The sequence below is a fragment of the Mixophyes fleayi genome, chromosome 12, assembly GCF_038048845.1.
Source record: "Mixophyes fleayi isolate aMixFle1 chromosome 12, aMixFle1.hap1, whole genome shotgun sequence".
Taxonomy (NCBI): Eukaryota; Metazoa; Chordata; class Amphibia; order Anura; family Limnodynastidae; genus Mixophyes; species Mixophyes fleayi.
In genome coordinates, this window is record NC_134413.1 from 51,908,196 (window position 1) to 52,052,374 (window position 144,179).

Below are 144,179 nucleotides of genomic sequence, written 5' to 3' on the forward strand. Positions count from 1 at the left end.
TAATGAAACAGCAGCAAAGTGGAAGGTTTAAACAATACATATACACGTCTATTTAGACATCCATGCTTACATTAGTTCTGCAAGCAACATTGTCCTTTGTTAATAAAACTGTTGTCTTTATACCATTAAAAAAAAAATCCTCCACCATTCTTTGGATGTTGATCAGGTGGCGTTATGGCAGAGGTGCCACGATTTTTGGCCAATTCTTTTAGAGCAGACCAGATGTCAAAATGTTCTGTTAAATCATCTGCGTCACCCCTGGGTCCCTTGGTAAATTTTTGTTTTTTCATAGCAGCAGTAGCCTCAGAAACTGTAGGAGAGGACACCGTAGTGTCATGTACCACTTCAGCTGTCACCTTGCTGACCAGGAGCTCATTGCATCTCTTGTGATCTGGGACAGTTGGAAATAAAGAGAAGACAGAGTGGTGGCATAGTGGTTAGCACTTCTGCCTTACAGCACTGGGGTCATGAGTTCAATTCCTGACCATGGCCTTATCTGTGTGGAGTTTGTATGTTCTCCCCGTGTTTGCGTGGTTTTCCTCCGGGTGCTCCGGTTTCCTCCCACACTCCCAAAAAAAAAAACATACTGGAAGGTTAATTGGTTGCAAACAAATTGATCCTAGTCTGTGTCTGTCTGTGTTGTGTGTTAGGGAATTTAGACTGTAAGCCCCAATGGATCAGGGACTGATGTGAGTGAGTTCTCTGTACAGCGCTGCGGAATTAGTGGCGCTATATAAATAAATGGTGATGATGATAATGACATAGCACTTAATCCTAAGATCAAGCATAGTCGCCAAAATGTAGTGATCCGATTTCAAAATGTTCAGCACCTTGCACAACACGGATAGTATTCTCCACTGCTCTTGACTAAACTACATTCTCCCTCCTTTCCCAATGCCATGGCTTGCGGAGTAGGCATAGATGGCTTTTCGCTGTTTTTCCGTCCTCTCAAGCATATAAAGTGTGGAATTCCACCTTGTTACCACCTTGTTACCACCTCTTGCTTCAGTTGGTGGCAGGGCAAAATAAATTGTTCTTGCAGCATCTCCTGCACGTCCCTGTCATTTTTCAAAAAGTTATAATTCAATTTTACCAAACCTTCTGGTAAAGGTGAAGAATTGCTTTTCTAGTAAAATGGTGTTGTGATGAAATTTGGTAACGGGGACATAGGACCTCAATTAACTATCTAAAACCAGCTGCGATAATTGTGAATATTGGACGCAGTTCAAATACTAGCATAGACGCCATGGTGTCTGTGATCCACTTTGCAACTGGGTGACAGTTGTCATACATGCTTTCTCTTGCACAGGATTGTTTAACAGTCAATTGTTGTAAACTCCTAGTAGTCTTCTTCTTGGTCTATATTGATGAGGAAGGCGTTGTCGGTGTGGCTTTACAAACGCTACAAATGACTAGACAACTGTTATCAGGATTGGGTAAAAATGATTCCAAACATAAGAGGTAGATTTTTCGGTCTTATGCCAGGCATGACAATGGTAATCTTCTTATCACTGGTATGAACTGTTTCCACTGATGCAGGACTTACACAAACAACATCATCCTCAACAACATCCTCATTAACATTGTTGTCAGCTACACAAATATCCCCCTCATCCTGTTGCAAATACATTTGTGTATCACCAGCTACACTAAGAGGCATACCGCTGACAACCTGTTTGAAAAGCTAAGGGAAGTCATTGCAACATGGCTTATTAAAAAATGACAGTGAGATGCAGGAGATGCTGTCTGTGTCCCAAAATAATTTGTGTCATTTTCGGCATTCTGCAACAGCATGTAGGAGATTGCAGCAGCTACAAGAAGAATAGAATTTAAGGTGGAATGTACTTTAGTCCAGTGTAGAATACTTTCTGTGTTGTGCAAGGTGCTGAAACCACTCTAAGTAGTCACCTGTGAAGTGAGTTCAGACACTGTAAGCTTGAGTCAAGTGATTCCCCTAATTAGACTTAAGAACACTGCCAGCCCTATTATTTTTGTTTCAGTACTGACAATGAGCAATGACACATAGACTGTAGACTGGCAAGAACACCGCCACCTCTCCTGTTTCTGTGCGAGCAGTGGCACAGTACAATGTCACTGGAGACTTTTAAGAACACTGCCTCCCCTATTATTTCTGTTTCAGCACTGAACACTGCAATCTCTCCTTTTTCTGTGTGAGCTCTGCCACAGTACAATGTCACTGGAGACTTTTAAGAACACTGCCAGCCCTATTATTTTTGTTTCAACACTGAACACTGCCACCTTTCCTGTTTCTGTGTGAGCTATGGTACAGTACAATGTCACTGGAGACTTTTAAGAATACTGCCAGCACTCCTCTTTCTATTTCATTAATGACGCTGCCCAACTGCACTGGAGACTGCCAAGAACACCGCTACCCCTTCTGTGTGTCTCTTTGAAATGGTGGTAGATCTGACGGATCTGGAGGGCAGTACTTATAGAATCCAAAACTTGCGAGATTCAATGATGCAACAATGACATTTTGCCTCATTTTCAGTTCCGAGGGCACGCAAAAGTATCGGTACTCGGATCTGCAATGTTCAGGTGGACACTGTTTCGGAAAACCGAGCCCGAACATCTCTAATTGTAATACAATAAGGAAAAGCCTAAATCATTATGATGTTCAAAATCATCTGAAAGTTGTATGAATAATTGTTACTTTAGAATTACAGCCTGATTAAACGGCCTCTCTTCTATTATGTACAAATTAATATTACCCTGAAATGCATCTTAAATATGTTAAGTACCCAATCCTCACCTATATAGATAAAAGGTAATGAGAGTCTTGAGACTTCATTCTTTAACATAGTTGGACAAATAAATCATGCTTGTGTTGTCCTGTGCTGATCCTTCACTTAATAGTGATGATCGTGTATCTGAAAAAGTCCATGGGCTGATGCATCATACAGAGTAAAATGTATAGTTAGTGTAAGTATTAATTTTGTTTAGAGATGAGCGCACTCGGATTTCTGAAATCCGAGCCCATCCGAACGTTGCCGATCCGAGCCGGATCCGAGACAGATCCGGGTATTCCCGCCAATTGCAAAACTGAAACCGAGTCTCTGAGTCATAATCCCGCTGTTGGATCTCGCGATACTCGGATCCTATAAATTCCCCGCTAGTCGCCGCCATCTTCACTCGGGCATTGATCAGGGAAGAGGGAGGGTGTGTTAGGTGGTCCTCTGTCCTGCTATATCTCGTGCTGTTCAGTTCTGTGCTGTGCTGTGCTGTGCTCTGTGTTCTGCTCAGTCCAGTGGTGCTGTGTCCTGTGCTCTGTCCTTCTGAGTTCAGTGGTGCTGCTGGGTCCTGTTCAGTCCAGTGGTGCTGTGTCCTGTGCTCTGTCCTTCTGAGTTCAGTGGTGCTGCTGGGTCCTGTGCTGTGTACTGTTCAGTCCAGTGGTGCTGTGTCCTGTGCTCTGTCCTTCTAAGGGCATTGTTATTTCCCCATTATTCCCAAATTCTAAAAAATTTCAAAAAAGTTATAAAAAAAATTACAAAAAAAGTAATTATAAAAAAAAATAAAAATGAAAAAAATATCCCAAAACAATCCTGCAGTATAAGTCCATTGGTACTGCTATATTACAAAGTTCACTGATTCAGCAGTATAAGTCTAGTGGTACTGCTATATTACAAAGTTCACTGATTTTGCAGTATAAGTCCATTGATACTGCTATATTACAAAGTTCACTCATTCTGCAGTATAAGTCCATTGGTACTGCAATATTACAAAGTTCACTCATTCTGCAGTATAAGTCCATTGGTACTGCAATATTACAAAGTTCACAGATACTTTTTTGGTGGAATTCAGACCAGTTGAGGTTTTTTTTTATTATATTATGGGGACCACTCCACTATGCAGTCCAGAAAGCTACCTCGGTGAAACGTTTTGGACTAAAAACAATATTGTGAGGTGTGAGGGTGTTCAGAATAGACTGGAAATTAGTGGAAATGATTGTTATTGAATGTTATTGAGGTTAATAATAGCGTAGGAGTGAAAATAAGCCCAAAAACTTGATTTTGGAACTTTTTATGCTTTTTTCAAAATAAATCCGAATCCAAAACCTTAAATCCGAACCAAAACCTTTTGACAGGTGTTTTGCGAAACAAATCCGAACCCAAAACATCAAGCAAATCCGAATCCAAAACACAAAACACGAGACACCAAAAGTGGCCGGTGCACATCCCTAATTTTGTTATACCAAAGCAGTTGAACAAATAAACATTTTGGTTACAGCTTGTTCATTGGGTGTTTGTTCTATATTGCTTATTTTGTTATTCTACTCTAGTCTGTTTCAGATACATGTTATATACTGAAAACCTAAAGGATCTGTGCCAGGTAAAAAGTAATTTTCTCAGACATTAGATTACATTGTTTGTTTCCAACCATTCACCCAGTCCTCATAAACATTTGTAGGGATCGATATATGTGCTTGTGAATTGCATTGTTCCACTTTAAACCAGTGAGTTGTATTGAGTAACCCATTAAGAAGTCAATTCTATTACTTTTACTATTGCTTGCTCAGAGTGCATACAGGGATTTCATTGTCGCCTCCATATACCTGCACTGGAGCATGCACTAGCCCAGTCAACTAGACAAGTTTATCAGGCGGCATGGCAACAGTGGTCTCAATTCCTAAGCTCCAGGTAGTCGTCGGATGCAGATCAGAGCGATTTAATCATTGCCTTCATGCAGGAGAGATAAGAAGGGGGGGGGTTTCCAGGATGCCTATAGTGTCTACACTGTCAGGCATATTCTTTATGGTCTTAACAGCGCCGTGGACTTGACCAAGAGTTTTGTAACATCAAAGGTCCTAAAAGTTTGGGCAAAAGATAGACCCATACCGGAAAACACTAGGACAGGTACAAACTTCTGTTATTCCGCACTGCCTTCTTTGGCACATTTAGGATTTCAGAACTGGTAGCTCTGTCTAAACTAAATAATGTTTCATGTTTACTAGCAAAACACATAATCATTCTGGATAACCAACTGTCATGCAAAATTAATAAATCTAAAATGGACCAGGCCTGTAAAGGTAGCTGGATCCAGATTTTACCACACCTCAATAAGGATATCTGCCCCCTGACATTAACCACACAGTTCAACATGGCAAGGCCTCCCAATAGTCCTCTGTTCCTAGTTCACCTAGACAGTTTATCTCTAACAAGGTTTCAGCTTTATGCCCTGTTCAAAAAAACCTTGAAAGTTAGGGGTATAAACCCTTCCCATTACGGCACCCACTCCTTCAGGTTTGGGGCAGCCTTGTCGGGCTCATCAGTGGCTGAAATTAAGACACTAGGGAGAGTGAAATCGGTAGCGTACAAAAAAATACATTAGGCCTAATGTTTGAGTGCATTGCTGTTGTCTCTCTCTGGTTGTCCCATCTTTCTCTTTCTACCTTCTCTTACTTACTTTACACCTTTCCCTCTACACTCTTCCCTTCCCTTTCCCTTATCCCGGTCACCCAGGGCTCTGCTGCTTGTTGCTTTTACGTGAGGAGATGAAGGGATTTTTCCCATTTTTTCACTGGATCAAGGCCTGATTAGTGGTGAGCCGGCGATACGCCATGTTCACCACACGCAATAGCATTCGTTGCTAATATGCTGACATGGAATAATTTTTTGGCCACAGGTTCCGCCAAGCAAACAAAGTGCCTCTGGATTATTGGTCACTCTTATGTGTTCCGGGCGGCCAGACACAGGAGGGCGCAATCACATTCCTCTTTCTCGACACCTGTTGAGATTCACTGGCTGGGTAAAAGGGAAAGTCCATTATGGAAGATTTACAGTACATCAAAACCAAATGGCAACCATGGCATTAGGCTGGTTCGCCTTAATCCCCTAACTCGCATGGAGATCAGAAAAAAACGTATTCTTAAATTGGTGAACAAGCTGAACTGGGTAGTATTGAAAGTCATTAGGTCCAGCAGAGATTTTTCTATTGATCACCCATTACTATCAATGGATAAAACCAATTTATATAGGAAAGTTGGAGTTCCCCTTACGACTTACGGTCTTGATATTTTCATAGGTCAGATTTATAAGAAACAGTTTTTTCTCTCAACTCAGATGGTGAAGGGCTGTCGGTCCCCTAAGGCTGCCAGCGTGGTACAAAGGCACTGATACATAAAGCGCTATAACTTATTGGATGCAGGTTATTGCCCCCTTCAAGGTAACAGCAACTCTTGGTGCTTTAGTGAGGAGGATCCCTTGACCAGCTTAGTAAGGGCACGGCATTGTGAGATTAGAGGGGGCGCAGTCATTCTGATGCCAGATTTAGCACTGGCCGAGCTGTCAGTGCTTAGTTTCCTGTGATAAGTGGATTCACGGCGGTCTTGCCACCCACGCCTGGTTGGGTAATCAGTCTGTGCAGCTTTCCTGCAGTTCTCTTTCTTCACTACAAAGTTATTTAAGAAACTGTGACCTATTTAGCCACATTACAATGTCTTTGAGACTTTATTTTTAGATAGTTTAGGGTAATGAAGGTATTTGGGGAAGAATGGCATCCAAGGTATGCAGTTTAATAAAAAAAATAACCTCTTTACATTCTCTTGAAATCTACTTACTGATGTTGGATTGTTAGGGGTAGCATCCACTCTGTTTCACCCTATGGTAGCAACAAATCTGAATTTAAAAAGCTTAGGGAAAAATAATTAATGATGTATTCATTTAGATCTTAGACATTTTAAGAACTGTCTGGATTTTCTGGCCTTTTGCCCAATAATAATCCTATTGATATCAATAAGTTCAGTCTGTTTGTAAATATGATCTGAAGGTGACTGCTTTTATCCTGTGTGCTGTCAAATTCTGACCACTCGAATAGGCTCCAGTGACAACGCAAATAATGTAAATGTATTTCACCCAGTTTTTCCGCCTATATGCAGGGCCGGATTAACCATAGGGCTAATTGGGCTACAGCCCAGGGGCCTATGGCATCCAGGGGGCCCTTGAAAGTGCTCAGCAGCAGTATTGATCGGTCGGGGGCGGGGGCGCCCCCAGCCCGATCAGTGCTGCTGAGCACTTTCCCTGCGGTACTTCCCCGGCGAGCTGTAGTCTCCTTACTGAGGAGATCTTGTGAGTCTCACTCTCACGAGATCTCCTCAGTAAAGAGCGTACAGCGCGCCGGAGAAGGAGGTAAGTGCCAGGGGGGACGGGCATCTCAGATCACGGGGGGGGGCCCTCACGGGGGAATGGAGGCCCCTTAGCCCAGGGGCCTCCATTCCCTTAATCCAGCACTGCCTATATGTATGGTCAAATTTGGTTACTGATCCTGTTGCTGGGGCCAAGCGCCAGGATAAGGCCTTGTATGGCTGCCTTAATAACTAGAAATCCAAGGATATACCCCCCCACAATAAAATTACAGAAACATATTGGATTTTTTAAAACCTCACCTTCTCTGTGAATTGTCTTGGGACACACAGGGGAGTGTTTAGTTCATATTTAAAGATAAAGTAGAAAGTGTTTATTAAACCACTATATTTACCATTGGATCAGCAATAAAATGCATTGGTTTGCTTTAAGCTAGAATTATGACAAATACAACCTGTATGTAGTGAGCTGCTAGAGTTAGGACGAGTTTGCTAAATACAGAATAAAAATATGTCCCATGCTAGTTGAAATTAGAGATGCTCACTGACCCCCTTGTTTTGGTTTTGGATCTGGATTACCTTTGGGTTTTGGTTTTGGTTTTGCCAAAACCGCCCTTGGTTATGGTTAGCTATTTTTTCCAAAATTAATTTTGTTTGGGCTAAAGTCACATAATTTAGGTATTATTTTGTACCTACATTATTATTAACCTCACTAACACCAAATTCCAGGGATTTCCATTCAATTTTTACCATCTCACAGGTCACAATATGCTTTTCATACACTTTCAGCCAAATACTGCAGCGAGCTGGCTGGATGTTAAGCGACAGAGCAACGAAACAAACCCACTGCAGTTTATTTCACATCTAGAAAACATTGCCACAGACCAGTGTCACAAACTCACAATAGAAACGTAATACAAGATGGAATTGTCCTTGGGCCCTCCCACCCACCCATATGTTGGATCTTACAAAGGACATGCACACTTTAACAAACCAAGCACTTCAGCGACAAGGGCTGCCACTTTTGTGGCTGAAGTGCTTGGTTTGTTTGGGCCCCCACTAAACCAGCTATCAATGCCCTAAAGGCAGGTTAGACCAACAGTGCTGTCAAATGAATTCTACACTGTCAAGATGTTGTCATCATCATCTTCAGCATCATCCTCACCCTCATCAGTGTGTACATCATCACCACAGACTATTAATTCATCTCCGCTGGAATCTGCCATTAGAGAAGTGTCAGTACTTGGATGTATTTGCCGGTAAAGGCCTTCCTTGTTGAAGATGTAGTTCATTTTGATGAACATCATCTTTTCCACATTTTTAGGAAGTAACCTCCTACGTCGATCACTGACAAGGTTCCCGGCTGTGCTGAAACCTCTTCATGAGTACACACTGGAGGGTGGGCAGCTTAGGTATTGCAAAGCAAATTTGTATATGGGTTTCCAAATTGATTGTTTTTCCTCCCAGTATGGAAAGGGACTGTCTGACATTTCGATTTCAATGAACTCTTGAAAATAATCCTCCACCATCCTTTGCATGTTAATAGTAGGATCGGATGGAGTTATGGGCGAGGTCACACTTTTTTGCTAAATTCTTTCAAACCAGATCAGGGGGTAAATGTATCAAGGTCCGATTTTGCAAATCCAGCGATTTCATCGTGAGAGTTGAAACTCGCAGATGTATGAAGCTGAGATTTCATGCAAAATCGCCAGAGTTGTGCTTCTGTCAAAATCGCTATTTGCGAAATCACCAGAGATCAAACTCCTGACTGTTTGCCACTGCAGCTATACAAGTCTCCAATGTATGAAGCTGCGAGTAAGCAAACTCAGGAGAGTTTGCTTGAAAACACAGCAGATACAACACGCTGCTTGCGTGCGTGGAAACACATCACTGTACTGGCAGTGTTAAAACTGTAAAGAATAGAAGAAAGTAAAAAAAAAAAAAAAGCGTGGGGTCCCCCCTCTATTCCAGCTTAACCCTAGTGCTGCCTGACTACTGCTGGTTCCGTGAAAATCGGGGAAAAAATTGCGTGGGTTCCCCCCTATTTTCACTTAACTAGCACTAGGCAAACCAGCCGGGGTTGGCGGCACTATAGCAGTGGGACACGCAGCAGGGGTCCCCCTGCCATAATGACTAACCAACCCCAGGATGTTCAGCGCTGGGCTGGATTCCCTAGGGAGCTACTTGCGTAAGCTCTATTTACAGTATTAGGTGATTTCCCCAATAGCGTGGGAAAATCAACTAATACAGTACATAGACCTTGCGCAATGAACGTACGTTCATTGTGTAACGGACCTCCTATTAGATAGGAGGTGTTTGCGGCGGCTCCAGCTTTTTTTGTTTTTCTTCAAGGAAGCACACAGAGTCGGGATGTACAAATATGGGGCCCTCCTGGCCGAAGCAAAGAAGACTACTATCAACAAGGGGCCCCTCGTGGGCGAAGGCAAGAAGAGATTTTTCAAGCCAGGACTTTTGGATGGTATAAATACTGTGGGACTAGGGCAAGCACATTTGGATCTACAATTTATTTTTGGACATTTACAAGCCTGGACATTTGGATAAGTATAAATACTTTGGGACTGGGGCAAGCCGGACATTTGGAATTACAAATTGTTTTTGGACTTTGGTGAAAGAAAGAAGACTTCATTGGTAAGTATTAGGGGTTATATTATTTTTAATAAATATATATGGTGTAAATGAGGTTGGTTACTGTGTTTATTGTGGGTTTTGCATTTTTATTAAATGTTAGTGGTTTGTACGAGGGTGTGGCGGTTTTTTAAACATTTTTTTTTGTGGAACTGCAGGTCCCAGCCAGCCAGGGATGTCAGGGCATGTTGACACTTGTGGTTCTCCAAGTGCCAACATCCCTGGCTGCTGTGGGTATGCTGGTGCTTGTAGTTATACAAGCAGCAGCATGGCCACACTATTTTGGCAACCTGGCTGGCTGGGACTTGTAGTTCCACAAAACAAAATGGCGGCTGTTTGTTTTTTTCAATCTTTATCGCTGGTGTTACCCTACACCCACTGCCCAGGGGTGTAGGAAGAGCCATAGTGCTATCAGCACTGGGCTGGGTGTCTCTAGGGCGGGGGCTTGCTTGTTTTTTTCGGTGGACCCCACTCCCTAGGGAATCCAGTCCAGCGCTGAACAGCCTGGGGTTGGTTAGTCATTATGGCAGAGGGACCCCTGCTGCATGTCCCACTGCTATAGTGCCGCCAATCCCAGCTGGTTTGCCTAGTGCTGGTTAAGTGAAAACCGGGGGGACCCCACACATTTTTTCCCCCCGATTTTCACGGAACCAGCAGTAATCAGGCAGCACTAGGGTTAAGCAGTAATAGAGGGGGGACCCCCCTTTTTTTTTAAAAACTTTCATCTATTCTTTACAGGTTTTACAGCTGCCGGAGCTCCGTATGACAGGCAGTGTAACAGTGATGTGTTTGACAACTCTCTGCTACAACACAGGAGAGTTAGCTAAACACGGGAGTGTTTACATCGCAGCAAATCGACCATCGATTTTGAAGATCAGGGTCAAAATCGCAGCTTGATACTTTTCTGTTTTTTTTCACTAACCCGCGACTTGCCGCGATTTTAACACGCTGTCAAAATCGGACCTTGATACATTTACCCCCATATGTCAAACTGTTGTGATCTGCCACCTGCGTCATCCCTGCTTCTCTATGGAAAGTGCAATTTCTTACCAGCAGCAGCTGCTCGTCTTTGGAAGCAAAGAATCTACATAGGTCTTGAACCTAGGATCAAGCACAGTCGCCAAAACATAGTGATCCGACTTCAAGATTTTAATAACTCTTGGATCATTGCGAAGCGAATTAAGTACTTGATCTACAAGGCCAACATACTTTGCAGAATTGCTTTCTTTCATCTTCTTCTTCAATTTGTCAGGCTGCTTTTCCAAAAGTCGAAATAAGGGAATGACTTGGCTCAAGTTAGCTGAGTCTGAACTCACTTCACATGTCACAACTTCAAAAGGTTTCAGCACCTTGCCGAGCACAGAAAGGATTCTCCACTGTGCAAGACTGAAATACATTCCCCCTCCTTTCCCAATGTCATGGCTTGTGCAATACGCTTGTATGGCTTTGCGCTGTTCCTCCATCCTCTGAAGCATGTACAGGGTGGAATTCCATCTTGTTAACACCTCTTGCTTAAGTTGGTGGCAGGGCAAATGAAATTGTTCTTGGAGCTGCTGCAATCTCCTACATGCTGTGGCAGAATGACGGAAATGTCCCGAAATTTTACGGGCCACCGAATGCATCTCCTGCACCTCACCGTTATTTTTCAAGAAGCGCTGCACCACCAAGTTGATGGTGTGAGCAAAACAGGGAATGTGATGGAAATCACCCAGCTGTAATACTCGCACAATATTGTTGGCGTTATCAGAAATGACATATCCTGGGGAGAGTCCAAGTGGCATAAGCCATGTATCAATGACATCCCTTATTTTTCGCAAAAAATTATCAGCTGTATGCCTGTTAGTGAAGCCGGTGAAGCAAAGAGTAGCCTGCCTGTGACAAATGTTACGTAGTGGGGTACATGCTGCTGCTGTTCCTGCTTGTGAAGGCGAATGACTAACCCAGTGGGCTGTCACAGTCATATAATCTTTTGTTTGCCCACTTCCACTTGTCCACATATCTGTGGTTAAGTGTACAGTGGTTAGAATGGCATTTTTGAGCCCAATTATTACATTTTTAAGAACGTTCTGATACAGTTGAGAAATAGCTTTTCTCAAAAAATAGTGTCGTGAATGAATTTGGTAACGGGGACACAAAACCTCAATTAATTGTGAAAAACCAGCTGCATTTATAGTAGATATTGGACGCAGATTTAAAACTAGCATAGTCGCCATGGAGTCTGTGATCTGCTTTGCAACTGGGTGACTGCTGTCATACTTGCTTCCTCTAGCAAAAGATTGTTTCACATTTAATTGTTGTAAAGTACTAGTGGACTTCTTCTTGGGCTGCTTATGGGAGGAAGATTCACCCCCAGCAGCAGCAACAGCAGCAGCAGCAGAGAACTAACGCTCAAGAATTCTTCTGAGGAATCAAGGATAGTGCAGTAGTCATCTAGCCTTACCAACTTGGATGCAGGATTAACTCTGATCGCTACTGAGGATATTGATGAGGACGGAGTTGTGGGTGTAGATTGCAGGCATCGGAATGTAGGTGAGAGGAGGGTCTTAGCTGATGATGGACTGCTTGTTGTTATTTTTTTACCATAACTTTCAGATTTTCCCAACACCTTGCCATGAACTCGCGTCAAATGGCGTAACATGGATGAGGTTACTAGATGGTTAAGGTTCCTCTCTTGACTGACTGTGGCTTTACATACACTACAAATGGCTAGACAACTGTTGGCAGGATTTGGATAGAAATAATTCCACACATAAGAAGTGGCTTTTTTGGTCTTATATCCAGGTATGACAATGGCCTTCTTCTTATCACATGCCAGAACTGCTTCCACTGGTGCAGGACTTACACAAACAACATCATCCTCATCAACATCCTCATTGGCTACATAAATATCCTCCACTTTCAAAGTGGCACCCTCAATTGGTGTATCATCAGCTACACTTGGGCTGTTCAAGCACACATCAGCAGAAATGCTGAAAGGGGCTTTCTTTATGGGTACACTATCACAATAGTCATGATTACACATACAGCTCGTGGATGGACTCTCCTCAGGGACTGGTCATTTCTGAATCTGAGCATACATTTTACTCTAATGCCTTACTGTTTTCTTCCAGCTCGGCTTTTATACGTAACAGTATTTGTGCACCACAAGAAGAAGCCTCAATAACAATTTTAGATCTCGCACTCATAGAGAAAGGCAAAGGCCTCATTCTTTCTTTGCCACTGCGTGTGTAGAATGGCATGTTGGCAATTTTATTTTTTATCGGCAGTTAACTTTTCCTGGATTACAGCTCTTTTCTTCTTCAACACGGTAAAAGGTGTTTTTTTTCCCCCTGACTTCAAAAGACTATGTACTTTTACATAGGCTTTACCAGATGACGTACAGGGATAACTATCATCAGGACTGCTGGCAGCAGCTGTGTCACGGCTCTGAATAATTTTAGTGGACCCCTTGCCTCTACTATAGATAGTATTAGTAGAGGATGGTGGAGATAGAACTCGATGATATGCAGAGTGATGGTATACACAGGTTTAAAAGTTCATGGCTCATAAGCATCACTGAGAATAATAACACAGGAGATAATAGTAGTGCTGTAAAGTAGTATATTGACTGATGGTACAACAGGAAAAAATAAATGTATATATCGGCAGAGCTGAACACACGGCAGTTGGTCAGATTGCAGAAACAAATCACATATGCTACTTCATAGTTGGAAACCCTTGGCAACAGCATGAGATGAGCAATACAACAGTTCAACGCAGAGGTGATGAATAAGAACACTTGAATCCAACAGGTAAACACACAGCAGATGAACGTGATTCACTGGTACAGCTAAAGTCCAAACAGAGTAATATATAGACTTGGCTGATCCGAGAATAGAGATGAGTCAACTAGCAGGTGGTTACTGGTATCACGGTGATTCTTATCTAGCAGAGTGGTAAGCGTTAAACAACATCCAAGGACTTGGATGTACACAGACACATGCAGCAAGATGTTGCCTAGAAGTAGCAGCGAGGTGAGGAGTATCTGAACCGTGTGTGGAACTACAGGTAACAGGTGTTCCAGTCTCAGGTGCAAGGTGAGTTCACTGCTGTATGAGGCAGCTGAACAGAAGCACATAACTTGAGCTGAAGAAATAGCCACTGACACAATAAGCAGTTCACAATAACAGTCCAGCAAACAGGTAAACAGCAGAGTGATGATAAGCCGTGCCAGACATGGAACTACAGGTGACAGGTAACTTGATAGTAGCAAACAACTCACGAAGTAGTCAACGTGCAGATGAATGGCAGAGAGGGCTTTCAGCTTGCAGATGAACAGCAGAGATGAACTTCAGCTTGCAGATGAACAGCAGAGAGGAATTTCAGCTTGCAGCTGAACAGCAGAGAGAAGATTGCAGCTTGCAGGTGAACAGCAGTGAGGAGTTCAATCCAGCGAGCAGGTAACGGACACACGGAAGGAGAGGTATACAGCCATATCCAAATGCAACCAGAGTAACACGAAGAACAGGCAATGAGTCCATAATCATGGGAGGTTAAAATAGTACTCTAGAACCAATAAGATTCAGGAGGAGGTCCAAATCAAGGTAGCAGGAAACACCTGTATGAAAGTAATGTCTATGAAGCAGAAGCAAGCACAATCATGATTCTTAAAGGGAAAGTCACAGTGCCTGCACATTGCTATGGGAGCGGCGTGTGACAAGCTGCTTGTTGCTCCTGCTCTTCTGTGTACTGTTGGGAATCCATTTTGAAAATACCGTACACTTTTTGGTGCAAATTCAGAAAAAAAGCCTTCAAGGACTTGTAAATTAAGAAAAATGACCAAAGCAGCTCTTCTCTTTGGGTGTATATTTGATCGCACACTTATTAGTGCAAATTCAGAAAAAAAGCCTGCAAGGACTTGTAGATTAGTATGTCAGCAATGACCAAATTACCAAGGCAGCTCTTCTATTTAGATCTATATTAGACCCTATACTTAGTAGTGCAAATTTAGAAAAAAAAGCCAGCAAGGACTTTTAGATTAGTATTTCAGCAATGACCGAATTACCAAGGCAGATCTTCTATTGGAGTATATAGTAGATCCTACACTTAGTAGAGCAAATTCAGAAAAAAAGCCTGCAAGAACTTGTAGATTAGTATTCCAGCAATGCCAAAATTAGCAACGCAGCTCTTCTCTTTGGGTGTATATAACACCCTACACTTATTAGTGCAAATTAAGAAAAAAAGACTGCAAGGACTTGTAGATTAGTATTTCAGCAATGACCAAATTACCAGCTCAGCTCTTCTATTTGGGTGTTAAACTGTATATTAGACCGTACACTTAGGAGTGCAAATTCAGAAAAAAAGCCTGCAAGTAGTTGTAGATTAGTATTTCAGCAATGACCAAATTAGTAAGGCAGCTCTTCTATTTGGGTGTATATTAGACCCTACACTTATTAGTGCAAATTAAGAAAAAAAGGCTGCAAGGACTTTTAGATTAGCATTTCAGCAATGACCGAATTACCAAGGCAGATCTTCTATTGGGGTGTATATTAGACCCTACACTTAGTAGTGCAAATTCAGAAAAAAAGCCTACAAGGACTTGAAGATTAGTATTCCAGCAATGACAAAATTAGCAGTCCAGCTCCTCTCTTTGGGTGTATATAACACCCTACACTTATTAGTGCAAATTAAGAAAAAAAGACTGCAAGGACTTGTAGGTTAGTATTTCAACAATGACCAAATTACCAGCTCAGCTCTTCTATTTGGGTGTATATTAGACCCTACACTTATTAGTGCAAATTAAAAAAAAAAAAGCCTGCAAGGACTTGTAGGTTAGTATTTCAGCAATGACCAAATTACCAGCTCAGCTCTTCTATTTGGGTGTTAAACTGTATATTAGACCCTACACTTAGGAGTGCAAATTCAGAAAAAAAGCCTGCAAGGAGTTGTAGATTAGTATTTCAGCAATGACCAAATTAGTAAGGCAGCTCTTCTATTTGGGTGTTTATTAGACCCTACACTTAGGAGTGCAAATTAAGAAAAAAAGCCTGCAAGGACTTGTAGATTAATTTTTCAGCAATGACCGAAATACCAAGTCAGCTCTTCTATTTGGGTATATTTTAGACCCTACACTTAGTGCAAATTCAGAAAAATAACCTGCAAGGACTTTTAGATTAGTATTTCAGCAATGACCAAATTACCAAGGCAGATCTTCTATTGGGGTGTATATTAGACCTTACACTTAGTAGTGCAAATTCAGAAAAAAAGCCTGCAAGGACTTGCAGATTAGTATTCCAGCAATGACAAAATTAGCAATGCAGCTCTTCTCTTTGGGTGTATATAACACCCTACATTTATTAGTGCAAATTGAGAAAAAAAGACTGCAAAGACTTGTAGATTAGTATTTCAACAATGACCGAATTACCAAGGCAGATCTTCTATTGGAGTCTATATTAGATCATACACTTATTAATGCAAATTCAGAAAAAAAGCCTGCAAGAACTTGTAGATTAGTATTCTAGCAATGACAAAATTAGCAACGCAGCCCTTCTCTTTGGGTGTATATAACACCCTACACTTATTAGTGCAAATTGAGAAAAAAAGACTGCAAGGACTTGTAAATAAGTATTTCAGCAATGACCAAATTACCAGCTCAGCTCTTCTATTTGGGTGCATAACTGCATATTAGACCCTACACTTAGGAGTGCAAATTCAGAAAAAAAGCCTGCAAGGACTTGTAGATTAATTTTACAGCAATGACCGAAATACCAAGTCAGCTCTTCTATTGGGGTGTATATTAGACCCTACACTTAGTAGTGCAAATTCAGAAAAAAAGCCTGCAAGGACTTGTAGATTAGTATTCCAGCAATGACAAAATTAGCAATGCAGCTCTTCTCTTTGGGTGTATATAACACCCTATACTTTATTAGTGCAAATTAAGAAAAAAAGCCTGCAAGGACTTTTAGATTAGTATTTTAGCAATGACCGAATTACCAAGGCAGATCTTCTATTGGGGTGTATATTAGACCCTACACTTAGTAGTGAAAATTCAGAAAAAAAGCCTGCAAGAACTTGTAGATTAGTATTCCAGCAATGACAAAATTAGCAACGCAGTTCTTCTCTTTGGGTGTATATAACACCCTACACTTATTAGTGCAAATTAAGAAAAAAAGCCTGCAAGGACTTTTAGATTAGTATTTTAGCAATGACCGAATTACCAAGGCAGATCTTCTATTGGGGTGTATATTAGACCCTACACTTAGTAGTGAAAATTCAGAAAAAAAGCCTGCAAGAACTTGTAGATTAGTATTCCAGCAATGACAAAATTAGCAACGCAGTTCTTCTCTTTGGGTGTATATAACACCCTACACTTATTAGTGCAAATTAAGAAAAAAAGCCTGCAAGGACTTTTAGATTAGTATTTTAGCAATGACCGAATTACCAAGGCAGATCTTCTATTGGGGTGTATATTAGACCCTACACTTAGTAGTGCAAATTCAGAAAAAAAGACTGCAAGGACTTGTAGATTAGTAATTCAACAATGACCAAATTACCAGCTCAGCTCTTCTATTTGGGTGTTAAACTGTATATTAGACCCTACACTTATTAGTGCAAATAAAGAAAAAAAGACTGCAAGGACTTATAGATTACTATTTCAACAATGACCGAATTACCAAGGCAGATCTTCTATTGGAGTGTATATTAGACCCGACACTTAGTAGTGCAAATTCAGAAAAAAAGACTGCAAGGAGTTGTAGATTAGTATTTCAGCAATGACCAAATTACCAAGGCAACTCTTCTATTTCGGTGTATATTAGACCCTACACTTATTAGTGCAAATTAAAAAAAAAAAAGCCTGCAAGGACTTGTAGGTAAGTATTTCAGCAATGACCAAATTACCAGCTCAGCTCTTCTATTTGGGTGTTAAACTGTATATTAGACCCTACACTTCTTAGTGCAAATTAAGAAAAAAAGCCTGCAAGGACTTGTAGATTAATTTTTCAGCAATGACCGAAATACCAAGTCAGCTCTTCTATTTGGGTGTATTTTAGACCCTCCACTTATTATTGCAAATTCAGAAAAAAAGTCTGCAAGGACTTTTAGATTAGTATTTCAGCAATGACCGAATTACCAAGGCAGATCTTCTATTGGGGTGTATATTAGACCCTACACTTAGTAGTGCAAATTCAGAAAAAAAGGCTGCAAGGACTTGTAGATTAGTACTTCAGCAATGACCAAATTACCAAGGCAGATCTTCTATTGGGGTGTATATTAGACCCTACACTTATTAGTGCAAATTAAAAAAAAAAGACTGCAAGGACTTGTACATTAGTAATTCAACAATGACCAAATTACCAGCTCAGCTCTTCTATTTGGGTGTTAAACTGTATATTAGACCCTACACTTAGGAGTAAAAATTCAGATAAAAAGCCTGCAAGGAGTTGTAGATTAGAATGTCAGCAATGACCTAATTAGTAAGGCAGCTCTTCTATTTGGGTGTATATTAGACCCTACACTTATTAGTGCAAATAAAGAAAAAAAGACTGCAAGGACTTATAGATTACTATTTCAACAATGACCGAATTACCAAGGCAGATCTTCTATTGGAGTGTATATTAGACCCTACACTTAGTAGTGCAAATTCAGAAAAAAAGACTGCAAGGAGTTGTAGATTAGTATTTCAGCAATGACCAAATTACCAAGGCAGCTCTTCTATTTCGGTGTATATTAGACCCTACACTTATTAGTGCAAATTAAAAAAAAAAAACGCCTGCAAGGACTTGTAGGTTAATATTTCAGCAATGACCAAATTACCAGCTCAGCTCTTCTATTTGGGTGTTAAACTGTATATTAGACCCTACACTTCTTAGTGCAAATAAAGAAAAAAAGCCTGCAAGGACTTGTAGATTAATTTTTCAGCAATGACCGAAATACCAAGTCAGCTCTTCTATTTGGGTGTATTTTAGACCCTCCACTTATTAGTGCAAATTCAGAAAAAAAGTCTGCAAGGACTTTTAGATTAGTATTTCAGCAATGACCGAATTACCAAGGCAGATCTTCTATTGGGTGTATATTAGACTCTACACTTAGTAGTGCAAATTCAGAAAAAAAGGCTGCAAGGACTTGTAGATTAGTACTTCAGCAATGACCAAATTACCAAGGCAACTCTTCTATTTGGGTGTATATTAGACCCTACACTTATTAGTGCAAATTAAAAAAAAAAGACTGCAAGGACTTGTACATTAGTATTTCAACAATGACCAAATAACCAGCTCAGCTCTTCTATTTGGGTGTATATTAGACCCTACACTTAGTAGTGCAAATTCAGAAAAAAAGCCTGCATGGACTTATAGATTAGTATTCCAGCAATGAGAAAATTAGCAATGCAGCTCTTCTCTTTGGGTGTATATAACACCCTATACTTATTAGTGCAAATTAAGAAAAAAAGCCTGCAAGGACTTTTAGATTAGTATTTTAGCAATGACCAAATTACCAAGGCAGATCTTCTATTGGGGTGTATATTAGACCCTACACTTAGTAGTGAAAATTCAGAAAAAAAGCCTGCAAGAACTTGTAGATTAGTATTCCAGCAATGACAAAATTAGCAACGCAGTTCTTCTCTTTGGGTGTATATAACACCCTACACTTATTAGTACAAATTAAGAAAAAAAGCCTGCAAGGACTTTTAGATTAGTATTTTAGCATTGACCGAATTACCAAGGCAGATCTTCTATTGGGGTGTATATTAGACCCTACACTTATTACTCCAAATTAAGAAAAAAAAACTGCAAGGACTTGTAGATTAGTATTTCAACAATGACCGAATTACCAAGGCAGATCTTCTATTGGAGTCTATATTAGATCATACACTTATTAGTGAAAATTCAGAAAAAAAGCCTGCAAGAAGTTGAAGATTAGTATTTCAGCAATGACCGAATTACCAAGGCATATCTTCTATTGGAGTGTATATTAGATCCTACACTTAGTAGTGCAAATTCAGAAAAAAAGCCTGCAAGAACTTGTAGATTAGTATTCCAGCAATGACAAAATTAGCAACGCAGCCCTTCTCTTTGGGTGTATATAACACCCTACACTTATTAGTGCAAATTGAGAAAAAAAGACTGCAAGGACTTGTAAATAAGTATTTCAGCAATGACCAAATTACCAGCTCAGCTCTTCTATTTGGGTGCATAAGTGCATATTAGACCCTACACTTAGGAGTGCAAATTCAGAAAAAAAGCCTGCAAGGAGTTGTGTATTAGTATTTCAGCAATGACAAAATTAGCAATGCAGCTCTTCTCTTTGGGTGTATATAACACCCTACACTTATTAGTGCAAATTAAGAAAAAAAGCCTGCAAGGACTTTTAGATTAGTATTTTAGCAAAGACCGAATTACCAAGGCAGATCTTCTATTGGGGTGTATATTAGACCCTACACTTAGTAGTGAAAATTCAGAAAAAAAGCCTGCAAGAACTTGTAGATTAGTATTCCAGCAATGACAAAATTAGCAACGCAGTTCTTCTCTTTGGGTGTATATAACACCCTACACTTATTAGTGCAAATTAAGAAAAAAAGCCTGCAAGGACTTTTAGATTAGTATTTTAGCAATGACCGAATTACCAAGGCAGATCTTCTATTGGGGTGTATATTAGACCCTACACTTAGTAGTGCAAATTCAGAAAAAAATACTGCAAGGACTTGTAGATTAGTAATTCAACAATGACCAAATTACCAGCTCAGCTCTTCTATTTGTTTGTTAAACTGTATATTAGACCCTACACTTAGGAGTAAAAATTCAGATAAAAAGCCTGCAAGGAGTTGTAAATTAGAATTTCAGCAATGACCTAATTAGTAAGGCAGCTCTTCTATTTGGGTGTATATTAGACCCTACACTTATTAGTGCAAATAAAGAAAAAAAGACTGCAAGGACTTGTAGATTACTATTTCAACAATGACCGAATTACCAAGGCAGATCTTCTATTTGGGTGTATATTAGATCCTACACTTAGTAGTGCAAATTCAGAAAAAAAGACTGCAAGGACTTGTAGATTAGTATTTCAACAATGACCAAATTACAAGCTCAGCTCTTCTATTTGGTTATATAACTGTATATTAGACCCTACACTTAGGAGTGCAAATTCAGAAAAAAAGCCTGCAAGAACTTGTAGATTAGTATTCCAGCAATGACAAAATTAGCAATGCAGCTCTTCTCTTTGGGTGTACATAACACCCTATACTTATTAGTGCAAATTAAGAAAAAAAGACTGCAAGGACTTGTAGATTAGTATTTCAGCAATGACTAAATTACCAGCTCAGCTCTTCTATTTGGGTGTTAAACTGTATATTAGACCCTACACTTTGGAGTGCAAATTCAGAAAAAAAGCCTGCATGGAGTTGTAGATTAGTATTTCAGCAATGACCAAATTCGTAAGGCAGCTTTTCTATTTGGGTGTTTATTAGACCCTACACTTATTAGTGCAAATTAAGAAAAAAAGAATGCAAGGACTTGTAGATTAGTATTTCAGCAATAACCAAATTACCAGCTCAGCTCTTCTATTTGGGTGTTAAACTGTATATTAGACCCTACACTTTGGAGTGCAAATTCAGAAAAAAAGTCTGCATGGAGTTGTAGATTAGTATTTCAGCAATGACCAAATTAGTAAGGCAGCTTTTCTATTTGGGTGTTTATTAGACCCTACACTTATTAGTGCAAATTAAGAAAAAAAGAATGCAAGGACTTGTAGATTAGTATTTCAGCAATAACCAAATTACCAGCTCAACTCTTCTATTTGGGTGTTAAACTGTATATTAGACCCTACACTTTGGAGTGCAAATTCAGAAAAAAAGTCTGCATGGAGTTGTAGATTAGTATTTCAGCAATGACCAAATTAGTAAGGCAGCTTTTCTATTTGGGTGTTTATTAGACCCTACACTTATTAGTGCAAATTAAGAATAAAAAGGCTGCAAGGACTTTTAGATTAGTATTTTAGCAATGACCGAATTACCAAGGCAGATCTTCTATTGGGGTGTATATTAGACCCTACACTTAGTAGTGTAAATTCAGAAAAAAAGCCTACAAGGACTTTTAGATTAGTATTTCAGCAATGACCAAATTAGTAAGGCAGCTTTTTCTATTTGGGTGTATATAATACCCTACACTTATTAGTGCAAATTAAGAAAAAAAGAATGCAAGGACTTGTAGATTAGTATTTCAGCAATAACCAAATTACCAGCTCAGCTCTTCTATTTGGGTGTTAAACTGTATATTAGACCCTACACTTTGGAGTGCAAATTCAGAAAAAAAGTCTGCATGGAGTTGTAGATTAGTATTTCAGCAATGACCAAATTAGTAAGGCAGCTTTTCTATTTGGGTGTTTATTAGACCCTACACTTATTAGTGCAAATTAAGAATAAAAAGGCTGCAAGGACTTTTAGATTAGTATTTTAGCAATGACCGAATTACCAAGGCAGATCTTCTATTGGGGTGTATATTAGACCCTACACTTAGTAGTGTAAATTCAGAAAAAAAGCCTACAAGGACTTTTAGATTAATATTTCAGCAATGACCAAATTAGTAAGGCAGCTTTTTCTATTTGGGTGTATATAATACCCTACACTTATTAGTGCAAATTAAGAAAAAAAGAATGCAAGGACTTGTAGATTAGTATTTCAGCAATAACCAAATTACCAGCTCAGCTCTTCTATTTGGGTGTTAAACTGTATATTAGACCCTACACTTTGGAGTGCAAATTCAGAAAAAAAGTCTGCATGGAGTTGTAGATTAGTATTTCAGCAATGACCAAATTAGTAAGGCAGCTTTTCTATTTGGGTGTTTATTAGACCCTACACTTATTAGTGCAAATTCAGAAAAAAAGCCTACAAGGACTTTTAGATTAATATTTCAGCAATGACCAAATTAGTAAGGCAGCTTTTTCTATTTGGGTGTATATAATACCCTACACTTATTAGTGCAAATTAAGAAAAAAAGAATGTAAGGACTTGTAGATTAGTATTTCAACAATGACCAAATTACCAGCTCAGCTCTTCTATTTGGGTGTATAACTGTATATTAGACCCTACACTTAGGAGTGCAAATTCAGAAAAAAATCCTGCAAGGATTTGTAGATTAGTATTTCAGCAATGACCAAATTACCAAGGCAGCTCTTCTATTTGGGTGTATATTAGACCCTACACTTATTAGTGCAAATTAAAAAAAAAAAAAGCCTGCAAGGACTTGTAGGTTAGTATTTCAGCAATGACCAAATTACCAGCTCAGCTCTTCTATTTGGGTGTTAAACTGTATATTAGACCCTACACTTATTAGTGCAAATTAAGAAAAAAAGCCTGCAAGGACTTGAAGATTAGTATTCCAGCAATGACAAAATTAGCAACGCAGTTCTTCTCTTTGGGTGTATATAACACCCTACACTTATTAGTGCAAATTAAGAAAAAAAGCCTGCAAGGACTTTTAGATTAGTATTTTAGCAATGACCGAATTACCAAGGCAGATCTTCTATTGGGGTGTATATTAGACTCTACACTTAGTAGTGCAAATTCAGAAAAAAAGACTGCAAGGACTTGTAGATTAGTAATTCAACAATGACCAAATTACCAGCTCAGCTCTTCTATTTGGGTGTATAACTGTATATTAGACCCTACACTTAGGAGTAAAAATTCAGATAAAAAGCCTGCAAGGAGTTGTAGATTAGAATTTCAGCAATGACCTAATTAGTAAGGCAGCTCTTCTATTTGGGTGTATATTAGACCCTACACTTATTAGTGCAAATAAAGAAAAAAAGACTGCAAGGACTTATAGATTACTATTTCAACAATGACCGAATTACCAAGGCAGATCTTCTATTGGAGTGTATATTAGACCCTACACTTAGTAGTGCAAATTCAGAAAAAAAGACTGCAAGGACTTGTAGATTAGTATTTCAACATTGACCAAATTACCAGCTCAGCTCTTCTATTTGGGTGTTAAACTGTATATTAGACCCTACACTTAGGAGTGCAAATTCAGAAAAAAATCCTGCAAGGACTTGTAGATTACTATTTCAACAATGACCAAATTACCAAGGCAGCTCTTCTATTTGGGTGTATATTAGACCCTACACTTATTAGCGTAAATTAATAAAAAAAAAGCCTGCAAGGACTTGTAGGTTAGTATTTCAGCAATGACCAAATTACCAGCTCAGCTCTTCTATTTGGGTGTTACACTGTATATTAGACCCTACACTTATTAGTGCAAATTAAGAAAAAAAGCCTGCAAGGACTTGTAGATTAATTTTTCAGCAATGACCGAAATACCAAGTCAGCTCTTCTATTTGGGTGTATTTTAGACCCTCCACTTATTAGTGCAAATTCAGAAAAAAAGTCTGCAAGGACTTTTAGATTAGTATTTCAGCAATGACCGAATTACCAAGGCAGATCTTCTATTGGGGTGTATATTAGACCCTACACTTAGTAGTGCAAATTCAGAAAAAAAGGCTGCAAGTACTTGTAGATTAGTACTTCAGCAATGACCAAATTACTAAGGCAACTCTTCTATTTGGGTCTATATTAGACCCTACACTTATTAGTGCAAATTAAAAAAAAAAGACTGCAAGGACTTGTACATTAGTATTTCAACAATGGCCAAATTACCAGCTCAGCTCTTCTATTTGGGTATATAACTGTATATTAGACCCTACACTTAGGAGTGCAAATTCAGAAAAAAAGCCTGCAAGAACTTGTAGATTAGTATTCCAGCAATGACAAAATTAGCAATGCAGCTCTTCTCTTTGGGTGTACATAACACCCTAAACTTATTAGTGCAAATTTAGAAAAAAAGACTGCAAGGACTTGTAGATTAGTATTTCAGCAATGACCAAATTACCAGCTCAGCTCTTCTATTTGGGTGTTAAACTGTATATTAGACCCTACACTTTGGAGTGCAAATTCAGAAAAAAAGCCTGCATGGAGTTGTAGATTAGTATTTCAGCAATGACCAAATTAGTAAGGCAGCTTTTCTATTTGGGTGTTTATTAGACCCTACACTTATTAGTGCAAATTAAGAAAAAAAAGCCTGCAAGGACTTTTAGATTAGTATTTTAGCAATGACCGAATTACCAAGGCAGATCTTCTATTGCGGTGTATATTAGACCCTACACTTAGTAGTGTAAATTCAGAAAAAAAGCCTACAAGGACTTTTAGATTAGTATTTCAGCAATGACCAAATTAGTAAGGCAGCTTTTTCTATTTGGGTGTATATAATACCCTACACTTATTAGTGCAAATTAAGAAAAAAAGAATGCAAGGACTTGTAGATTAGTATTTCAGCAATGACCAAATTACCAGATCAGCTCTTCTATTTGGGTGTTAAACTGTATATTAGACCCTACACTTTGGAGTGCAAATTCAGAAAAAATGCCTGCATGGAGTTGTAGATTAGTATTTCAGCAATGACCAAATTAGTAAGGCAGCTTTTCTATTTGGGTGTTTATTAGACCCTACACTTATTAGTGCAAATTAAGAAAAAAAAGCCTGCAAGGACTTTTAGATTAGTATTTTAGCAATGACCGAATTACCAAGGCAGATCTTCTATTGGGGTGTATATTAGACCCTACACTTAGTAGTGTAAATTCAGAAAAAAAGCCTACAAGGACTTTTAGATTAGTATTTCAGCAATGACCAAATTAGTAAGGCAGCTTTTTCTATTTGGGTGTATATAATACCCTACACTTATTAGTGCAAATTAAGAAAAAAAGAATGCAAGGACTTGTAGATTAGTATTTCAACAATGACCAAATTACCAGCTCAGCTCTTCTATTTGGGTGTATAACTGTATATTAGACCCTACACTTAGGAGTGCAAATTCAGAAAAAAATCCTGCAAGGAGTTGTAGATTAGTATTTCAGCAATGACCAAATTACCAAGGCAGCTCTTCTATTTGGGTGTATATTAGACCCTACACTTATTAGTGCAAATTAAAAAAAAAAAAGCCTGCAAGGACTTGTAGGTTAGTATTTCAGCAATGACCAAATTAGCAGCTCAGCTCTTCTATTTGGGTGTTAAACTGTATATTAGACCATACACTTATTAGTGCAAATTAGGAAAAAAAGCCTGCAAGGACTTGTAGATTAATTTTTCAGCAATGACCGAAATACCAAGCCAGCTCTTCTATTTGGGTGTATTTTAGTCCCTCCACTTATTAGTGCAAATTCAGAAAAAAAGTCTACAAGGACTTTTAGATTAGTATTTCAGCAATGACCGAATTACCAAGGCAGATCTTCTATTGGGGTGTATATTAGACCCTACACTTAGTAGTGCAAATTCAGAAAAAAAGGCTGCAAGGACTTGTAGATTAGTACTTCAGCAATGACCAAATTACCAAGGCAACTCTTCTATTTAGGTGTAAATTAGACCCTACACCTATTAGTGCAAATTAAAAAAAAAGACTGCAAGGACTTGTACATTAGTATTTCAACAATGACCAAATTACCAGCTCAGCTCTTCTATTTCGGTATATAACTGTATATTAGACCCTACACTTAGGAGAGCAAATTCAGAAAAAAAGCCTGCAAGAACTTGTAGATTAGTATTCCAGCAATGACAAAATTAGCAATGCAGCTCTTCTCTTTGGGTGTACATAACACCCTACACTTATTAGTGCAAATTAAGAAAAAAAGACTGCAAGGACTTGTAGATTAGTATTTCAACAATGACCAAATTACCAGCTCAGCTCTTCTATTTGGGTATATAACTGTATATTAGACCCTACACTTAGGAGTGCAAATTCAGAAAAAAAGCCTGCAAGAACTTGTAGATTAGTATTCCAGCAATGACAAAATTAGCAATGCAGATCTTCTCTTTGAGTGTACATAACACCCTACACTTATTAGTGCAAATTAAGAAAAAAAGACTGCAAGGACTTGTAGATTAGTATTTCAGCAATGACCAAATTACCAGCTCAGCTCTTCTATTTGGGTGTTAAACTGTATATTAGACCCTACACTTTGGAGTGCAAATTCAGAAAAAAAGCCTGCATGGAGTTGTAGATTAGTATTTCAGCAATGACCAAATTAGTAAGGCAGCTTTTCTATTTGGGTGTTTATTAGACCCTACACTTATTAGTGCAAATTAAGAAAAAAAGCCTGCAAGGACTTTTAGATTAGTATTTTAGCAATGACCGAATTACCAAGGCAGATCTTCTATTGGGGTGTATATTAGAACCTACACTTAGTAGTGTAAATTCAGAAAAAAAGCCTGCAAGGACTTTTAGATTAGTATTTCAGCAATGACCAAATTAGTAAGGCAGCTTTTTCTATTTGGGTGTATATAACACCCTACACTTATTAGTGCAAATTAAGAAAAAAAGAATGCAAGGACTTGTAGATTAGTATTTCAACAATGACCAAATTACCAGCTCAGCTCTTCTATTTGGGTGTATAACTGTATATTAGACACTACACTTAGGAGTGCAAATTCAGAAAAAAATCCTGCAAGGAGTTGTAGATTAGTATTTCAGCAATGACCAAATTACCAAGGCAGCTCTTCTATTTGGGTGTATATTAGACCCTACACTTATTAGTGCAAATTAAAAAAAAAAAGCCTGCAAGGACTTGTAGGTTAGTATTTCAGCAATGACCAAATTACCAGCTCAGCTCTTCTAATTGGGTGTTAAACTGTATATTAGACCCTACACTTTGGAGTGTAAATTCAGAAAAAAAGCCTGCATGGAGTTGTAGATTAGTATTCCAGCAATGACAAAATTAGCAATGCAGCTCTTCTCTTTGGGTGTACATAACACCCTACACTTATTAGTGCAAATTAAGAAAAAAAGACTGCAAGGACTTGTAGATTAGTATTTCAACAATGACCAAATTACCAGCTCAGCTCTTCTATTTGGGTATATAACTGTATATTAGACCCTACACTTAGGAGTGCAAATTCAGAAAAAAAGCCTGCAAGAACTTGTAGATTAGTATTCCAGCAATGACAAAATTAGCAATGCAGATCTTCTCTTTGAGTGTACATAACACCCTACACTTATTAGTGCAAATTAAGAAAAAAAGACTGCAAGGACTTGTAGATTAGTATTTCAGCAATGACCAAATTACCAGCTCAGCTCTTCTATTTGGGTGTTAAACTGTATATTAGACCCTACACTTTGGAGTGCAAATTCAGAAAAAAAGCCTGCATGGAGTTGTAGATTAGTATTTCAGCAATGACCAAATTAGTAAGGCAGCTTTTCTATTTGGGTGTTTATTAGACCCTACACTTATTAGTGCAAATTAAGAAAAAAAGCCTGCAAGGACTTTTAGATTAGTATTTTAGCAATGACCGAATTACCAAGGCAGATCTTCTATTGGGGTGTATATTAGACCCTACACTTAGTAGTGTAAATTCAGAAAAAAAGCCTGCAAGGACTTTTAGATTAGTATTTCAGCAATGACCAAATTAGTAAGGCAGCTTTTTCTATTTGGGTGTATAAAACACCCTACACTTATTAGTGCAAATTAAGAAAAAAAGCCTGCAAGGACTTTTAGATTAGTATTTTAGCAATGACCGAATTACCAAGGCAGATCTTCTATTGGGCTGTATATTAGACCCTACACTTAGTAGTGCAAATTCAGAAACAAAGCCTGCAAGGACTTGTAGATTAGTATTTCAGCAATCACCAAATTACCAAGGCAACTCTTCTATTTGGGTGTATATTAGACCCTACACTTATTAGGGCAAATTAAAAAAAAAAGACTGCAAGGACTTGTACATTAGTATTTCAACAATGACCAAATTACCAGCTCAGCTCTTCTATTTGGGTGTTAAACTGTATATTAGACCCTACACTTAGGAGTAAAAATTCAGATAAAAAGCCTGCAAGGAGTTGTAGATTAGTATTTCAGCAATGACCAAATTAGTAAGGCAGCTCTTCTATTTGGGTGTATATTAGACCCTACACTTATTAGTGCAAATTAAGAAAAAAAGACTGCAAGGACTTATAGATTACTAATTCAACAATGACCGAATTACCAAGCCAGATCTTCTATTTGGGCATATAACTGTATATTAGACCCTACACTTAGGAGTGCAAATTCAGAAAAAAAGCCTCCAAGGAGTTGTAGATTAGTATTTCAGCAATGACCAAATTACCAAGGCAGCTCTTCTATTTGGGTGTATATTAGACCCTACACTTATTAGTGCAAATTTAAAAAAAAAAAGCCTGCAAGGACTTGTAGATTAATTTTTCAGCAATGACCGAAATACCAAGTCAGCTCTTCTATTTGGGTGTATTTTAGACCCTCCACTTATTAGTGCAAATTCAGAAAAAAAGTCTGCAAGGACTTTTAGATTAGTATTCCAGCAATGACAAAATTAGCAACGCAGTTCTTCTCTTTGGGTGTATATAACACCGTACACTTATTAGTGCAAATTAAGAAAAAAAGCCTGCAAGGACTTTTAGATTAGTATCTTAGCAATGACCGAATTACCAAGGCAGATCTTCTATTGGGGTGTATATTAGACCCTACACTTAGTAGTGCAAATTCAAAAAAAAAGCCTGTAAGGAGTTGTAGATTAGTATTTCAGCAATGACCAAATTAGTAACGCAGATCTTCTATTGGAGTGTATAGTAAATCCTACACTTAGTAGTGTAAATTCAGAAAAAAAGCCTACAAGGACTTTTAGATTAGTATTTCAGCAATGACCAAATTAGTAAGGCAGCTTTTTCTATTTGGTGTATATAACACCCTACACTTGTTAGTGCAAATTAAGAAAAAAAGACTGCAAGGACTTGTAGATTAGTATTTCAGCAATGACCAAATTACCAGCTCAGCTCTTCTATTTGGGTGTATAACTGTATATTAGACCCTACACTTAGGAGTGCAAATTCAGAAAAAAATCCTGCAAGGAGTTGTAAATTAGTATTTCAGCAATGACCAAATTACCAAGGCAGCTCTTCTATTTGGGTGTATATTAGACCCTACACTTATTAGTGCAAATTAAAAAAAAAAAAGCCTACAAGGACTTGTAGGTTAGTATTTCAGCAATGACCAAATTACCAGCTCAGCTCTTCTATTTGGGTGTTAAACTGTATATTAGACCATACACTTATTAGTGCAAATTAAGAAAAAAAGCCTGCAAGGACTTGTAGATTAATTTTTCAGCAATGACCGAAATACCAAGTCAGCTCTTCTATTTGGGTGTATTTTAGACCCTCCACTTATTAGTGCAAATTCAGAAAAAAAGTCTGCAAGGACTTTTAGATTAGTATTTCAGCAATGACCGAATTACCAAGGCAGATCTTCTATTGGGGTGTATATTAGACCCTACACTTAGTAGTGCAAATTCAGAAAAAAAGATTGCAAGGACTTGTAGATTAGTATTTCAACAATGACCAAATTACCAGCTCAGCTCTTCTATTTGGGTATATAACTGTATATTAGACCCTACACTTAGGAGTGCAAATTCAGAAAAAAAGCCTGCAAGAACTTGTAGATTAATATTCCAGCAATGACAAAATTAGCAATGCAGATCTTCTCTTTGAGTGTACATAACACCCTACACTTATTAGTGCAAATTAAGAAAAAAAGACTGCAAGGACTTGTAGATTAGTATTTCAGCAATGACCAAATTACCAGCTCAGCTCTTCTATTTGGGTGTTAACCTGTATATTAGATCCTACACTTTGGAGTGCAAATTCAGAAAAAAAGCCTGCATGGAGTTGTAGATTAGTATTTCAGCAATGACCAAATTAGTAAGGCAGCTTTTCTATTTGGGTGTTTATTAGACCCTACACTTATTAGTGCAAATTAAGAAAAAAAGCCTGCAAGGACTTTTAGATTAGTATTTTAGCAATGACCGAATTACCAAGGCAGATCTTCTATTGGGGTGTATATTAGACCCTACACTTAGTAGTGTAAATTCAGAAAAAAAGCCTGCAAGGACTTTTAGATTAGTATTTCAGCAATGACCAAATTAGTAAGGCAGCTTTTTCTATTTGGGTGTATATAACACCCTACACTTATTAGTGCAAATTAAGAAAAAAAGACTGCAAGGACTTGTAGATTAGTATTTCAACAATGACCAAATTACCAGCTCAGCTCTTCTATTTGGGTGTATAACTGTATATTAGACACTACACTTAGGAGTGCAAATTCAGAAAAAAATCCTGCAAGGAGTTGTAGATTAGTATTTCAGCAATGACCAAATTACCAAGGCAGCTCTTCTATTTGGGTGTATATTAGACCCTACACTTATTAGTGCAAATTAAAAAAAAAAAAGCCTGCAAGGACTTGTAGGTTAGTATTTCAGCAATGACCAAATTACCAGCTCAGCTCTTCTATTTGGGTGTTAAACTGTATATTAGACCCTACACTTTGGAGTGTAAATTCAGAAAAAAAGCCTGCATGGAGTTGTAGATTAGTATTTCAGCAATGACCAAATTAGTAAGGCAGCTTTTCTATTTGGGTGTTTATTAGACCCTACACTTATTAGTGCAAATTAAGAAAAAAAGCCTGCAAGGACTTTTAGATTAGTATTTTAGCAATGACCGAATTACCAAGGCAGATCTTCTATTGGGGTGTATATTAGACCCTACACTTAGTAGTGCAAATTCAGAAAAAAAGCCTGCAAGGACTTGTAGATTAGTATTTCAGCAATCACCAAATTACCAAGGCAACTCTTCTATTTGGGTGTATATTAGACCCTACACTTATTAGGGCAAATTAAAAAAAAAAGACTGCAAGGACTTGTACATTAGTATTTCAACAATGACCAAATTACCAGCTCAGCTCTTCTATTTGGGTGTTAAACTGTATATTAGACCCTACACTTAGGAGTAAAAATTCAGATAAAAAGCCTGCAAGGAGTTGTAGATTAGTATTTCAGCAATGACCAAATTAGTAAGGCAGCTCTTCTATTTGGGTGTATATTAGACCCTACACTTATTAGTGCAAATTTTAAAAAAAAAAGCCTGCAAGGACTTGTAGGTTAGTATTTCAGCAATGACCAAATTACCAGCTCAGCTCTTCTATTTAGGTGTTAAACTGTATATTAGACCCTACACTTATTAGTGCAAATTAAGAAAAAAAGCCTGCAAGGACTTGTAGATTAATTTTTCAGCAATGACCGAAATACCAAGTCAGCTCTTCTATTTGGGTGTATTTTAGACCCTCCACTTATTAGTGCAAATTCAGAAAAAAAGTCTGCAAGGACTTTTAGATTAGTATTTCAGCAATGACCGAATTACCAAGGCAGATCTTCTATTGGGGTGTATTTTAGACCCTACACTTAGAGCAAATTCAGAAAAATAGCTTGCAAGGACTTTTAGATTAGTATTTCAGCAATGACCAAATTACGAGCTCAGCTCTTCTATTTCGGTGTATATTAGACCCTACACTTAGGAGTGCAAAATCAGAAAAAAAGCCTGCAAGGAGTTGTAGATTAGTATTTCAGCAATGACCAAATTAGTAAGGCAGCTCTTCTATTTGGGTGTTTATTAGACCCTACACTTATTAGTGCAAATTAAGAAAAAAATCCTGCAAGGACTTGTAGGTTAATTTTTCAGCAATAACCGAAATACCAAGTCAGCTCTTCTATTTGGGTGTATTTTAGACCCTACACTTAGAGAAAATTCAGAAAAATAGCTTGCAAGGACTTTTAGATTAGTATTTCAGCAATAACCAAATTAGTAAGGCAGCTTTTCTATTTGGGTGTTTATTAGACCCTACACTTATTAGTGCAAATTAAGAAAAAAAGCCTGCAAAGACTTTTAGATTAGTATCTTAGCAATGACCGAATTACCAAGGCAGATCTTCTATTGGGGTGTATATTAGACCCTACACTTAGTAGTGCAAATTCAAAAAAAAAGCCTGTAAGGAGTTGTAGATTAGTATTTCAGCAATGACCAAATTAGTAAGGCAGATCTTCTATTGGAGTGTATAGTAAATCCTACACTTAGTAGTGCAAATTCAGAAAAAAAGACTGCAAGGACTTGTGGATTAGTATTTCAACAATGACCAAATTACCAGCTCAGCTCTCCTATTTGGGTATATAACTGTATATTAGACCCTACACTTAGGAGTGCAAATTCAGAAAAAAAGCCTGCAAGAACTTGTAGATTAGTATTCCAGCAATGACAAAACTAGCAATGCAGCTCTTCTCTTTGGGTGTACATAACACCCTACATTTATTAGTGCAAATTAAGGTAAATTAAGAAAAAAAGACTGCAAGGACTTGTAGATTAGTATTTCAGCAATGACCAAATTACCAGCTCAGCTCTTCTATTTGGGTCTTAAACTGTATATTAGACCCTACACTTTGGAGTGCAAATTCAGAAAAAAAGCCTGCATGGAGTTGTAGATTAGTATTTCAGCAATGACCAAATTAGTAAGGCAGCTTTTCTATTTGGGTGTTTAGTAGACCCTACACTTATTAGTGCAAATTAAGAAAAAAAGCCTGCAAGAACTTTTAGATTAGTATCTTAGCAATGACCGAATTACCAAGGCAGATCTTCTATTGGGGTGCTTATTAGACCCTACACTTAGTAGTGTAAATTCAGAAAAAAAGCCTACAAGGACTTTTAGATTAGTATTTCAGCAATGACCAAATTAGTAAGGCAGCTTTTTCTATTTGGGTGTATATAACACCCTACACTTATTAGTGCAAATTAAGAAAAAAAGACTGCAAGGACTTGTAGATCAGTATTTCAACAATGACCAAATTACCAGCTCAGCTCTTCTATTTGGTTGTATAACTGTATATTAGACCCTACACTTAGGTGTGCAAATTAAAAAAAAAAAAGCCTGCAAGGACTTGTAGGTTAGTATTTCAGCAATGACCAAATTACCAGCTCAGCTCTTCTATTTGGGTGTTAAACTGTATATTAGACCCTACACTTTGGAGTGTAAATTCAGAAAAAAAGCCTGCATGGAGTTGTAGATTAGTATTTCAGCAATGACCAAATTAGTAAGGCAGCTTTTCTATTTGGGTGTTTATTAGACCCTACACTTATTAGTGCAAATTAAGAAAAAAAGCCTGCAAGGACTTTTAGATTAGTATTTTAGCAATGACCGAATTACCAAGGCAGATCTTCTATTGGGGTGTATATTAGACCCTACACTTAGTAGTGCAAATTCAGAAAAAAAGCCTGCAAGGACTTGTAGATTAGTATTTCAGCAATCACCAAATTACCAAGGCAACTCTTCTATTTGGGTGTATATTAGACCCTACACTTATTAGGGCAAATTAAAAAAAAAAGACTGCAAGGACTTGTACATTAGTATTTCAACAATGACCAAATTACCAGCTCAGCTCTTCTATTTGGGTGTTAAACTGTATATTAGACCCTACACTTAGGAGTAAAAATTCAGATAAAAAGCCTGCAAGGAGTTGTAGATTAGTATTTCAGCAATGACCAAATTAGTAAGGCAGCTCTTCTATTTGGGTGTATATTAGACCCTACACTTATTAGTGCAAATTTTAAAAAAAAAAGCCTGCAAGGACTTGTAGGTTAGTATTTCAGCAATGACCAAATTACCAGCTCAGCTCTTCTATTTAGGTGTTAAACTGTATATTAGACCCTACACTTATTAGTGCAAATTAAGAAAAAAAGCCTGCAAGGACTTGTAGATTAATTTTTCAGCAATGACCGAAATACCAAGTCAGCTCTTCTATTTGGGTGTATTTTAGACCCTGCACTTATTAGTGCAAATTCAGAAAAAAAGTCTGCAAGGACTTTTAGATTAGTATTTCAGCAATGACCGAATTACCAAGGCAGATCTTCTATTGGGGTGTATTTTAGACCCTACACTTAGAGCAAATTCAGAAAAATAGCTTGCAAGGACTTTTAGATTAGTATTTCAGCAATGACCAAATTACGAGCTCAGCTCTTCTATTTCGGTGTATATTAGACCCTACACTTAGGAGTGCAAAATCAGAAAAAAAGCCTGCAAGGAGTTGTAGATTAGTATTTCAGCAATGACCAAATTAGTAAGGCAGCTCTTCTATTTGGGTGTTTATTAGACCCTACACTTATTAGTGCAAATTAAGAAAAAAATCCTGCAAGGACTTGTAGGTTAATTTTTCAGCAATAACCGAAATACCAAGTCAGCTCTTCTATTTGGGTGTATTTTAGACCCTACACTTAGAGCAAATTCAGAAAAATAGCTTGCAAGGACTTTTAGATTAGTATTTCAGCAATAACCAAATTAGTAAGGCAGCTTTTCTATTTGGGTGTTTATTAGACCCTACACTTATTAGTGCAAATTAAGAAAAAAAGCCTGCAAAGACTTTTAGATTAGTATCTTAGCAATGACCGAATTACCAAGGCAGATCTTCTATTGGGGTGTATATTAGACCCTACACTTAGTAGTGCAAATTCAAAAAAAAAGCCTGTAAGGAGTTGTAGATTAGTATTTCAGCAATGACCAAATTAGTAAGGCAGATCTTCTATTGGAGTGTATAGTAAATCCTACACTTAGTAGTGCAAATTCAGAAAAAAAGACTGCAAGGACTTGTGGATTAGTATTTCAACAATGACCAAATTACCAGCTCAGCTCTTCTATTTGGGTATATAACTGTATATTAGACCCTACACTTAGGAGTGCAAATTCAGAAAAAAAGCCTGCAAGAACTTGTAGATTAGTATTCCAGCAATGACAAAACTAGCAATGCAGCTCTTCTCTTTGGGTGTACATAACACCCTACATTTATTAGTGCAAATTAAGGTAAATTAAGAAAAAAAGACTGCAAGGACTTGTAGATTAGTATTTCAGCAATGACCAAATTACCAGCTCAGCTCTTCTATTTGGGTCTTAAACTGTATATTAGACCCTACACTTTGGAGTGCAAATTCAGAAAAAAAGCCTGCATGGAGTTGTAGATTAGTATTTCAGCAATGACCAAATTAGTAAGGCAGCTTTTCTATTTGGGTGTTTAGTAGACCCTACACTTATTAGTGCAAATTAAGAAAAAAAGCCTGCAAGAACTTTTAGATTAGTATCTTAGCAATGACCGAATTACCAAGGCAGATCTTCTATTGGGGTGCTTATTAGACCCTACACTTAGTAGTGTAAATTCAGAAAAAAAGCCTACAAGGACTTTTAGATTAGTATTTCAGCAATGACCAAATTAGTAAGGCAGCTTTTTCTATTTGGGTGTATATAACACCCTACACTTATTAGTGCAAATTAAGAAAAAAAGGCTGCAAGGACTTGTAGATTTATATTTCAGCAATGACCAAATTACCAAGGCAACTCTTCTATTTGGGTGTATGTTAGACCCTACACTTATTAGGGCAAATTAAAAAAAAAAGACTGCAAAGACTTGTACATTAGTATTTCAACAATGATCAAATTACCAGCTCAGCTCTTCTATTTGGGTGTTAAACTGTATATTAGACCCTACACTTAGGAGTAAAAATTCAGATAAAAAGCCTGCAAGGAGTTGTAGATTAGTATTTCAGCAATGACCAAATTAGTAAGGCAGCTCTTCTATTTGGGTGTATATTAGACCCTACACTTATTAGTGCAAATTAAGAAAAAAAGACTGCAAGGACTTATAGATTACTATTTCAACAATGACCGAATTACCAAGCCAGATCTTCTATTTGGGTATATAACTGTATATTAGACCCTACACTTAGGAGTGCAAATTCAGAAAAAAAGCCTCCAAGGAGTTGTAGATTAGTATTTCAGCAATGACCAAATTACCAAGGCAGCTCTTCTATTTGGGTGTATATTAGACCCTACACTTATTAGTGCAAATTAAAAAAAAAAAAGCCTGCAAGGACTTGTAGGTTAGTATTTCAGCAATGACCAAATTACCAGCTCAGCTCTTCTATTTGGGTGTTAAACTGTATATTAGACCCTACACTTATTAGTGCAAATTAAGAAAAAAAGCCTGCAAGGACTTGTAGATTAATTTTTCAGCAATGACCGAAATACCAAGTCAGCTCTTCTATTTGGGTGTATTTTAGACCCTCCACTTATTAGTGCAAATTCAGAAAAAAAGTCTGCAAGGACTTTTAGATTAGTATTTCAGCAATGACCGAATTACCGAGGCAGATCTTCTATTGGGGTGTTTATTAGACCCTACACTTAGTAGTGCAAATTCATAAAAAAAGGCTGCAAGAACTTGTAGATTAGTATTTCAGCAATGACCAAATTACCAAGGTAACTCTTCTATTTGGGTGTATTTTAGACCCTCCACTTTTTAGTGCAAATTACGAAAAAAAAGTCTGCAAGGACTTTTAGATTAGTATTTCAGCAATGACCGAATTACCAAGGCAGATCTTCTATTGGGGTGTATATTAGACCCTACACTTAGTAGTGCAAATTCAGAAAAAAAGGCTGCAAGGACTTGTAGATTAGTATTTCAGCAATGACCAAATTACCAAGTCAACTCTTCTATTTGGGTGTATATTAGACCCTACACTTATTAGTGCAAATTAAAAAAAAAAGACTGCAAGGACTTGTACATTAGTATTTCAGCAATGACCAAATTAGTAAGGCAGCTCTTCTATTTGGGTGTATTTTAGACCCTACACTTAGAGCAAATTCAGAAAAATAGCTTGCAAGGACTTTTAGATTAGTATTCCAGCAATGACAAAATTAGCAATGCAGCTGTTCTCTTTCTGTGTATATAACACCCTACACTTATTACTCCAAATTAAGAAAAAAAGACTGCAAGGACTTGTAGATTAGTATTTCAACAATGACCGAATTACCAAGGGAGATCTTCTATTGGAGTGTATATTAGATCCTACACTTAGTAGTGCAAAATCAGAACAAAAGCCTGCAAGAACTTGTAAATTAGTATTCCAGCAATGACAAAATTAGCAATGCAGTTCTTCTCTTTGGGTGTATATAACACCTTACACTTATTAGTGCAAATTAAGAAAAAAAGTTTGCAAGGATTTATAGATTAGTATTCCAGCAATGACCAAATTAGCAATCCAGCTCCTCTCTTTGGGTGTATATAACACCCTACACTTATTAGTGCAAATTCAGAAAAAAAGCCTGCAAGGACTTGTAGATTAGTATTTCAACAATGACCAAATTACCAGCTCAGCTCTTCTATTTGGGTGTTAAACTGTATATTAGACCCTACACTTAGGAGTAAAAATTCAGATAAAAAGCCTGCAAGGAGTTGTAGATTAGTATTTCAGCAATGACCAAATTAGTAAAGCAGCTCTTCTATTTGGGTGTATATTAGACCCTACACTTATTAGTGCAAATTAAGAAAAAAAGACTGCAAAGACTTATAGATTACTATTTCAACAATAACCGAATTACCAAGGCAGATCTTCTATTGGAGTGTGTATTAGATCCTACACTTAGTAGTGCAAATTCAGAAAAAAAGACTGCAAGGACTTGTAGATTAGCATTTCAACAATGACCAAATTACCAGCTCAGCTTTTCTATTTGGGTATATAACTGTATATTAGACCCTACACTTAGGAGTGCAAATTCAGAAAAAAAGCCTCCAAGGAGTTGTAGATTAGTATTTCAGCAATGACTAAGTTACCAAGGCAGCTCTTCTATTTGGGTGTATATTAGACCCTACACTTATTAGTGCAAATTAAAAAAAAAAGGTTGCAAGGACTTGTAGATTAGTATTTCAGCAATGACCAAATTACCAGCTCAGCTCTTCTATTTGGGTGTATATTAGACCCTACACTTAGGAGTGCAAAATCAGAAAAAAAGTCTGTAAGGAGTTGTAGATTAGTATTTCTGCAATGACCAAATTAGTAAGGCAGATCTTCTATTGGAGTGTATATTAGACCCTACACTTATTAGTGCAAATTAAAAAAAAAAAAGCCTGCAAGGACTTGTAGGTTAGTATTTCAGCAATGACCAAATTACCAGCTCAGCTCTTCTATTTGGGTGTTAAACTGTATATTAGATCCTACACTTATTAGTGCAAATTAAGAAAAAAAGCCTGCAAGGACTTGTAGATTAATTTTTCAGCAATGACCGAAATACCAAGTCAGCTCTTCTATTTGGGTGTATTTTAGACCCTCCACTTATTAGTGCAAATTCAGAAAAAAAGTCTGCAAGGACTTTTAGATTAGTATTTCAGCAATGACCGAATTACCAAGGCAGATCTTCTACTGGGGTGTATATTAGACCCTACACTTAGTAGTGCAAATTCAGAAAAAAAGGCTGCAAGGACTTGTAGATTAGTATTTCAGCAATGACCAAATTAGTAAGGCAGCTCTTCTATTTGGGTGTATATTAGACACTACACTTATTAGTGCAAATTAAGAAAAAAAGACTGCAAGGACTTATAGATTACTATTTCAACAATGACCGAATTACCAAGGCAGATCTTCTATTTGGGTATATAACTGTATATTAGACCCTACACTTAGGAGTGCAAAATCAGAAAAAAAGCATGCAAGGACTTTTAGATTAGTATTTCAGCAATGACCAAATTACGAGCTTAGCTCTTCTATTTGGGTGTATATTAGACCGTACACTTAGGAGTGCAAAATCAGAAAAAAAGCCTGCAAGGACTTGTAGATTAGTATTCCAGCAATGACAAAATTAGCAACGCAGTTCTTCTCTTTGGCTGTATATAACACCCTACACTTATTAGTGCAAATTAAGAAAAAAAGCCTGCAAGGACTTGTAGATTAGTATTTCAACAATGACCAAATTACCAGCTCAGCTCTTCTATTTGGGTGTTAAACTGTATATTAGACCCTACACTTAGGAGTGCAAAATCAGAAAAAAAGCCTGCAAGGACTTTTAGATTAGTATTTCAGCAATGACCAAATTACCAAGGCAGCTCTTCTCTTTGGGTGTATATAACACCCTACACTTATTACTCCAAATTAAGAAAAAAAGACTTCAAGGACTTGTAGATTAGTATTTCAACAATGACCGATTTACCAAGGCAGATCTTCTATTGGAGTGTATATTAGATCCTGCACTTAGTAGTGAAAATTCAGAAAAAAAGCCTGCAAGAAGTTGAAGATTAGTATTTCAGCAATTACCGAATTACCAAGGCAGATCTTCTATTTGGGTGTATATTAGACCCTACACTTAGGAGTGCAAATTCAGAAAAAAAGCCTCCAAGGAGTTGTAGATTAGTATTTCAGCAATGACCAAATTACCAAGGCAGCTCTTCTATTTGGGTGTATATTAGACCCTACACTTATTAGTGCAAATTAAAAAAAAAAAAGCCTGCAAGGACTTGTAGTTTAGTATTTCAGCAATGACCAAATTACCAGCTCAGCTCTTCTATTTGGGTGTTAAACTGTATATTAGACCCTACACTTATTAGTGCAAATTAAGAAAAAAAGCCTGCAAGGACTTGTAGATTAATTTTTCAGCAATGACCGAAATACCAAGTCAGCTCTTCTATTTGGGTGTATTTTAGACCCTCCACTTATTAGTGCAAATTCAGAAAAAAAGTCTGCAAGGACTTTTAGATTAGTATTTCAGCAATGACCGAATTACCGAGGCAGATCTTCTATTGGGGTGTATATTAGACCCTACACTTAGTAGTGCAAATTCATAAAAAAAGGCTGCAAGAACTTGTAGATTAGTATTTCAGCAATGACCAAATTACCAAGGTAACTCTTCTATTTGGGTGTATTTTAGACCCTCCACTTTTTAGTGCAAATTACGAAAAAAAAGTCTGCAAGGACTTTTAGATTAGTATTTCAGCAATGACCGAATTACCAAGGCAGATCTTCTATTGGGGTGTATATTAGACCCTACACTTAGTAGTGCAAATTCAGAAAAAAAGGCTGCAAGGACTTGTAGATTAGTATTTCAGCAATGACCAAATTACCAAGTCAACTCTTCTATTTGGGTGTATATTAGACCCTACACTTATTAGTGCAAATTAAAAAAAAAAGACTGCAAGGACTTGTACATTAGTATTTCAGCAATGACCAAATTAGTAAGGCAGCTCTTCTATTTGGGTGTATTTTAGACCCTACACTTAGAGCAAATTCAGAAAAATAGCTTGCAAGGACTTTTAGATTAGTATTCCAGCAATGACAAAATTAGCAATGCAGCTGTTCTCTTTCTGTGTATATAACACCCTACACTTATTACTCCAAATTAAGAAAAAAAGACTGCAAGGACTTGTAGATTAGTATTTCAACAATGACCGAATTACCAAGGGAGATCTTCTATTGGAGTGTATATTAGATCCTACACTTAGTAGTGCAAAATCAGAACAAAAGCCTGCAAGAACTTGTAAATTAGTATTCCAGCAATGACAAAATTAGCAATGCAGTTCTTCTCTTTGGGTGTATATAACACCCTACACTTATTAGTGCAAATTAAGAAAAAAAGTTTGCAAGGATTTATAGATTAGTATTCCAGCAATGACCAAATTAGCAATCCAGCTCCTCTCTTTGGGTGTATATAACACCCTACACTTATTAGTGCAAATTCAGAAAAAAAGCCTGCAAGGACTTGTAGATTAGTATTTCAACAATGACCAAATTACCAGCTCAGCTCTTCTATTTGGGTGTTAAACTGTATATTAGACCCTACACTTAGGAGTAAAAATTCAGATAAAAAGCCTGCAAGGAGTTGTAGATTAGTATTTCAGCAATGACCAAATTAGTAAAGCAGCTCTTCTATTTGGGTGTATATTAGACCCTACACTTATTAGTGCAAATTAAGAAAAAAAGACTGCAAAGACTTATAGATTACTATTTCAACAATGACCGAATTACCAAGGCAGATCTTCTATTGGAGTGTGTATTAGATCCTACACTTAGTAGTGCAAATTCAGAAAAAAAGACTGCAAGGACTTGTAGATTAGCATTTCAACAATGACCAAATTACCAGCTCAGCTTTTCTATTTGGGTATATAACTGTATATTAGACCCTACACTTAGGAGTGCAAATTCAGAAAAAAAGCCTCCAAGGAGTTGTAGATTAGTATTTCAGCAATGACTAAGTTACCAAGGCAGCTCTTCTATTTGGGTGTATATTAGACCCTACACTTATTAGTGCAAATTAAAAAAAAAAGGTTGCAAGGACTTGTAGATTAGTATTTCAGCAATGACCAAATTACCAGCTCAGCTCTTCTATTTGGGTGTATATTAGACCCTACACTTAGGAGTGCAAAATCAGAAAAAAAGTCTGTAAGGAGTTGTAGATTAGTATTTCTGCAATGACCAAATTAGTAAGGCAGATCTTCTATTGGAGTGTATATTAGACCCTACACTTATTAGTGCAAATTAAAAAAAAAAAAGCCTGCAAGGACTTGTAGGTTAGTATTTCAGCAATGACCAAATTACCAGCTCAGCTCTTCTATTTGGGTGTTAAACTGTATATTAGATCCTACACTTATTAGTGCAAATTAAGAAAAAAAGCCTGCAAGGACTTGTAGATTAATTTTTCAGCAATGACCGAAATACCAAGTCAGCTCTTCTATTTGGGTGTATTTTAGACCCTCCACTTATTAGTGCAAATTCAGAAAAAAAGTCTGCAAGGACTTTTAGATTAGTATTTCAGCAATGACCGAATTACCAAGGCAGATCTTCTACTGGGGTGTATATTAGACCCTACACTTAGTAGTGCAAATTCAGAAAAAAAGGCTGCAAGGACTTGTAGATTAGTATTTCAGCAATGACCAAATTAGTAAGGCAGCTCTTCTATTTGGGTGTATATTAGACACTACACTTATTAGTGCAAATTAAGAAAAAAAGACTGCAAGGACTTATAGATTACTATTTCAACAATGACCGAATTACCAAGGCAGATCTTCTATTTGGGTATATAACTGTATATTAGACCCTACACTTAGGAGTGCAAAATCAGAAAAAAAGCCTGCAAGGACTTTTAGATTAGTATTTCAGCAATGACCAAATTACGAGCTTAGCTCTTCTATTTGGGTGTATATTAGACCCTACACTTAGGAGTGCAAAATCAGAAAAAAAGCCTGCAAGGACTTGTAGATTAGTATTCCAGCAATGACAAAATTAGCAACGCAGTTCTTCTCTTTGGCTGTATATAACACCCTACACTTATTAGTGCAAATTAAGAAAAAAAGCCTGCAAGGACTTGTAGATTAGTATTTCAACAATGACCAAATTACCAGCTCAGCTCTTCTATTTGGGTGTTAAACTGTATATTAGACCCTACACTTAGGAGTGCAAAATCAGAAAAAAAGCCTGCAAGGACTTTTAGATTAGTATTTCAGCAATGACCAAATTACCAAGGCAGCTCTTCTCTTTGGGTGTATATAACACCCTACACTTATTACTCCAAATTAAGAAAAAAAGACTTCAAGGACTTGTAGATTAGTATTTCAACAATGACCGATTTACCAAGGCAGATCTTCTATTGGAGTGTATATTAGATCCTGCACTTAGTAGTGAAAATTCAGAAAAAAAGCCTGCAAGAAGTTGAAGATTAGTATTTCAGCAATTACCGAATTACCAAGGCAGATCTTCTATTTGGGTGTATATTAGACCCTACACTTATTAGTGCAAATTAAGAAAAAAAGCCTGCAAGGACTTGTAGATTAATTTTTCAGCAATGACCGAAATACCAAGTCAGCTCTTCTATTTGGTGTTAAACTGTATATTAGACCCTACACTTATTAGTGCAAATTAAGAAAAAAAGCCTGCAAGGACTTGTAGATTAATTTTTCAGCAATGACCGAAATACCAAGTCAGCTCTTCTATTTGGGTGTATTTTAGACCCTCCACTTATTAGTGCAAATTCAGAAAAAAAGTCTGCAAGGACTTTTAGATTAGTATTTCAGCAATGACCGAATTACCAAGGCAGATCTTTTATTGGGGTGTATATTAGACCCTACACTTAGTAGTGCAAATTCAGAAAAAAAGGCTGCAAGGACTTGTAGATTAGTATTTCAGCAATGGCCAAATTACCAAGGCAACTCTTCTATTTGGGTGTATATTAGACCCTACACTTATTAGTGCAAATTAAAAAAAAAGGCTGCAAGGACTTGTACATTAGTTTTTCAGCAATGACCAAATTAGTAAGGCAGCTCTTCTATTTGGGTGTTTATTAGACCCTACACTTATTAGTGCAAATTAAGAAAAAAAGCCTGCAAGGACTTGTAGATTAATTTTTCAGCAATGACCGAAATACCAAGTCAGCTCTTCTATTTGGGTGTATCTTAGACCCTACACTTAGAGCAAATTCAGAAAATTAGCTTGCAAGGACTTTTAGATTAGTATTTCAGCAATGACCGAATTACCAAGGCTGATCTTCTATTGGGGTGTATATTAGACCCTACACTTAGTAGTGCAAATTCAAAAAAAATGCCTGCAAGGACTTGCAGATTAGTATTCCAGTAATGACAAAATTAGCAATGCAGCTCTTCTCTTTGGGTGTATATAACACCCTACACTTATTTCTCCAAATTAAGAAAAAAAGCCTGCAAGAACTTGAAGATTAGTATTTCAGCAATTACCGAATTACCAAGGCAGATCTTCTATTGCGGTGTATATTAGACCCTACACTTATTAGTGCAAATTAAGAAAAAAAGCCTGCAAGGACTTGTAGATTAATTTTTCAGCAATGACCGAAATACCAAGTCAGCTCTTCTATTTGGGTGTATTTTAGACCCTCCACTTATTAGTGCAAATTCAGAAAAAAAGTCTGCAAGGACTTTTAGATTAGTATTTCAGCAATGACCGAATTACCAAGGCAGATCTTCTATTGGGGTGTATATTAGACCATACACTTAGTAGTGCAAATTCAGAAAAAAAGACTGCAAGGACTTGTACATTAGTATTTCAGCAATGACCAAATTAGTAAGGCAGCTCTTCTATTTGGGTGTATTTTAGACCCTACACTTAGAGCAAATTCAGAAAAATAGCTTGCAAGGACTTTTAGATTAGTATTCCAGCAATGACAAAATTAGCATAGCAGCTCTTCTCTTTGGGTGTATATAACACCCTACACTTATTACTCCAAATTAAGAAAAAAAGACTGCAAGGACTTGTAGATTAGTATTTCAACAATGACCGAAATACCAAGGCAGATCTTCTATTGGAGTGTATATTAGATCCTACACTTAGTAGTGAAAATTCGGAAAAAAAGCCTGCAAGAAGTTGAAGATTAGTATTTCAGCAATGACCGAATTACCAAGGCAGATCTTCTATTGGAGTGTATATTAGATCCTACACTTAGTAGTGCAAATTCAGAACAAAAGCCTGCAAGAACTTGTAGATTAGTATTCCAGCAATGACAAAATTAGCAATGCAGTTCTTCTCTTTGGGTGTATATAACACCCTACACTTATTAGTGCAAATTAAGAAAAAAAGTTTGCAAGGACTTGTAGATTAGTATTCCAGCAATGAACAAATTAGCAATCCAGCTCCTCTCTTTGGGTGTATATAAAACCCTACACTTATTAGTGCAAATTCAGAAAAAAAGCCTGCAAGGACTTGTAGATTAGTATTTCAACAATGACCAAATTACCAGCTCAGCTCTTCTATTTGGGTGTTAAACTGTATATTAGACCCTACACTTAGGAGTAAAAATTCAGATAAAAAGCCTGCAAGGAGTTGTAGATTAGTATTTCAGCAATGACCAAATTAGTAAGGCAGCTCTTCTATTTGGGTGTATATTAGACCCTACACTTATTAGTGTAAATTAAGAAAAAAAGACTGCAAGGACTTATAGATTACTATTTCAACAATGACCGAATTACCAAGGCTGATCTTCTATTGGAGTGTGTATTAGATCCTACACTTAGTAGTGCAAATTCAGAAAAAAAGCCTCCAAGGAGTTGTAGATTAGTATTTCAGCAATGACCAAGTTACCAAGGCAGCTCTTCTATTTGGGTGTATATTATACCCTACACTTATTAGTGCAAATTAAAAAAAAAAGCCTGCAAGGACTTGTAGATTAGTATTTCAGCAATGACCAAATTACCAGCTCAGCTCTTCTATTTGGGTGTATATTAGACCCTACACTTAGGAGTGCAAAATCAGAAAAAAGTCTGTAAGGAGTTGTAGATTAGTATTTCAGCAATGACCAAATTAGTAAGGCAGATCTTCTATTGGAGTGTATAGTAGATCCTACACTTAGTAGTGCAAATTCAGAAAAAAAGCCTGCAAGGACTTGTAGGTTAGTATTTCAGCAATGACCAAATTACCAGCTCAGCTCTTCTATTTGGGTGTTAAACTGTATATTAGACCCTACACTTATTAGTGCAAATTAAGAAAAAAAGCCTGCAAGGACTTGTAGATTAATTTTTCAGCAATGACCGAAATACCAAGTCAGCTCTTCTATTTGGGTGTATTTTAGACCCTCCACTTATTAGTGCAAATTAAGAAAAAATTTTTGCAAGGACTTGTAGATTAGTATTCCAGCAATGACCAAATTAGCAATCCAGCTCCTCTCTTTGGGTGTATATAACACCCTACACTTATTAGTGCAAATTCAGAAAAAAAGCCTGCAAGGACTTGTAGATTAGTATTTCAACAATGACCAAATTACCAGCTCAGCTCTTCTATTTGGGTGTTAAACTGTATATTAGACCCTACACTTAGGAGTAAAAATTCAGATAAAAAGCCTGCAAGGAGTTGTAGATTAGTATTTCAGCAATGACCAAATTAGTAAGGCAGCTCTTCTATTTGGGTGTATATTAGACCCTACACTTATTAGTGTAAATTAAGAAAAAAAGACTGCAAGGACTTATAGATTACTATTTCAACAATGACCGAATTACCAAGGCAGATCTTCTATTGGAGTGTGTATTAGATCCTACACTTAGTAGTGCAAATTCAGAAAAAAAGACTGCAAGGACTTGTAGATTAGTATTTCAACAATGACTAAATTACCAGCTCAGCTCTTCTATTTGGGTATATAACTGTATATTAGACCCTACACTTAGGAGTGCAAATTCAGAAAAAAAGCCTCTAAGGAGTTGTAGATTAGTATTTCAGCAATGACCAAGTTACCAAGGCAGCTCTTCTATTTGGGTGTATATTAGACCCTACACTTATTAGTGCAAATTAAAAAAAAAAGCCTGCAAGGACTTGTAGATTAGTATTTCAGCAATGACCAAATTACCAGCTCAGCTCTTCTATTTGGGTGTATATTAGACCCTACACTTAGGAGTGCAAAATCAGAAAAAAGTCTGTAAGGAGTTGTAGATTAGTATTTCAGCAATGACCAAATTAGTAAGGCAGATCTTCTATTGGAGTGTATAGTAGATCCTACACTTAGTAGTGCAAATTCAGAAAAAAAGCCTGCAAGGACTTGTAGATTAGTATTTCAGCAATGACGAAATTACCAAGGCAGCTCTTCTATTTGGGTGTATATTAGACCCTACACTTATTAGTGCAAATTAAAAAAAAAAGCCTGCAAGGACTTGTAGGTTAGTATTTCAGCAATGACCAAATTACCAGCTCAGCTCTTCTATTTGGGTGTTAAACTGTATATTAGACCCTACACTTATTAGTGCAAATTAAGAAAAAAAGCCTGCAAGGACTTGTAGATTAATTTTTCAGCAATGACCGAAATACCAAGTCAGCTCTTCTATTTGGGTGTATTTTAGACCCTCCACTTATTAGTGCAAATTAAGAAAAAATTTTTGCAAGGACTTGTAGATTAGTATTCCAGCAATGACCAAATTAGCAATCCAGCTCCTCTCTTTGGTGTATATAACACCCTACACTTATTAGTGCAAATTCAGAAAAAAAGCCTGCAAGGACTTGTAGATTAGTATTTCAACAATGACCAAATTACCAGCTCAGCTCTTCTATTTGGGTGTTAAACTGTATATTAGACCCTACACTTAGGAGTAAAAATTCAGATAAAAAGCCTGCAAGGAGTTGTAGATTAGTATTTCAGCAATGACCAAATTAGTAAGGCAGCTCTTCTATTTGGGTGTATATTAGACCCTACACTTATTAGTGTAAATTAAGAAAAAAAGACTGCAAGGACTTATAGATTACTATTTCAACAATGACCGAATTACCAAGGCAGATCTTCTATTGGAGTGTGTATTAGATCCTACACTTAGTAGTGCAAATTCAGAAAAAAAGACTGCAAGGACTTGTAGATTAGTATTTCAACAATGACTAAATTACCAGCTCAGCTCTTCTATTTGGGTATATAACTGTATATTAGACCTTACACTTAGGAGTGCAAATTCAGAAAAAAAGCCTCTAAGGAGTTGTAGATTAGTATTTCAGCAATGACCAAGTTACCAAGGCAGCTCTTCTATTTGGGTGTATATTAGACCCTACACTTATTAGTGCAAATTAAAAAAAAAAGCCTGCAAGGACTTGTAGATTAGTATTTCAGCAATGACCAAATTACCAGCTCAGCTCTTCTATTTGGGTGTATATTAGACCCTACACTTAGGAGTGCAAAATCAGAAAAAAGTCTGTAAGGAGTTGTAGATTAGTATTTCAGCAATGACCAAATTAGTAAGGCAGATCTTCTATTGGAGTGTATAGTAGATCCTACACTTAGTAGTGCAAATTCAGAAAAAAAGCCTGCAAGGACTTGTAGATTAGTATTTCAGCAATGACGAAATAACCAAGGCAGCTCTTCTATTTGGGTGTATATTAGACCCTACACTTATTAGTGCAAATTAAAAAAAAAAGCCTGCAAGGACTTGTAGGTTAGTATTTCAGCAATGACCAAATTACCAGCTCAGCTCTTCTATTTGGGTGTTAAACTGTATATTAGACCCTACACTTATTAGTGCAAATTAAGAAAAAAAGCCTGCAAGGACTTGTGATTAATTTTTCAGCAATGACCGAAATACCAAGTCAGCTCTTCTATTTGGGTGTATTTTAGACCCTCCACTTATTAGTGCAAATTCAGAAAAAAAGTCTGCAAGGACTTTCAGATTAGTATTTCAGCAATGACCGAATTACCAAGGCAGATTTTCTATTGGGGTGTATATTAGACCCTACACTTAGTAGTGCAAATTCAGAAAAAAAGGCTGCAAGGACTTGTAGATTAGTATTTCAGCAATGGCCAAATTACCAAGGCAACTCTTCTATTTGGGTGTATATTAGACCCTACACTTATTAGTGAAAATTAAAAAAAAAAGACTGCAAGGACTTGTACATTAGTTTTTCAGCAATGACCAAATTAGTAAGGCAGCTCTTCTATTTGGGTGTTTATTAGACCCTACACTTATTAGTGCAAATTAAGAAAAAAATCCTGCAAGGACTTGTAGATTAATTTTTCAGCAATGACCGAAATACCAAGTCAGCTCTTCTATTTGGGTGTATCTTAGACCCTACACTTAGAGCAAATTCAGAAAATTAGCTTGCAAGGACTTTTAGATTAGTATTTCAGCAATGACCGAATTACCAAGGCTGATCTTCTATTGGGGTGTATATTAGACCCTACACTTAGTAGTGCAAATTCAAAAAAAAAGCCTGCAAGGACTTGCAAATTAGTATTCCAGTAATGACAAAATTAGCAATGCAGCTCTTCTCTTTGGGTGTATATAACACCCTACACTTATTACTCCAAATTAAGAAAAAAAGACTGCAAGGGCTTGTAGATTAGTATTTCAACAATGACCGATTTACCAAGGCAGATCTTCTATTGGAGTGTATATTAGATCCTACACTTAGTAGTGAAAATTCAGAAAAAAAGCCTGCAAGAAGTTGAAGATTAGTATTTCAGCAATGACCGAATTACCAAGGCAGATCTTCTATTGGGGTGTATATTAGACCCTACACTTAGTAGTGGAAATTAAAAAAAAAACACTGCCAGGACTTGTACATTAGTTTTTCAGCAATGACCAAATTAGTAAGGCAGCTCTTCTATTTAGGTGTATATTAGACCCTACACTTATTAGTGCAAATTAAGAAAAAAAGTCTGCAAGGACTTGTAGATTAATTTTTCAGCAATGACCGAAATACCAAGTCAGCTCTTCTATTTGGGTGTATTTTAGATCCTCCACTTATTAGTGCAAATTCAGAAAAAAAGTCTGCAAGGACTTTTAGATTAGTATTTCAGCAATGACCGAATTACCAAGGCAGATCTTCTATTGGGGTGTATATTAGACCATACACTTAGTAGTGCAAATTCAGAAAAAAAGGCTGCAAGGACTTGTAGATTAGTATTTCAGCAATGACTAAATTAGTAAGGCAGCTCTTCTATTTGGGTGTAAATAAGACCCTACACTTATTAGTGCAAATTAAGAAAAAAAGACTGCAAGGACTTATAGATTACTATTTCAACAATGACCGAATTACCGAGGCAGATCTTCTATTTGGGTATATAACTGTATATTAGACCCTACACTTAGGAGTGCAAATTCAGAAAAAAAGCCTCCAAGGAGTTGTAGATTAGTATTTCAGCAATGACCAAATTACGAGCTTAGCTCTTCTATTTCGGTGTATATTAGACCCTACACTTAGTAGTGCAAATTCAGAAAAAAAGGCTGCAAGGACTTGTAGATTAGTATTTCAGCAATGACCAAATTAGTAAGGCAGCTTTTCTATTTGGGTGTAAATAAGACCCTACACTTATTAGTGCAAATTAAGAAAAAAAGACTGCAAGGACTTATAGATTACTATTTCAACAATGACCGAATTACCAAGGCAGATCTTCTATTGGGGTGTATATTAGAGCCTACACTTAGTAGTGCAAATTCAGAAAAAAAGGCTGCAAGGACTTGTAGATTAGTATTTCAGCAATGACCAAATTACCAAGGCAACTCTTCTATTTGGGTGTATATTAGACCCTACACTTATTAGTGCAAATTAAAAAAAAAAGACTACAAGGACTTGTACATTAGTTTTTCAGCAATGACCAAATTAGTAAGGCAGCTCTTCTATTTGGGTGTTTATTAGACCCTACACTTATTAGTGCAAATTAAGAAAAAAATCCTGCAAGGACTTGTAGATTAATTTTTCAGCAATGACCGAAATACCAAGTCAGCTCTTCTATTTGGGTGTATCTTAGACCCTACACTTAGAGCAAATTCAGAAAATTAGCTTGCAAGGACTTTTAGATTAGTATTTCAGCAATGACCGAATTACCAAGGCTGATCTTCTATTGGGGTGTATATTAGACCCTACACTTAGTAGTGCAAATTCAAAAAAAAAGCCTGCAAGGACTTGCAGATTAGTATTCCAGTAATGACAAAATTAGCAATGCAGCTCTTCTCTTTGGGTGTATATAACACCCTACACTTATTACTCCAAATTAAGAAAAAAAGACTGCAAGGACTTGTAGATTAGTATTTCAACAATGACCGATTTACCAAGGCAGATCTTCTATTGGAGTGTATATTAGATCCTACACTTAGTAGTGAAAATTCAGAAAAAAAGCCTGTAAGAAGTTGAAGATTAGTATTTCAGCAATTACAGAATTACCAAGGCAGATCCTCTATTGGGGTGTATATTAGACCCTACACTTAGTAGTGCAAATTAAAAAAAAAACACTGCCAGGACTTGTACATTAGTTTTTCAGCAATGACCAAATTAGTAAGGCAGCTCTTCTATTTAGGTGTATATTAGACCCTACACTTATTAGTGCAAATTAAGAAAAAAAGCCTACAAGGACTTGTAGATTAATTTTTCAGCAATGACCGAAATACCAAGTCAGCTCTTCTATTTGGGTGTATTTTAGACCCTCCACTTATTAGTGCAAATTCAGAAAAAAAGTCTGCAAGGACTTTTAGATTAGTATTTCAGCAATGACCGAATTACAAAGGCAGATCTTCTATTGGGGTGTATATTAGACCATACACTTAGTAGTGCAAATTCAGAAAAAAAGGCTGCAAGGACTTGTAGATTAGTATTTCAGCAATGACCAAATTAGTAAGGCAGCTCTTCTATTTGGGTGTAAATAAGACCCTACACTTATTAGTGCAAATTAAGAAATAAAGACTGCAAGGACTTATAGATTACTATTTTAACAATGACCGAATTACCGAGGCAGATCTTCTATTTGGGTATATAACTGTATATTAGACCCTACACTTAGGAGTGCAAATTCAGAAAAAAACGCCTCCAAGGAGTTGTAGATTAGTATTTCAGCAATGACCAAATTACGAGCTTAGCTCTTCTATTTCGGTGTATATTAGACCCTACACTTAGGAGTGCAAAATCAGAAAAAAAGCCTGCAAGGAGTTGTAGATTAGTATTTCAGCAATGACCAAATTAGTAAGGCAGATCTTCTATTTGGGTGTATAGTAGATCCTACACTTATTAGTGCAAATTCAGAAAAAAAGCCTGCAAGGACTTGTAGATTAGTATTCCAACAATGACAAAATTAGCAACGCAGTTCTTCTCTTTGGGTGTATATAACACCCTACACTTCTTAGTGCAAATTAAGAAAAAAAGCCTGCAAGGACTTGTAGATTAGTATTCCAGCAATGACAAAATTAGCAACGCAGTTCTTCTCTTTGGGTGTATATAACACCGTACACTTATTAGTGCAAATTAAGAAAAAAAGCCTGCAAGGACTTGTAGATTAGTATTTTAGCAATGACCGAATTACCAAGGCAGCTCTTCTATTTGGGTGTATTTTAGACCCTACACTTAGAGCAAATTCAGAAAAATAGCTTGCAAGGACTTTTAGATTAGTATTCCAGCAATGACAAAATTAGCAATGCAGCTCTTCTCTTTGGGTGTATATAACACCCTGCACTTATTACTCCAAATTAAGAAAAAAAGACTGCAAGGACTTGTAGATTAGTATTTCAACAATGACCGAATTACCAAGGCAGATCTTCTATTGGAGTGTATAGTAGATCCTACACTTATTAGTGCAAATTCAGAAAAAAAGCCTGCAAGGACTTGTAGATTAGTATTCCAACAATGACAAAATTAGCAACGCAGTTCTTCTCTTTGGGTGTATATAACACCCTACACTTCTTAGTGCAAATTAAGAAAAAAAGCCTGCAAGGACTTGTAGATTAGTATTCCAGCAATGACAAAATTAGCAACGCAGTTCTTCTCTTTGGGTGTATATAACACCGTACACTTATTAGTGCAAATTAAGAAAAAAAGCCTGCAAGGACTTGTAGATTAGTATTTTAGCAATGACCGAATTACCAAGGCAGCTCTTCTATTTGGGTGTATTTTAGACCCTACACTTAGAGCAAATTCAGAAAAATAGCTTGCAAGGACTTTTAGATTAGTATTCCAGCAATGACAAAATTAGCATTGCAGCTCTTCTCTTTGGGTGTATATAACACCCTGCACTTATTACTCCAAATTAAGAAAAAAAGACTGCAAGGACTTGTAGATTAGTATTTCAACAATGACCGAATTACCAAGGCAGATCTTCTATTGGAGTGTATATTAGATCCTACACTTAGTAGTGAAAATTCAGAAAAAAAGCCTGCAAGAAGTTGAAGATTAGTATTTCAGCAATGACCGAATTACCAAGGCAGATCTTCTATTGGAGTGTATATTAGATCCTAGACTTAGTAGTGCAAATTCAGAACAAAAGCCTGCAAGAACTTGTAGATTAGTATTCCAGCAATGACAAAATTAGCAATGCAGTTCTTCTCTTTGGGTGTATATAAAACCCTACACTTATTAGTGCAAATTAAGAAAAAAGTTTGCAAGGACTTGTAGATTAGTATTCCAGCAATGACCAAATTAGCAATCCAGCTCCTCTCTTTGGGTGTATATAACACCCTACACTTATTAGTGCAAATTCAGAAAAAAAGCCTACAAGGACTTGTAGATTAGTATTTCAACAATGACCAAATTACCAGCTCAGCTCTTCTATTTGGGTGTTAAACTGTATATTAGACCCTACACTTAGGAGTAAAAATTCAGATAAAAAGCCTGCAAGGAGTTGTAGATTAGAATTTCAGCAATGACCTAATTAGTAAGGCAGCTCTTCTATTTGGGTGTATATTAGACCCTACACTTATTAGTGCAAATAAAGAAAAAAAGACTGCAAGGACTTATAGATTAGTAATTCAGCAATGACCAAATTAGTAAGGCAGCTCTTCTATTTGGGTGTATAACTGTATATTAGACCCTACACTTAGGAGTGCAAATTCAGAAAAAAAGTCTGCAAGGAGTTGTAGATTAGTATTTCAGCAATGACCAAATTAGTAAGGCAGCTCTTCTATTTGGGTGTATATTAGACCCTACACTTATTAGTGCAAATTAAGAAAAAAAGACTGCAAGGACTTATAGATTACTATTTCAACAATGACCGAATTACCAAGGCAGATCTTCTATTGGAGTGTGTATTAGATCCTACACTTAGTAGTAGAAATTCAGAAAAGAAGACTGCAAGGACTTGTAGATTAGTATTTCAACAATGACCAAATTACCAGCTCAGCTCTTCTATTTGGGTTTATAACTGTATATTAGACCCTACACTTAGGAGTGCAAATTCAGAAAAAAAGCCTCCAAGGAGTTGTAGATTAGTATTTCAGCAATGACCAAGTTACCAAGGCAGCTCTTCTATTTGGGTGTATATTAGACCCTACACTTATTAGTGCAAATTAAAAAAAAAAGCCTGCAAGGACTTGTAGATTAGTAATTCAGCAATGACCAAATTAGTAAGGCAGCTCTTCTATTTGGGTGTATTTTAGACCCTACACTTAGAGCAAATTCAGAAAAATAGCTTGCAAGGACTTGTAGATTAGTATTTCAGCAATGGCCAAATTACCAAGGCAACTCTTCTATTTGGGTGTAAATAAGACCCTACACTTATTAGTGCAAATTAAGAAAAAAAGACTGCAAGGACTTATAGATTACTATTTCAACAATGACCGAATTACCAAGGCAGATCTTCTATTGGGGTGTATATTAGAGCCTACACTTAGTAGTGCAAATTCAGAAAAAAAGGCTGCAAGGACTTGTAGATTAGTATTTCAGCAATGACCAAATTACCAAGGCAACTCTTCTATTTGGGTGTATATTAGACCCTACACTTATTAGTGCAAATTAAAAAAAAAAGACTACAAGGACTTGTACATTAGTTTTGCAGCAATGACCAAATTAGTAAGGCAGCTCTTCTATTTGGGTGTTTATTAGACCCTACACTTATTAGTGCAAATTAAGAAAAAAATCCTGCAAGGACTTGTAGATTAATTTTTCAGCAATGACCGAAATACCAAGTCAGCTCTTCTATTTGGGTGTATCTTAGACCCTACACTTAGAGCAAATTCAGAAAATTAGCTTGCAAGGACTTTTAGATTAGTATTTCAGCAATGACCGAATTACCAAGGCTGATCTTCTATTGGGGTGTATATTAGACCCTACACTTAGTAGTGCAAATTCAAAAAAAAAGCCTGCAAGGACTTGCAGATTAGTATTCCAGTAATGACAAAATTAGCAATGCAGCTCTTCTCTTTGGGTGTATATAACACCCTACACTTATTACTCCAAATTAAGAAAAAAAGACTGCAAGGACTTGTAGATTAGTATTTCAACAATGACCGATTTACCAAGGCAGATCTTCTATTGGAGTGTATATTAGATCCTACACTTAGTAGTGAAAATTCAGAAAAAAAGCCTGTAAGAAGTTGAAGATTAGTATTTCAGCAATTACAGAATTACCAAGGCAGATCCTCTATTGGGGTGTATATTAGACCCTACACTTAGTAGTGCAAATTAAAAAAAAAACACTGCCGGGACTTGTACATTAGTTTTTCAGCAATGACCAAATTAGTAAGGCAGCTCTTCTATTTAGGTGTATATTAGACCCTACACTTATTAGTGCAAATTAAGAAAAAAAGCCTACAAGGACTTGTAGATTAATTTTTCAGCAATGACCGAAATACCAAGTCAGCTCTTCTATTTGGGTGTATTTTAGACCCTCCACTTATTAGTGCAAATTCAGAAAAAAAGTCTGCAAGGACTTTTAGATTAGTATTTCAGCAATGACCGAATTACAAAGGCAGATCTTCTATTGGGGTGTATATTAGACCATACACTTAGTAGTGCAAATTCAGAAAAAAAGGCTGCAAGGACTTGTAGATTAGTATTTCAGCAATGACCAAATTAGTAAGGCAGCTCTTCTATTTGGGTGTAAATAAGACCCTACACTTATTAGTGCAAATTAAGAAATAAAGACTGCAAGGACTTATAGATTACTATTTTAACAATGACCGAATTACCGAGGCAGATCTTCTATTTGGGTATATAACTGTATATTAGACCCTACACCTAGGAGTGCAAATTCAGAAAAAAACGCCTCCAAGGAGTTGTAGATTAGTATTTCAGCAATGACCAAATTACGAGCTTAGCTCTTCTATTTCGGTGTATATTAGACCCTACACTTAGGAGTGCAAAATCAGAAAAAAAGCCTGCAAGGAGTTGTAGATTAGTATTTCAGCAATGACCAAATTAGTAAGGCAGATCTTCTATTGGAGTGTATAGTAGATCCTACACTTATTAGTGCAAATTCAGAAAAAAAGCCTGCAAGGACTTGTAGATTAGTATTCCAACAATGACAAAATTAGCAACGCAGTTCTTCTCTTTGGGTGTATATAACACCCTACACTTCTTAGTGCAAATTAAGAAAAAAAGCCTGCAAGGACTTGTAGATTAGTATTCCAGCAATGACAAAATTAGCAACGCAGTTCTTCTCTTTGGGTGTATATAACACCGTACACTTATTAGTGCAAATTAAGAAAAAAAGCCTGCAAGGACTTGTAGATTAGTATTTTAGCAATGACCGAATTACCAAGGCAGCTCTTCTATTTGGGTGTATTTTAGACCCTACACTTAGAGCAAATTCAGAAAAATAGCTTGCAAGGACTTTTAGATTAGTATTCCAGCAATGACAAAATTAGCAATGCAGCTCTTCTCTTTGGGTGTATATAACACCCTGCACTTATTACTCCAAATTAAGAAAAAAAGACTGCAAGGACTTGTAGATTAGTATTTCAACAATGACCGAATTACCAAGGCAGATCTTCTATTGGAGTGTATAGTAGATCCTACACTTATTAGTGCAAATTCAGAAAAAAAGCCTGCAAGGACTTGTAGATTAGTATTCCAACAATGACAAAATTAGCAACGCAGTTCTTCTCTTTGGGTGTATATAACACCCTACACTTCTTAGTGCAAATTAAGAAAAAAAGCCTGCAAGGACTTGTAGATTAGTATTTCAGCAATGACAAAATTAGCAACGCAGTTCTTCTCTTTGGGTGTATATAACACCGTACACTTATTAGTGCAAATTAAGAAAAAAAGCCTGCAAGGACTTGTAGATTAGTATTTTAGCAATGACCGAATTACCAAGGCAGCTCTTCTATTTGGGTGTATTTTAGACCCTACACTTAGAGCAAATTCAGAAAAATAGCTTGCAAGGACTTTTAGATTAGTATTCCAGCAATGACAAAATTAGCATTGCAGCTCTTCTCTTTGGGTGTATATAACACCCTGCACTTATTACTCCAAATTAAGAAAAAAAGACTGCAAGGACTTGTAGATTAGTATTTCAACAATGACCGAATTACCAAGGCAGATCTTCTATTGGAGTGTATATTAGATCCTACACTTAGTAGTGAAAATTCAGAAAAAAAGCCTGCAAGAAGTTGAAGATTAGTATTTCAGCAATGACCGAATTACCAAGGCAGATCTTCTATTGGAGTGTATATTAGATCCTAGACTTAGTAGTGCAAATTCAGAACAAAAGCCTGCAAGAACTTGTAGATTAGTATTCCAGCAATGACAAAATTAGCAATGCAGTTCTTCTCTTTGGGTGTATATAAAACCCTACACTTATTAGTGCAAATTAAGAAAAAAGTTTGCAAGGACTTGTAGATTAGTATTCCAGCAATGACCAAATTAGCAATCCAGCTCCTCTCTTTGGGTGTATATAACACCCTACACTTATTAGTGCAAATTCAGAAAAAAAGCCTACAAGGACTTGTAGATTAGTATTTCAACAATGACCAAATTACCAGCTCAGCTCTTCTATTTGGGTGTTAAACTGTATATTAGACCCTACACTTAGGAGTAAAAATTCAGATAAAAAGCCTGCAAGGAGTTGTAGATTAGAATTTCAGCAATGACCTAATTAGTAAGGCAGCTCTTCTATTTGGGTGTATATTAGACCCTACACTTATTAGTGCAAATAAAGAAAAAAAGACTGCAAGGACTTATAGATTAGTAATTCAGCAATGACCAAATTAGTAAGGCAGCTCTTCTATTTGGGTGTATAACTGTATATTAGACCCTACACTTAGGAGTGCAAATTCAGAAAAAAAGTCTGCAAGGAGTTGTAGATTAGTATTTCAGCAATGACCAAATTAGTAAGGCAGCTCTTCTATTTGGGTGTATATTAGACCCTACACTTATTAGTGCAAATTAAGAAAAAAAGACTGCAAGGACTTATAGATTACTATTTCAACAATGACCGAATTACCAAGGCAGATCTTCTATTGGAGTGTGTATTAGATCCTACACTTAGTAGTAGAAATTCAGAAAAAAAGACTGCAAGGACTTGTAGATTAGTATTTCAACAATGACCAAATTACCAGCTCAGCTCTTCTATTTGGGTATATAACTGTATATTAGACCCTACACTTAGGAGTGCAAATTCAGAAAAAAAGCCTCCAAGGAGTTGTAGATTAGTATTTCAGCAATGACCAAGTTACCAAGGCAGCTCTTCTATTTGGGTGTATATTAGACCCTACACTTATTAGTGCAAATTAAAAAAAAAAGCCTGCAAGGACTTGTAGATTAGTAATTCAGCAATGACCAAATTAGTAAGGCAGCTCTTCTATTTGGGTGTATTTTAGACCCTACACTTAGAGCAAATTCAGAAAAATAGCTTGCAAGGACTTGTAGATTAGTATTTCAGCAATGGCCAAATTACCAAGGCAACTCTTCTATTTGGGTGTATATTAGACCCTACACTTATTAGTGCAAATTAAAAAAAAAAGACTGCAAGGACTTGTACATTAGTTTTTCAGCAATGACCAAATTAGTAAGGCAGCTCTTCTATTTGGGTGTTTATTAGACCCTACACTTATTAGTGCAAATTAAGAAAAAAATCCTGCAAGGACTTGTAGATTAATTTTTCAGCAATGACCGAAATACCAAGTCAGCTCTTCTATTTGGGTGTATCTTAGACCCTACACTTGGAGCAAATTCAGAAAAAAAGTCTGCAAGGACTTTTAGATTAGTATTTCAGCAATGACCGAATTACCAAGGCTGATCTTCTATTGGGGTGTATATTAGACCCTACACTTAGTAGTGCAAATTCAAAAAAAAAGCCTGCAAGGACTTGCAGATTAGTATTCCAGCAATGACAAAATTAGCAATGCAGCTCTTCTCTTTGGGTGTATATAACACCCTACACTTATTACTCCAAATTAAGAAAAAAAGACTGCAAGGACTTGTAGATTAGTATTTCAACAATGACCGATTTACCAAGGCAGATCTTCTATTGGAGTGTATATTAGATCCTACACTTAGTAGTGAAAATTCAGAAAAAAAGCCTGCAAGAAGTTGAAGATTAGTATTTCAGCAATTACAGAATTACCAAGGCAGATCTTCTATTGGGGTGTATATTAGACCCTACACTTAGTAGTGCAAATTAAAAAAAAAACACTGCCAGGACTTGTACATTAGTTTTTCAGCAATGACCAAATTAGTAAGGCAGCTCTTCTATTTAGGTGTATATTAGACCCTACACTTATTAGTGCAAATTAAGAAAAAAAGCCTGCAAGGACTTGTAGATTAATTTTTCAGCAATGACCGAAATACCAAGTCAGCTCTTCTATTTGGGTGTATTTTAGACCCTCCACTTATTAGTGCAAATTCAGAAAAAAAGTCTGCAAGGACTTTTAGATTAGTATTTCAGCAATGACCGAATTACCAAGGCAGATCTTCTATTGGGGTGTATATTAGACCATACACTTAGTAGTGCAAATTCAGAAAAAAAGGCTGCAAGGACTTGTAGATTAGTATTTCAGCAATGACCAAATTAGTAAGGCAGCTCTTCTATTTGGGTGTAAATAAGACCCTACACTTATTAGTGCAAATTAAGAAAAAAAGACTGCAAGGACTTATAGATTACTATTTCAACAATGACCGAATTACCGAGGCAGATCTTCTATTTGGGTATATAACTGTATATTAGACCCTACACTTAGGAGTGCAAATTCAGAAAAAAACGCCTCCAAAGAGTTGTAGATTAGTATTTCAGCAATGACCAAATTACGAGCTTAGCTCTTCTATTTCGGTGTATATTAGACCCTACACTTAGGAGTGCAAAATCAGAAAAAAAGCCTGCAAGGAGTTGTAGATTAGTATTTTAGCAATGACCAAATTAGTAAGGAAGATCTTCTATTGGAGTGTATAGTAGATCCTACACTTATTAGTGCAAATTCAGAAAAAAAGCCTGCAAGGACTTGTAGATTAGTATTCCAGCAATGACAAAATTAGCAACGCAGTTCTTCTCTTTGGGTGTATATAACACCCTACACTTCTTAGTGCAAATTAAGAAAAAAAGCCTGCAAGGACTTGTAGATTAGTATTCCAGCAATGACAAAATTAGCAACGCAGTTCTTCTCTTTGGGTGTATATAACACCCTACACTTATTAGTGGAAATTAAGAAAAAAAGCCTGCAAGGACTTGTAGATTAGTATTTCAACAATGACCAAATTACCAGCTCAGCTCTTCTATTTGGGTGTTAAACTGTATATTAGACCCTACACTTAGGAGTGCAAATTCAGAAAAAAAGTCTGCAAGGACTTTTAGATTAGTATTTCAGCAATGACCGAATTACCAAGGCAGATCTTCTATTGGGGTGTATATTAGACCCTACACTTAGTAGTGCAAATTCAGAAAAAAAGATTGCAAGGACTTGTAGATTAGTATTTCAACAATGACCAAATTACCAGCTCAGCTCTTCTATTTGGGTATATAACTGTATATTAGACCCTACACTTAGGAGTGCAAATTCAGAAAAAAAGCCTGCAAGAACTTGTAGATTAATATTCCAGCAATGACAAAATTAGCAATGCAGATCTTCTCTTTGAGTGTACATAACACCCTACACTTATTAGTGCAAATTAAGAAAAAAAGACTGCAAGGACTTGTAGATTAGTATTTCAGCAATGACCAAATTACCAGCTCAGCTCTTCTATTTGGGTGTTAAACTGTATATTAGATCCTACACTTTGGAGTGCAAATTCAGAAAAAAAGCCTGCATGGAGTTGTAGATTAGTATTTCAGCAATGACCAAATTAGTAAGGCAGCTTTTCTATTTGGGTGTTTTTTAGACCCTACACTTATTAGTGGAAATTAAGAAAAAAAGCCTGCAAGGACTTTTAGATTAGTATTTTAGCAATGACCGAATTACCAAGGCAGATCTTCTATTGGGGTGTATATTAGACCCTACACTTAGTAGTGCAAATTCAGAAAAAAAGGCTGCAAGGACTTGTAGATTAGTATTTCAGCAATGACCAAATTACCAAGGCAACTCTTCTATTTGGGTGTATATTAGACCCTACACTTATTAGTGCAAATTAAAAAAAAAAGACTGCAAGGACTTGTACATTAGTATTTCAGCAATGACCAAATTAGTAAGGCAGCTCTTCTATTTGGGTGTATTTCAGACCCTACACTTAGAGCAAATTCAGAAAAATAGCTTGCAAGGACTTTTAGATTAGTATTTCAGCAATGACCAAATTAGTGTGGCAGCTTTTCTATTTGGGTGTTTATTAGACCCTACACTTATTAGTGCAAATTAAGAAAAAAAGCCTGCAAGGACTTTTAGATTAGTATTTTAGCAATGACCGAATTACCAAGGCAGCTCTTCTATTTGGGTGTATTTTAGACCCTACACTTAGAGCAAATTCAGAAAAATAGCTTGCAAGGACTTTTAGATTAGTATTCCAGCAATGACAAAATTAGCAATGCAGCTCTTCTCTTTGGGTGTATATAACACCCTACACTTATTACTCCAAATTAAGAAAAAAAGACTGCAAGGACTTGTAGAATAGTATTTCAACAATGACCGAATTACCAAGGCAGATTTTCTATTGGAGTGTATATTAGATCCTACACTTAGTAGTGAAAATTCAGAAAAAAAGCCTGCAAGAAGTTGAAGATTAGTATTTCAGCAATGACCGAATTACCAAGGCAGATCTTCTATTGGGGTGTATATTAGACCCTACACTTAGTAGTGCAAATTAAAAAAAAAAGACTGCAAGGACTTGTACATTAGTTTTTCAGCAATGACCAAATTAGTAAGGCAGCTCTTCTATTTGGGTGTATATTAGACCCTACACTTATTAGTGCAAATTCAGAAAAAAAGTCTGCAAGGACTTGTAGATTAATTTTTCAGCAATGACCGAAATACCAAGTCAGCTCTTCTATTTGGGTGTATTTTAGACCCTCCACTTATTAGTGCAAATTCAGAAAAAAAGTCTGCAAGGACTTTTTGATTAGTATTTCAGCAATGACCGAATTACCAAGGCAGATCTTCTATTGGGGTGTATATTAGACCCTACACTTAGTAGTGTAAATTCAGAAAAAAAGGCTGCAAGGACTTGCAGATTAGTATTTCAACAATGACCAAATTAGTAAGGCAGCTCTTCTATTTAAGTGTATATTAGACACTACACTTATTAGTGCAAATTAAGAAAAAAAGACTGCAAGGACTTATAGATTACTATTTCAACAATGACCGAATTACCAAGGCAGATCTTCTATTTGGGTATATAACTGTATATTAGACCCTACACTTAGGAGTGCAAATTCAGAAAAAAAGCCTCCAAGGAGTTGTAGATTAGTATTTCAGCAATGACCAAATTACGAGCTTAGCTCTTCTATTTGGGTGTATATTAGACCCTACACTTAGGAGTGCAAAATCAGAAAAAAAGCCTGCAAGGACTTGTAGATTAGTATTCCAGCAATGACAAAATTAGCAACGCAGTTCTTCTTTTTGGGTGTATATAACACCCTACACTTATTAGTGCAAATTAAGAAAAAAAGCCTGCAAGGACTTGTAGATTAGTATTTCAACAATGACCAAATTACCAGCTCAGCTCTTCTATTTGGGTGTTAAACTGTATACTAGACCCTACACTTAGGAGTGCAAATTCAGAAAAAAAGACTGCAAGGACTTGTAGATTACTATTTTAACAATGACCGAATTACCAGCTCAGCTCTTATATTTGGGTATATAACTGTATATTAGACCCTACACTTAGGAGTGCAAATTCAGAAAAAAAGCCTTCAAGAATTTATAGATTAGTATTCCAGCAATGACAAAATTAGCAATGCAGCTCTTCTCTTTGGGTGTACATAACACCCTACACTTATTAGTGCAAATTCAGAAAAAAAGCCTGCATAGAGTTGTAGATTAGTATTTCAGCAATGACCAAATTAGTAAGGCAACTTTTCTATTTGGGTGTTTTTTAGACCCTACACTTAGTAGTGCAAATTCAGAAAAAAAGGCTGCAAGGACTTGTAGATTAGTATTTCAGCAATGGCCAAATTACCAAGGCAACTCTTCTATTTGGGTGTATATTAGACCCTACACTTATTAGTGCAAATTAAAAAAAAAAGACTGCAAGGTCTTGTACATTAGTTTTTCAGCAATGACCAAATTAGTAAGGCAACTCTTCTATTTGGGTGTATCTTAGACCCTACACTTAGAGCAAATTCAGAAAATTAGCTTGCAAGGACTTTTAGATTACTATTTCAACAATGACCGAATTACCAAGGCAGATCTTCTATTGGAGTGTATATTAGATCCTACACTTAGTAGTGCAAATTCAGAAAAAAAGACTGCAAGGACTTGTAGATTAGAATTTCAACAATGACCAAATTACCAGCTCAGCTCTTCTATTTGGGTATATAACTGTATATTAGACCCTACACTTAGGAGTGCAAATTCAGAAAAAAGGCCTCCAAGGAGTTGTAGATTAGTATTTCAGCAATGATCAAGTTACCAAGGCAGCTCTTCTATTTGGGTGTATATTAGACCCTACACTTATTAGTGCAAATTAAAAAAAAGAGCCTGCAAGGACTTGTAGATTAGTATTTCAGCAATGACCAAATTACTAGCTCAGCTCTTCTATTTGGGTGTATATTAGACCCTACACTTAGGAGTGCAAAATCAGAAAAAAAGTCTGTAAGGAGTTGTAGATTAGTATTTCAGCAATGACCAAATTAGTAAGGCAGATCTTCTATTGGAGTGTATAGTAGATCCTACACTTAGTAGTGCAAATTCAGAAAAAAAGCCTGCAAGGACTTGTAGATTAGTATTTCAGCAATGACCAAATTACCAAGGCAGCTCTTCTATTTGGGTGTATATTAGACCCTACACTTATTAGTGCAAATTAAAAAAAAAAAAGCCTGCAAGGACTTTTAGGTTAGTATTTCAGCAATGACCAAATTACCAGCTCAGCTCTTCTATTTGGGTGTTAAACTTTATATTAGACCGTACACTTAGGAGTGCAAATTCAGAAAAAAAGCTTGCAAGGACTTGTAGATTAGTATTACAGCAATCACAAAATTAGCAACGCAGATCTTCTCTTTGGGTGTATATAACACCCTACAATTATTAGTGCAAATTAAAAAAAAATGCCTGCAAGGACTTGTAGATTAGTAATTCAGCAATGACCAAATTACCAGCTCAGCTCTTCTATTTGGGTGTATAACTGTATATTAGACCCTACACTTAGGAAAGTAAATTCAGAAAAAAAGACTGCAAGGAGTTGTAGATTAGTATTTCAGCAATGACCAAATTAGTAACGCAGCTCTTCTTTTTGGGTGTATATTAGACCCTATACTTAGTGGTGCAAATTCAGAAAAAAACCCTGCACGGACTTGTAGATTAGTATTTCAGCAATGACCAAATTACCAGCTCAGCTCGTCTATTTCGGTGTTAAACTGTATATTAGACCCGACACTTAGGAGTGCAAATTCAGAAAAAATGCCTGCAAGTACTTGTAGATTAGTATTTCAGCAATGACCAAATTAGTAAGGCAGCTCTTCTATTGGGGTGTATATTAGACCCTACACTTATTAGTGCAAATTAAGAAAAAAAAGCCTGCAACGACTTGTAGATTAATTTTTCAGCAATGACCGAAATACCAAGTCAGCTCTTCTATTGGGGTGTATTTTAGACCCTACACTTATTAGTGCAAATTCAGAAAAAAAAGCCTGCAAGGACTTTTAGATTAGTATTTCAGCAATGACCGAAATACCAAGGCAGATCTTCTATTGGAGTGTATATTAGATCCTACACTTAGTAGTGCAAATTCAGAAAAAAAGCCTGCAAGAACTTGTAGATTAGTATTCCAGCAATGACAAAATTAGCAACGCAGCTCTTCTCTTTGGGTGTATATAACACCCTACACTTATAAGTGCAAATAAGAAAAAAAGACTGCAAGGACTTGTAGATTAGTATTTCAGCAATGACCAAATTACCAGCTCAGCTCTTCTATTTGGGTGTATATTAGACCCTACACTTATTAGTGCAAATTCAGAAAAAAAGCCTGCAAGGAGTTGTAGATTAGTATTTCAGCAATGACCAAATTACCAAGGCAGCTCTTCTATTTGGGTGTATATTAGACCCTACACTTATTAGTGCAAATTAAGAAAAAAAGCCTGCAAGTACTTGTAGATTAATTTTTCAGCAATGATCAAAATACCAAGTCAGCTCGTATATTTGGGTGTATTTTAGAGTATACACTTATTAGTGCAAATTCAGAAAAAAAGCCTGCAAGGACTTTTAGATTAGTATTTCAGCAATGACCAAATTAAGAAGGAAGATCTTCTATTGCGGTGTATATTAGACCCTATACTTAGTAGTGCAAATTCAGAAAAAAAGCGTGCAAGGAGTTGTAGATTAATATTTCAGCAATGACCAAATTAGTAATGCAGCTCTTCTCTTTGGGTGTATATTAGACCCTACACTTATTAGTGCAAATTAAGAAAAAAAGCCTGCAAGTACTTGTAGATTAATTTTTCAGCAATGATCGAAATACCAAGTCAGCTCTTCTATTTGGGTGTATATTAGACCCTATACTTAGTGGTGCAAATTCAGAAAAAAAACCTGCACGGACTTGTAGATTAGTATTTCAGCAATGACCAAATTACCAGCTCAGCTCGTCTATTTCGGTGTTAAACTGTATATTAGACCCGACACTTAGGAGTGCAAATTCAGAAAAAATGCCTGCAAGGAGTTGTAGATTAGTATTTCAGCAATGACCAAATTAGAAGGCAGCTCTTCTATTGGGGTGTATATTAGACCCTACACTTATTAGTGTAAATTAAGAAAAAAAAGCCAGCAAGGACTTGTAGATTAATTTTTTTTTAGCAATGACCGAAATACCAAGTCAGCTCTTCTATTTGGGTGTATTTTAGACCCTACACTTATTAGTGCAAATTCAGAAAAAAAGCCTGCAAGGACTTTTAGATTAGTATTTCAGCAATGACCGAATTACCAAGGCAGATCTTCTATTGGGGTGTATATTACACCCTACACTTAGTAGTGCAAATTCAGAAAAAAAGCCTGCAAGGACTCGTAGATAAGTATTCCAGCAATGACAAAATTAGCAATCCAGCTCCTCTCTTTGGGTGTATTTAACACCCTACACTTATTAGTGCAAATTAAGAAAAAAAGACTGCAGGGACTTGTAGATTAGTATTTCAACAATGACCAAATTACCAGCTCAGCTTTTCTATTTCGGTGTATAACTGTATGTTAGACCCTACACTTAGGAGTGCAAATTCAGAAAAAAAGCATGCAAGGAGTTGTAGATTAGTATTTCAGCAATGACCAAATAAGTAAGGCAGCTCTTCTATTTCGGTGTATATTAGATCCTACACTTATTAGTGCATATTAAGAAAAAAAGCCTGCAAGAACTTGTAGATTAGTATTCCAGCAATGACCAAATTGCCAGCTCAGCTCTTCTATTTGGGTGTATAACTGTATATTAGACCCTACACTTAGGAGTGCAAATTCAGAAAAAAAGCCTGCAAGGACTTTTAGATTAGTATTTTAGCAATGACAAAATTAGCAATGCAGCTCTTCTCTTTGGGTGTATATAACACCCTACACTTATTAGTGCAAATTGAGAAAAAAAGACTGCAAGGACTTGTAGATTAGTATTTCAACAATGACCGAATTACCAAGGCAGATCTTCTATAGGAGTGTATATTAGATCCTACACTTAGTAGTGCAAATTCAGAAAAAAAGCCTGCAAGAACTTGTAGATTAGTATTCCAGCAATGACAAAATTAGCAGCGCAGCTCTTCTCTTTGGGTGTATATAACACCCTACACTTATTAATGCAAATTAGAAAAAAAGCCTGCAAGGACTTGTAGATTAGTATTTCAGCAATGAACAAATTACCAGCTCAACTCTTCTATTTGGGTGTATAACTGTATATTAGACCCTACACTTAGGAGTGCAAATACAGAAAAAAAGCCTGCAAGGACTTTTAGATTAGTATTTTAGCAATGACAAAATTAGCAATGCAGCTCTTCTCTTTGGGTGTATATAACACCCTACACTTATTAGTGCAAATTGAGAAAAAAAGACTGCAAGGACTTGTAGATTAGTATTTCAACAATGACCGAATTACCAAGGCAGATCTTCTATTGGAGTGTATATTAGATCCTACACTTAGTAGTGCAAATTCAGAAAAAAAGCCTGCAAGAACTTGTAGATTAGTATTCCAGCAATGACAAAATTAGCAGCGCAGCTCTTCTCTTTGGGTGTATATAACACCCTACACTTATTAATGCAAATTAGAAAAAAAGCCTGCAAGGACTTGTAGATTAGTATTTCAGCAATGACCAAATTACCAGCTCAACTCTTCTATTTGGGTGTATATTAGACCCTATACCTAGTAGTGCAAATTCAGAAAAAAAAGCCTGCAAGGAGTTGTAGATTAGTATTTCAGCAATGACCAAATTAGTAACGCAGCTCTTCTTTTTGGGTGTATATTAGACCCTACACTTATTAGTGCAAATTCAGAAAAAAAACCTGCAAGGAGTTATAGATTAGTATTTCAGCAATGACCAAATTACCAGCTCAGCTCTTCTATTTGGGTGTTAAACTGTATATTAGACCCGACACTTAGGAGTGCAAATTCAGAAAAAAAGCCTGCAAGTACTTGTAGATTAGTATTTCAGCAATGACCAAATTAGTAAGGCAGCTCTTCTATTGGGGTGTATATTAGACCCTATACTTATTAGTGCAAATTAAGAAAAAAAAGCCTGCAAGGACTTGTAGATTAATTTTTCAGCAATGACCGAAATACCAAGTCAGCTCTTCTATTGGGGTGTATTTTAGACCCTACACTTATTAGTGCAAATTCAGAAAAAAAAGCCTGCAAGGACTTTTAGATTAGTATTTCAGCAATGACCGAAATACCAAAGCAGATCTTCTATTGGGGTGTATATTAGACTCTACACTTCGGAGTGCAAATTCAGAAAAAAAGCCTGCAAGGACTTTTTGATTAGTATTTTAGCAATGACAAAATTAGCAATGCAGCTCTTCTCTTTGGGTGTATATAACACCCTACACTTATTAGTGCAAATAAGAAAAAATGACTGCAAGGACTTGTAGATTAGTATTTCAACAATGACCGAATTACCAAGGCAGATCTTCTATTGGAGTGTATATTAGATCCTACACTTAGTAGTGCAAATTCAGAACAAAAGCCTGCAAGAACTTGTAGATTAGTATTCCAGCAATGACAAAATTAGCAACGCAGCTCTTCTCTTTGGGTGTATATAACACCCTACACTTATAAGTGCAAATAAGAAAAAAAGACTGCAAGGACTTGTAGATTAGTATTTCAACAATGACCAAATTACCAGCTCAGCTTTTCTATTTCGGTGTATAACTGTATGTTAGACCCTACACTTAGGAGTGCAAATTCAGAAAAAAAGCATGCAAGGAGTTGTAGATTAGTATTTCAGCAATGACCAAATAAGTAAGGCAGCTCTTCTATTTCGGTGTATATTAGATCCTACACTTATTAGTGCATATTAAGAAAAAAAGCCTGCAAGAACTTGTAGATTAGTATTCCAGCAATGACCAAATTGCCAGCTCAGCTCTTCTATTTGGGTGTATAACTGTATATTAGACCCTACACTTAGGAGTGCAAATTCAGAAAAAAAGCCTGCAAGGACTTTTAGATTAGTATTTTAGCAATGACAAAATTAGCAATGCAGCTCTTCTCTTTGGGTGTATATAACACCCTACACTTATTAGTGCAAATTGAGAAAAAAAGACTGCAAGGACTTGTAGATTAGTATTTCAACAATGACCGAATTACCAAGGCAGATCTTCTATAGGAGTGTATATTAGATCCTACACTTAGTAGTGCAAATTCAGAAAAAAAGCCTGCAAGAACTTGTAGATTAGTATTCCAGCAATGACAAAATTAGCAGCGCAGCTCTTCTCTTTGGGTGTATATAACACCCTACACTTATTAATGCAAATTAGAAAAAAAGCCTGCAAGGACTTGTAGATTAGTATTTCAGCAATGAACAAATTACCAGCTCAACTCTTCTATTTGGGTGTATAACTGTATATTAGACCCTACACTTAGGAGTGCAAATACAGAAAAAAAGCCTGCAAGGACTTTTAGATTAGTATTTTAGCAATGACAAAATTAGCAATGCAGCTCTTCTCTTTGGGTGTATATAACACCCTACACTTATTAGTGCAAATTGAGAAAAAAAGACTGCAAGGACTTGTAGATTAGTATTTCAACAATGACCGAATTACCAAGGCAGATCTTCTATTGGAGTGTATATTAGATCCTACACTTAGTAGTGCAAATTCAGAAAAAAAGCCTGCAAGAACTTGTAGATTAGTATTCCAGCAATGACAAAATTAGCAGCGCAGCTCTTCTCTTTGGGTGTATATAACACCCTACACTTATTAATGCAAATTAGAAAAAAAGCCTGCAAGGACTTGTAGATTAGTATTTCAGCAATGACCAAATTACCAGCTCATCTCTTCTATTTGGGTGTATATTAGACCCTATACCTAGTAGTGCAAATTCAGAAAAAAAGCCTGCAAGGAGTTGTAGATTAGTATTTCAGCAATGACCAAATTAGTAACGCAGCTCTTCTTTTTGGGTGTATATTAGACCCTACACTTATTAGTGCAAATTCAGAAAAACAACCTGCAAGGAGTTATAGATTAGTATTTCAGCAATGACCAAATTACCAGCTCAGCTCTTCTATTTGGGTGTTAAACTGTATATTAGACCCGATACTTAGGAGTGCAAATTCAGAAAAAAAGCCTGCAAGTACTTGTAGATTAGTATTTCAGCAATGACCAAATTAGTAAGGCAGCTCTTCTATTGGGGTGTATATTAGACCCTATACTTATTAGTGCAAATTAAGAAAAAAAAAGCCTGCAAGGACTTGTAGATTAATTTTTCAGCAATGACCGAAATACCAAGTCAGCTCTTCTATTGGGGTGTATTTTAGACCCTACACTTATTAGTGCAAATTCAGAAAAAAAAGCCTGCAAGGACTTTTAGATTAGTATTTCAGCAATGACCGAAATACCAAGGCAGATCTTCTATTGGGGTGTATATTAGACTCTACACTTCGGAGTGCAAATTCAGAAAAAAAGCCTGCAAGGACTTTTTGATTAGTATTTTAGCAATGACAAAATTAGCAATGCAGCTCTTCTCTTTGGGTGTATATAACACCCTACACTTATTAGTGCAAATAAGAAAAAATGACTGCAAGGACTTGTAGATTAGTATTTCAACAATGACCGAATTACCAAGGCAGATCTTCTATAGGAGTGTATATTAGATCCTACACTTAGTAGTGCAAATTCAGAAAAAAAGCCTGCAAGAACTTGTAGATTAGTATTCCAGCAATGACAAAATTAGCAGCGCAGCTCTTCTCTTTGGGTGTATATAACACCCTACACTTATTAATGCAAATTAGAAAAAAAGCCTGCAAGGACTTGTAGATTAGTATTTCAGCAATGAACAAATTACCAGCTCAACTCTTCTATTTGGGTGTATAACTGTATATTAGACCCTACACTTAGGAGTGCAAATACAGAAAAAAAGCCTGCAAGGACTTTTAGATTAGTATTTTAGCAATGACAAAATTAGCAATGCAGCTCTTCTCTTTGGGTGTATATAACACCCTACACTTATTAGTGCAAATTGAGAAAAAAAGACTGCAAGGACTTGTAGATTAGTATTTCAACAATGACCGAATTACCAAGGCAGATCTTCTATTGGAGTGTATATTAGATCCTACACTTAGTAGTGCAAATTCAGAAAAAAAGCCTGCAAGAACTTGTAGATTAGTATTCCAGCAATGACAAAATTAGCAGCGCAGCTCTTCTCTTTGGGTGTATATAACACCCTACACTTATTAATGCAAATTAGAAAAAAAGCCTGCAAGGACTTGTAGATTAGTATTTCAGCAATGACCAAATTACCAGCTCAACTCTTCTATTTGGGTGTATATTAGACCCTATACCTAGTAGTGCAAATTCAAAAAAAAAGCCTGCAAGGAGTTGTAGATTAGTATTTCAGCAATGACCAAATTAGTAACGCAGCTCTTCTTTTTGGGTGTATATTAGACCCTACACTTATTAGTGCAAATTCAGAAAAAAAACCTGCAAGGAGTTATAGATTAGTATTTCAGCAATGACCAAATTACCAGCTCAGCTCTTCTATTTGGGTGTTAAACTGTATATTAGACCCGATACTTAGGAGTGCAAATTCAGAAAAAAAGCCTGCAAGTACTTGTAGATTAGTATTTCAGCAATGACCAAATTAGTAAGGCAGCTCTTCTATTGGGGTGTATATTAGACCCTATACTTATTAGTGCAAATTAAGAAAAAAAAGCCTGCAAGGACTTGTAGATTAATTTTTCAGCAATGACCGAAATACCAAGTCAGCTCTTCTATTGGGGTGTATTTTAGACCCTACACTTATTAGTGCAAATTCAGAAAAAAAAGCCTGCAAGGACTTTTAGATTAGTATTTCAGCAATGACCGAAATACCAAGGCAGATCTTCTATTGGGGTGTATATTAGACTCTACACTTCGGAGTGCAAATTCAGAAAAAAAGCCTGCAAGGACTTTTTGATTAGTATTTTAGCAATGACAAAATTAGCAATGCAGCTCTTCTCTTTGGGTGTATATAACACCCTACACTTATTAGTGCAAATAAGGAAAAATGACTGCAAGGACTTGTAGATTAGTATTTCAACAATGACCGAATTACCAAGGCAGATCTTCTATTGGAGTGTATATTAGATCCTACACTTAGTAGTGCAAATTCAGAAAAAAAGCCTGCAAGAACTTGTAGATTAGTATTCCAGCAATGACAAAATTAGCAACGCAGCTCTTCTCTTTGGGTGTATATAACACCCTACACTTATAAGTGCAAATAAGAAAAAAAGACTGCAAGGAGTTGTAGATTAGTATTTCAGCAATGACCAAATTACCAAGGCAGCTCTTCTATTTGGGTGTATATTAGACCCTACACTTATTAGTGCAAATTAAGAAAAAAAGCCTGCAAGTACTTGTAGATTAATTTTTCAGCAATGATCAAAATACCAAGTCAGCTCGTATATTTGGGTGTATTTTAGAGTATACACTTATTAGTGCAAATTCAGAAAAAAAGCCTGCAAGGACTTTTAGATTAGTATTTCAGCAATGACCAAATTAAGAAGGAAGATCTTCTATTGCGGTGTATATTAGACCCTATACTTAGTAGTGCAAATTCAGAAAAAAAGTGTGCAAGGAGTTGTAGATTAGTATTTCAGCAATGACCAAATTAGTAATGCAGCTCTTCTCTTTGGGTGTATATTAGACCCTACACTTATAAGTGCAAATTAAGAAAAAAAGCCTGCAAGTACTTGTAGATTAATTTTTCAGCAATGATCGAAATACCAAGTCAGCTCTTCTATTTGGGTGTATATTAGACCCTATACTTAGTGGTGCAAATTCAGAAAAAAAACCTGCACGGACTTGTAGATTAGTATTTCAGCAATGACCAAATTACCAGCTCAGCTCGTCTAATTCGGTGTTAAACTGTATATTAGACCCGACACTTAGGAGTGCAAATTCAGAAAAAATGCCTGCAAGGAGTTGTAGATTAGTATTTCAGCAATGACCAAATTAGTAAGGCAGCTCTTCTATTGGGGTGTATATTAGACCCTACACTTATTAGTGTAAATTAAGAAAAAAAAGCCAGCAAGGACTTGTAGATTAATTTTTTTTTAGCAATGACCGAAATACCAAGTCAGCTCTTCTATTTGGGTGTATTTTAGACCCTACACTTATTAGTGCAAATTCAGAAAAAAAGCCTGCAAGGACTTTTAGATTAGTATTTCAGCAATGACCGAATTACCAAGGCAGATCTTCTATTTGGGTGTATATTAGACCCTACACTTATTAGTGCAAATTCAGAAAAAAAGCCTGCAAGGAGTTGTAGATTAGTATTTCAGCAATGACCAAATAAGTAAGGCAGCTCTTCTATTTCGGTGTATATTAGATCCTACACTTATTAGTGCATATTAAGAAAAAAAGCCTGCAAGAACTTGTAGATTAGTATTCCAGCAATGACCAAATTGCCAGCTCAGCTCTTCTATTTGGGTGTATATTAGACCCTACACTTAGGAGTGCAAATTCAGAAAAAAAGCCTGCAAGGACTTTTAGATTAGTATTTTAGCAATGACAAAATTAGCAATGCAGCTCTTCTCTTTGGGTGTATATAACACCCTACACTTATTAGTGCAAATTAAGAAAAAAAGACTGCAAGGACTTGTAGATTAGTATTTCAACAATGACCGAATTACCAAAGCAGATCTTCTATAGGAGTGTATATTAGATCCTACACTTAGTAGTGCAAATTCAGAAAAAAAGCCTGCAAGAACTTGTAGATTAGTATTCCAGCAATGACAAAATTAGCAGCGCAGCTCTTCTCTTTGGGTGTATATAACACCCTACACTTATTAATGCAAATTAGAAAAAAAGCCTGCAAGGACTTGTAGATTAGTATTTCAGCAATGACCAAATTACCAGCTCAACTCTTCTATTTGGGTGTATATTAGACCCTATACCTAGTAGTGCAAATTCAGAAAAAAAGCCTGCAAGGAGTTGTAGATTAGTATTTCAGCAATGACCAAATTAGTAACGCAGCTCTTCTTTTTGGGTGTATATTAGACCCTACACTTATTAGTGCAAATTCAGAAAAAAAACCTGCAAGGAGTTATAGATTAGTATTTCAGCAATGACCAAATTACCAGCTCAGCTCTTCCATTTGGGTGTTAAACTGTATATTAGACCCGACACTTAGGAGTGCAAATTCAGAAAAAAAGCCTGCAAGTACTTGTAGATTAGTATTTCAGCAATGACCAAATTAGTAAGGCAGCTCTTCTATTGGGGTGTATATTAGACCCTATACTTATTAGTGGAAATTAAGAAAAAAAAGCCTGCAAGGACTTGTAGATTAATTTTTCAGCAATGACCGAAATACCAAGTCAGCTCTTCTATTGGGGTGTATTTTAGACCCTACACTTATTAGTGCAAATTCAGAAAAAAAAGCCTGCAAGGACTTTTAGATTAGTATTTCAGCAATGACCGAAATACCAAGGCAGATCTTCTATTGGGGTGTATATTAGACTCTACACTTCGGAGTGCAAATTCAGAAAAAAAGCCTGCAAGGACTTTTTGATTAGTATTTTAGCAATGACAAAATTAGCAATGCAGCTCTTCTCTTTGGGTGTATATAACACCCTACACTTATTAGTGCAAATAAGAAAAAATGACTGCAAGGACTTGTAGATTAGTATTTCAACAATGACCGAATTACCAAGGCAGATCTTCTATTGGAGTGTATATTAGATCCTACACTTAGTAGTGCAAATTCAGAAAAAAAGCCTGCAAGAACTTGTAGATTAGTATTCCAGCAATGACAAAATTAGCAACGCAGCTCTTCTCTTTGGGTGTATATAACACCCTACACTTATAAGTGCAAATAAGAAAAAAAGACTGCAAGGACTTGTAGATTAGTATTTCAGCAATGACCAAATTACCAGCTCAGTTCTTCTATTTGGGTGTATATTAGACCCTACACTTATTAGTGCAAATTCAGAAAAAAAGCCTGCAAGGAGTTGTAGATTAGTATTTCAGCAATGACCAAATTACCAAGGCAGCTCTTCTATTTGGGTGTATATTAGACCCTACACTTATTAGTGCAAATTAAGAAAAAAAGCCTGCAAGTACTTGTAGATTAATTTTTCAGCAATGATCAAAATACCAAGTCAGCTCGTATATTTGGGTGTATTTTAGAGTATACACTTATTAGTGCAAATTCAGAAAAAAAGCCTGCAAGGACTTTTAGATTAGTATTTCAGCAATGACCAAATTAAGAAGGAAGATCTTCTATTGCGGTGTATATTAGACCCTATACTTAGTAGTGCAAATTCAGAAAAAAAGCGTGCAAGGAGTTGTAGATTAGTATTTCAGCAATGACCAAATTAGTAATGCAGCTCTTCTCTTTGGGTGTATATTAGACCCTACACTTATTAGTGCAAATTAAGAAAAAAAGCCTGCAAGTACTTGTAGATTAATTTTTCAGCAATGATCGAAATACCAAGTCAGCTCTTCTATTTGGGTGTATATTAGACCCTATACTTAGTGGTGCAAATTCAGAAAAAAAACCTGTACAGTCTTGTAGATTAGTATTTCAGCAATGACCAAATTACCAGCTCAGCTCGTCTATTTCGGTGTTAAACTGTATATTAGACCCGACACTTAGGAGTGCAAATTCAGAAAAAATGCCTGCAAGGAGTTGTAGATTAGTATTTCAGCAATGACCAAATTAGTAAGGCAGCTCTTCTATTGGGGTGTATATTAGACCCTACACTTATTAGTGTAAATTAAGAAAAAAAAGCCAGCAAGGACTTGTAGATTAATTTTTTTTTAGCAATGACCGAAATACCAAGTCAGCTCTTCTATTTGGGTGTATTTTAGACCCTACACTTATTAGTGCAAATTCAGAAAAAAAGCCTGCAAGGACTTTTAGATTAGTATTTCAGCAATGACCGAATTACCAAGGCAGATCTTCTATTTGGGTGTATATTAGACCCTACACTTATTAGTGCAAATTCAGAAAAAAAGCCTGCAAGGAGTTGTAGATTAGTATTTCAGCAATGACCAAATAAGTAAGGCAGCTCTTCTATTTCGGTGTATATTAGATCCTACACTTATTAGTGCATATTAAGAAAAAAAGCCTGCAAGAACTTGTAGATTAGTATTCCAGCAATGACCAAATTGCCAGCTCAGCTCTTCTATTTGGGTGTATAACTGTATATTAGACCCTACACTTAGGAGTGCAAATTCAGAAAAAAAGCCTGCAAGGACTTTTAGATTAGTATTTTAGCAATGACAAAATTAGCAATGCAGCTCTTCTCTTTGGGTGTATATAACACCCTACACTTATTAGTGCAAATTAAGAAAAAAAGACTGCAAGGACTTGTAGATTAGTATTTCAACAATGACCGAATTACCAAGGCAGATCTTCTATAGGAGTGTATAGTAGATCCTACACTTAGTAGTGCAAATTCAGAAAAAAAGCCTGCAAGAACTTGTAGATTAGTATTCCAGCAATGACAAAATTAGCAGCGCAGCTCTTCTCTTTGGGTGTATATAACACCCTACACTTATTAATGCAAATTAGAAAAAAAGCCTGCAAGGACTTGTAGATTAGTATTTCAGCAATGACCAAATTACCAGCTCAACTCTTCTATTTGGGTGTATAACTGTATATTAGACCCTACACTTAGAAGTGCAAATACAGAAAAAAAGCCTGCAAGGACTTTTAGATTAGTATTTTAGCAATGACAAAATTAGCAATGCAGCTCTTCTCTTTGGGTGTATATAACACCCTACACTTATTAGTGCAAATTGAGAAAAAAAGACTGCAAGGACTTGTAGATTAGTATTTCAACAATGACCGAATTACCAAGGCAGATCTTCTATTGGAGTGTATATTAGATCCTACACTTAGTAGTGCAAATTCAGAAAAAAAGCCTGCAAGAACTTGTAGATTAGTATTCCAGCAATGACAAAATTAGCAGCGCAGCTCTTCTCTTTGGGTGTATATAACACCCTACACTTATTAATGCAAATTAGAAAAAAGCCTGCAAGGACTTGTAGATTAGTATTTCAGCAATGACCCAATTACCAGCTCAACTCTTCTATTTGGGTGTATATTAGACCCTATACTTAGTAGTGCAAATACAGAAAAAAAGCCTGCAAGGAGTTGTAGATTAGTGTTTCAGCAATGACCAAATTAGTAACGCAGCTCTTCTCTTTTGGTGTATATTAGACCCTACACTTATTAGTGCAAATTAAGAAAAAAAAGCCTGCAAGTACTTGTAGATTAATTTTTCAGCAATGATCGAAATACCAAATCAGCTCTTCTATTTGGGTGTATTTTAGAGTATACACAAATTAGTGGAAATTTAGAAAAAAAGCCTGCAAGGACTTTTAGATTAGTATTTCAGCAATGACCGAATTAAGAAGGCAGATCTTCTATTGGGGTGTATATTAGACCCTACACTTAGTAGTGCAAATTCAGAAAAAAGTCTGCAAGGACTTGTAGATAAGTATTCCAGCAATGACAAAATTAGCAATCCAGCTCCTCTCTTTGGGTGTATATAACACCCTACACTTATTAGTGCAAATTCAGAAAAAAAGCCTGCAAGGAGTTATAGATTAGTATTTCAGCAATGACCAAATTACCAAGGCAGCTCTTCAATTTGGGTGTATATTAGACCCTACACTTAGTAGTGCAAATTCAGAAAAAAAGCCTGCAAGGACTCGTAGATAAGTATTCCAGCAATGACAAAATTAGCAATCCAGCTCTTCTCTTTGGGTGTATTTAACACCCTACACTTATTAGTGCAAATTAAGAAAAAGAGACTGCAAGGACTTGTAGATTAGTATTTCAACAATGACCAAATTACCAGCTCAGCTTTTCTATTTGGGTGTATAACTGTATGTTAGACCCTACAGTTAGGAGTGCAAATTTAGAAAAAAAGCCTGCAAGGAGTTGTAGATTAGTATTTCTGCAATGACCAAATTACCAGCTCAGCTCTTCTATTTGGGTGTATAACTGTATATTAGACCCTACACTTAGGAGTGCCAATTCAGAAAAAAAGCCTGCAAGGAGTTGTAGATTAGTATTTCAGCAATGACAAAATTAGTAAGGCAGCTGTTCTATTTGGGTGTATATTAGATCCTACACTTATTATTGCAAATTAAAAAAAAAAGCCTGCAAGGACTTTTAGATTAGTATTTCAGCAATGACCGGATTACCAAGGCAGATCTTCTATTGGGGTGTATATTAGACCCTACACTTAGTAGTGCAAATTCAGAAAAAAGCCTGCAAGGACTTGTAGATTAGTATTCCTGCAATGACAAAATTAGCAACGTAGCTCTTCTCTTTGGGTGTATATAACACCCTACACTTATTAGTGCAGATAAAAATAAAATAAAAAAAAAAGCCTGCAAGGACTTGTATATTAGTATTTCAGCAATGACCAAATTACCAGCTCAGCTCTTCTATTTGGGTGTTAAACTGTATATTAGACCCGACACTTAGGAGTGCAAATTCAGAAAAGAAGCCTGCAAGGAGTTGTAGATTAGTATTTCAGCAATGACCAAATTAGTAAGGCAGCTCTTCTATTGGGGTGTATATTAGATCCTACACTTAGTAGTGCAAATTCAGAAAAAAGCCTGCAAGGACTTGTACATTAGTATTCCAGCAATGACAAATTTAGCAATCCAGCTCCTCTCTTTGGGTGTATATAACACCCAACCCTTATTAGTGAAAATTCAGAAAAAAAGCCTGCAAGAACTTGTAGATTAGTATTCCAGCAATGACAAAATTAGCAACGTAGCTCTTCTCTTTGGGTGTATATAACACCCTACACTTATTAGTGCAGATAAAAAAAAAAGCCTGCAAGGACTTGTACATTAGTATTTCTGCAATGACCAAATTACCAGCTCAGCTCTTCTATTTGGGTGTATAACTGTATATTAGACCCCACACTTAGGAGTGAAAATTCAGAAAAAAAGCCTGCAAGGAGTTGTAGATTAGTATTTCAGCAATAACCAAATTAGTAAGGCAGCTCTTCTATTTGGGTGTATATTAGATCCTACACTTATTAGTGCAAATTAAGAAAAAAAGCTTGCAAGAACTTGTAGATTACTATTCCAGCAATGACCAAATTGCCAGCTCAGCTCTTCTATTTGGGTGTATAACTGTATATTAGACCGTACACTTAGGAGGGCAAATTCAGAAAAAAAGCCTGCAAGGACTTTTAGATTAGTATTTTAGCAATGACAAAATTAGCAACGCAGCTCTTCTCTTTGGGTGTATATAACACCCTACACTTATTAGTGCAAATAAGAAATAAAGACTACAAGGACTTGTAGATTAGTATTTCAGCAATGACCAAATTACCAGCTCAGCTCTTCTATTTGGATGTATATTAGAACCTATACTTAGTAGTACAAATTCAGAAAAAAAGCCTGCAAGGAGTTGTAGATTAGTATTTCAGCAATGACCAAATTAGTAACGCAGCTCTTCTCTTTGGATGTATATTAGACCCTACATTTATTAGTGCAAATTAAGAAAAAAAGCCTGCAAGTATTTGTAGATTAATTTTTCAGCAATGATCAAAATACCAAGTCAGCTCTTCTATTTAGGTGTATTTTAGAGTATACACTTATTAGTGCAAATTCAGAAAAAAAGCCTGCAAGGACTTTTAGATTAGTATTTCAGCAATGACCGAATTAAGAAGGAAGATCTTCTATTGGGGTGTATATTAGACCCTACACTTAGTAGTGCAAATTCAGAAAAAAGCCTGCAAGGACTTGTAGATAGGTATTCCAGCAATGACAAAATTAGCAATCCAGCTCCTCTCTTTGGGTGTATATAACACCCTACACTTATTAGTGCAAATTCAGAAAAAAAGCCTGCAAGGAGTTGTAGATTAATTTTTCAGCAATGACCGAAATACCAAGTCAGCTCTTCTATTTGGGTGTATTTTAGACCATACACTTATCAGTGCTAATTCAGGAAAAAAGACTGCAAGGACTTTTAGATTAGTATTTCAGCAATGACCGAATTACCAAGGCAGATCTTCTATTGGGGTGTATATTAGACCCTACACTTATTAGTGCAAATTAAGAAAAAGAGACTGCAAGGACTTGTAGATTAGTATTTCAACATTGACCAAATTACCAGCTCAGCTTTTCTATTTGGGTGTATAACTGTATGTTAGACCCTAAACTTAGGAGTGCAAATTCAGAAAAAAAGCCTGCAAGGAGTTGTAGATTTCTATTTCAGCAATGACCAAATTACCAAGGCAGCTCTTCTATTTGGGTGTATATTAGACCCTACACTTATTAGTGCAAATAAGAAATAAAGACTACAAGGACTTGTAGATTAGTATTTCAGCAATGACCAAATTACCAGCTCAGCTCTTCTATTTGGATGTATATTAGAACCTATACTTAGTAGTACAAATTCAGAAAAAAAGCCTGCAAGGAGTTGTAGATTAGTATTTCAGCAATGACCAAATTAGTAACGCAGCTCTTCTCTTTGGATGTATATTAGACCCTACATTTATTAGTGCAAATTAAGAAAAAAAGCCTGCAAGTATTTGTAGATTAATTTTTCAGCAATGATCAAAATACCAAGTCAGCTCTTCTATTTAGGTGTATTTTAGAGTATACACTTATTAGTGCAAATTCAGAAAAAAAGCCTGCAAGAACTTTTAGATTAGTATTTCAGCAATGACCGAATTAAGAAGGAAGATCTTCTATTGGGGTGTATATTAGACCCTACACTTAGTAGTGCAAATTCAGAAAAAAGCCTGCAAGGACTTGTAGATAGGTATTCCAGCAATGACAAAATTAGCAATCCAGCTCCTCTCTTTGGGTGTATATAACACCCTACACTTATTAGTGCAAATTCAGAAAAAAAGCCTGCAAGGAGTTGTAGATTAATTTTTCAGCAATGACCGAAATACCAAGTCAGCTCTTCTATTTGGGTGTATTTTAGACCATACACTTATCAGTGCAAATTCAGAAAAAAAGCCTGCAAGGACTCGTAGATAAGTATTCCAGCAATGACAAAATTAGCAATCCAGCTCTTCTCTTTGGGTGTATTTAACACCCTACACTTATTAGTGCAAATTAAGAAAAAGAGACTGCAAGGACTTGTAGATTAGTATTTCAACAATGACCAAATTACCAGCTCAGCTTTTCTATTTGGGTGTATAACTGTATGTTAGACCCTACAGTTAGGAGTGCAAATTTAGAAAAAAAGCCTGCAAGGAGTTGTAGATTAGTATTTCTGCAATGACCAAATTACCAGCTCAGCTCTTCTATTTGGGTGTATAACTGTATATTAGACCCTACACTTAGGAGTGCCAATTCAGAAAAAAAGCCTGCAAGGAGTTGTAGATTAGTATTTCAGCAATGACAAAATTAGTAAGGCAGCTGTTCTATTTGGGTGTATATTAGATCCTACACTTATTATTGCAAATTAAAAAAAAAAGCCTGCAAGGACTTTTAGATTAGTATTTCAGCAATGACCGGATTACCAAGGCAGATCTTCTATTGGGGTGTATATTAGACCCTACACTTAGTAGTGCAAATTCAGAAAAAAGCCTGCAAGGACTTGTAGATTAGTATTCCTGCAATGACAAAATTAGCAACGTAGCTCTTCTCTTTGGGTGTATATAACACCCTACACTTATTAGTGCAGATAAAAATAAAATAAAAAAAAAAGCCTGCAAGGACTTGTATATTAGTATTTCAGCAATGACCAAATTACCAGCTCAGCTCTTCTATTTGGGTGTTAAACTGTATATTAGACCCGACACTTAGGAGTGCAAATTCAGAAAAGAAGCCTGCAAGGAGTTGTAGATTAGTATTTCAGCAATGACCAAATTAGTAAGGCAGCTCTTCTATTGGGGTGTATATTAGATCCTACACTTAGTAGTGCAAATTCAGAAAAAAGCCTGCAAGGACTTGTACATTAGTATTCCAGCAATGACAAATTTAGCAATCCAGCTCCTCTCTTTGGGTGTATATAACACCCAACCCTTATAAGTGAAAATTCAGAAAAAAAGCCTGCAAGAACTTGTAGATTAGTATTCCAGCAATGACAAAATTAGCAACGTAGCTCTTCTCTTTGGGTGTATATAACACCCTACACTTATTAGTGCAGATAAAAAAAAAAGCCTGCAAGGACTTGTACATTAGTATTTCTGCAATGACCAAATTACCAGCTCAGCTCTTCTATTTGGGTGTATAACTGTATATTAGACCCCACACTTAGGAGTGAAAATTCAGAAAAAAAGCCTGCAAGGAGTTGTAGATTAGTATTTCAGCAATAACCAAATTAGTAAGGCAGCTCTTCTATTTGGGTGTATATTAGATCCTACACTTATTAGTGCAAATTAAGAAAAAAAGCTTGCAAGAACTTGTAGATTACTATTCCAGCAATGACCAAATTGCCAGCTCAGCTCTTCTATTTGGGTGTATAACTGTATATTAGACCCTACACTTAGGAGGGCAAATTCAGAAAAAAAGCCTGCAAGGACTTTTAGATTAGTATTTTAGCAATGACAAAATTAGCAACGCAGCTCTTCTCTTTGGGTGTATATAACACCCTACACTTATTAGTGCAAATAAGAAATAAAGACTACAAGGACTTGTAGATTAGTATTTCAGCAATGACCAAATTACCAGCTCAGCTCTTCTATTTGGATGTATATTAGAACCTATACTTAGTAGTACAAATTCAGAAAAAAAGCCTGCAAGGAGTTGTAGATTAGTATTTCAGCAATGACCAAATTAGTAACGCAGCTCTTCTCTTTGGATGTATATTAGACCCTACATTTATTAGTGCAAATTAAGAAAAAAAGCCTGCAAGTATTTGTAGATTAATTTTTCAGCAATGATCAAAATACCAAGTCAGCTCTTCTATTTAGGTGTATTTTAGAGTATACACTTATTAGTGCAAATTCAGAAAAAAAGCCTGCAAGGACTTTTAGATTAGTATTTCAGCAATGACCGAATTAAGAAGGAAGATCTTCTATTGGGGTGTATATTAGACCCTACACTTAGTAGTGCAAATTCAGAAAAAAGCCTGCAAGGACTTGTAGATAGGTATTCCAGCAATGACAAAATTAGCAATCCAGCTCCTCTCTTTGGGTGTATATAACACCCTACACTTATTAGTGCAAATTCAGAAAAAAAGCCTGCAAGGAGTTGTAGATTAATTTTTCAGCAATGACCGAAATACCAAGTCAGCTCTTCTATTTGGGTGTATTTTAGACCATACACTTATCAGTGCTAATTCAGGAAAAAAGACTGCAAGGACTTTTAGATTAGTATTTCAGCAATGACCGAATTACCAAGGCAGATCTTCTATTGGGGTGTATATTAGACCCTACACTTATTAGTGCAAATTAAGAAAAAGAGACTGCAAGGACTTGTAGATTAGTATTTCAACATTGACCAAATTACCAGCTCAGCTTTTCTATTTGGGTGTATAACTGTATGTTAGACCCTAAACTTAGGAGTGCAAATTCAGAAAAAAAGCCTGCAAGGAGTTGTAGATTTCTATTTCAGCAATGACCAAATTACCAAGGCAGCTCTTCTATTTGGGTGTATATTAGACCCTACACTTATTAGTGCAAATAAGAAATAAAGACTACAAGGACTTGTAGATTAGTATTTCAGCAATGACCAAATTACCAGCTCAGCTCTTCTATTTGGATGTATATTAGAACCTATACTTAGTAGTACAAATTCAGAAAAAAAGCCTGCAAGGAGTTGTAGATTAGTATTTCAGCAATGACCAAATTAGTAACGCAGCTCTTCTCTTTGGATGTATATTAGACCCTACATTTATTAGTGCAAATTAAGAAAAAAAGCCTGCAAGTATTTGTAGATTAATTTTTCAGCAATGATCAAAATACCAAGTCAGCTCTTCTATTTAGGTGTATTTTAGAGTATACACTTATTAGTGCAAATTCAGAAAAAAAGCCTGCAAGGACTTTTAGATTAGTATTTCAGCAATGACCGAATTAAGAAGGAAGATCTTCTATTGGGGTGTATATTAGACCCTACACTTAGTAGTGCAAATTCAGAAAAAAGCCTGCAAGGACTTGTAGATAGGTATTCCAGCAATGACAAAATTAGCAATCCAGCTCCTCTCTTTGGGTGTATATAACACCCTACACTTATTAGTGCAAATTCAGAAAAAAAGCCTGCAAGGAGTTGTAGATTAATTTTTCAGCAATGACCGAAATACCAAGTCAGCTCTTCTATTTGGGTGTATTTTAGACCATACACTTATCAGTGCTAATTCAGGAAAAAAGACTGCAAGGACTTTTAGATTAGTATTTCAGCAATGACCGAATTACCAAGGCAGATCTTCTATTGGGGTGTATATTAGACCCTACACTTATTAGTGCAAATTAAGAAAAAGAGACTGCAAGGACTTGTAGATTAGTATTTCAACATTGACCAAATTACCAGCTCAGCTTTTCTATTTGGGTGTATAACTGTATGTTAGACCCTAAACTTAGGAGTGCAAATTCAGAAAAAAAGCCTGCAAGGAGTTGTAGATTTCTATTTCAGCAATGACCAAATTACCAAGGCAGCTCTTCTATTTGGGTGTATATTAGACCCTACACTTATTAGTGCAAATAAGAAATAAAGACTACAAGGACTTGTAGATTAGTATTTCAGCAATGACCAAATTACCAGCTCAGCTCTTCTATTTGGATGTATATTAGAACCTATACTTAGTAGTACAAATTCAGAAAAAAAGCCTGCAAGGAGTTGTAGATTAGTATTTCAGCAATGACCAAATTAGTAACGCAGCTCTTCTCTTTGGATGTATATTAGACCCTACATTTATTAGTGCAAATTAAGAAAAAAAGCCTGCAAGTATTTGTAGATTAATTTTTCAGCAATGATCAAAATACCAAGTCAGCTCTTCTATTTAGGTGTATTTTAGAGTATACACTTATTAGTGCAAATTCAGAAAAAAAGCCTGCAAGGACTTTTAGATTAGTATTTCAGCAATGACCGAATTAAGAAGGAAGATCTTCTATTGGGGTGTATATTAGACCCTACACTTAGTAGTGCAAATTCAGAAAAAAGCCTGCAAGGACTTGTAGATAGGTATTCCAGCAATGACAAAATTAGCAATCCAGCTCCTCTCTTTGGGTGTATATAACACCCTACACTTATTAGTGCAAATTCAGAAAAAAAGCCTGCAAGGAGTTGTAGATTAATTTTTCAGCAATGACCGAAATACCAAGTCAGCTCTTCTATTTGGGTGTATTTTAGACCATACACTTATCAGTGCTAATTCAGGAAAAAAGACTGCAAGGACTTTTAGATTAGTATTTCAGCAATGACCGAATTACCAAGGCAGATCTTCTATTGGGGTGTATATTAGACCCTACACTTATTAGTGCAAATTAAGAAAAAGAGGCTGCAAGGACTTGTAGATTAGTATTTCAACATTGACCAAATTACCAGCTCAGCTTTTCTATTTGGGTGTATAACTGTATGTTAGACCCTAAACTTAGGAGTGCAAATTCAGAAAAAAAGCCTGCAAGGAGTTGTAGATTTCTATTTCAGCAATGACCAAATTACCAAGGCAGCTCTTCTATTTGGGTGTATATTAGACCCTACACTTATTAGTGCAAATTAAGAAAAAAAGCCTGATAGGACTTGTAGATTAATTTTTCAATAATGACCGAAATACCAAGTCAGCTCTTCTATTTGGGTGTATTTTAGACCCTATACTTATTAGTGCAAATTCAGAAAAAAAGCCTGCAAGGACTTTTAGATTACTATTTTAGCAATGACCGGATTACCAAGGCAGATCTTCTATTGGGGTGTATATTAGACTCTACACTTAGTAGTGCAAATTCAGAAAAAGCCTGCAAGGACTTGTAGATTAGTATTCCAGCAATGACAAAATTAGCAATCCAGCTCCTCTCTTTGGGTGTATATAACACCCTACCCGTATTAGTGCAAATTCAGAAAAAAAGACTGCAAGGATTTGTAGATTAGTATTTCAGCAATGACCAAATTACCAAGGCAGCTCTTCTATTTGGGTGTATATAACACCCTACACTTATTAGTGCAAATTAAGAAAAAAAGCCTGCAAGGACATGTAGATTAGTATTTCAGCAATGACCAAATTACCAGCTCAGCTCTTCTATTTGGGTGTTAAACTGTATATTAGACCCTACACTTAGGAGTGCAAATTCAGAAAAAAAGCCTGCAAGGAGTTGAAGATTAGTATTTCAGCAATGACCAAATTATTAAGGCAGCTCTTCTATTTGGGTGTATATTAGACCCTACACTTATTAGTGCAAATTAAGAAAAAAAGCCTGCAAGGACTTGTAGATTAATTTTTCAGCAATGACCGAAATACCAAGTCAGCTCTTCTATTTGGGTGTATTTTAGACTCTACACTTATAAATGCAAATTAAGAAAAAAAGACTGCAAGGACTTTTAGATTAGTATTTTAGCAATGACCGAATTACCAAGGCAGATCTTCTATTGGGGTGTATATTAGACCCTACACTTAGTAGTGCAAATTCAGAAAAAAAGCCTGCAAGAACTTGTAGATTAGTATTCCAGCAAAGACAAAATTAGCAATGCAGCTCTTCTCTTTGGGTGTATATAACACCCTACACTTATTAGTGGAAATTAAGAAAAAAGGACTGCAAGGACTTGTAGATTAGTATTTCAGCAATGCCCAAATTACCAGCTCATCTCTTCTTTTTGGGTGTATAACTGTATATTAGACCCTACACTTAGGAGTGCAAATTCAGAAAAAAAGCCTGCAAGGAGTTGTAGATTAGTATTTCAGCAATGACCAAATTAGTAAGGCAGCTCTTCTATTTGGGTGTATTTTAGACCCTACACTTATGAGTGCAAATTAAGAAAAAAAGACTGCAAGGAGTTGTAGATTAGTATTTCAGCAATGACCAAATAATTAAGGCATCTCTTCTATTTCGGTGTATATTAGATCCTACACTTATTAGTGCATATTAAGAAAAAAAGCCTGCAAGAACTTGTAGATTAGTATTCCAGCAATGACCAAATTGCCAGCTCAGCTCTTCTATTTGGGTGTATAACTGTATATTAGACCCTACACTTAGGAGTGCAAATTCAGAAAAAAAGCCTGCAAGGACTTTTAGATTAGTATTTCAACAATGACCGAATTACCAAGGCAGATCTTCTATTGGAGTGTATATTAGATCCTACACTTAGTAGTGCAAATTCAGAAAAAAAGCCTGCAAGAACTTGTAGATTAGTATTCCAGCAATGAAAAATTAGCAGCGCAGCTCTTCTCTTTGGGTGTATATAACACCCTACACTTATTAATGCACATTAGAAAAAAAGCCTGCAAGGACTTGTAGATTAGTATTTCAGCAATGACCAAATTACCAGCTCAACTCTTCTATTTGGGTGTATATTAGACCCTATACTTAGTAGTGCAAATACAGAAAAAAAAGCCTGCAAGGAGTTGTAGATTAGTATTTCAGCAATGACCAAATTAGTAACGCAGCTCTTCTCTTTTGGTGTATATTAGACCCTACACTTATTAGTGCAAATTAAGAAAAAAAAGCCTGCAAGTACTTGTAGATTAATTTTTCAGCAATGATCGAAATACCAAGTCAGCTCTTCTATTTGGGTGTATTTTAGAGTATACACAAATTAGTGGAAAATTAGAAAAAAAGCCTGCAAGGACTTTTAGATTAGTATTTCAGCAATGACCGAATTAAGAAGGCAGATCTTCTATTGGGGTGTATATTAGACCCTACACTTAGTAGTGCAAATTCAGAAAAAAGTCTGCAAGGACTTGTAGATAAGTATTCCAGCAATGACAAAATTAGCAATCCAGCTCCTCTTTTTGGGTGTATATAACACCCTACACTTATTAGTGCAAATTCAGAAAAAAGCCTGCAAGGAGTTATAGATTAGTATTTCTAATGACCAAATTACCAAGGCAGCTCTTCAATTTGGGTGTATATTAGACCCTACACTTAGTAGTGCAAATTCAGAAAAAAAGCCTGCAAGGACTCGTAGATAAGTATTCCAGCAATGATAAAATTAGCAATCCAGCTCCTCTCTTTGGGTGTATTTAACACCCTACACTTATTAGTGCAAATTAAGAAAAAGAGACTGCAAGGACTTGTAGATTAGTATTTCAACAATGACCAAATTACCAGCTCAGCTTTTCTATTTGGGTGTATAACTGTATGTTAGACCCTACAGTTAGGAGTGCAAATTTAGAAAAAAAGCCTGCAAGGAGTTGTAGATTAGTATTTCAGCAATGACCAAATTACCAAGGCAGCTCTTCTAATAGGGTGTATATTAGACCCTACACTTATTAGTGCCAATTCAGAAAAAAAGCCTGCAAGGAGTTGTAGATTAGTATTTCAGCAATGACAAAATTAGTAAGGCAGCTCTTCTATTTGGGTGTATATTAGATCCTACACTTATTATTGCAAATTAAGAAAAAAAAGGCCTGCAAGGACTTGTAGATTAATTTTTCAGCAATGACCAAAATACCAAGTCAGCTCTTCTATTTGGGTGTATTTTAGACCCTATACTTATTAGTGCAAATTCAGAAAAAAAGCCTGCAAGGACTTTTAGATTAGTATTTCAGCAATGACCGGATTACCAAGGCAGATCTTCTATTGGGGTGTATATTAGACCCTACACTTAGTAGTGCAAATTCAGAAAAAAGCCTGCAAGGACTTGTACATTAGTATTCCAGCAATGACAAAATTAGCAACGTAGCTCTTCTCTTTGGGTGTATATCACCCTACACTTATTAGTGCAGATAAAAAAAAAAGCCTGCAAGGACTTGTACATTAGTATTTCAACAATGACCAAATTACCAGCTCAGCTCTTCTATTTGGGTGTTAAACTGTATATTAGACCCGATACTTAGGAGTGCAAATTCAGAAAAGAAGCCTGCAAGGAGTTGTAGATTAGTATTTCAGCAATGACCAAATTAGTAAGGCAGCTCTTCTATTGGGGTGTATATTAGACCCTACACTTAGTAGTGCAAATTCAGAAAAAAGCCTGCAAGGACTTGTACATTAGTATTCCAGCAATTACAAATTTAGCAATCCAGCTCCTCTCTTTGGGTGTATATAACACCCAACCCTTATTAGTGAAAATTCAGAAAAAAAGCCTGCAAGAACTTGTAGATTAGTATTCCAGCAATGACAAAATTAGCAACGTAGCTCTTCTCTTTGGGTGTATATAACACCCTACACTTATTAGTGCAGATAAAAAAAAAAGCCTGCAAGGACTTGTACATTAGTATTTCTGCAATGACCAAATTACCAGCTCAGCTCTTCTATTTGGGTGTATAACTGTATATTAGACCCCACACTTAGGAGTGAAAATTCAGAAAAAAAAGCCTGGAAGGAGTTGTAGATTAGTATTTCAGCAATTACCAAATTAGTAAGGCAGCTCTTCTATTTGGGTGTATATTAGATCCTACACTTATTAGTGCAAATTAAGAAAAAAAGCTTGCAAGAACTTGTAGATTAGTATTCCAGCAATGACCAAATTGCCAGCTCAGCTCTTCTATTTGGGTGTATAACTGTATATTAGACCCTACACTTAGGAAGGCAAATTCAGAAAAAAAGCCTGCAAGGACTTTTAGATTAGTATTTTAGCAATGACAAAATTAGCAACGCAGCTCTTCTCTTTGGGTGTATATAACACCCTACACTTATTAGTGCAAATAAGAAATAAAGACTACAAGGACTTGTAAATTAGTATTTCAGCAATGACCAAATTACCAGCTCAGCTCTTCTATTTGGATGTATATTAGACCCTATACTTAGTAGTACAAATTCAGAAAAAAAGACTGCAAGGAGTTGTAGATTAGTATTTCAGCAATGACCAAATTAGTAACGCAGCTCTTCTCTTTGGATGTATATTAGACCCTACACTTATTAGTGCAAATTAAGAAAAAAAGCCTGCAAGTACTTGTAGATTAATTTTTCAGCAATGATCAAAATACCAAGTCAGCTCTTCTCTTTAGGTGTATTTTAGAGTATACACTTATTAGTGCAAATTCAGAAAAAAAGCCTGCAAGGACTTTTAGATTAGTATTTCAGCAATGACCGAATTAAGAAGGAAGATCTTCTATTGGGGTGTATATTAGACCCTACACTTAGTAGTGCAAATTCAGAAAAAAGCCTGCAAGGACTTGTAGATAGGTATTCCAGCAATGACAAAATTAGCAATCCAGCTCCTCTCTTTGGGTGTATATAACACCCTACACTTATTAGTGCAAATTCAGAAAAAAAGCCTGCAAGGATTTGTAGATTAGTATTTCAGCAATGACCAAATTACCAAGGCAGCTCTTCAATTTGGGTGTATATTACACCCTACACTTATTAGTGCAAATTAAGAAAAAAAGCCTGCACGGACTTGTAGAGTAGTATTTCAGCAATGACCAAATTACCAGCTCAGCTCTTCTATTTGGGTGTTAAACTGTATATTAGACCCGACACTTAGTAGTGCAAATTCAGAAAAAAAGCCTGCAAGGAGTTGTAGATTAATTTTTCAGCAATGACCGAAATACCAAGTCAGCTCTTCTATTTGGGTGTATTTTAGACCATACACTTATTAGTGCTAATTCAGAAAAAAAGCCTGCAAGGATTTTTAGATTAGTATTTCAGCAATGACCGGATTACGAAGGCAGATCATCTATTGGAGTGTATATTAGACTCTACACTTAGTAGTGCAAATTCAGAAAAAGCCTGCAAGGACTTGTAGATTAGTATTCCAGCAATGACAAAATTAGCAATCCAGCTCCTCTCTTTGGGTGTATATAACACCCTACCCTTATTAGTGCAAATTCAGAAAAAAAGACTGCAAGGATTTGTAGATTAGTATTTCAGCAATGACCAAATTACCAAGGCAGCTCTTCTATTTGGGTGTATATAACACCCTACACTTATTAGTGCAAATTAAGAAAAAAAGCCTGCAAGGACATGTAGATTAGTATTTCAGCAATGACCAAATTACCAGCTCAGCTCTTCTATTTGGGTGTTAAACTGTATATTAGACCCTACACTTAGAAGTGCAAATTCAGAAAGAAAACCTGCAAGGAGTTGAAGATTAGTATTTCAGCAATGACCAAATTATTAAGGCAGCTCTTCTATTTGGGTGTATATTAGACCCTACACTTATTAGTGCAAATTAAGAAAAAAAGCCTGCAAGGACTTGTAGATTAATTTTTCAGCAATGACCGAAATACCAAGTCAGCTCTTCTATTTGGGTGTATTTTAGACTCTACACTTATAAATGCAAATTAAGAAAAAAAGACTGCAAGGACTTTTAGATTAGTATTTTAGCAATGACCGAATTACCAAGGCAGATCTTCTATTGGGGTGTATATTAGACCCTACACTTAGTAGTGCAAATTCAGAAAAAAAGCCTGCAAGAACTTGTAGATTAGTATTCCAGCAAAGACAAAATTAGCAACGCAGCTCTTCTCTTTGGGTGTATAACTGTATATTAGACCCTACACTTAGGAGTACAAATTCAGAAAAAAAGCCTGCAAGGAGTTGTAGATTAGTATTTCAGCAATGACCAAATTAGTAAGGCAGCTCTTCTATTTGGGTGTATTTTAGACCCTACACTTATGAGTGCAAATTCAGAAAAAAAGCCTGCAAGGACTTTTAGATTAGTATTTTAGCAATGACCGAATTACCAAGGTAGATCTTCTATTGGGGTGTATATTAGACCCTACACTTATTAGTGCAAATTCAGAAAAAAAGCCTACAAGGACTTGTAGATTAGTATTTCAGCAATGACAAAATTAGCAATGCAGCTCTTCTCTTTGGGTGTATATAACACCCTACACTTATTACTGCAAATTAAGAAAAAAAGACTGCAAGGACTTTTAGATTAGTATTTCAGCAATGACCGAATTACCAAGGCAGCTCTTCTATTTGGGTGTATATAACACCCTACACTTATTAGTGCAAATTCAGAAAAAAAGCCTGCAAGGACTTGTAGATTAGTATTTCAGCAATGGAGCTCTTTTCTTTGCCACTCTATCCTAGCCCTTTAGCATCCCTCTCTCAAATGGCGCTAGATCGCCGTGGAGGGTGTTATTTGTAGATTTAAAAAATTGCGAGATCCGACGATGTCACAATGACAATAAACTGAGCTGTAATCAAGATGCTAAAGATTGTGTTGTGCAGATCTTTCGTCCAGCACTGAAGCAGTTAAAAGTATATAAATATCCTGGTATTGTTAGGAAATGTAAAAAATCTGCATTAGAAATGCAATAGGAAATTAATTGACAGGTTTAGTGTCAAGTGCACAAACCAATATTATTTATTATGTTCAACACTGGATTCAAGGTAATTATTTAAAGACAGCTGGTATATCAACTTCACAACATGGGGGATGAAAAAAAAATGTAAAATGTGTGACAGTTCATCTTATTGTCTAATTTACATGACGAGTTAGAAAAATACTCCACTTTAATTATGTACTATATATGTTTGAAAAACTGCACTGTGCCATTTGCCTTTTTCTGCATATACTGTAATTACAGAGGTTTGATTATTCTCAGAGCGTCTACTTCATGCTAGACATAATATGCATTATTTAGAGTTCACAATTATTGTCAGCATTTAGCCTTAACAGTGCATATCTGTGTGTATCTAACAATATGAAAACATGAGGTATTAGTTCACTTTTTGTTTAAAAAATTTAAACCTGCTGTTACGGCTCATGCCCCATGCATCAACTCCTTGAACCGCTTCAGAGGTCTTCGCCTATAGGAACCGCTTTTCCCGTAGAGCTAGATGCGCTCACAGATACTCTGATGCCCCCAGGTCTTGTACTAGTAGTAGGAGCTGATACCTGAGAACGTAGCGCAGGTGTTCACACAGAGGTAGAGTGAAGATCCCTGCAAAAGTATTGAGGGTCACCGGCAAACAGTAGGGTCTAGGTCCAGGCCAGAGGTCAAAAGGTCACAGGCAATACGGCAGTGTCGAAGTCCAAGAAAAGGGGTCAGGGTCACAGGAAAATCAGCAGTGTCTAATTCAAGCAGGGGGTCAAGGTCACAGGCAATCAATCAGTGTCAAACTCCAGGCAAAGGTCGGCAACAGAAGAGAGGGAATATCAGAAACAGCAACACAGCAGGAAAGTTTGCTAAATAGCAGGGACTATAACCGGCAGGGAGGCTTTGCCCCTTCTTGCCTAATATACTGGTATGAACCAATGAAAAACGTTTGGCCAAGGAGGAATATTTAGCCACCTGGCTATTTCTTAATTTGCGCACGCGCCCGGCTGTCCTGGATGCCATGCCGGGGTGCGGCGCTACAAACTGATAGCAGGCAACGGTCGGGACAAACCGGAAGTGACGCTGGGGCAGAGAGTCGCGGCGGTGCCCGGAGCCGCCGCAGCTCGTGACACCTGCATCCGAGAATCAAGGGTACCTCATTCTATGCAGGTCCTACACCGACCTATATGCTTCAAACACCAATAAAATGCAGTTAAAATTAGATGCACTCACCTCCCAAGTAAAGGGGTTTACATCTAGCAAGGGCAGACTTGTATGCCACACCCAAACGAACCTTAGGCTAGGTAGACACTACTGTGTTTTCAGACAATTATTGGGCCAATGATATGAAAAATGAATGATAGTTCCAATACCATAGTAGTGTGTACTTTGGAACGAAGAATGATTATCACTTCAAAGCCCATGAAATTGTTGATTGAGATTTTCAAACTGAACTGAAAATCTCTTTCAACAATGGAACAATGTAGCTCCAATTCTGCAGTGTGTATATGCACTCTGTAATATACACAAATCACATTAATCCTCAGCAGCACACCATTAGCCTAATTCACTCACTCGCTTGCCTTTACACACAGCCATCAATGTCGTTTACTAGGAGCCTGCGCCGTTATATCTTCCTGGGTCACTATTTACTAATATTTTCAACTTATCCCTGATAGCCTAACACACTATGGGCCTGAGTCATTATGGAAAGTGTTAAAAAAAATACTATTTGTCACCTGTAAAATCCCTTCTAATTCAGGTATACAGTGCACACTGGAGAATTGATCTGGGACACACACACACACAGCTGTCTGGAATAATCAGTTCTGTTTTACTGAAACTGGTATACTAATATTTATACATAAAAACATAGCAGACCCTCTTGTGGTTACATAGTATAATAATTAACACAATTATTTACATTGTAGCTATAATCTTCAGTCAATTGTACAAAGACATCTATAACTCTTTCTTTCCAGACGTGTTGTGTTCTTATCTCTATAAATGAGTTATTTCTAGGGGTTTCAAAGTAAACCCTCTTCTTACCCTTGACACACAGATCGTTAACCTAATTGGAACTCTTTTAGCTATGAAGATCTGTACTTAATCATTTTTAACGAATTGGCTACTACATTAACTATTTCTATGCAAGCTATACATTGCTTAATTAAAAAGATCATAATTTCTTTTACATTTCCCTTCTATTGATCATCTTAATTAAGCCTTATCTGTCCCTACCTAGGCAAAAACTGCCCACATATACACTATCCAACCTAACGATTTTATAGGGTGGGAACAACAGTTCCATTCCTGTAGTACGTATAAGTATTCTTGCCAATAGCTAACCCTATAGTTATGTATACATGTGTTCACACAAAAAAACCAAAATAAAAAACAAAGACTAAATGAGAGAAAAAGATAGAGTAAATAAAAGTATAACATATTAATAATCAATGGACCTCATTAATTATGTCATATTGTTCCGTTTCTTCTTCTGATCCTTCCTGCATATCCGAGACATAGTCCATATAATAAATGTTCTCATGTTTCTGTGAGGTGTTTGATGACAAGTTGACACTCATAGCTGGCTTCTTACAGCAGGAGGCGAATAACATTTTCTGAATTGCCCATATCAATAACTTGATAACTAAAAAGATAACAAAAATTAACAATAATCCTTGCATTTTCATTTGAACTATTACCATAACCCATCCTCCTAAACTTTTGAACCAGTTAGCCGGGTTTAACCATCAGAGCCAATTATTTGTGTCTAGATCATATTCAGGATCATTATGTTGTTTCCTAAATTCCTACTTAAGTCTTTTTTACTCCTCTAATGTGTGATTCTATAGGTTCACTAAAATTATCAGCAATATAGGAACAAAAGGGCGCGCCGACTTTCTGGCACATTTCTCCTTGTGCAGCAGTCAAATAGTCGAGCACCAGCTGATGTTGTCTCAGGATCTTCACATGATATTTTAAAGGAATTATGTTCAATATATCCAGTGTCTAGTCAGTCACATTATCAAATAATTTTGCAAAGACTTCCATATTATGGGCATTTTGCACTGATCCTCCAAATATGGATAGAGATAATCTCATCTTAGTATACCATGATTGGTATATCAGGTCGTGTGCATGTGCCGTACTTATTTTTACTGTTCTTTTGGCCCTTAAATGATTTTAACTGTAGGTGAAATCTATGTTTTTCTGAACCCATGTGACTGGAGTTACTCTTGCTAAATTACACATTCCCTTGCCACGTATTAGTAAGAACTTATATGCCTGGTGGCCACAAACATAATAGTACCCCTCAGGTAACTTCTGCTGTCCTCCATTAACAATATCAGAAGCATTCCACAGTAATTTGCAATTGCTACCACTGCCTTTTTTGTATCATTGTCACACCATGAGTTATTTCTCACTGTAGTTTGATTTAACTCTTGTTCTCAAAATTCACTTTTTGTCTTATATTGGAAATAGTGTCGACCTTGGACGGTGTTAGAAAATGTCAAACTCACATCTTCAGTAATTTTACCCAGTCCAATATGTAATCACTGTGATACATTTTTTTTACTGTGTTGTACATATTTGCACCTGCTTCCATGAGATTTTGCCTGATCTCTCAGTATTCCACCATGGAGATGAGGTCCACCCTACCACATATAATGATACCTTGGTATTATTAAACCCTTGACCTGTTGGACTGGTAGGAGCCTTCCAATTTTCATTATCTTGCAGTCTTAGTTCATGGCAAGAAATTGGCACAGCTAAATATAGATTGGAGAATGAGTGCATATCCAGCAATCACTAACATTACTCAGTGCTTCAGCAAACGCATAATGTATGTACACTAACTTATTATCCCAAGTCTCCTGCAAATGTGCATTTAGCTCTCTTTTGCAGCAATTATAATACATTAACCTCTTATCTGGATCTGTTTCCTGTGTGTGAGGGGAAGGGCCGGATTAAAGGAATGGAGGCCCCTAGGCTAACAGGGCCTCCATTCCCCCTTGAGGGCCCCTCCCCCCCGTGATCCAAGCCGCCCCGCCCCCAAGGCACTTACCTCCTTCTCCTTCTGGCATTGCAGTCCTTCCCCGTCGCGCTGTACGCACTTTACTGAGGAGATCTCGTGAGAGTGAGACTCACGAGAACTCCTCAGTAAGGAGACTACAGCGCGCCGGGGAAGGACTGCAGTGAAAGTGCTCAGCAGCATTGATCGCGCCGGGGGCGCCCCCGCCCTGAATGATCAATACTGCTTCTGAGCATTTTTAAGGGCCCCCTGGATGCCCGAGGCCCCTGGGCTGTAGCCCAGTTAGCCCTATGGTTAATCCGGCTCTTGTGAGGGGTTAATAAAAAGGACCAGACTAAAACTGCAATTGCAAATGACATCAGTCCAGCACAAATCATTATTTTAGAAACAGTTGACTCCTTTTGTTCTATCTATTTTAGACCCTTTACTTATCTTTTAATGAAAGAGGCTGCTTATTCTCTTGCAGTGGGAAGTGTGGATCCACAAATCTCGTCCTTCCACCATCAGTGAAGTAGGTGTGGTTAATAACACTTAGCAAAGGACCTTAAAATCTTGGCTCAAGTCCTTTCCTGATGTGTTTATTTATGCAGACCCAGGGCTAGATTTACTAAGCTGCAGGTTTGAAAAAGTGGGGATGTTGCCTATAGCAACCAATCAGATTCTAGCTGTCATTTTGTAGAAGGTACTAAATAAATGAAAGATAGAATCTGATTGGTTGCTATAGGCAACATCCCCACTTTTTCAAACCCGCAGCTTAGTAAATCTAGCCCCCAGTCTTCTGGCTCAAGGCTGTGAGATCCCTCAATTTGATCAGAGTCTGGAATTGGAGCAAAAACCTGAGGGTGAATTTAAGTTTATGCTGTAATTGCTGTGGAAAATAACATCTCAAACTAGTTGGGGTTTCAAACAATATCTCAGAGGGAGTTCATTTAATTTTAGTATTTGGGGTATTCCTTACAGAAAACAAAGATAGTGGTAAACACTCCAACCATGTTTTTTAGTCTCAGGCATCATTTTCTGTAGTTTTAATTTGAAAGTTCTATTTAACCTTTCAACTTCCCACTACTCTGTGAACGGTGTTGGTGTGTAGAAAGTAGGGATGGTCACTGACCCCCGTGTTTTGGTTTTATATTCGGTTTTGGATCTGGATTACCGTCGTGTTTTGGTTTTGGTTTTGGTTTTGGTTTTGCAAAACCGCCATTGCGTGTTTTGGTTTCGGTTTTGTTTGGTTTTGTTTTGCTATTTTATTGGAAAATCAATGTTTTTGGGCCTAAAATAACCAAATTTAGTGCTCCACCTGTTTCTGGGATAAGTAATGTAATTGTAAAGCTAATAAATTATCAAAAAAACAGTTTAATTCCTGGTCGGTAGGCCTTCATTAATTCTACACACAAAACAGATTGTCTTCCTCTCCATCTATGCATATTGGCAATGCAGCCATCGTCTTTGGATGTATATTACACCCTACACTTATAGTTAAATATGTAAAGAAATGGCCAAAGCCAGTTTGGTTTCTGTCTCTCTAGGCCCCCCTCCACTTGTCGAAAATACCAAAAAATTCAGCCGTTATAGACTGTACAATATTAATTGAAATGGAAAAAGCCAGTTTGGTTTCTGTCTCTATAGGCCCCCCTCCACTTGGCGAAAATACCCAAAAATTCAGCCGTTATAGATTGTACAATATTAATTGAAATGGAGAAAGCCATTTTGGGGTCACTCTGTGTATGACACCCTACCCTTAAGGAGAAATTGCCCAAAAAGCAGCCTTTCAAGAAGGTACATGATATGGAAATGCTCCAAGTCCCTTTCCTCTTTGGGGGTAGATTGCACCATAGACTTAAATAGAAAGTTTTAAAAAGATGTTATCATCATCATCTGGATCTTCATCCTCACCCTCATCAATGTGTACGTCATCATCACAGACTATCAATTCATCGCCGCTTGAATCCACCATTAGAGAACAGTCAGTGCTTGGATGTCTTTGATGGTGAAGGCCTTCCTCGTGGAAGATGTAGTTCATTTTTATAAACATCATTTTCTCCACATTTTTTGGAAGTAACTTTCGACGGCGATCACTGACTAAGTTCTCGGCTGTACTGAATACTCGTTCAGAGTACACACTGGAGGGTGGGGAGCTTAGGTATTGCAAAGCAAGTTTGTACATGGGTTTCCAAATGGCCTGCTTTTCCTCCCAGTAAGGAAAGAGACTGTTTGACATTTCCATATCAATTACCTCTTGAAAATAATCCTCCACCATCCTTTGCATGTTTAAACTCGTATTGGATGGAGTTATGGGCAAGGTGACACATTTTTTTGAAAAATCCTTCAAACCAGCCAAGATGTTAAATTGTCCTGGTCTGCCCCCTGCGTCTTCCCTGCTTCTTCTTGGGAAACTTAATTTTTTACGAGCAGCAGCAGCTTGAGAAAGTGAAGGAGGACATGTCGTCAAGCCGAGGCCCAGTTCAGCGACCAACTTGCTGAGCAATAGCTTCTTGCAAAAGTTCACATCTCGCTCATTTACAAGTAAAGACTCAATGTAGGTCTTAAACCTTGGATCAAGCACAGTGGCCAAAACGTACTGATCCGAGTTCAAGATCTTAATAACTCGAGGATCATTGTGAAGCGAATTAAGTACTTGATGGACAAGGTCAACATACTTTGCTGAATTGCTTGCTTTCAGCTCCTCCTTCAGTTTCTCAAGCTGCTTTTCCAATAGTCTAATTAAAGGAATGACTTGGCTCAAACTAGCACAATCTGCACTCACCTCACACGTCACAACTTCAAATGGTTTCAGCACCTTGCACAGCACTGAAAGGATTCCCCACTGTGCAAGAGTGAAATACATCCCCCCTCCTTTCCCAATGTCATGGCTTCTGCAATATTCTTGGATGGCTTTGCGCTGTTCCTCCATCCTCTGAAGCATGTACAGGGTGAAATTCCACCTAGTTACCACCTCTTGCTTAAGTTGGTGGCAGGGCAAGTTAAACTGCTCTTGGAGCTGCTGTAATCTCCTACATGCTGTGGCTGAATGCCTGAAATGGCTTGAAATTTTATGGGCCACCGAAAGCATCTCCTGCACCTCACAGTTATTTCGTAGGAAGCTCTGCACCACCAAGTTGATGGTGTGAGCAAAACAGGGAATGTGTTGGAAATCACCCAGCTGTAATGCTCACACTATATTGTTGGCGTTATCAGAAATGACATATCCTGGGGAGAGTCCAAGTGGTATAAGACATGTATCAATCACATCTCTTAGTTTGCGTAACAAATTGTCAGCTGTATGCCTGTTATTGAAGCCAGTGATACAAAGAGCAGCCTGCCTGTGACAAATGTTATGTAGTGGTGTAACTGCTGCTGCTGTTCCTGCTGGTGAAGGTGAATGACCAACCCAGTGGGCTGTCACAGTCATATAGTCTTTGGTTTGGCCACTTCCACTTGTCCACATATCTGTGGTTAAGTGGACAGTGGGCAGAGTGGCATTTTTCAGCGCAATCTCTACATTTTTACACACTTTTTGGTATAGTTGTGGAATTGCTTTATGGGAGAAATGGTGTCGCGATGGAATTCTGTAACGCGGACACAAAACCTCAATTAACTGAAAAACCAGCTGCGTTTATTGTGGAGATTGGACACAGATCTAACACTAACATTGCAGCCATGGCGTCTGTGATTCGCTTGGCGACAGGGTGACTGTTGTCATATTTGCTTCCCCTAGCAGATGATTGTTTCACAGTTAATTGCTGAAATGTAGGACTGCTCATTTTCTTGACCTGCCTCTGGGCTGACGAGTCACCCCCAGCAGCAGCAACAGCAGCAGCAGTGGGACTAACCCTTTTTTCAGAGGAATCAATAATAGTGCAGGAGTCATCCAGCCTTAATAAGTGGGATGCCGGCCTAACTCCGAGCGCTACTGAGGATATTGATGAGGATGGTGTGGTGGGTGTATTTTGTAGCCGTCGGGATGTCGGTGACCGGAGGGTCCTAGCTGATGATGGAGTGCTTGTAATTTTTTAGAAGAACATTCAGCTTTTCCCAACACTTTGCCATGAACTCTCGTTAAATGGCGTAACATAGACGAGGTTCCAAGATGGTTAAGGTCCCTCCCTCGACTGACTGTGGCTTGACATACACTACAAATGGCTATACAATTGTTGTCTGGATTTGGGTAGAAATAATTCCACACATAAGAGTGTTTTTTTTGTTTTATGCCCAGGCATGACAATGGCCTTTTTCTTGTCACGTGCCAGAACTGCTGCCACTGGTGCAGGACTTACACAAACAACCTCATCAACATCCTCATTAGCGCCCTCGTCGCCTACACAAATCTTCCCCTCATCCTCTTCTAATTCCAAAGTGGCATCCTCAATTTGTGTATCACCGGCTACACTCGGGCTGTTTAAGCACACATCAGCAGAACTGCTGAAAGGTCCCTTCTTTATTGGTACACTAACAGAATGCTCACGATTAGACATCCCACTGTTGGATGGACTCTCCACAGGGATTGGTGTCATTTGTGAATCAGAGCAAACATTATCCTCTAATGCCTTACTGTTATCTTGCAGCTCGGCTTTGACGCGTAAAAGTAGTTGTGCACCAATTGTAGGCTCGGTAACTTTTTTGGATCTGCCACTAATAGAGAAAGGTTAAGGCCTCATTCTTTCTTTGCCACTGCGTGTGTAGTATGGCATGTTGGCAATTTTTTTTTCCTCAGTTACACTTCTTTTTCGCTTCAACACAGTAAAAAAAAAATTGGTGTGTGTTTTTTGGACTGATTTCAAAACACTGTGTAATTTGACATCGCCTTGCCCAGATGATGTACTGGGAACACTACCATCAGGACTGGTGACAGAACCTGGTTGCTCATTCTGCTCATATGTGGACTGCTTTGAATCCAATCTGAGCCCAAAGAACTTGTAGTGCTACAAATTGTTTTAGATACTGCTGACAAATATGACTTTTGACAGCCAGAAATATTTATGCACAATTATGGGGGACACCCCAAAAGTACTTGGGAGTGCTAAAAATTATTTGGTAGATACTGCTGGCAAATATGACTTTTGACAGCCAGAAATATTTATGCACAATTATGGGGGACACCCCAAAAGCACTTGGGAGTGCTAAAAATTATTTGGTAGATACTGCTGACAAATATGACTTTTGACAGCCAGAAATATTTATGCACAATTATGGGGGACACCCCAAAAGAACTGGGGAGTGCTAAAAATTATTTGGTAAATCTGCTGACAGATAATACTTTGGACAGCCAGAAATATTTATGCACAATTATGGGGGACACCCCAAAATTACTGGGGAGTGCTAAAAATTATTTGGTTAATCTGCTGACAGATAGTAATTTTGACAGCCAGAAATATTTAGGCAAAACAATGGGGGACACCCAAAAAGCACTTTCTCTAGCGATTTTTGTTAGCACAATTGGAATCAGAATATTGTATTCTCTGTCCCTGCTCTAGTCAGCCTGTGACTACACCCTGCTCTCTCCCTCTGTCAAATGGCGATGGATTGCTGTGGAGGCGTGTATTTATAATCTTTAAGTATTGCAAGAACCGAGCCCAAGATCCGACGACGTCACGATGACGTTCGGCCTCGATTTGGATTCCGAGCGGGCGGGAGAGTACCGAGACTACTCGGCTTGGTACTCGGATAGGCAAAGTTCGGGTGGGTTCGGTTCTCGGGGAACCGAGCCCACCCATCTCTAGTGGAAAGCCTTGTGTGATGCCTAGAATTTCTCCTGTAAAGTAGGTACCTCTGTCACTTTCGCTGACCTCTGGGACCCCATATCTACAGACCACTTTAGCTAGAAGTTTCTTTGCTACAGTCTTTGTGTTTGCTGTTCTACAAGCCCACACTTGTGGCCAATTTTAAAAAATATCTATGCAGACCAGAACATACTCTTAGCCCGGGACCTTTAGCAGCTCAATGAAATCTATCTGTAGCAGAGGAGGGGGACAGTGAGCAGAGGAGGGGGACAGAGGAAGAGGACAGATGTCAGAGGAGGGGGACAGAGAGCAGAGGAGGAGGACAGATGGCAGAGGAGGAGGACAGATGGCAGAGGAGGGGGACAGATGGCAGAGGAAGTGGACAGATGGCAGAGGAGGGGGACAGAGGAGGAGGACAGATGGCAGAGGAGGGGGAGAGAGAGGAGAGGAGCAGGACAGATGGCAGAGGAGGGGGACAGATGGCAGAGGAGGGGGACAGATGGCAGAGGAGGGGGACAGATGGCAGAGGATGGGGACAGAAGAGGAGGACAGATGACAGAGGAGGGGGACAGATGGCAGAGCAGGGGGACAGAGAGCAGAGGAGGAGGACAGATGGCAGAGGAGTGGGACAGATGGCAGAGGAGGGGGACAGATGGCAGAGGAGGGGGACAGAGGAGGAGGACAGATGGCAGAGGAGGGGGACAGAGAGCAGAGGAGGAGGACAGATGGCAGAGGAGGGGGACAGAGAGCAGAGAAGGAGGACAGATGGCAGACGAGGGAGACAGATGGCAGAGGAGGGGGACAGAGAGCAGAGGAGGAGGACAGAGGGCAGAGGAGGGGGACAGAGAGCAGAGGAGGGGGACAGAGAGCAGAGGAGGGGGACAGAGGAGGGGGACAGTGTGGCAGAGGAGGGGGACAGCATGGCAGAGGAGGGGGGGGACAGCGTGAGAGAGGGCAGAGGAGGGGGACAGCATGAGAGAGGGCAGAGGAGGGGGACAGCGTGAGAGAGGGCAGTGGAGGGGGACAGCGTGAGAGAGGGCAGAGGAGGGGGACAGCGTGAGAGAGGGCAGAGGAGGGGGACAGCATGAGAGAGGGCAGAGGAGGGGACAGCGTGACAGAGGGCAGAGGAGGGGGCCAGCGTGAGAGAGGGCAGTGTGCCTGGTTGCAGAGGGAGCAGTGTGCCTGGTTGCAGAGGGGGCAGTGTGCCTGGATGCAGAGTGGGCAGTGTGCCTGGTTGCAGAGGGGCATTTTTGCATACAACTAAATAAGTATTTCTGTCGTGACCTAAATACTTATTACAACTTTTTGACCCAACTACCTCTAAAACAGGACTGCTCAGTAATTATTTTGGAGGGGTGCCTTGAAAAAATTTGGAGACTCTAAGGGTGCCGCGTACTGCAAAAGTTTGGGAACCACTGCTCTAGCATATTAACAATGGCATCACATGATATGTGAGCCTTTCCATGTAAGAGCTGAGCCATGATGGGATAGAGTGATCGGGGCAGGCAGTAGCAATGTCCTGCTATCCACCTTCCTTGGTCCTCAGTTGCTCAAAATTCTTTCCACTTTCCCAATTCTTTCGGGGAGACTTGTTTCAAAGTCAAATTATTCAATACTCACTGTCATGAATGGGGTAGGTAAGGGCTTTAGAGCTGCTGCTTTTACTGCTTGGTCTGCTGGGGCCGATACCTTTGGTCTGCATGTTAGGTTCCCTACTGTGTGCTTTGACTTTTACCACTGCTACTTGTCTGGGCAGTTGTAACGTTGTAAAAAGTGATCATATATAGTCTGCATTCTTTATGGGTTTACCTGCAGATCTTACAAAAACTCTGCTCCTCCATATAGGGACATAGTCATGAGCTACCCCAAAAGCATTAGGTGAGTCAGTGTATATGTTGACCATCTGCCCTTCAGTATGAATACAAGCTAAATTCAGAGCTGCCAGTTCAGCCTGTTGGGCTGAACAGGTTGCTGTATCAGTATGTCTGTTTCTGTGGTGACTGCATTATCTGTGTGTGGGGTGCCTTCTGTGTAGTACCGTGAGCCATCCACAAAGAGCTGCAGATCAGCATCAGGTATGTGGGGAGTACTAGCTGTTTCTTGGTTCATTAACTCGAGACAATCATGACTGTCATAAAAAAGAAAAAGAAAAGTTATTTTCTGTTTCTGTGTCCTCTCCTGTGACTTCTGTCTTACTCTCAATTTCTTCCCCATCATATGTCCACCCTGAAACTGTTCTCCCTTTTTTTGAACTTAGCAATAATGATATAGCTGCGTTCAAAGTAGTACATCCTTTGATTGTGACATTGGAGGGTGTTAGCAATGATACCTTATATTTAGTTAGCCTGGCAGCAGACAGGTGCCCTGTCTGTACTTGGTTGAGAATTTCAGTGACTGCATGTGGGGCTTCTATTACCAACATAATGTTCTAGCACAATGTCTGCAACTTTATCTAAGAGCAATGCAGCAGCAGCTGCTGCTCTAACACAAGAGGGCATCCCTCTTACAGTCATAGCCAAAAGTTTGAGAATGACACAAGTATTGGTTTTCACAAGGTTTGCTGCTTCAAAGATTTTAGACCTTTTTGTCAGACGTTGCTATGGTATACTAAAATAAAATTACAAGCATTCCATAAGTGTCAAAGGCTTTTATTGATAATTACATTAAGTTTATGCAAAGAGTCAATATTTACAGTGTTGACCCTTCTTTTTGAAGACCTCTGCAACTCGCCCTGACATGCTGTCAATCAACTTCTGGGCCACATACCGACTGATGGCCGCCCATTCTTGCCTAATCAATGCTTGGAGTTTGTCAGAACCTTCACTCCAGGAAAAACATCAGGGACAGACTGATATTCTGCAAAAAGTACAGGGATTGGACTGCTGAGGATTGGGGTAAAGTCATTTTCTCTGATGAATCCCCTTCTTGACACCAGGCCATCCTCCAAAAGTCTTTGCCTCACTGTGCATGCAGATACACTCACACCTGCCTACTGTCATTCCTGAGCAATCTCTGCACTGGTGGTGTCCCAATCCCATAGCTGAATCAACTCTAGGAGATGGTCCTGGCACTTTATGGACATTCTTGGGCACCCTGAAGCCTTCTTCACAACTATTGAACCTCTCTCCTTGAAGTTCTTGATGATCCGATAAATGGTTGATTTAGTTGCAATCTTACTAGCAGCAATATCCTTCCCTGTGAAGCCCTTTTTGTGCAAAACAATGATGACTGCACGTGTTTCCTTGCAGATAACCATGGTTAACAGAGGAAGAACAATGATTTCAAGCATCACCCTCCTTTTAAAGCTTCCAGTCTGTTATTCTAACTCAATCAGCATGACAGAGTAATCTCCAGCCTTGTCCTAGTCAACACTCTCTCACCTGTGTTAACGAGAGATTCACTGACCTGATGTCAGCTGGTCATTTTATGGCAGGGCTGAAATGTAGTGGAAATGTTGTATTTGGGATAAAGTTCATTATCATGGTAAAGTGGGACCTTGAAATTAATTGCAATTCATCTGATCACTCTTCATGACATTCTGGAGTATGTACAAGTTGCCATCTTAAAAACTGAAGCAACACACTTTGTGAAAAACAATATTTGTGTCATTCTCAAAACTTTTGGCCATGACTGTTTTAACACTTCAATGCAGTAATAATTGAATCAGATAAGGAGCCCGGAATATGGTAATGTGAAGAAATCCAATGGAACAGGTGAATCAGGAGCACAGCAGGGAAAAGAACAGAAAAATGCAACAGCAACAACAGTCATCAAGGTATGCAAGGAGTGGCAGCTATAAGTAGAGAGACACCCAGGTGCAAGAGATAATTAGTGCAACAAGTTAACCACTAGTGATGAAAGGAAAGGCACAATAGCAGCACCTCTGGTGAACAGAGGCACTGCAGATAATACATAAAACACAAATCCAAAGTCCTTGAGGCAGTATTTTCCAATGCAAGTAGTATGTAATGCAGAGGGTTGCAGGCAGATCCTGACACCTGTATTACTGAACCTAAGAGCGAGGAGTAACATGCAAGGGGTTTCTGTCTGATACCATGTTTCTGTGTAAGTACCCCTTGTCCACCAGGTGTTGTAATACTCCTCTGTAGAGGGCAATATATCATTGTCTTTGTTGTGTTTTAGTAAATCATATAACACCTGCAATTTCTGTGAAGCATTTGGTACCCATTCGCGACAGTAAGTTATTAACTCTAGAAAGGAAAAAAGTTCATGTGAGGTACGTGGCCATTCAATGGCAGTTGTAAAATATTTTTTCCCTTCAGAAATGCAGTGTCCTAGAAAGTGTATTCTAGTCTGCACTAGCTGTATCTTATCTTTGTTGGCCTTGCAGCCAGATTGTGCTAAAATGTTTTAGAGATTGTGTCTTCCACACATTCAAACTCACTGTCACAACACAGTAGTAAATCTACCTACTGCAAGAATGTCTTGTTTTTGTTCAACAGCTGCCAGAGCCTGTTCTATAAATTGCGTACAATGTATTAAACACCTCAGTAGCCACAAGTCCCCAGAATCTACAGTTTTCAGTACTGCTACTCCAGCGGGGCCAACTACTTAATTTATTTGAATCTGTGAATAAGCCTGTGCCACTGAATCTACTGCTGCTGCCCTTATGGCTTTATCCAGATATATCCAGGCAGCTGAGTAAACAGTATGCAATCTTTGCATATATCTATAAGCTGCCATGGGTTGATTCCTGATATCTGTATTATGTATATCCGTATTTCTTTTGCTATTGATATTAATTCTGTTTTATTCCAGGGCTTAGACCATGTTGTAGTGACTGCAGGAGGGGCTGGCTGGCCAGCTGCTGGAAGTTCTCTCCTTCTGCTTTGTGTCACTACTGGAAAGACTCCTACTGCTCCATCCAACGTATCGTTGTATGTGGAAGGGGCAGTAGGTTCTTTTGGTTTCAATTTACCTGGTCTATGGGTCTGACATTAAATCACACACAAAGGTTTACCTAACATTCTCCCAACAGAATATACTTTCAGCAGGCATACATTTATTCATAGAAGTAACATTTCCACTCAGACTTACAAAAAATAAATCATTTACACCTACAATAGAACTAAATGTCCTAGCTGGAATCCTAACACTATATCACAAGTCAAATTACTAATAAAAATCCCTTCAAGTCAATATCCTGAAATGTAGTAAAAATATATTCATACAAGTAAAAAAATGGAAAAGCAGAAAACAAAGATTATTCTTTCAGTAATCCAGAAAAACAATCTTAGTAAAAGAAGAAGATATTTAATGCTTCAATTAATGCTAATCTGCGTCAATGTGTTGTTACCACTCTGGAGATATTTCAAATACTCTTGAATTACTGAAGCACACTCGAAAAACTCTTTTCTATCAACCACACATGTATTGTTAAATAAGTCCTTCTCTTTCACACTGAACAAAATGGGGAGAGAATCTTCAGCTATATTCACCCTCTGCTCATAGACCCCCTCCCTTTCCCAACACACTGTAGTGTTTTACACAGAATTAAGGTGGGGGGGGGGGATTCCAGTCTCTATATCTCACTCACTTGTAGTAAGATAGAGACAAAACTAAATGCGCACAATGCGTACTTTTTCTCCCATATATATACATCCACAGTACTCAACCCACCTGCCCACTTTCTTACATCACAGATTCTATTACTTTCAATTTTAACACCAAAAGTACCTGTGGGAAGGCAAGTTTTGTTAGAAGATTGCCTTATGCAAATGCTCAAGATCTTTAACAATAATTAAACTATTCTTGCTATACATGTGACTACCAACTGACCCTTCAGTAAAGCTTGCTTTAACACTTTTTAATGTCAGATTCACAACACAACTAATGCTAGTTACAATATTTAAACCTTCTGTCTATAAAAGTCACATCTGATAATCTCAGCAGGGGCAGAAAAAGCCCTTACAGCACAATTTCAATTTTGCAGAATTCAAAGGTACACTTTTAAGTCCAAAATATCTGGTGCCTGCATTTGTATATGTTTATATAAATGAAACAGGCCTTTACTTTCATAACAATTCAATTTTTCTGTGGGATGACAAAAAGTGTGATATATATTTGAAAACATTTTACTTTGCAAATCAATATTGAATCTGAAATGTCCTGCCTCCACAGCTTCTGGAGGGCTGGGGATCTGTTAGATAAACATGCACCATGGAAAATTTCAAAAGTACACATAAGATCTAAACTAATAGATATTAGATTACCGTCGTGTTTTGGATTTGGTTTTGCCAAACCGTTATTGCGTGTTTTGGTTTTGGTTTTGGTTTTGTTTGGTTTTGTTTTGCTATTTTGTTTAAAAATCAATGTTTTTGGGCCTAAAATATCCGAATTTAGTGCTCCACCTGTTTCTTGGATAAGTAATGTAATTGTAAAGCTAATAAATTATCCAAAAAACAGTTTATTTCCTGGTAGGCCTTCATTAATTCGACACACAAACCAGATTGTCTTCCTCTCCACCTATGAATATTGGCAATGTAGCCATCGTCTTTGGATGTATATTACACCCTACACTTATACTTAAATATGTAAAGAAATGGACAAAGGCAGTTTGGTTTCTGTCTCTCTAGGCCCCCCTCCAGTTGTAGAAAATACAAAAAAATACAAAAAAATACAGGCGTTATAGACTATACAATATTAATTGAAATGGAGAAAGCCAGTTTGGTTTCTGTCTCTCTAGGCCCCCCTCCACTTGTATAAAATACCAAAAAATACAGCCGTTATAGACTGTACAATATTAATTGAAATGGAGAAAGCCAGTTTGGTTTCTGTCTCTCTAGGCCCCCCTCCACTTGTATAAAATACCAAACAATTCAGCCGTTATAGACTGTACAATATTAAGAGAAATGGACAAAGACAGTTTGGGGTCACTCTGTGTATGACACCCTACCCTTAAGGAGAAATTGGCCAAACAGCAGCTTTTCAAGACGGTACGTGATATGGAAATGCCCCAAGTCCCTTTTCTCTTTGGGGGTAGATTGCACCCTACACTTACATAGTGCAGGAGTCATCCAGCCTTAATAAGTGGGATGCAGGGCTAACTCCGAGCGCTACTGAGGATATTGATGAGGATGGTGTGGTGGGTGTATTTTGTAGTCGTTGGGATGTCGGTGAGCGGAGGGTCCTAGCTGATGATGGAGTGCTTGTAATTTTGTTCGAAGAACTTTCAGCTTTTTCCCCTCTCTCGACTGACTGTGGCTTGACATACACTACAAATGGCTTTACAGTTGTTGTCTGGATTGGGGTAGAAATAATTCCACACATAAGAAGTGGATTTTTTTGTTTTATGGCCTGGCATGACAATGGCCTTTTTCTTGTCACGTGCCAGAACTGCTGCCACTGGTGCAGGACTTACACAAACAACCTCATCAACATCCTCATTAGCGCCCTCGTCGCCTACACAAATCTCCCCCTCATCCTCTTCTATTTCCATAGTGGCATCCTCAATTTGTGTATCACAGGCTACACTCGGGCTGTTCAGGCACACATCAGCAGAACTGCTGAAAGAGTCCCTCTTTATGGGTACACTAACAGAATGCTCATGATTAGACATCCCACTGTTGGATGGACTCTTCACAGGGATTGGTGTCATTTGTGATTCAGAGCAAACATTATCCTCTAATGCCTTACTGTTATCTTGCAGCTCTGCTTTGACGCGTAACAGTAGTCGTGCACCACTTGTAGGCTCGGTAACATTTTTGGATCTGCCACTAATAGAGAAAGGTGAAGGCCTCATTCTCTCTTTGCCACTGCGTGTGTAGAATGGCATGTTGGCAATTTGTTTTTTATAGGCACTTAACTTTTCCTCAGTTACACTTCGTTTTCGCTTCAACACGGTAAAAAAAAATTTGGTGTGTGTTTTTTTGACTGATTTCAAAAGACTGTGTAGTTTGACATCGCCTTTCCCAGATGACGTACTGGGAACACTACCATCAGGACTGGTGACAGAACCTGGTTGCTGATTCTGCTCATAGGTGGACTGCTTTGAATCCATTCTAAACCCAAAGCACTTGGGAGTGCTAAATATATTTTTTTTATACTGCTGACAAATATGACTTTTGACAGCCAGAAAAATGTATGCAAAAGAATGGGGGACACCCCAAAAGCACTTGGAGTGCCAGAAACAAAAACCTTCCTCTCTATTCCTCTTACTGCTGTAACAACTGGTATTAAGATTACAATGGTATTGAATAGAAACAATAATGTGTCCAATTACTGCTCTGTCCCTGCGCTGATATAGCCAGTGTGACCTAACCCTGCTCTCTCCCTCTGTCAAATGGCGATGGATTGCTGTGGAGGCTGTTATTTATGCTTTTCAAATCTCACGAGAACCAAGCTCAGAAAAACGAATACGTCACAATGACGTTTTGCCTCGATTTCGAATCTGAACGGGCGGGAGAGTACCGAGCGTGCTCGGCTCGGTACTCGGATAGGCTGAATTCGGATGAATTCGGATCTCGGAGAACCGAGCCCGCCCATCTCTAATTTGAATGCACATTACATGTGAAAATATAGATGCATTGTTATTGTGTAGCATAAAATATCTTACAAACATTTAAAGTGTCTATAAAAGAGTAAACTAAAATATAACTCTCAATACAAATAAAAGACCACTATACAAATCCCCAGCAGAAAACACACTATAGCATCCTAACTAACTTCAAGTGTGCATGAAGTAGCATGAAATTCTGTTGTTTCCTTTTATACTGATTAAAACATGTTTGTGTTTATTTCTGAATGTGAATGAATCTGATATGTATTAGCATAGACTTTCTTATTTTAATTTTTAAAAACCAAAACATGATCCCTTAGGTCTGTTACTAATAAGGTGTGTGCAGTTGTTTATTTAATTATAGTCATTAACACAGTGGTTCCCAAACTTTCTCAGTTTGAGCCACCCTTAGGGTCACCATAATTTTTCCAAGGCACCCCTAAGCCAAAATAAGTACCGGGTAGTCCCGTTTTTTAAGTAGTTGGGTCAAAATAATGTAAGATGTCTTTAGACCCATTCACCATCATATTGTGCCCCTTCATCATATCACTGCTCTCCTTCACCATATTACTGTATGTCTCCCCCTCTTCGCCATCCTACACTCTGTGTCCCCCCTCTTCGCCATCCTACACTCTGTGTCCCCCTCTTCGTCATCTCACACTCTGTCTCCCCCTCTTCACCATCTCACACTCTGTGTCCCCCTCTTCGCCATCTCACACTCTGTCTCCCCCTCTTAGCCATCTCACACTCTGTGTCCCCCTCTTTGCCATCTCACACTATGTGTCCCACTCTTCATCAACATCTCACACTCTGTATCCCCCTCTTCGCCATCTCATACTCTGTGTCTCCCTCTTCATCAGCATCACACACTCTGTGTCCCCCTCTTCATCAGCATCTCACACTCTGTCCCTCCCCCTTCAGCATCTCACTCTGTCCCTCCCCTTTCAGCATCTCACTCTGTTCCTCCCCTTCAGCATCTCACTCTGTCCCTCCCCCTTCAGCATCTCACTCTGTCCCTCCCCCTTCAGCATCTCACTCTGTCCCTCCCCCTTCAGCATCTCACTCTGCCCCCCACCCTTCAGCATCACTCTGTGCCCCCCACCCTTCAGCATATCTCTCTGCCCCCCACCCTTCAGCATCTCTCTCTGTCCCCCCTTTAGCAGCTCTCTCTGTCCCCCCCCTTCAGCAGCTCTCTCTGTCCCCCCCTTCAGCATCTCTCTCTGCTCTCCCTCCCCCTTCAGCATCTCACACTCTGTCCCCCTTCACTCTCCGTTCTTTTACTTACCTTCTCGCTCTTTTTCTGCTGTCTTCTTTCCTGATGTCCTCTCTGCTGCTGCTCCTCACTGAGGCTGATGGACGTGATGACGTCACGCCCGGCAGTCAGTGAGAACAGTGAGGAGGAGGATCCTGCGCTGGATTGGTAAGTTCTTCTTTTTTTATCTTCTTCTTCTTCTTTTGCAAGGGCGGTCGCGGCACCCCTGTGAGATTGCCACGGCACCCCAGGGAGCCACGGTGCACACTTTGGGAACCGCTGCATTAACACTTTAGGATGCCCCTAGTGGCTGTGTTGTGTTGTACTTTTGTTTCAATATGAAGAATGCCTTACTGGTGTCACGAGCCACGGCGGTCCTCGCAGCCGCCGCGGCTCGCTTCTGGTGCCCTCTGGCGTCCCGGCCGTCACCTTGATGACCGGGACGTCATTTCCGCTACCTGCCCAGGCAACGGTCGGACACTTTTCATGTGGCGCTGCGTCCCGGCGGTGCTGGTAGCCGGGTGCATGCGCGCAAATCAGTACAGCCTGTGGGCTGATTAATGTAATCAGGGGGCTGTGTATGATTCAGAGCTAGGCTCTGATTGGTGGCCTTTTGTATTTAAGGCAATGAGGTCTGCAGCCTCACTGCCGGTTATAGATTACTGTTACCTGTTCTGCTGACCTTCTCTGCTCCTTGTTCTTGTCCTGTGGATATTTTGTTGGCTTGCCTGTGTATGACCCCTTGCCTGGATTTGGACCCTGCCTGTGTGACCCTGACCCCTGGCGTGTTTACCGACTTTCCTGTTTGCTCGTGACCCATGACCTCGGCTTGTTTATTGGATTCGCTGTCTGCTGCCGGCCCTCGATCCTTGCCTGGACTTCACTCCGCTTTCCTGGGTTATCCCCAGTCGTTACGCACTTCACGACCCTCTGTTAGTCTGCGGCCAAGTCTGTCCCCACCACTAGGGGCTTCAGTGAACACCAGACTGGCAGAGCAGACTCCGGGTTGTGCTGTATCGGCTAGAAGGGTTCCTAACAACTGGTTAGAGACTTGAGCTGGCAACAGCAGGGTCATGAATTCAAATCCAGAATCATGCTTGTATTTGTGCTGACTTTGTATATCCCCATGTTTCTGTGGATGTACTCCAATGTGTCACTTATAAAAGAGTACGCTAGTATATGGTTTTAGAGTATTATACATATTTATGAATGCAAATTTATTAACCGTTACATCTGCATCCACGTTTATTTACATTTTTAAATTTACTAAGACACATGAATGTGTGTGTAATTCTTTATTATTTATCCTTGTTGGCAGTAATGCATGTGTTGTGTTTGGAATTTCCATATCAAAATATTTAAACTGTGCATGTACAAAGGATTTAGGGCTCCAATATTTAATTCCAAAATATAATTCACTGATTGTTACATAAATTAAAATTATTAAAGTAAAACTGTTTGTTATGAGAGACGTTGATGCTCAGCTTTTCTTTCTAGTCTATTTCATGCACATACTGTTTCCACATGCATGTTGGCATAGTAGTTAGACAATCCACTTTTCATCAGTTGGTTCATGCGTTTGATTCCGGCTACATTTTGTGGAATATGGATATTGCATGTTTAAAATTGTATGCAGCTACAACACAGAAAGCAGCTGTTCAAAATAACTTGGTTGCAAAGATATAGGAAATATCCACATATGAAAGCTAAAAAAAAAAAAGTGCCAAAAAAAATAATTAATTTTGCGTCCTATTATTATTATTATTATTATTATTATTATTAATAATATTCTTATTATTATTATTATTATTACATGACTGAATTTCCATATCCAAATATTTAAAATGTGCATGTACAAAGGATTTATGTCTCTAATATTTTAAAATATAATTATTTACATTAATAAAAATTAAAAACGAAAAAAGATTGTGGGCTTGATTCATCAAGGAACGGATCTTATCTTTCCTCATTGTAAGTTACGTTGAGTACTTTCAGTAAAAACAGGATATTCGCGTTTCAAATAAGGAATGCAAAGTCGAAAAACACTCCCACCTCCAGTCCTTTACGCAACAGAACATAAGATGCAACGGAACCTAAGCAATTTACTCACTTTAAAAGTTCCTGTATGCTAACTTTTGGTACGTTAAGATAAGAAATGTATAGGTGACGCTAAATGTGGGAGGTCCGACGAGTTTGTTTACAAATGTTCAAACACAATCCAGTGGGTATTTATGCAGGACAGTTGAGTAATAATGAGTAACCTAATTATTCCTTTTCCCATTTTACATGTTTTGTAAACTTTGAACAATGACTTTGGAGTGTTTTTAATGAGCTAAATCCACACTCTGCTACATGAAAGAAAGATCGTATGATGGATTTATTTGTGTTTGAGTTGAACTGGGCGTACATCAAGGCAAATGCATGTAATTCGCTCACATAAAGAAATATGCATAATTAATCGCTAAAATTTATGTTGTTTTAAAAATATGTCCCGACCGTTATAAAAAATGCATAGCGTACTCTTCCATAAGCAATACATACATAGTAGAGTACATACAACCTCCACACAGATAAAGGGTGTGAGTCAGGATTAGAACTCATGACTTGATTTTTGAAAGGTGGATTAGCTAACCGCTAAGGAAACCAACTTTTTGAAAAAAGAGTGAGAAGCTCAACAATACAGCATGCGTACTACAGATGTAAGTGCTAGTTAATAGTACTCTTAATTATTAATCCACAATATATGTCAATTATGAATCTCACAGGTAGCTTAGTGGTTAACACTTTGGTCTCACAAAAGTGGTGTCATGAGTTTGAATACCAAGCATGGCCGTAACATCTGTGTGCAGCTTGTGGCCTTTATTCATGAATCAAAGAAACACCGCAGGAACTTGGCCCAAATCAGCTTGTTTTTTTTAATTTGCCCTTCAAAAGTGATCTACTATACACCCTCAACCACAATGACAAATCTGCCCTCATATTTTACATGTATCTCCCACTCAAATGCAACTTTCTTACGACAAGTTGCTTTTTTTCTGACTGACAATGTTAATGTTTTAACTTTCCAAAAGGATGATGGCCCACAGGTCACATGCACTTTATTATGTGCATGCTGACATTTATTACTAGGAATGGCCTAAGAGGGAGGGGTGTTGATTTGGAGGGGACAGGCTCCTTGGAGTTAAATGCCACATTGTCTGGAAACCTTGTTTTTTCGGCATCCACGGCTTACAGGTTATGTTATGTACTCAGCTTTACCCACACAGAACGCTGACCACAATTGAGCAGCATGGTGGTTTTAGTCGTGTGCACTTCTGCCTTAAAGCACTGAGATCATGAGTTAAATTTCCAACCATGTACCTATCTGTGTGGAGTTTGTATGTTCTCTTCAACGTTTGCATGGGTTTACTTTGACGTTGTAAGTTAACATTTGACTACCACTCCAATGCCACATGATTGTGTGAAGTTTTTAATTTTGTATGGCATTTGGCATATAGCTTCCTTAATGGTTCTGGCCCCCAGGGCACATTGTGTGTATGCTATTACTACGGATGGCCTACCTTTTGGAAGGTTGGATTGTTGTTTGAGGGCACAGGTTCCTTTTTGTGAAATGCAAATAGCAAATGCAAACCTTTTTTTTCTCATCTACTGCTTGTATGTTATTTACCTTATATATATAGAAAAATATTATAGCCAACACCGGGTCAACATGGTGGCTTAGTATCTAGCACCTTGGCCTCCCTGTGTTGATGTCATGAGTTTGTATTCTGACCATTGCCTTATGTGTATGGAGTTAGTGTTCTTCCCATGTTAGTGTTCATTTCTTGCAAAAATCCAAATCCATACTAATGTATCTTCATTTGCTGCTAACACATTGACCTGAATCTTTCTGTGCTACAGCTTTTACATTGTAAGCTCTTTTGGGACAGATTGTCTTCTCTGGACACTGAGGCAGAATTAGTGGTGCTATATAAATGGTGCAATGATGATGTAGTAGTAACAAAACAATCTACCTTAAAGGCTATTATTGTTTTATTGAAATATCCAAAAGAAAAAAAAAAATATTCAGAAAAATTTGCCCATAATTGGGTTTCCTTTTCTAAATTTTTGGAATTTCTGCAGAATTAGTGGCGCTATATAAATAACTGATGATGATGATGTTAATTTTGATGGAGTCCTTTTTTGGGGCTCCATCATAATTCAAACAGCAAGATAATGAATGACTGATTAGGTATATATAATACAGTAGGTATTTTTGTTGGACCTGCTAATATTTGAAACGCATCTAAGGACAACTGTGAGTGTGGACATGGTTTTCAAAGATGGCGTTCAAATCTTTTGCTATAACAAAAACACGTCTCCCATTGTAATATTCAAAATGTTTTTAAGGTAAGGTAATCAAGTTGCCTTAGTGGTTAGCACTTCTGCATCACAGCACTGGGGTCAAGAGTTGGAGAGTTGGAATCCCAAACCTGCCTTAATGTTCTGAAATTTGACCCTCAATCATTAAGGAAAGTAATTGTTCAGCCACAAAAATTAGGAGACAGGAGCAAAAGCAGGTTGCATTGGAGGGGGGGAGTTACCTTTCTAGTGTGGAGGAAGATTGATATGTAGTGGTAGGGCATGTCATGTGATTTGGGTTAACGTTTTTTGAACATTATACTAAATAAGTATGTTTATGCTCGAATTTATGCGACTAATAGAGAACGCACATCTTATTATCTCCTCTCCCAGCTCACTCAACAGCTTCGGTTGACGGTGTCGGAGGTCGCTCCAGCACCTTTGGAGCTGCACCACAGACCTGTATTTGCTAATTGCAGGCACAGGTATCTGCAGACCCTTTGATAGGCCTGCAATTTCACTTAATTTGAAATATAACTGCCCGAGGGCATGCTGTCCATGCTCTCAGTCAAGACTCTTAATTCCCTTTGGGAAAAAACTGCCGACCTCATTTCTCCTCTCCTCTACTACTCTGCAGTACTCTAGGCTCTGATTGGTTCTCTGAGCATGTATAAGCGAGCTCAAGTCACACGCGGCTCTTTCCTACACCTGTTATTAAAGTGACTGCCTGTCTTTCATTCATTGTATCCTAGCACAGAGGGGCGGAGCGATGGTAAATGTACTTGGCTATTCGCAAATTTGTACACTTTTTAACAGGAGACTTTAATTGCATGCAAATGATAACAGCCACTAGTTTTATAAGTGTTACTTTTTGAAAAAAATGGATCTGTAAATGTAAGTGTAACAGTTTGAGGTAACTACCAGAAAAAACATACATTAATTTACTTATTTTATTCATAAGTGTCTGTAACTAAAACATAACTTGGTGATATGGTTTTGATAAGGTTCAAAGTTACAGTTTTTGGGCCCTAGTTTGCCTCAGAATCTGCTCCTCCTAGCCCAGGGGTAGGCAACCTTAAACACTCAAAGAGCCATTTGGACCCGTCTTCCAGAGAAAAAAACCTCGGGAGCCACAAAACCCTTTTGACATCTAAAATGACGATAACACTGCATATATAGTTATACCTTTATGCTATGTATAAAAAAAACTATAGTGTGTTGCATTTTTGAGATGAATGAACTGCTACAGAGAAAACAAAATTTTATTTCAGCATGCAACAAAAACATTTTGAATGTCGGAAAAAAAAAAGCCGGTTTGAAGATAACTTTCAAATAGCAGAATTCATTAGCAAAATTCAAAGCAGAACTTTAATTATCACCCTGCAGCAAACCAAAAATGCTGTCATCCTTTTATCGCATGTACTGGATCATGCAGTCAGCTGTCAACCTGAATAAATAAAAGGACTATTTCACTGAATAATGTAAAATATATATTTGCTAATTAATAGCCAATTATAATATTTATTTTACCTGGTTAATGTGATTTTTGCTCCTGAACCTCAATGCACAGCGCTTGCACATCAGGGCTGTAAGATGTCACCTTCATCTTCACACAGGATCGTAAGCAGACGTCTGTGAGGCGTGAGCGATGTTTGTGTTAAACAAAGTTCATGTTGGAGAAGACTTGCTCACATACGTATGTGGATCCAAAGATCGATAGGACTCCATATGCATACTTTTTCATGTTCATATAAGTGTCGGGGATGGCATTCCATGTTTCAAACACAAGTTTGTCCAGTTTAGGAAGTTTCTCATTATCACTCCATTTGTGATTCTGAGCAAGAATGGCCTTCTGACGGGCAACATCTTCAAGATCAGCTGTCAAGTGTTTGAACTTGGACACCCATACATCTTTGTCAGCTATGTCGGCCAGTTCCATTTCAAGATCGGGTTGACTTCCACCTGCTGATGCTGGATCGATTGTCAGGGAAGGATAATGTGTTTTTTTCCTCTCTGAATTCATAGAATCGTTTCCTAAATGATGTTTTCATAGCAGTGATAGCAGACTGCACATACTCCAAATTTATCTCATTGTTAGCTTGTTTGAAATCTCTCAAACAGGGGAAGTGAGACAGTGTACCTATCTGTAAATCTCTGGCAAACACTGTCAACTTGCGCTCAAATGCCAAAACCTCCTCCAGCATGTGCAGGGATGTTCTGCCTTTCCCCTGAAGTGTTGTGTTCAGCCTGTTCAAGGGCGCTGTCATATCCACCATGAAGTGTAGCTTTTTCAGCTACTCTGACGGTTCCAGTTCAGGAAAGGTGAACCCATTGTTGCCCAGGAAACTTTCACCTCTTCCAGACACGCAGCAAAGCGTTTCAGCACCTCCTCTCTGGACAGCCCACGGACTTTGTTGTGCAGCAAGAAATCAGAATATGTGCTTTCCACCTCATCAAGTAATAAATGGAACTGATGGCGATTTAAAGCTTTTGCCATTATGTTATTGACAATCTGAATAACAACATTCATTATTTCTGTGCATTCCGGAGAAAATGTTTGAGCGCACAATGCCTGTTGATGCAGGATGCAATGAAATGTCAGCAGCTTTCTACCCAGCGACTTCTGCAATAAAGCCACAAAGCCCTTTTGCGCTACTGTCATACTCGGGGCCCCTATCAGTAACCACTGACACCAGGTGGGTGGTATTTATTTCTTTCGCTCTTAAACAATCCAATACAGCTTCACAGATGTCCACCCCCTGTGTTTGGCCTTTAGTGGTATCAATTCAATCATTTCTTCCTGTGGCCCAGCAGAGTTCACATATTGGCAGAACAGTGCTATTTGTTCAATATCACCTTTGTCTTTGGACTCATCACAGGCGATTGAGTATGCCACAGCTGAATTTATATCTTTAATTTGCTGTCTAGTGATGTTTTCTGCCATTTTTAGGGTTCTGTCTTTGACAGTCTTTGCAGAGAGAGGCATATCTATGGTTTTCTGCAGAATTTAACTCTTGTTTTTGAAGTCTGTAAATAGATGTGCTGAAATCTTTATGAATGATTCTTTTATATATTCTCCTTCTGTGAACGGTTTCCCATGCCTGACTATTTCCTGAGCGGCCAAAAAACTAGCATATGTAGTTGAATTTGCAGACTTAATCCACTTCTTAAAAAGATTTTTGCTCTGATCAGCCTTCCGCATCAGTTCCGCAACGGCTTTTTTTCTCTCCTCTCCATCCGGATATTTTTCAGCAAAAGCTATGTGTTTATTCTGGAAATGTCTTTCAACATTTGACTTTTTGTTGTTTGCCAATTTCTCACCACATATTAAACTTACTGGTAAACCAGTCTTGTCAGCAGTGAAATCAAGTGAATCTGCCCGCACAGCATTAAACGTTCCCCTTTCTTCAGAAACTCTTCTTTTCTTAGATTTATCCATAGTTGGCCTACAGAAGATTGAAAAGCTCTATAATTCGTGTGCCGGCTGGTGTTGCATATGGGCGGTTGTAACGCAAATTTTGAGCGACACATTTAAACATGTTTTATTTTAATGTTACAAGATTACCATAATCTTAAATTTAGAATTACATATAAAAAATGAAAGAGCTAAAATAGAATAAATTTAAATTAAATACTAATTTATTTTCCCAGAGCCTACTCCTTTGGTGCTATAGGCAAGATTTTGGCTGATGCCCCCCCTAGCAGAAAATCATGACCAACAGTAAATAGTTATCTTTGTGTCTTTTCCACAGAAATGTAAAAGAGGTACAATGAAATACAAAATATAATGACTAGTATTTTTCAATACAATAAAGAGATGTATAGTTATTACTCCCTCTTGTATGTCCCAATTTATAATGCACTCCCCTCTTGTATATGCAACTTTTATAATGCGCTCCCCTCTTATAGCTCACAGTTATATAATACACTCCCGTCTTGTAGGTCACAGTTATATAATACACTCCCCTCTTGTAGGTCACAGTTATATAATACACTCTTCTCTTGTAAATCACAGTTATATTATACACTCCCTTCTTATAGGTCCCATTTTTATTATGCAGTCCACTCTTGTAGGTCCCTTTTTTTATTATTCAGCCCCCAAGAAAATATTTTTTTTATTTACTATTTACTTACCTTAACTCAGGTGGTGTCCCGGTCCTGGATCTTCTCTTCTCTGCTCCTCCTCAGTGCGCTCTCTGTCAACTGAATGATGCTGACGCGACCTTAGGGTCACGTCAGCGTAATTCCGTCATTCAGCCAGCAGGGAGCTGCGGCGGGGGGGGAGCGTTCTCTTCTCTGCCGGCTCCCATTAGTTTTTTTTAAATCGTAATTAGTTTAGCAAAGGGGGTGACAGAGAGGCACCCCCTTTGCCACTGACACCGGGACTCCTTAGCCGCAGCAGATGGCTGAATGAGCCCCATGCGGCTCTGGAACCGCGGGTTACCGACCCCCGTCCTAGACTCATCCCAAACTTACAGAAAAATGTAATTTTATACTATACAGAGGGTATAGTGGTGTTATTGAGTGAGTGAGATTGGATGTCGGTTGGTGACTGTGGCATGAGGGACAAGAATGAACTCTGTATAGAACATGATTTGCTTTAGCTAACAATGTGACATCTATGAGGCAAGTGCAGTAAGACAGTGGTTTACAAACGATAGTGCTGTAAGAAGTAGGTGAGCAAAAGCAATGTACATTTGGGTGTCCTCAGCGTAGAGATGGTATTGGAGGCCAAATGATCAAATTAGTACCACAACACTAGAGTTGTACAATATTAAAGTCCAACATTTGGCATTAGAATGAGCCTTGTGAGACCTCAATAGAGAGTGATAGTGGAAGGGAGAATGTGCCAAAGGTGGGTATACTACAGGAGCAAAAAAGGGGCAAAATGTCATTGTTACGTCATCGGATCTCGCGAGTTTTGAATTCTATAAGTACCACCCTCCACGGCGATCTAGCGCCATTTCACAGAGGGACACAGAAGGGGTAGCACAGTCTATAGAGCAGTTGGGCAGCAATCTAGATAGAATAGAAAAAGGATGGGGTAGCATTGTTCAACAAAATCTACAGTGACATTTTTGAGAGCTCCATTGCTAATTATCATTGCTGAAATACAAATACTTGGGCTGGCAGGCATGGTGTAAAACTGTAAATCTGCAGTCACACTGTACTGTGTTATATAGGTAACACACAAAGAGGAGAGCTAAGTGTCATTGCTGAAATACAAATACTAGTCCTGGCAGGCTTTTCTTCTGAATTTGCAGTCAAAGTGTACGGTGTTATCAAAATGGATTCACAGCAGTACACAGAAGAGCAGGAGCAACCAAACAGCAACCAACCAGTCATGATGATAGTAATCCCTCTACGTCATATGGTAGAGCCTATGTAAAAGTGCATAGTGTTTTTAAGTCAGGGAAACAAAAATGTAAAAAAACACCTTTTACTCTTGGTCAAGAAAGAAAGACCTGTAATCCAGACAAAGTTATCTGCAGAAAAAATAAAATTGCCAACATGCCATTCTAAAACGCGCAGTGCCAAAGAAAGAATGAGGCCTTCGCCTTTCTCTATGAGTGTGAGTTCTGCAACTGTCACTGAGGCATCTTCTTGTAAGGTTAGTCGTGACCAAGCAAGACCTTGTCATTCGGACTCCAAAAGTGGTGTCCAAATACTTTTACATGTAAAAGCAGAGCTGGAAGAAAACAGTAAGGCATTAAAGGAAAATGTATGTTCAGATTCAGAAATGACACAAATCCCTCAGGAGAGTCCATCCACGATTTTTATGTGTAATCGTAAACATTCTGATAGTGTAGCCATAAAGAAGGCCCCTTTCAGCATTTCTGCAGATGTGTGCCTGAACTGCCCGAGTGTAGCCGGTGATACACCAATTGAGGATGCCACTGTGTGGAATTATTTTTACCCAAATCCTGACAACAGTTGTCTAGCCATTTGTAGCGTATGTAAAGCCACAGTCAGTCGAGGTAGGGACCTTAACCATCTAGGAACCCCATCCATGTTACGCCATTTGAAGCGAGTTCATGGCAAGCTGTTGGGAAAATCAGAAACTTGTGCTAAAAAATAGCAACAAGCAGTCCATCATCAGGTAGGACCCTTCTCTCACCTACACCAAATCTGCAGCTGTTCTGTGTTACTGCAGCTGCCTGGGGTTGTCATCCCCCGATTCCATTACTATATTCCCCTGCTGAGTCCTGAACCACATCCTCCTCCTCCTCACCAGGGTTTTCTACGTCCCACTGAGCCAATGTTTCGATTAGGGACCCCCTGGAATCCGTTGAGTTAATCTCAATTTTTCTTGCAGGATTTCTTTCTTTTGTGTTTCTGTATATTTGTGCTGCTGCCTCCATTCTGCCGTGCCTTTCCAATTCCGTGCTTGTCACTGAGTGATCCCACCGCTTGCCACCAAATGTGAAGATACGTGGCTCCTAAATCACTCAGACATGGTATTAGAGGAAAAATAGAAGGATGATCTAGTCTGCAGAACAGGATTAAATACAGCCCGGCCCTTTAACGATAGCAGATCCAACAAGCGAGGAATTCAGTTCAAATATATCCAGTGAGATAGGTTCCATAGCACATCTCTGGAAGAACATCACCTCTTGGCCCAAGTCAGTCACATACATGTCCAGCTTCCAGGGTAGCCTCTTTTATCAGCTCCTAATCCCACCTTGGGAACTGCCTGCCCAGGGGAGTTGGAAAAGATCTCGAATGGTGGGCTTCTCACACTATCCAGCCCCCTCCCCTACCTCCCCAGGTGTCTTCCCTCAGGTGACCCCTGCTGGGTCTGGCTCCTGATGGCCTGTAGAGCTCACTAGTGAACAATAGGGAGCAAACAGAAATTACAATGGTAGCTTCATTCACTCAACTCCTGAGTGTTCCCTGTGGAGGTGGAATTTAACACCTGAAGTACTTTTCCAAGGAGATGTTATAGTTATATCACTGATACTTCTTGATAACAACATGGCTAAAAAATGCAGTTCAGGTGTGGATTAGATTAAGGGGTTGTAACACCATACACCATTCCCGTTGCTTTACAATATATTTCTATAATCAGATGCTTTTTCTCATGAATGCTCCACAAATACAGCCTTTAACATATACTTCTATTAATAGATTAATCTCATTAATATATATCTGTCTTCTTACAGATCTGTCTCAATTATTTTTTTCTCCTCACATAGGTCTGTCTCCTCTCTCTTTCACCCTGGTGTCCAGTAAAAGCGTTATTCCTACTCTATCCACTGAAACTGACAGTCCCTTGTCAGTTCGGGTGCAAATGCGCAATGTCTTTTCGGCCTCTGAGGACTCTGGGATATGTAGTTCCAGCCAGCTCCGGTTTCTAAATTTATTTTAATGTCCACTTGGCAGCAGATGTTACAGTAAAATATTCTCCCTTGTGCCCTCTTAGATTTATCTCTGATTTACGCCTTGACTCTTCTCACTCCCACCTACATGACCACTCCTATGCCACTACCTACCTATGGAAATTCCTATCAAGCCCTACCATGCCCAAACACTCTTCCCAGACTTCAAATATTTTAAAGCTCTCTGAAAACCCACCTCTCTACTAAAGCATGCCAACAACATTGACATATTGCTACTGTCTCCACTTTGAGCCACGCTTACTCCTCTTGTCTCAGCTCTGTTATTATCCACTAGACTGTAAGTTCTCATATTCTGGAAATAGAGAGCTCTCCTTGATAATGATATTATTCTGCTTCTTAGATTTAAAGCTCTCATGAACTATGCCCACCCTACCCATTTTCTCAGATCAATAATTATTTTGACTAAATTGTTAGTTCCTGTTTCGTGTATGCTCTGTCATAAACAGACTTGCTCTGAAGGTCTTACCTGCTGGTATTAGTGCTGCTAAGCCAGGAGGCGCGGAGTCTAAACACGCCTCAGGTCTTCACCAGGGACCCCAGCAAGGGGGTATGGGGTACGCTGCAGAGACGTGCAGGTCGCGGCCCTCCCAGACAGCTACCAGCGAGGTGTAGGTGAACTAGAGTAGTCGTGAAGTCCAAAAGGGCAAGCCGTGCGGGCTACACAGGTACCAAAGGAGCAGGCATAAGGGGGGTCAGAATGCTGAAAGGTCTATACCAGGAAATCAGAATGAGTCCAGAGGGAGATCCAAAGAGTAGTCAGGCAGAACCGAGTCAGAAACCAAGAAGTCAGGTATGCACAGGGGACAAACAAGTTCCAGAACAGCTGACCGCCGTCAGGAATCGGCAATGGTGCCTACAACAGAGACGCGATATTCGGGAGCATACGCCCGAACTTCCAGCTGAGACCCGGAAGTAGCGTCCCATTGCTTGACAACGGGATGCCTGGAGGGCAAAGAGGCGACTGTCCCTGGCTTGTGTGCAGGGACGATGCCTGACAGTACTCCCCCCTCTCCACTGAAAGATGCATTCTTCAAGGGTTGTCACGTGCAGTTAACAGAGGCTGTGGAGGAGAAGATTTGCGAGAGAATCTATTGAGGATCAGTGGTTTCAGCAAGGACACGTGAAAGGTATTGTGGATCTTCAGAGAGGGAGGAAGGCGCAGTCTGTAAGTTACCGGGTTGATGACCTATATCACCGTATTAAAATAATTCTATCATTTCCAAATAAGCATTGCATAAACTATTGTATTGTGTTTCCAAAGCACAAAGTAATTTATTTTATCAGATGCAATAGTTTAACAATTTAATACATGATTATAATACAGTACAGCCAATACCAAAAGATAAATACATACCGCGCTCGCTGCACTCCCACTGGCACCCTCGGACAGTATTTCACTCCAGAATACTGTGGTCAAAGTAGACTGAGACTAGTGCCAGTGAGAGCTGTTATTATATACACTCAGTGTTACAGTGAGAACAATGCAGATGGTGTGGCTTGCTTCTATTGGTCCAGGTGTCAGGAAGGTCCAGAGTGCTGCAGGTCATAGGCCAGTTCAAACCAAAATATCCAAAGGTGGGGGTCATCTCTCCAGGGGTTGTGCTCTGACTTTTCCCGCCAAGACTCCAGTTTCAACTAGTCTATTAGCATTTTATAGTCAGTATCACTTTAAGTATTTATTCCCTAACATCACTAACATCACTAACTAGAGTATGCAATGTGCGATCTCTTCGGCGGATGAATCGGACAACTGCTGATGAATAGGGGATTAACCTGAACCTTAAATAACACTAAAGTATATATATAATCATAATATATAAACGAATAATAAACTAAATACTATCTGCTCATAAATCACTGTGGAATGGAATCAATATAAATATGAAATATATATAAATAACTAAATGTTGTAGTGTGAGTATGGGCGTGCGTATTTTACCGTGTGATCGCAATATGCCACGTGCAATCGCACGATAAAAAAATATTAACCAATATACTTTCGTTCATCCAATTGTACGACTTCGACAACCGGATATGGTCCAATAAAAGGTGGAGCTAGTTTCATGGATGTCACCCGGAGCATAAGATTCCGTGTGGAAAGCCACACCTTATCACCCAGATGAAGAGTAGGAATTAATCTGTGATGACGGTCTGCAGCCAGATTATACCATTGTGAAGCTTTTAATAGATTTTCCTTACTTGAGGCCCAAATATGAACGAACTCTTGGACCAGGGAGTGAGCGGCCGGGACAGTAAGTGTCAACTGAAGCAAGAAATCAGGTAGGATTGGGTGGGAGCCAGAATCCATAAAGAAGGGGGAGGATCCAGTGGAATCATGTATATGATTATTATGGGTGAATTCAGCCCATGGAAGCAAGTTGCACCAATCAAGATGATTGGTGCAACTTGGTGCAAAACAGCCGAGAAATAGTTCAAGATCCTGGTTTACATGTCCCGTCTGGCCATTGGTTTGAGGATGATACCCCAAGGAGAACTTTAGGCCAACTAATAGATCTTTACAGAAGGTGCCCCAAAATCGTGATATAAATTGTACCCCATGGTCCGATATAATCTCCTGTGGACAACCATGAAGCTGCAACACCTGCAGTATAAAGACTTTAGCGAGCTTGGAAGCAGATGGAAGCCCCTTCAATGCGATGAAATGGGCCATTTTTGAAAATCTATCTACTATTACCCAAACAATATTAAAAAACCCTTGCTTGGAGGTAAGTCGGTGATGAAGTCCATGGAAACGCTCACCCAAGGACGCTCAGGAACTGGTAGAGGTAAAAGCAAACCTGACGGAGGGTGCCTAGGAATCTTGTTTTGGGCACATATCTCACTAGAGGCTATGAATTCTTTAAGATCGATCCGGAGGGTGGGCCACCAATAGCGTCGGGACAACAGAGAGAAGGACTTTTTGAACCCAGCATGACCAGCTAATTTAGCATGGGCCTAGCAGAGGGCTTTGAGGCGAAGGTGGGGTTCCAGATAAGAACATCCAGCTGTAGGTGTCCTGGAAGCTCTGGTTAGAGCAATAATACTGGAAGGTTCAAAAATGAGAGGAGGTTCAGATAAGGAAGCAACATCAGATTCTTCAAATATCCGAGATAGGGCATCCGCTCGAGAATTTTCAGTACCAGAGCGAAAGGTGAGTTTTAGGTTGAAGTGAGCAAAGAAAGAGGACCACCTCATCTGCTGTGGATTCAGACAGCGAGCATCCCAGAGGTAGATTACATTTTTGTAGTCTGTTAAGACCGTAACCGGGTGTAGGGCTCCTTCAAGGAGGTGGCGCAATTCTTCTAAAGCTGACTTGATGGCAAGTAATTCTTTATCACCGATCCTGTAGTTGCGTTCTGAGGTGGAGATTTTTTTTAGAACAGAATCCACAAGGACGGAGGATACTAGAGGGTGATTCCTGTGAGAGGACATCTCCGACCCCAACCAAGGAGGCGCCACTTATAGAAAAAAGGGTTTCCCTTGGTCTGGTTGAGTCAGGACAGGTGCAGATGAGAAAGCTTCTTTCAAGGAGGAAATTGCTGAGATGGCCTCGGGGGACCACACCCTAGGATTCGCTGATTTTCGGGTGAGAGCTGTGATGGGAGCAATTAGTGTGGAAAATTGATTAATGAATTACCTATAATAATAAGTGAACCCAATAAAACGTTGAACAGCTTTCAGACTCAGACTCAGCGGTTGAGGCCAATTGGTAATAGCAGAAAACTTTTCCAGGTCCATCTGCAATCCAGAACCAGAGACTAGGTGTCAGGCGCCGTCCCCGCTGATCCTCTGTCAGACGGGGACGGACGCCTGACTTCCGTCGAGCGCTCTGTTGCTTAGCAACAGACGCGCTGCGGCTTTCTGTTAGCCTGCCTGTCGGGCGCATGCACCCTGCCGCCGTCCCATTGCCTAGCAACGGGACGCTACTTTCTCTCCTGCATGCCGCCCCCCTGGTTCTCCCAATCAGCTGCTGTCTGCCTCTATTTAAACCTGGCTCTGGTGCCATTAGGGTGCCAGAGTAACAGGTCCTAGTACCTAGTATTGTATCCTGGTTCTCCCTGCTATTTCCAGCTTCCCTGATTATTCCTCCTGTGTTCCTGCTCTCCCGTTGTGACCCGACTTTGGCGACCATTTCTGTTTCTGTGTGACCCATATTGTTCCTGAGCCCTTGTCTTGTTGACTACTCCTCTGGATTCTCCCTGGTACCTTGCATTCTCGATTGGCTTGACCCGGACCGTCTGGCCCTTCCACACTACATTGGCAACTGGCTAGTAGGACCGCGACCTGCGTGCCCTGTGCAGCAAAGTCCAAACCTCCTTGCGGGAGTCCCTGGCGAATACCAGGGGTACGTTAGACTCTGCACCTGCTGGTTCAGTAGCGCTAATACCGGTTAGTGTTTGCCTCATTGTAGTCCTCAGTAGGCCAACGGCCTGACACTAGGTATCCCAAAGGAATTTGAGGTACCTCAAAAATTTCTCGAGTTTACAAAAGAGTTTGTTCTGACGCAGATGAGACAGGAGCTCTTTCACATGAGAACGGTGGGTAATGAGATCTGGCGAAAAAATTTATATATCATCCGGATAGGCCACCGCTGATTTGTAGAGAAGAGCTCGAAAGATTTCGTTAACAAAAGACTGAAATACAGCTGTGGCAGAGCCGGAAGGGCATGATGACGTACTCATAGTGCCCATCACGAGTACTAAAGGCAGTCTTCCATTCAACCCCCTTCATAAATCCGGATTAAATTATGAGCACCCCATAGATTTAATTTCGAGAAGATCTTTGAGCCACTGATCTGATCAAAAACTTCAGAAATAAGGGGGAGAGGATACCTGTTTTTAACAATAATGGCGTTTAACTGCCGATAATCGATGATATTCTTTAATCTTAACAAAGAAGAATCCTGCGCCAGCTTTTCCTGATGAAGCCACACTGTAAATTTTCAGTGACTTACTGGAACATAGCCTGATCCTCTAGAAGGGAGACGGGATAAATTCTACCCCTGGGAATGGGCTTACCAGGCAACAAATGAATAGGGCAGTCCCAAGGACCATGCGGGGGCAGAATCTAAGAGGCTGCTTTGGAGAAAACCCTAAAGGAGGTATAGGTTGCAGGAAGCTCCAGATGTGGGGAGAGCATCTACCAAGATATAAGAGAAGTACTCTGCTTCTTGGGTTTTACTGCGAGAAGACATCTCTCGAAACATTGGGAACCCCAGGAAGTGACCTCTGCTCCAATCGTATTGAGGTGCATGTAATCTGAGTCATGGGAGACCCAGGATGACAGAATTAATGGACTGGGGTAAAACCAAGAGTTCAATCCATTCTGAATGCAAGACTCCTACCATCAGCCGAACAGGAGATGTAACTTTAGAAATGGAACCGCTGAAAACGGCGATTACCATCCACGGCAGTAAGAAACAATGGCTGAGGCAAATGTCGGGTAGATATTTGGAGTTACTATGCCAAGGTGGCAGAGATGAAATTTCAGGCAACGCCGGAGACCACGAAGGCAGAGGTCACTAGGGAGCCACTAGGAGTGTCCAGAGAGATTGACATCAGGAAATCTGGTTTTGAGGTGTATATACATATATATGTATATCTATATATATATATATATATATATATATATATATATATATATGTATATATATTGTAACAAAGGGAGTCATTTTTCTGACAAGAGGCAGAGAAAGTATACCAACAGAATAAAACATTGGCACAGTTATGCACCTAGGTTGAGATTAAACCAGGTAAAAAAGTATGTGTAGTTTAAAGTTTGTTAACTTACATGATTTCCTCTCAGCAAACAGACAGGGTGTGTCTGTGCAAACAGAGCCACTGATGGGTGTTTTCTTTTAAAGAGAAGGTGGGTGTGTCACCTGTCCATCAAGCTAAGGCTGGGGGAGGAGTAACATGTATGAAAGCTTGTTTGTGCCATTTGTTCAGAGAGATCAACGCTGGGGATGCTGGCTGGTCTTGAGAGAGCTGAGCTATGTCTAGCTAGCCTTTAGGGTTTCCAAGAAATGCTGTGAAATCTGTACGGTGTCAAAACATTTACCATCCTGACAATAAAACGACATAAAAAGGAAGAAGTTGTTCGCGTGTGGTTCTGCAGTAGCGGGCTTATGCCACAAGTGGTGTTAGAAGTGGGATGCTCCGGGAAGCTTTCCGCTATCCAACCCTCGCAGACGTCAACATGGAGGAAGTACTGAGAACCCTCGTGAATGTGGCCGCTGCGCAGCAAGAACAGCAAGCTCAGATGCTACGAGTTGCCGAGGCACAGGTGGAAAACACAAGGTTCTTAAGAGAAGAGTTAAGCCAGGTGAGGCATGACAGAAATGAACCACTTGGTCCTGTTCTCCAGAAAATGTCACCAGGTGATGACATAGAAGCATATCTGGTGTCCTTTGAGAGACTTGCAAAAAGGGCAAAATGGCCTCCTAAAGACTGGGCTGAGAGGCTGGCGCCATATCTGACTGGTGAAGCTCAGCGAGCTTATATGGATCTAGATGAGGAATGGGCCTCTGACTATCTGTGCCTAAAGTCTGAGATATTGGCTCACATTGGAGTTTTCAGGCCAGGCCGAGCCCAGCGCTATCACCAATGGCGCTATGATAAAGAAAAACCGGTCAGAGCGCAAGTGGCTGAGCTTTCTAAAATTTTAAAGAAATGGCTGCAGCCTGAGGAGAATTCGCCTTCTCGGATTATTGAAGTTCTGGCGATAGAGCACTGCATCCGGGGGCTGAACCGCGATATGCAAAGGTGGGTTCTGCAATCAGACCCACAAACTTATGAAGAGCTTGCCACTGTGGTAGAAAGGTTTTGTGCGCTACAGCAAATGACTAAAGACCTGCATTCGTGCCAAAGCCGCTGCCACGCCAAAAGCCAGGTTTGACAATCCTTGCTACAGGGCCCAATGGCAAAACTGCTACGGACAGAGGGCCAGGTGCAAAGCTGTCTAATCTGAAGTGTTTTGAATGTGGTGAGCCAGGCCACTTTAAGGCAGAGTGTCCTAAACTACAGGAACACATGGACTGTTTCGTGGCACATATTGGGCCTGCTTTTCCAAGCTGTTTTACCATGAGTCCCACATCAGGAAGTCCTTGTTTGTTCCGGGTGACTGTGCTAATCAACCAAAACCTTGTTCTGGCCTTGGTTGACTCGGGGAGTGATCTCTCATTGGTTTCCAGCTCTGCCTTACCCGAAACCATAACTTCTCGGTTGCCCAAGGTGAAGGTTCTTTGCGTACATGGCACGACAGAGGAGTATGAAAGAACAATACTACCAGTCACACTCAAAGACAAAACTGTTATGGTGGTAGCTGCCATAGCACCTAAACTCCCATATCCACTCATTTTGGGGTGAGACTTCCCACTGTTTAATGATGTCCTCGGTGAGCGGATCCGGCCGGATATGTCGGCAATTGATGCAACGGTCGGAAGCCCGGTCTTAAAGGAACCGCCTAAGAATCCACAACATCTGGGCATCGATCTTTGGGAACCGCTTAACCGGAATGCCATCCTGGGAGTCACAGCAGGAGTTCCACAAAAGCATCCAACTGCGGGGGAAACATGGACAGTCCAAACTAGCATTGGTCGGTGATGTCGCAGATGAGCCCACCCTGCCTGTCAGTGAGGATACGGACTGGTCCGCAATACCAATTTTGTTTCCTTTGCAGGACTTTGCTCGAGACCAACTTAATGATGCCACTTTGGAACATGCCTTCAAAAGTGTGACTGAGGTAAATGGGGTAGCAAAAGCCACCCAGCCTGCAGAAGGTATACCATATTTTATTGTTAAAAATAATTTCCTGTATAGAGTTGCTACTGTACAGGGGGATAAAGTAGAACAATTAATGGTTCCTCAGGTCCATGTAATCGTAGTGTTAAAAGCAGCACATACACATGTCTGTGGGGGACACCTAGGGGAGGATAAAACACGGGAACAAATTCTGCTTAGGTTTTACTGGCCCGGTGTACACATGGCAGTGAAAAAGTATTGCCGGTCCTGTCCCATTTGTCAGAGAACCTGTCCCAAACCCATGTACAGGGCACCTCTCATTCCAATTCCAATAGTACAAGTTACCTTTGAACGGATAGCTATAGACCTTGTGGGGCCACTGGAAAAATCCGCACGTGGGCACCAATATATACTAGTGGTGCTTGACTATGCAACCAGGTTTCCAGAGGCAATTCCCCTACGAAACATAAAGTCCAGCACCATAGCTAAGGAACTTGTATTGATGTTTACACGCTTGGGAATACCCAAAGAAATTCTCACAGATCAGGGTACTCCATTCATGTCTAAACTGATGAAGCACTTATGCCAGTTGCTAGGGGTTACGGCGCTTCACACCTCTGTATACCATCCACAAACAGATGGCTTGGTGAAACGCTTTAACCGCACATCAAAGCACATGCTCAGGAAAGCAGTGGCTCAAGAAAAAAAAGATTGGGACACTCTTATTCCCTATTTGATGTTTGCCATCCGTGAGGTACCTCAAGCTTCAACAGGGTTTAGTCCCTTTGAGTTATTGTTTGGGAGACAGCCCAGGGGTATCTTGGATATGTTAAAAGAAGGGTGGGAGCAGCAAGGTCCCAGGAAGCCAAATCTGGTACAATTTGTGTCACAAATGTATGAGAGGCTAGGAAAGATAGGGCCCATTGTGCAGTAACATGTAAATGAGGTTCAGGAACGACAGAGGAAAAGTTATGATAAAAGTGCTGTTGTTCGATCTTTCAAGCCTGGGGACAAGGTCCTAGTCCTGGTTCCCACCCAGGAAAGCAAACTTTTCGCCCATTGGCAGGGTCCATATGAAGTTCTAGAGGCTGTCGGTCCTGTCAATTACAGAGTCCACCAGTTAGGTAGGAGAAGGGAGGAGCAAATATACCATGTTAACCACCTTAAACCTTGGCATGATGAGGAAACCTCTCCTCAGGTAGTGAGTACTGCCATTGAAAAGTCTGAAGTGCCCATAGAGCCAGCTTTGTCCATTCAGCAGAGACAACAGACTGAAGAAATGATTCGCCGGAACAGGGATGTCTTCTCTTCCATTCCTGGGCGCACTACCTTAATCGAACACGACATTGTCACTGCGCCAGGAGTCATTGTAAAGCAGAAGCCTTATCATATTCCAGAAGCCAGACGGGTGGACGTGAGGAAGGAGGTCGAGAAGATGCTCCAGTTAGATGTAATTGAAGAGTCCACTAGTGAATGGAATAGTCCCATTGTGCTTGTCCCGAAACCCAATGGGACAATTAGGTTCTGCAATGACTTTAGGCGCCTAAACAGTATGTTGCAGTTTGATGCCTATCCGATGCCACGTGTGGATGAACTAGTGGAAAATCTTGCTGGTAGCAATTATTTAATAACCCTTGATCTAACAAAGGGTTATTGGCAAGTTCCCCTGACTTCCACGGCCAAGCCAAAGACTTCATTTTCCACCCCTGATGGTCTCTATCAATATAAAGTCCTACCCTTTGGGTTGCATGGGGCACCTGCCACCTTCCAAAGGGCCATGAATAAACTGCTACGACCTCACACAGCTTATGCAGCCGCTTACCTGGACGATATAGTGATTTATACCCCAGACTGGGGATCACATTTAGCCAAAGTTGAGGCGGTCTTAGCTTCATTAAGGTCAGCCGGATTAACCCAGAGAAATGTGCCATAGCCATGAGAGAAGCCAAATATTTGGGGTACATTGTTGGTCGAGGGCATGTAAAACCCCAGCTAGACAAAGTGGAGGCAGTCAAAAACTGGGCAAGACCAGAAAAAAAGTCGCAGTTAAGAACCTTTTTAGGCTTAGTAGGTTACTACAGGCGGTTTGTAAGCCACTTCGCCACTAGAGCTGTTCCACTTACGGACATGTTAAAAAAAAGTTGTCCAGATAGATTAACCTGGTCTGACTCTGCAGAAACCGCCTGGTCTGATCTTCGGTTAGCTCTTTGTTACTCTCCAGTTCTACAAGCACCAGATTTTACCCGGAGGTTCTTCCTCCAAACTGATGCTTCTGGTGTTGGCTTAGCTGCAGTCTTGTCACAGGAGAAGAATGGAGTAGAAAACCCTGTCCTGTACCTAAGTTGGAAGTTGCTTCCAAGGGAACAAAAATATGCCACTGTGGAGAAAGAATGTCTCGCCATAAAATGGGCTACAGAAGCTCTGCGCTATTATCTCCTAGCCAGAGAGTTCACCTTAATAACAGACCATGCACCATTAAGATGGATGCAGAACAACCGGGAGGTAAATTCCAAGGTAACCCGCTGGTTCTTGGCACTGCAACCTTTCAAGTTCTCAGTAGAACATAGACCTGGGATTCTGCACAAGAATGCAGATGCATTGTCACGAAAATATGCGCTCCTCGCAAAGTCCGCGTCCCCCTACTTGGTGATGCTAGGGGGAGGGATGTGTAACAAAGGGAGGCATTTTTCTGACAAGAGGCAGAGAAAGTATACAAACAGAATAAAACATTGGCACAGTTATGCACCTAGGTTGAGATTAAACCAGGTAAAAACATATGTGTAGTTTAAAGTATGTTAACTTACATGATTTCCTCTCAGCAAACAGACAGGGTGTGTCTGTGCAAACAGAGCCACTGATGGGTGTTTTCTTTTAAAGAGAAGGTGGGTGTGTCCCCTGTCCATCAAGCTAAGGCTGGGGGAGGAGTAACATGTATAAAAGCTTTTTTGTGCCATTTGTTCAGAGAGATCAACGCTGGGGAAGCTGGCTTGTATAGAGAGAGCTGAGCTATGTCTAGCTAGCGTTTAGGGTCTCCAAGAAATGCTGTGAAATCTGTACAGTGTCAAAACATTTACCATCCTGACAATAAAACTACATAAAAAGGAAAAAGTTGTTCGTGTGTGCTTCTGCAGTAGCGGGCTTTTGCCACAATATATATATATATATATATATATATATATATAAATCCTATTTCTCCTGATGAAGTCCGGTATTGGAGCGGACGAAACGCGTTGAGAATCCCCCATCGTTGTGATATTCACTTTGGACTGCTTTTATTGTTTATCGTTGATCATCCTTAAATCCATGATTGCTGTTTCAGCCAAGCTGATCATTCGCTACCTTACATGTGAGTGGCTTATGTAGATTTAATAAATTTTTATTATTCTGATATTACATTTGTGATTTTGCTTCATTCCTGAGGCACCTGTTATCTATTGAACATGGAAGGCGTGTGACCTGTCTCCTTTGGTTATATAACCAGATAAGCATTAAAGATTATATCTCTGGTACGCATATTCACATAAGAGTGGCTGGTGGGATTTCTGATATATAGTTTTTCATATCAACAACCACTTGTTTATCTCTTGGTGTAAGCGATTTTACTTTAGACCTTCCTTGGTCTGTTGATAATAAAAATACTACACTATTGTGCGCCTTGTCCTCTCCCTTTCAATTTTATATATATATATATATATATATATATATATATATACATATACAAGGTATGTCTATTAAATAACGAGACTGTAATTCCACCTAGTAAACAAAGCGGCCAGAACCGGTTATAACTGCATATGTAGTAACCTTGAACCGGTCTGAACCTGCATGACAAGCTGCAACACTCTATGACGCTCGGTTGATTGTGAGTCGCCATTTAGTTTGGTTGTGTTTTCTGTAGAGTGCCGAAAAAATGCTAAGTTTAAATGCTGAACAGCGTGTCAATTTAAATTTTTTTGTAAAATTGCACAGAACACCAACAGAATGTTTTTAAATGCTTACTACGGTCTATGGGAATGACTGCCTGTCTCTTGCGCGTGTGTTTGAGTGGCACAAAAGAGACATGAGAATGTCGAAGATGATGAACGCCCTGGACGACCTTGCACTCGCAAGAACCGAAGAAGATGTAGAAAAAAATCAGTCAGATTGTTCCAAAAGACCGCCGTCTCAGTGTTCGAATGATAGCTGAATCTGTGAACATTGACACCGTATGGAAAATTTTGCATGAGGATCTTAACATGACGAAAGTTTGTGCAAAGATGGTCCCAACGATTCTCACACCAGAGCAAAAAGAACATTGCAAGGAATGTTGTGTTGACATTCTGCAGCAACTTGACACAGATCTAAACCTGTTTCATAAAGTAATCACTTGTGATGAGACCTGGATCTTCCAGTACGATCCTGAAGCCAAAAGACAGTCAATGCACTGGAAAACATCGTCATGACAAAGAATTAAAAAAGCTTGCCAAAGCAAGCCAAAATTCAAACCAATGCTCATTGTTTTTTTTCGATATCAAGGGTGTAATTTTGGAAGAATGGGTTCCAGAAGGCACAACAGTCAGAAAGAAACGGCCGCAACTGTCCAAATATGGTTTATTTCTTCACCAGGACAATGCACCTGCTCACACAGCACTTTCTGTGAAGCAGTTTTTGACCAACAAACACATTACTACACTTGAACATCCTCCATATTCTCCCGATTTAGCACCTTGCGATTTTTATCTTTTCCCAAAAGTTAAATCAGTGCTTAAAGGGACAGATGTTGAGTCAGTTGATGCTGTAAAGAAGAAAATGGCCGATATGTTGAAACAAGTGGCAGAAATTGATGTATTAGTTCAAATGGAAAGTATAGTGAAAGGGACGAACATTGAATTTGTAATACCAATAAATAAAGGCGAGTTACTTAATCAGTTTCGTTATTCAATCGACATATCTCGTATATATATATATACAAGTTAACCCGTGCATGATACTCATGCATTCTAGTCAAATCAAGCTACTTAAGGTGTTAAAAAGGTTCTTGTCATGCATTTGGGGCTAGGCCAGGCCTCCTCAGGGGAAAAGCGTTACTTCCCGACGTAAGCGCCCTTTTTTAATGTGGTTTTGTCCACATGTCACCACCTCACCATTCTTCTCCATCACCTCATCCTTCATTTTCATCGCCACATCTATCCAGATGTCTATCCAGACACAGGGATCTCTCTCAGCGGTCCTGAGTATCACACTCCTCTCACTCTGTCACCCCCGGCAACCACCAACCACTCCCCACTGTCACCCCCGGCAACCACCAACCACTCCCAACTGTCACTTCTCATTCAAGATATATATATATATATTTTTTAAATCTTTATAAACACTTTTAACAATTAACAAATTGAATTAACAAATTAAAAACATCTTAGTATACCAAATTTCAGCCCTTTCTGAATTTTTTTTTCCACACACACTAAGAATTTAGTAGGTCAGTGTATAACTCCGCCCAGCAGGTGGCGCTGCAGCTTGGTTTTATTTTTTCCACACACACACACACACACACACACACACACACACACAGACAGACTAACACACGCCACTAAGCACTTATATTATAGATATCTCAAAACTGGTGTCATGGTATCAATGGTTTTATTTTTCATTTTTTTGCTTTGCTCCGAATTAAGACCCCTGGTGAAAAGTTTCCTTTTTGAAATAAGAAAAAAAATATTTGTGGGAAAGAAAACCACAATGATCTTTATTTTGAAAAGGCCAGCATTGTATAATTTCCAAGAAGAAGAAACAGAAACAAATATTAACTACAGAGAAGCTCTCATATAAGAAGTGAGGTATATTTTAGAGGAATTAGTTGTCTTACTCTGAAGCATGAAGGCAAAAAGTTCATGAGCAATTTTTTTAAAATAATACAGATGGTTGAAAATGATGTGTGGAAATTTCTCAAATGGACTATCAATGACTTTCTTTAAGAATGCTGCAGAGAGCCATAATTAGTGGTGTGAGTTGCTGAAAAACTACTAATATCGTGCTGTTATGAAGCCATTGTGAAAGCAGTTTGCTTTCTGTCTGCAGTCAGAATGAAGGTAAATTTGATTGTGCCTGAGTGTTGCAAAGAATTACTAGGCATGAGAAATTGATCTAGTGTACAACATCCAAACATAGTGGATATATGTATATAAACGAGCTAAAGGGGCAGAAAGGAATAAACTCAGATAAATGCATATATGTTAAACACACAATGTATATTAAGTGGACAGATGACGGTAGTGCAGAGGGTACAGTTAGACACATTTGGCCTTATTTACAGTTAGAAGTAAATTCAGCTATTATGTTCAATTTTTCACCTTGGCAAAACCATGTTGCCCTGCAGGGAGATAGCAGAGCATATTTAGAGTTTGGAGGGGAGCACATACTAGCTAAATTCTAAGCTGCATTTTTAGAATAAAGCGTCCAGTATTTGTGTGCTACAGGCAAAAGTAGTCAGCACTCCTTGCTTCATAGGTGTAAGTTTGAACCTTTCGCTGGATTTGCTCCTATTTCTAAATGTGACCCTCTTCGGTTAGTAGGCCCAAAGTGAATTGAACCTGGTGAAAAACTACCCACTGAGAGGTGAATATTGTTCAAATGTGCTATGAAATTTACATCAGACTTCCTTTCTCATTAGTGAAACTTTTATGCCTTCTTTTAATTTTACTCAATGGCTCCCAATTACTAACTTGTCTGAAGGCTCCTATTTAATGTATTGAGAAGAATAGTAGATTATCAAAGAACTGAAAAGGATTGAAGGATCACTTCACCATAAAATTTAAATTTAAACTCATGTGGGTGTGGCATTGTGACCCGAAGAAAAGACTTTGACAGCAACATACAGAGACCTGATTGAATTCAGAACAGAGGACTCTGAAAACAGAATGTATTAATTTGTCCTTGTATCACACATCTCACCTGCTATCCTTTCCCGGACAGCTGACATATCGGTTTCCCTTGACTATGGCGTTCCTCCACTCTCTGAAGCCATTTTGTAGGCACTGCTGCAATCCCAACACTTTCAAACCTCCTCTGGATTCGCATTGGCTGACCATAGGTCAGTTCACTATCTAAGGAACTTCCTCCTTTCTCCCGTTGTCAGGTCTTCAGGTCTCCATCCATGTGAAGACGCTGTTTTCTCTGACTCCTTATTGCTTTCATCCGTGACAAGCTACCAGTGTCTCCTGTTCCGCGATCAAGACCTGTGTCTATACTGCAGAATCATCACGTATCATCATCGATCTTTTCTCCAGGCTATACTGCTCATCGGGATCTCAGCTACAGTTCTTTGCAGTTCATCGCTACTCTGTTTAAACCTGTTTCACTGGTTCCATAATTAAGATCTTTGTCTACTTTGCAGAACATTGCGCATCATCATCGATCCTGCTTCCAGGCTATACTGCCCGAACCTACACACAAAGTCTTGTACAATTTTCTTTGCAGTGAACACAGCAGTATTAGTGGCTGCCGGATATGCTTCTACCCAACCGGAAAACACATCAATACACACTAATACATACTTTAAATTCCTGCACGGTGGTAATTGGATATAGTCAATTTGTATTACCTGGAAAGGTCCGTCTGTAGGAGGGATGTGGGATGGCTCAGTTGGAATAGTTTTCCCAACATTTTTCCTCAAACAAGTAAGACATGACATTGCTTTCTTACCAGCCTGAGAGGAAAATCCGGGAGCACACCAGTATGCTCTCACCAGTTTGCACATACGTTCTTTACCCAGGTGAGTCAGGCCGTGTGCTGCTTCAGCCAGGCTTGGATAGTATGTTCAAGGAGCTACAGGCTTACCTTGTCCATCCCTCCAGAGTCCTGAGGACTCTTGACCACATCCCTTCGCCTTCCAGACCGCCTTTTCCTGCAGGGAACACAAATCTTGCATTTCAATTAATTTCTGCATGTCTAATGTCTGAAAAACCATCATAGTCTCGGTCGATACAGTCATAGGTTGCCCTGCTGCCCATTTAGCAGCTTCGTCTGCCCTGTTGTTGCATAATGACACTGGGTCTTCTTCAAAGGTATGGGCTTTGCACTTTATGACGGCTACTGTTCTGGGTAACTGTACCGCTGTCAGAAGTCCTTTTATGTGTTGTGAGTGTGCCACTGGTGTACCTGCTGCTGTCGTAAAGTTTCTAAGATGCCAAAGGGCCCCAAAATCGTGCACTACCCCGAAGGCGTACCTAGAGTCAGTATATATATTGGCTGATTTATCCTCTGCCAATTCACACGCTCTCCTTAGTGCTACTAGTTCCGCCACCTGGGCTGAGTGAGGTGGGCCAAGGGGTTCAGCTTCTACCACATCCTGATCGTCTACAACAGCGTAACCAGTACATAGCTCTCCTGTCTCTGTCTGTCTATGGCAACTTCCGTCTGTATAAAACGTAAAATCTACATTTTCTAAGGGGGTGTCACGTATGTCGGGCCTTGCAGTAAAGGTCTGATTCAGGTGTTCCATACAATCATGCGTGTCAGTATTCTTGCCTAACTCATCATCAACCAGGGTCTCCTCACCTCCCACCCTTTGTGTCTCTAGAGACACATACGAAAGGTATGTAGCTGGATTTAAGGTGCTACATCGTTTGATGGTGATGTTTGAGGGTGCCATCAGGGCTAGTTCCCACTTTGTGAATCTAGCTGAAGAAACATGTCTGGTTTGGGCTGAATTTAACAGAGCTGATACAGCATGGGGTGTATAGATAGTTGAATTGTGTCCTAATACTACGTCCTCGCTCTTACTCACCAGAAGAGCCGTTGCTGCTACACTTCTGAGACATGTTGGGAGTGATCTTGCCACATTGTCTAATTGTGCACTGTAGTATGCTACCGGTCTGCTAGCGTCACCATGTTTCTGTGCGAGGACACCTGCTGCACAACCATCAGCTTCTGTACAAAATAGCTCAAAAGGCTTTTCATAATCAGGTATTCCCAATGCAGGTGCTCTAGTCAGACTATCTTTAAGATTAAAGAACGCTTGCTCTGACTCTTCTGTGTGTACAACACGTTCTGGTTTCGAGGAAGAGACTAGCTCCTGCAATGGTAATGCCAGAATAGAAAAACCTGGGATCCAGGATCTGCAGTATCCACACATCCCCAAGAAAGTACGAATCTGCTTCTGGCTCTGCGGCAGAGTCATGTGTTGTATGGCCTCAATTCTGTCGGTTGTCAGGTGTCTTAGCCCCTTAGTGAGGCAGTGTCCTAAGTATTTGACCTTAGTCTGACATGGCTGTAACTTATCCTTTGCCACCTTGTGCCCTGTTTGTGAAAGATGAAGCAACAACAATTTAGTATCATGTAAACATGACATAAAAGAATCAGAGCACAACAACAAATCGTCCACATATTGAATTAGAACAGACCCATTGTGGGGTTGAAAGGATTGCAAACAGTCATGTAAGGCTTGGGAGAAAATACTGGGGCTGTCAATGAACCCCTGGGGTAGTCTGGTCCATGTGTATTGCACTCCCCTGTAGGAGAATGCAAAAAGGTATTGGCAGTCAGGGTGAAGAGGGACTGAGAAGAAAGCAGAACATAGATCAATGACAGTAAAATGACTAGCAGACGGTGGAATCTGCATGAGGATGACAGCTGGACTTGGCACTACGGGGAATTGTCTCTCAACAACTTTATTAATTCCCCTTAAGTCCTGGACTAATCTATAGCCCCTCCCTCCATTCTTCTTCACAGGGAAAATGGGACTATTTGCTGTACTGGCTGTACGAATTAAAATCCCTTGTTGTAACAGCCTCTCAATAACAGGATATACCCCTAGTTCCACCTCCGGTTTTAATGGATACTGTGGGATTTTTGGAGCTATCCTACCACTTTTTAGATTGACCATGACAGGAGCTACGTTTGCCATCAGTCCAGTGTCCTGTCCATCTCTGGTCCATAGGGAACCTGGTATTTCCAGCAACATCCCCTTTACTTGAGATGGACTTTGTTCTATAACAGGAGAGTGTAACATTAACCTTGAGGGGTGTCCAATATATCCTGCACCTCATGTGCGACCTTCTCCGGTATATCTAAGAACACACCATCAGAAGTACAGTATATGACACATCCCATTTTACATAACAAGTCTCTCCCTAGCAAGTTAGTAGGAGCCGCTGCAGCTAAGAGAAATGAATGCTTAGTATGCAGAGGCCCAATAGTAACTTCAGCGGGTTTAGTTAGAGGATAATGTAACACTTTTCCCGTTACCCCCATAGCTGGAATGGTTTTACTGGTTACCTGTAGATTGAAAGGAGAGGTTATCACAGATCGGGCCACCCCTGTATCTACGAGAAAAGTTTGTTTCCTACCAGCTATGTCAACTATCATTGTTGGTTCTTCACTCTGACTCTCAGTTAACCTCACTGGCTGTAGACTACAGGTATGACCTGACCCCTAGCGCTGACTATTGATTTCCCGCGCAGCATTTGCTGCTGTAATATGCGCGGGTAGATGTGAGTCTTCTAGTCTATGTGACTCCCTCCTTGGAGGATATCTATGTGACCCACCCTTCTGTGTATTGAGTCTTTCCTTTTTACAATCTCTCATGTAATGTCCTTCCTCATTACAGTTGAAACACCTGATCACTTTAGGTTTCTTGTTATATGGGTTGTATGCTGGTGGTCGTGTATGCACCCTTTCTAGAGCCTGTATACTTACCGTCATTAACCTATCACTTTTCTCCTCCCTTTTTCTAAAAAGGTTTTTGTCATGCTCCACAGCAGACTCCCTAAGAGAGTCTACCGTGACGCCTCTCCAATTAGGTAATGTGGTTTGTACTCTCGTCTTTAAATTTTCTCTAAGGCCATCCATCAGTACCCCTACATCTACCTCTCTGTGATGTGGGTCCTCAATTATGTTGGATATCCCAGTAAACCGTGTTATTGCTGCTATAGCTCTAGTGATGTAATCTGCTGCTGTCTCACTATCCTTTTGTTTAATGGTGAAAATCTTACTCCAATTTACTACTACTTGAAAATAGATGGCTAAGTGTTTGACAATTTGTTCTATATTCTTTTGGTTAATCTCATCAGTCAAGGTGTCATCTTCCTCCAACAAACAATCTTCAATGAATTTTTGTATGTTAGTATTGGGAGGAAGACACGCCCTCAACACTACACGGCAATCCTTATTGGTTGGTTCGTGGGCATTCCCTAAGTCTTTAACAAATTTCTGACACTTAGCCAACTCTTTTCTAGGATCTGGGAATTCAGTCATAATGGAACGTAATTCTGATCTAGTCCAGGGACAATGCATTGTAACATTTCTTAAAGGAACTACACCATCCTTATCCGGTTTCCCATTGGGAACTGATATTGTGCGGACCGGGATGCACCCTCTGGTACACTGACTTCAGGGGACACTACAGGATTTGCTGGTTCTAGATTTAGAACGCTTTCACTCCTAGTGATCACGCTACTCTCACCTATCTCAGCCATTTTCTCGTACTTGCGCTGAGCCTCTAGTACACTAACAGCATGTGCAATGGCCGAAATCACAGTGGGTTCATCTTCACTTTCAGATACACTTGATTTAAACTGGCTTAAAACAGGATACAACTTAGCAATTTTTCTATTTTCAGTTTTAACAACGGCTGTACTTACCCCTCCCGCCACATAAGGTGGCGGGGGCGCGCTTGCGCTGAGTTCGCCACGCTTCTCACCGGTTACATCCACCTTGCGCGCGCTTTTCGCCACGCCTTCTTCCGGTTTGCATTCGCTGCTCTGCCACGTGTTACCTTCCATTTGCCACAATTTTAAACAATCATTATGTCTATTTCTCTTTTTCGTTGACTTGATCAACCATACTTTATCTTTTACAGTATTTAGTACCTCTGCATTAAAACTTCCTATTGTTGGGAAAGGCCTATCACAAGCTTTGGTCATCTCGACCCATGTGTCACAATAAACAGTTGCGTATGCACCATATTTCTTACACATGAGAAACCTCGCTGAACCAATAGGGCCTTCCTTAGGCAGTACACTGACCATCTCTAGCGTATGCTTAGCACCCATGTTAAACAATATACCAACTCTGTTGCTACAATCACAGCTAGAGATCTCTAATGCTCGGTGAACGTATTTCCTTTAGCCGCGTTCACTCGCTTTTCTCCCACCCGGCGAGGATCCCTAATACAGAAATATCACTGTGGGCCCCAAGGGCTATCAGCTCCTCGATACCCTGGCTCAACCACAAAATCTGCTGAGTTTATTATAACTGGGAGAACAAAGTCAATACAATCAACCAGCCTTTCCAATATAATTCCTCCTAGCTGCTTCACCAATTCGCACTAAAGATGCGGTTAGATCGCACTGCCTACCAATACTATTTATTAGTGCTTTGCGAAAACCCGGTTTTCGCATTCGGTATACCTGCCCTGTATACCGTCCTTCAGTTGGGCAATCCGCCTCGTCAGACAGCAACTGAGCACAATGAATAATGAACAGTGTATCTACGTTACAACATCTCACACTATACACCTTTTCTGCGCAGAAAATCAAAAGTTCCCAACAACAGTAATAATATCTCAGAGGCTTTCACAAGTAATTATACTATACATGTACAATAACTATCAAAACGATTGTTTAACCGCGTGGCAAGTCTACCGGAAGTTCGCGTACGCACAGCAGGAAATACACATACACTAAGCAATGCAATACAGTTAAAACGCACAATGACAGAAAAAAGAAACAGTTTTCTCTTTTGTCCCTAGGTTCTAGCTAGCGTGCCCTAGATAATGCAAAACGGACATTCGGTTTCGCAACACAGAGTAAAATTCAGGTTTTGAACACCATGCGTTCTTACCCATTTATGACGCGTCTCCACCCTTTGTTGAGGAACCGAAATCCGTTGGTCTTGCGTATCATCGGCAACGAAACCTCCAAAGCTCACGAGCCCCCAAATTGTCATGTGCGTATTGTCGCTAACCAATAACAATTGTCGAACCTCAATTTGTGTTTCCAAAGCACAAAGATTTATTCGCAATAAGTAGAATAATATGCTCAAGCGAAGTAATAGTAAATACAGCCGTTACTTATCGCAGGCGCTCTGGATCCAGTGCAGTCATTCAATCCTGAAGTCTGGGGACAAGATGTCTGCATGCTGGATCACAAGCTGCT